The sequence below is a fragment of the Mauremys reevesii genome, linkage group 4 (assembly GCF_016161935.1).
Source record: "Mauremys reevesii isolate NIE-2019 linkage group 4, ASM1616193v1, whole genome shotgun sequence".
NCBI classification, from domain to species: Eukaryota; Metazoa; Chordata; order Testudines; family Geoemydidae; genus Mauremys; species Mauremys reevesii.
This window is the reverse complement of record NC_052626.1, coordinates 74,860,380-74,982,275: the sequence shown is the minus strand read 5'-3', so window position 1 is coordinate 74,982,275 and position 121,896 is coordinate 74,860,380. Positions and strand designations below refer to the sequence as shown.

At 45.1% G+C, this 121,896-nt stretch overlaps 2 long non-coding RNA genes across 2 annotated transcripts; one reads left to right on the top strand and one right to left on the bottom strand.

The window, feature by feature from the left end:
• Positions 1-547: 547 nt before the first annotated feature.
• LOC120405026 lies at positions 548-30,878 on the bottom strand. The gene is made up of 3 exons (XR_005598323.1): positions 30,744-30,878; positions 18,378-18,486; positions 548-622 (listed from the first exon to the last, which is right to left on the bottom strand). It is a non-coding gene; the product is annotated as an uncharacterized LOC120405026 (long non-coding RNA).
• Positions 30,879-30,956: 78 nt separating this feature from the next.
• On the top strand, positions 30,957-59,378 carry LOC120405028. The gene is made up of 3 exons (XR_005598324.1): positions 30,957-31,674; positions 57,728-57,802; positions 58,728-59,378. It is a non-coding gene; the product is annotated as an uncharacterized LOC120405028 (long non-coding RNA).
• The last annotated feature ends 62,518 nt before the right edge of the window (positions 59,379-121,896 follow it).

Here is a 121,896-nt window from a genome sequence, read left to right as displayed (position 1 = left end):
TTTTTGGCCAGGAATTGATGACCTGGTGTAACAAGTGATCAGCCTGGAGTGTGTGTGTGTGTGTATATATATATATATATATATATATATATATATATATATATAATCAATCTTCAACTATGCCATATAAACTGTCACAGATCTAAGCTAACCTGACTTGGGGTGGTGGGCTGTACGGGATGCTACATATGTAAAATTTATAGGGAGAAATTCTGACCCCATGTACATCCATATAAACAGGAAATAACTCCACTGTCTTCCATGGAGTTACACTGGATTTACACCAACTGTAAGAGAATCTGGACCATATTTATATTAAAAAAAGCAGCAGTAAGTTCCTTATCTTTGCTACTCATAACATGTTAGAGTGAAAGAACTGCAAAGATTTTCAAAATAAAATTTGCTGTCCATCATTGGTATTTTTCTTTACTTTTTGCATTATACAGTACTTAGCTTGATCAGTTTCACATCCAGAGATGACTTCTGAATTTGTTCACACTTGTGTGAACTGGTTATAACTCCACCAAGGTCAATGGAGTATCACTGGTGTAAGTGTGGTGAGAATGAGACTTCTTTTTCCTAGCGAGAATCTTTCCAGTTCTCATATGCTGCCCTAATGCGGCTGTGGTAGGGATTCACGGAAAAAAAGAAACATTGTTTTTAATTTAATTAAGATCCTCTTCCACCTTAGTTAAATATGAAGTTTGGGCCTAATACTAATCAACAGTATCTCTTTTAGCAAATCTGACCACTTCAGGGTTTGGGCCAATGAACTGGAGACTGTCACTACTATTGGTTATTACAAGCTGTCAGGAAGCAAAATCTCTGTGAGTGTGGATAAACAAGCAGTATCTGTACAGATTATTTGTACATTGGGAGTGTGGTTGGCTCTTGAGTGGAGAAAAGCCACATCAGAAGTCTGTTAATGCTATACCTCCAGAAAGATACTGGTCTCATTACAAAAGATGCTGTGGCTGTTTTTTTAAAAGAGGGACGACAGTCTTTGGAAACACATTTTTTTCTTCTTTATTCTCAGTCCCTCAAAGACCCTTCTTCCACTCAATTCACACACCCAATAAGGGCTGAATGCAGTGTTGTGTTCATGGCAAACACACAGAGTACTTGGATAAAAACAAAGTACTCTTGTTGGAAAGTTGCAGTCTAACTCTACTTTATTTCTTAGAATTAAGAACAACACACAAGAACCCCAAACCAGAGAGACACAGAACAGGTTGCTCCCTAAAACAGAGAGGCACAACTCAACCTACCTTACTCTAAGCTTGCCCTCTGCAAACTGACTGCTGAAAGATCCAGATCAGATAAGAACATAAGAGCAGCCATACTGGATCAGACCAATGGTCCATCTAGCTCAGTATCATGTCTTCTGATAGTGGCTAGTGCCAAATGCTTCAGAGGGAGTGAACAGAACAGGGCAATTTATCATATGATCCATTCCCTTGTTGGCCAGGCCCAGCTTCTGGCAGTCACAGATTTAGGGACACCCAGAGCATGGGGTTGCATCCATGACAATCTTAGCTAATAGCCATCGATGGATGAATCCTCCAGGAATTTATCTAATTTTTTTTGGACCCAGTTATACTTTCGGCCTTCACAATATGCCCTGGTAACCAGAAGTACTTCCTTATGTTTGTTTTAAATGTGCTGCCTATTAATTTCATTGGGTGACCCCTGGTTCTTGTGTTAGTGAAGGGGTAAATAACACTTTCTTATTTATTTTCTACACACCATTCATGATTTTATAGACCTCTATCATATCTCCCTTAGTCGTCTTCTTTCCAAACTGAACAGTCCCAATCTTTTTAATCTCGTCTCACATAGAAACTGTTCCTCACCCCTAATTTTTCAATTTCTCTGTACTTTTTCCAATTCCACTATATATTTTTGGAGATGGGGCAACCAGAACTGCATACAGTATTCAAGGTGTGGGTGTACCATGGGTTTATATAGTGGAATTATGCTAAATTCTGTCTTATTTTCTTATCCCTTTCCTAATGTTTCCTAACATTCTGTTATCTTTTTTGACTGCTGTTGCACATTAAGCAGATGTTTTTAGAGAACTATTCACAATGACTCCAAGATCTCTTTCTTGTGTGGTAACAGTCAATTTAGACCCCATCATTTTGTAAGTATAGTTGGGATTATGTTATGTGCATTACTTTGAATTTATCAACACTGAATTTCATCAACCATTTTCTTACTCACTAACCCAGTTTTGTGAGATCCCTTTGTAATTTTCTGCACTCTGCTTTGGACGTAACTATCTTGAGTAATTTTGTATCATTTGAAAACTTTGCCACCTCACTGCTTACCCCTTTTTCCAGATCATTTGTGAATATGTTGAACAGTACTGGTCCTAGTACAGATCCTTGGGGCATACCACTATTTGCCTCTCTACGCTGTGAAAATTGACCATTTTTTTCTACCCTTTGTTTCCTGTCTTTTAGCCTGTTACTGATCCATGAAAGGACCTTCCCTCTTATCCCGTGACTGCCTATTTTGCTTAAGAGCCTTTGGTGAGAGACCTTGTCAAAGGTTTTCTGAAAGTCCAAGTACAATATATCCATTGGATCACCTTTGTCCATGTCTGTTGATCCCCTCAAAGAATTCTAATAGATTGATGAGCATGATTTCCTGTTACAAAAGCTGTGTTGACTCTTTCACAACATATTGTGTTCATCTATGTGTCTGATAATTCTGTTCTTTACTATAGTTTCAACCAGTTTACTTGGTACTGAAGTTAGGCCTACTAGCCTGTAATTGCTTAAATTGACTCTGGATCCTTTTAAAAAAATCAGCATTACATCAGCTATCCTCCAGTCATCTGGTACAGAGGCTGGTATAAGTGATAGGCCACATACCACAGTTAGTAGTTCTGCAAATTCATATTTGAGTTCCTTCAGAACTCTTGGGTGAACACCATCTGGTCCTGGTGATTTGTTACTATTTAATTTATCAGTTTGTTCCAAAACCTCCTCTACTGACACCTTAATCTGGGACAGTTCCTCAGATTTGTCACCCAGACAGACTGGCTTCGGTGTGTGAATCTTCCTGAAATCCTCTGTAGTGAAGACTGATGCAAATAATTCATTTAACGTCTATGCAATGGCTTTGCCTTCCTTGAGTGCTCCTCTAGCTATGCAGAAGAGATGCTCCTCTGCAGAGCCCACTAGTCTTCAAGGAGGACCAGAAAACCCCCGAGAATTGACAGTTATAGCATATAATTATTACACGCTTTCTCATATATCACATTCAGCTCTCCAGATCCTCTTTTTAATAAAGTTTCCTTTCCCTGAGAAGGAGCTTATTATTCCACATTCTCTCAAACTCCTTGATATGGCTACACAAAGCTGTTGGGAATTTACTTTCAAACTGTGTCATTTTGCACCCAAATCTCCCTAGGGAAGACTTCTCTTCATGGTGTTTTTTAATAAGTCTGTAAGCAACAAGGCAAAGATGACACTCAGATCCTTCCTCCATCTCTCACCCTCTTCCCTGAACCACTGTCCATGCTTCTGAGTAGGGGCTAGTCTACACTAGAAGCACTAAAGTGGCACAGCTGCATTAATGCATCTGGTGAATGCATCTCTATGTCGACGAGAGAGAGCTCTCTTGTCAGCATAATAAATCTTCCTAGCTATGTCAGCAGGAGAAGCTCTCCCACTGACCTAGTGCTGTCCACACCGATGCTTAGGTCGGTGTAACTTACACTGCTCAGGGGGGTGGCTTATTCACCCCCCACCCCAGTGATGTAAATTTATACCAACGTAAGTGGCAGTGTAGATCAAGCCCTAATATCTAGCTCTGAAGTTCACCAGGCAGTAGGGTACTGCACAGGGTAGTACGTAAACAGTGACCCCTGCTGGCTGATCAGGAGCTGCATTAGCTGAGTTCATTAGCTGAAATATTATGGGTCAAATCTTGCAAGAGTTCTAAGTGAAGCTGTGTCAGTCTACTATGCTGAGAGTCAGAACAACATGGTAGAGGTCAGATAAGGGGGAAAATGAGGCCTTCATTGAAAGTACAGATTTAACCCGGATCCTGCCATGGTACAGGGATACTGCCACTGTTCTAGATTTAATATTCAGCTGCTCTCTCAGATGAGCTCCTCGCCAGGTGAGCTGGCTATATCATGCAGGTAGTGTCAGTCAGAGGTTCTATGGGGATATAGGAAAAGGGGTATTCTGTAAAATAAAGAATTGACACAAAAAAGTCTCTCACTCAGCTGCTCAGATGCACACAGCCCTGTTATTCCAGGAATTTATCACAAGGTCTTATAGGATTTATATACCCCAAAACTGATTTTCTCTCTATCTCTCTTTATGTCATCAGCTCCCAGAGATTTGGCAAATATTTGTATTTAAGAGCTTGGGCAAAAAATTTGATTGTATGTTTTGAAAGGTAACAGAAGAAAACCTGGTTGACCTTGAGAAAGAAAAACAAACCTTTTAAATTTGTGTAGATTTTTGGGGAAAAAACAACATACTTTGGAAGATAACATGTCAAGTGAATAGTTATGAAGATTTTGGTAGTTCTGTGTGTTGCCATGTAACAAGATCCAGTATCTTTCAAGAGTTTCTGTGTACTGCCTTTGGTGACGGTTAACAAACAGAGCAAAGACCAATTATAATGGGGACACAGGCTTCGAAAGACTCAGTAACACTTGGTTCTGCTGACTACTTTTGCTACTTAACCTTAAAAATCCCTTTCAAGTAAATGTTTCCTTCAACTTCTGTTTTCCTCTATTTTACCATGTTTTTACTTTTCCAGAACTTTTAAGTCCTTATCTTGCAGAGTTTGAGTTATGCGTTTTTGGTTTGTTTGTTGTTTAATTAAGGATTGGGCAAAGGTGCCCGACTGATGGCCCTGGAAATCAAAATCCTATCAACAGAGTAAGTACAACCCTATAAGATTCCCCCAATGTGTCTCAGCCTGGATTCTGGATGGACATCGCTTCTATGAGGGCTTAATTCTCACTGGCTTTTTCAAACGTTGTGAGCTGAGGCTGCCACTCAGCTGCCAGTTATGATGTTGATTTCTATGATGTTGGGACCTACCCAATAAATACTAGACTGAGACCCGCCAACTCATTTCATATAGGATGTTGAATTGCCAATAGCAATGTCTTTCAGTCATTATCTCAATTTGAGCTGAAAACCAAAAGATTAAAGTCTCTTGTACCACTTTTTTGCTTGGAGGTGTCCCACCCCAATACTGGGAGGTACTTGTTAACAAGCAGGAGAAAACAGAAGGAATGAACTCCAGGAAAACATTCTTGAGAAGAAAAATTAAAATAACTAGAAATAAAGGGTGAAATCCTGGCTCCGTTGTAGTCAATGACCAGGATTTCACCCAATGTGGTTATTTGATAGTTAAATGAAGATGCCTTCTGAATTGCGGGGGTATTCTGGGAGAAGCAAGATAATTGTGGGGGTTATTTTATTTGAAATCCCAAGAATAATGTTCACTAGTGGCAATAGAAGAATTTCCCCCAGAACATGATCATGTAGACAGTTCTGCTCTTGGCCCACTGAATCTCAGAGAGAAACTGATGCCCTTAATTAAATTCTGCTTTACTGAGCAGTCACCCTGAATGAAATTCTGCTCCACTGAGCACTACCGTGTTTGAGCACTCCAGGATTACAGACCCAGCCATTTCCACTGAGGAAAAAGTCATTTGAAATGGCTTGTTATTCCATCCAAACCCTGTTAGTCATGGAGAGCAGGCTGCCTGCTACCCGGAGATCCCTGTGCCTGTTAAGACAGAGAAAGAACAAAGCACCCCTTCTCTGCAGAGGACAAAAAGAAACAGTTACTCAAAATTCTCCTCTAAATAGTGCTGCAAAGAGGGGGAAAACAGACTTATGGAGAACAGATAAAATGCTGGAGATGCATGAGGAAACAGGAGAGTGGAAGCCATATTTAAAGAAAACAATAGCAACATTTTGGGTTCAGAGAGCTTGTTCAAACTTCCCAAATAAAAGGCCTCCTGTAGCTAGTGTTCCCGCCTTGTAAGATGGAGATGGTCCCCAGATCCAATCAAAGGCAGAAAGAGTAACTTGTACAGTTTTTCCAATTTGCAGCTGGCTCCAGCTGGGGCTTGCCACATTCCTTCCTTTCTCCATCCCTTTACCAACCCATTTAATGGCTAAGCAAAGTGAGGCTTTGGCAAATTCTTCAACATAGCGGACATGAGTAGAGCTGAGTGGAAAAACATTTTTGCACAATGGAAAAACTATTGAGATATCAAAAAACGTTCCCATCTTGAATCAAGATGAAAAGTCAAAAATCTTGAATATTTTCATGGATTGAAAATAGGGAAAAAATTTGGTTGGCGTCAAGTGAACCATTTTGTTTTGATTTTGACCATTACATATTTTTTTACTCTAATGGAAACACAGGAGCAGCATGGAAGAGCCTTTATCATGCAGGGGTCTGGGTCTGCCCAGCAGGGATGGATGGATGGTAGTAGTGCCAAGGATGCCTCCATCTTGTATAGGGCTGAGAGCACAAATAGGATTGGAAAGTACCCTCTGGAACTTACCTGGATGTGGGAGCTTTCCACCCTCCATATTCATTCCTGCAAACCAAAGGATGCTCAGCCTGTGCTCTGCAACTGTGCATCTTCAGCATTGGCACACTGGTACTGTGGACATAGCTCGTTATCATGGTTAACTGAATCCTGGCCCATTGCCATAAAGTCACCAGCAAGGTCCAAGATTAAAACAGACTCTAGCTCAACTTCCTTTGGTGGTCACATGCAGCCAGTTAATGACCACATTCATTGAATATAGGAGCAGAGCCAGGGTTTGGGGAGCTGAAGGTGCTCCAGTGTTTTTGATTATTTTTGAACTTCCCCTCTCATAATTGATAATTACACAGACTGGAAGTATCTCTTCCTAGCAATGCACTGGAAAAGCAAAAAGATAAATAAACTATTTTTGTGGTTTGTTTTAGTTACTGCTTGCCTGAGAGGGGGGGAAGAAGACAGGGAGCAGAACAGACCAGCTTTCAGGGAATGGCTGACCTTTCAGACCTCCTGAGCCTCCAAAAACCTTGCCAGTGTCAAACCAGCTGTGGAACCAGGAACTCCCTTTGACGTCACAGCTGAAAGGTCCTAATTAGTTAATTTCTCAAACCATGTGGGCCTCATGTGGTCTAGCTTCACCTTTAGCCCTGCACCAACTCACCCAATTTAGTAGTTCAAGGTTCAATCCTATGTCAGGGCAAAGAAGACCCTGAGAAGACGCTTATTGTTTCACTTCATTGTATCTGCATGAATTTTGCCATGATACTATTTCTGGATACCTACTTTGCTTTATGTTTCCAGGGCATCAGCCGTCAGCCATGTGCCCAATTATCCCTGCTCAAAGAGGACAACAATAGCCAGGAACTAGTTTGCACGTAACCCACTTCTCTTTCTCCATCTACAAATCAGCTATGAGAAAAATACACCTCCCCATAAAGACATAAAGTGCCTTTCTTTTTAAATGCTACATTACATGCCACTGCATAAGAAGCAGCTAGCAAATGATAGTGATACCGTCTGCTTCTTTAGTGCCTTTGCTGGTGTGCCAATGATGGAGATGCACACGAAGATTCCTAGAGTAATTCAGACACTATACTTGTTTGAATTCTTCTGTTCCATAAGGTGCTCAGATAGTACAGCAACCGATGCAATATAAAACATCGGTGCCATCATAGAGAATACACTTCACATACCCCTGAGATGCAGCTATTTCTGGGACGGAACATGGCAGCTATATATCTGTGGCCAACAATGCTACACAAAAGTTTAGGACACAAAGAAAAGGAGAAACTGAGACTGTGGGGGGAATTCTAGAGAAGGTATGAGCAAAATGGAAGAGAGAGAGTCTGCCCTGGCTGATGTGAGAGGAGATTTCTCCTAGCAGGCACAAAGAGCTTTAGAGGTGGTGGTGCAAGAGTGCTCTAGGTTCCATCTCAATACTGGCCCTTCAAACTCCATGCTGGGGCAGGGTGGGAAGGTAGGAACTAGTGCCTAGATCCCCAAAAGTATTTAGGCACCTAACTCCCATTGATTTTAAAATCAAAGTTAGATGCCTAAAGTTCTTTGAGGATATGGGCATAGTAGGCGGCAGCAGGTACTGAAGGAGTCTTTCTCCTCTCCTCCGTGAGCCCTGTTGGAAAATCTCATGGCAGGGATAGGAGAAGGGGACTATATGGTGCATCCCTCATAAAGTTCTAAAAGTATGATGAGGGAAATAAAAAAGTTCTGATTGGAGCAGCTGCCATGGCAATAGGGGTGCCCCTATGGCTTGGCAGCGACCGGGACAGCTCAGCCCCAGCCTCAGAAAAGGCCAAAATTAACAAGTACAATTGGCCACAGAATTCTGGGGTGGGCTTGTGAAAGTGTTTTCTGTTATCCCCTCCCATATGTAATTCACTGATTTCTGTTCACATTGATCCCCTCATCATGCACCGGGTCTGCTTGAGGTTTGGGAGTGGTGGGGGAGATCAGGGAGATGATCATCCGAGAGACACGCCAAAAAACTGACTCATTTTACATATAAAGTGTGTGTCTCTCTGTGTGCTGTCCCAGCTCTGCATAGGTAGCTGGCTTGGCACACCTTGATAGTACTACCCAGAAAGAGCATAGACTCATGCTCGTCCAGGTTTATTATTAACCAAACACGGTTCTAGTGTCCTGGCTCAATTGTTACAGGTACATTAACACATGTATGCCCTTTACAATGGAGCAGCTCAGTCAGCGGAAGGACTTTCCACTGCCCACTAGGCCAGACAGAAATGCCCCTCCTATGATTTCTCTTTTATACATTGATATTCAACTTGTTTGTATTCCCTTTCTGATGTGGTTAGTTACCAACCCTACACCTTGTACCTGCTGGTTTGAACAAAACTTCCCCATTCAATATTATTCTGTCCTCCCATCCTTGTCTTACTCGAGATCGGCGTGTTCCCAGGAATGTGTTCGCATGAATATCCAGTACCTAGTACTTAGGTGTGCCTGTGTATTAGCAATGCTAGCAGTACCTTTGCCAAGTTCATGTACCGGACAGTGAACTTGTAAACAAGCATTTGCCCTATGACAGGGCCTGACTTGCTCATAGCATGGCCTGGTTTTGCTAACTGTGATTCAGGCTTCAGGTCGTACACCAGGCCCAGTGCTCCAAGCTCTCTCTCGCTCTCTACTACAATGTGCAAAGGGGCATGCCAGTTACAAATGGTGAGTTGGGGTGGTTCTAAAGAAGTCTAGATCAGTCACTCTTAGGGCTGGTTTGTACTACAAACTTACATTGGTTTAGCTACGTCTCTCAGGGATGTGTCTTCACATCTCCCATCAGCCTAGTTAATTCCTTCCCTAAAACGCAGTAGCTAGGTCAGTGGGAGAAGCTCTCCCATTGACATAGTGCTGTCTACACTGGGGTGGGGTGAGGTTGGTATAACTACGTCCCTCAGGGGTGTGGATTTTTCACACTCCTGAGCAATGTAGTTATACTGATATAGGTCTGTACTGTAGACCTAGCCTAGGAGAGTCAGTTATGTGATAGAAGAGTTCAGGATGCTAGAAGAAAGTGTAAACTGCACCAATTTAGCTTCACTCTAGGTTGAAATAGATTGAATAAAATGCCCTTAATCTCAATTTGAATTAAATCCAGAAAGTGAAATTGTCCTGTCTGGTTTGTCTATCCAAACAAAAGGAAGATGGAAAATAATGTGCCCCCCAACATTTAACCATTTTTTAAATATTCTTTCTATTATTATAACTAAATGTGTCATTAATAAGATTGTTAAGGATATTTACATATATATAGAACTAACTTCTACTTTGACTTTCACCCCATGCAACACAGAATAAGGCCCCAGATTTTAATTTGCTGCTGTAAACTTTGTTAGTGCCGAGTTAAGGTTGGTCAGCAATATTTTGTACCTTTCCAGAATGTTGAATGTACCTATATTTAAACCTCTGAAAACCAGGAAAACCCTGGCTTTAATGTGTCACAGCAATTTGATGGTAGGGCGGTAGCACCAATACAGGCAAGGTTACCCCAATATCTCCTTTTAAACGGGTGAAAAACTTGTAAGAAATTCTATCTCTTGGATTATCATTTTAAAATGGTTATTATAGTTTATGCACAGCTTGATTTCTCTATAGCAGTTTGTGGAAGAAAAGTATCATTTGACATTTAGTATCATGGTTTTCAAAGGGGCCACATGACAAATTTTCCTAGTGTCTGACATTTTGCTTGGACCTTTTTTCTCTCCAAAATGATAGCATGTTGGGGGGGGGGGGAGTATTGATAGGTATAAATCTTTGATTTATGCAGACTGGATACATCATCAGAAAAAAATGTTTATTTTTCCATGATAAACAAATTATTGTTTTGACTGATGGACAGCACCACATTAGTCAATATTGACCTTAAACCAGGCCTTAGAATGGAGCCCTCTATTAGGGTATGTGGCCTAATGCTTGACAGATCCTTTGATCATACTGACATTGATGAGAGTTGCAGCTACTTGCTTTTGTTTGATCACACATGTGCTTGAAATGAGTAAGGTGCATGTAGCATTATTGCATTACCCTATAGCATAGCAACTGCTTATTGGAGTCTTTCATCTTCTCTCTACTGATACCACACATTTTCCCTTGACAATACTTTTAGAATAAAATCTGAGTATGCATATGGACTTTAGAACATTTTGCAATATTGGCTCTGTCAAGGAGTCCACTCACTGCAGTGGCACCTCCTGCTGGCCATCCTGGGGATTAGCTCTCCCAGCTTGCTCTCTTTACCTATTTCATAGAACTAAAAGGGACCCTGAAAGGTCATTGAGTCCAGCCCCCTGCCTTCACTAGCAGGACCAAGTACTGATTTTGCCCCAGATCCCTAAGTAGCCCCCTCAAGGATTGAACTCACAACCCTGGGTTTAGCAGGCCAATGCGCAAACCACTGAGCGATCCCTCCCCCTCATGTGGCGCTAGTGTTGTCTTCTCCCATCTTGTCTCACTCTGCTTCCCTGCTCATTCCCAGGTCTACAGCTTCCTCTCTGTGGCTTGGCCCTCCAGCCAGATCACTAAAGTCCTTTTCCAGGGAATTCACAGAATTTCCAGACTGCTGTCTGTCTGGCACCTCCAACACCGTTGCCATTCCCCAGTGGCTGGTAGGGGAACCCAGGCCTGTCTTCTCCACTGGGTTCCAGCCCAGGGACCCTATAACAGCAGCCACAGTCCCCCTACAATCCAACCATTTCTTGCTGTTTCCCTGGGCTTCTTCCTAGATATCTGGCTTCCCCTCCCCAGGTTTGTCAGCCTCCAATGCCCTATACTCAGGGAATGACTGCAGCCTACTTCCCTACAGCCTTTCCCAGCAGTAGCAATCACCTCTCTGTAGCTGGCTACCTGGCTTTATACAGACTCTGCCTGTTCCTGCACAGGTGAGCCTGTCTTTAATTAGCTGCCCCCAGCCTAAAGCTCTCCTGCTTGCAGCCTAATTAGCTGATTGGGCCCACCTGGCCTAATACAGCTCTTGAAGGGCTAGTATGGGGAATCCATCCCATTACAGGCTCTTAAACCAGAACATTTGCTTTTAGAGTAAAACTTTCAGAAAGAGCCTCTGCAGAATCATAGGGCAGGTCTACACTATGGGGTTAAGTCGACCTAAATTACACAACTCCAGCTACTTGAATAACGTAACTGGAGTCAACGAACCTTAGGTCGACTTATTGCGGTGTCTACACTGCGCTGGGTTGATAGGAGAAACGCTCCCCTTGACTTACCTTATGCTTCTCATTCCGATGGAGTACCGTAGTCGATGGGAGAGCGATCGGTGGTCGATTCAGCAGTCTGTACTAGACCTGCTAAATTGACCCCCGGTGGCTCGATCGCCACAGCGCTGATTCATGGTATGTGGAGACAAGCTCATAGAAATGTAGGGCTGGAAGGGACCTTGAGAAGTCATCAAGTCCAGCCCCCTGCACTGAGGCAGGTCTAAATAAACTAGACCAACCCTGACAGGTGTCTGTCCAACCTGTTCTTAAAAACCTCCACAGGTGGGGATTCCACAACCTCCCTTGGAAGCCTATCCCAGAGCTTAACTACCCTTACCATTAAAAGCTTTTCCTAATTTCTGATCTGTATCTCCCTTGCTGCAGAATACTAATATGGATAACACACATTCCTCAAAAAGCGGCCATACCTAGGCCTTGAACTCACTGCAAATGGGGAAGATTCTAGTTCAGTGGCTAAAGGCCATTACCTTGAGCTAGCCAATTATTCAGAGCTCAGTTTATCTGAAAACACTCTGGTTTGCAACAGAATCACAGTTCCGCTGCATATGCAGAAATTACTTTCTCTGGCTCACCAGCTTGGCTCATGCCACACTGTAGAGCCAACTTTACCCTGATTCACTTTTTAAATATTATTTCCTCAGAGGGGCAGAGGGTACCAGCCACTAGCGAGATAAATCCTGAGCGTGTGATATCAGTTTGGGGATGATCAGAGCCACAGACTGAGCCTTAAGCATGCACAAATAAACCCCAATAGAACCATAAAATGTTGATGTCACATAGTTTTTTCAGGGGTATATATCTCAGAAACCCCTTACTCAAACAATGCCAAATTTGGACCATTAATCCTATCCCGAATCTCCATGAGGCATAGCAATTTTTAAAGCAATCTGTAAGCACATGAATTTTGCAGCACATAAAAGAATAGATGGTTAAACAGTGAGTGAGTCTCAGGGCAGGTCTACACTTAAAATGCTACATCAGCGCAAATGAAGCTATTCTATGCTGACAGGAGAGAGCTCTTCTGTTGGCCTCGTTAATCCACCTCTGTGAGAGGCTGGTGTTATGCTGGTGGGAGAAGCTCTGCCACTGACACAGCGCCATCTACCCCAGTGCTTAGGTCAGTATAACTACATCGCTCAGGGGTGTGGATTATTCACACTTCTGAGCAACAGAGTTATACCAAAGTAATTCTGTAGTGTAGACCAGCACTCGGACTTTAACTAGAAATGTGCTACCACCCCATAGGTTGCTTCATCCATCTCTACCCACCTGGATCCTCACATTAAAGACAAATAAATACATTATCTAATACTATTAGAGGTTGCTTTACTTACTAAGTTTAGGGTTTTATTTTCAGATTTTAAAAATATATTTATATATGTATTGTTTTGAGATTGTTTTAAATTGACCCTTCTTTAATCCTTCCAAGAAGACAGACAAGGCCATCTCTTCTTTACTTTAAATTTAAATTTCTTAATGCCTTGACTAAAGAAAACTACTGTCCCTCCCCAAACTATCAACAATGCCAGGATCAGTGAGACAGAGACTTGGAAATCACAGCATCCAGGAGCTCACAGCCAACGCTGTTGTCTTAATAAGCTCAACAATTTATGAGAAAACAAACAAAACTGTGGGCTGAGTGCATAGCTGAAACCTACAGTTTCAAAATCTAAACTATGCAGCAAAGGGCTGGCTAACTCACTCTCACTTCTCTCCAGCATGCAATTTATAACACCTGAGATTGTCTTGTGTGAGCTCATTCATCTAAACAGTAAAACAAGCCAATGGAACTTTCTGCCTATCTTTGCTGGCACTCATCACTGTATAATGTAGAACCCATTTGATGCTAAAATGGCCTTCATTAGGTAATGCAGTTCACCTGGGGCAATGTCTGGGTAATTCCAGTCCAAAAGGGACCCCTTCTCATCTGACTCTAGATTAGTTTACTAGCAAAATGCTCAGCTGGGACAGTGAGGGATGAAATTCAGACAGAAACTTTTAGGAGCTGTTTAGCTCACTCCGATAACAGCCTTGAAAGGTTGGAATGGGGCTGAAAGGAATAGGGGTGATTCTCCTTTGCCTGAGACCTTGTAGTATTTTACACCAGTGTAAAATATTACTGCATCGGAATGGCAGCATTTCATTTCATAGCCAGTGTGCTATGTGCACCGGTGTAAATGACTACCTTAAGTACATGGAAATGGCTAATCAAGCCCAGTACATTTTGAAAACTGCAAGAAAACTTACTGGAGGAAATCCAATATTGTAAGATTATGTCATAAGCTCTTCACAGCAGGGAACATGCTTTGCTCTATTTTTCACAGAGTTTGTTTAATTTATGGTGCTATAATGTTATTTATTAATAATAATAATTAATAAAAATTGCTCATCTGCAACAAACCATAAGAGAAACATCATTCCACTGTATTTTTGAGCCATTTGAATATTAGCCCATGTGCTAAGTAATCCCACTATAGATATATACTCTAGTGACTCCCACCAGTCACTCCAAGCACCAGCTCTGCTAATTTTATATTATTACTTCCTTCTATCAGTCAAGGAGGAGAAGTGGCATTTCCTTCGAGTAACCCCTTTTAAACAGGCCTGGTAAAATCACATGGCATCTCCAGACTCTATACACTTCTGCAGACTTTTGCAGCAAAAGTCTATTGTATTTTCCTGTGTCACACATATAATGCTTCTATGGAGTCATGATATGCCTGGTACTGTAATTGACATGTCTTCATTGCCCTCTTCACTGCCCTCTTTTGATATGATGCAATGACAATTCCTACTGTAAAGTAACAAACTTAGGACCTGGTCACACTGAAGTCAACGGGAGGTTTGCTATTGTTTTCAATGGAATTTGGATTTGTCCTTTAGTGCTTTAATATCCATTTTGAAAGAAACATTAAAAAACAAAACCTGCCACAGGCCTCGCTGAAACCATATCACTAATATTCAAGGCTTCAAACCTGGCTACTCTGACCTAGTGAAAGGTCACAGATTCAGATCCCACACCAAAGGCCTGATTTTCCCTTGCCTTGAACCTTCAGTCCTCATTGACACCCATGCAAAGTAGGTGTAAAATGCTACTATTCTGATTTGTCAATGTTTTACACTCACATTGCACTTCCTTTGCACAGGTACAAATGGCGACAGAGCAAGGGCAGAGAGAATCGGGCCCCATGATTTCCTAAAAAATGCTGATGCTGTAGTGTAGTCCTGGAGGGGATGCAGCACTCAATGTGGAGAGATCTCCTGAAAATCAGTCCATTTATTCTGGTGTCCAAATGGGAACTGAACTCTTTTGAAAATCTGCCCCTGGTTTTGAGTGCAGGCTGCTTTTGAAAATTTGGTTGAGTATTGTGGCACAGCACTTAGAACTGGATTGTGGTTTAGAGAGGGCCATTAATATTCAAGATGTTTCAAGGGCTTTTTGAACAAAGGGAGTCTCTCAGTCAGGCCCTTGCCAAATCCTACAAACCTCATTGCTTCTTCTACATTGTATTCTAGAAATGATTTTTCAGCAGCAGCTGAGTTGCCAACCAGGTGGTCTCATTTCCCTCAGCTTTTACTCACCCCTTGTTACAGTTAATGCGCACGGGTGGACACTCTCTCACACACACACACACGTTCTCTCACTTGTATTGCTAGAGAATCTTTGCCTCAGAAAATGCTGAATTGTGAAACTGAGGTTACAATAAAAAAATCATTTATGCTCAAAGGAATAAATAAATACATTGTTTCTCACTTTCCTGCTGCACTACTCTTTTCCCATCTTGTCTCTCATTAAGGGGCTGTCATCATCTGGGCCTGCCTTTTACCCTCTATTACATGCTGAGATCTCTGAACTATTGTAAGATCTCTGAACTATTGCTTTCAAAAGCTTGCAAAGACCTCCAGAAGAATGATAACAACAAACTCTGCCTTCAAAATACTTTACAAATATTAACTAATCCTCCTTGGTAGGTGGGTTAATATCATTATCAATTTTACATTTTGGGAGACTGAGTTGTTGGGGACTCCAGATTCTCAAACCTATTTAGGTACTTAACTCCCATTCACATCAGTGGGAGTCAATAGGAATTAGGCACCGAGATGCCTTTGTGGATTGGCAAAGAAGTGACCTGCCCCAAGAATCAGTCCATGTTAGAGCTGGGATCAGAAAGTTTCCTGGGTGTTGGGCCTGTGCTCAGATCACTAGACCATGAACCTAATTCTTGGTTTGGTTCTTCCCTGATCTATTACTCTTTAACCCTCAATTTTCCTTTAACCCCTACCATGAAATGCCAGTAGCCCAGGCAGCCTATTTCAGGGGGTCTTGGGGTGTCTCCCTCCATTGAACGCTCTGAGAAGAACATTTTCTTTGGGGTCTCCACATAAAGCTTATTCTTCTTTGATTTTTGCCTGTCATGCAACCTCAGCCTGCTGAAGACAATAGTGGCTTTGTTACTCATTAAAGGGCTTTAATTGACTGAAAGAAATATTCAAGCTCTTCCTCAAGAAGCTTATAATTTAATAGGTGAAATGTCAGAGAAAATCAATGCAAGCCTGTTTCCTCTCTGCTTCATTATGCACTCCATTAAATAGCTTTTATGTTCTGTTTATAGGTTGGTTATGAGTTTTTTTTCCCTTTTCTTTTAATTTTTTGTTTCTTAGTTTTATAAAAGAAACATTTTTAAATTTATAATGTAAGGAGAGCTGGACTGAGAACCAGCATTCTGGGAAATTCATTTGGTGTCCGCTGGCAAAGGAGGGGATCCATGAGACCACAAACAACAAAATGTCCATAGCAATAGACTCAATGGTGGCACACTGCCGAGGGGAGGAGGGCAGAAGAATCAAATACATTCCTGGCAATTTACTGATTGCAATTCTTCTGAGGTATAAAATGTCCTTAAATTGCTGTGTACCCCCTACAGAGACCTGATCGCTCAACCTGGAAGGAGAAAACCACAAGCGACTTGTTACATTTTCTCCCTCCCCCCCTGCAGAGAGCAAGAGAGAATGCCCTTTCCAGTTTGTAAACAATCTGGTTGACTGGAGGGATGCTGTCACCCCGATGTGGCAAGTTTTATAGATGTATGAATAAGAAAGAGCACGCAAAGGAAAGTATTACACTTTAGGGACTGATTAAACATAATGACAACTTGCTCTGTCCTCCCACTCCCCTGTGTAACATGTCCAGAATTGTTACAGAACTATTGGGAATCTCAGCCTTTGATGGGACCCAGGCGCAAACCATGGCGGTGCAACCACAGTTTGGAGACGAGCTGGAATATCACAAGCGATATACCATTTGTTTCCTAGAACAATGGAGGGAATACTCTACAGCTAAGACCATGGGACTGACCGTCAAGATTCCTGGGACTGAGAGTCGGGATTCCAGAGTTCTTTTCCTTGCTCTGGCATAGAGTTGCTTGGGCAGGTTATTTCTCTTCTCTATGTTCTCTGCTTCAGTGTAAAGGACACCAATATCTTGGGGACAAAACTGTGTGGGCTTGTTTGACTGGCTTCAATAATATTGTATGGTGGAGAGCAGGGGTTTTTCACCATAACTAAAGCAATCTGACAAATTCTTCCAACTGAAAAGCAAGGAAGAAGGTTCTCAGATAGACGAGAAGAGTAGTAGACAGTACTCTAAGAAGAGTGTCTATTCGTAATTGTAACGTGGGAGAAATAAGTGAGAAGAACTGATGCAGGGTGGACTCAATGTGGGGATTCCAGGGGTGGGGGAAGGGGTCATTGTACGGGGAGCTGTTCCTCCTGTCTGCCCAATCCCCGTGCATACGGACCCCCCTACACCCAACGCCCCCGCTGAGCCTGACCCCCCCCACAAACCCAGAACCCCACTGCACTGAGCCTCACCCCCCTGCACCCCAGAATCCCGCCCACCAAGCTCCCCCCATCATGCCGAGCTTCCTGCAGCCAAAGGAAGTTTCTGGGGGTTGATCTGACCCAACCCTGGCTACTCTGTGAAGGCATGGGGTGGGGAGAACTCTGTCTCCATCATCCTTATCCTGTCCTTCCCCGCCCAGCCGGGACTAATGTCCCTGGGTGGCCGGGTAACCCCAGACCCCCAGTGATTTACCTCTCTCCTGGCTGCCCAAACAGACATGTCTGAGCTGCTGGGGAGGGGTGAGTGAGCACTGGTGCAGCTTCTCTTTGCTTCCCCACAGAAGCCATTTTCTGTGGAAAATAGAGAATCGGTGGGGGGCAGGGGCCTTTTTCTGCTGAGTCACAGTGATGCAGAATTCCTCCAGGAGTAGATAGTGTTATCTGACCTCCTACATAACACAGGCTATAGCTTTTCAGCCAGTTGTTCCTGCCTTGGAAGGCATTATTCTTCCAGGGCTGGATTTGAGGATCAGGGCCCAGTAGGAAAATATACTGGGAAAGCAGCTCAGTCTTGAAAGTTAGGTTTTTTGCTCACACTGCTCCTCTTACAAGGTTGTTCCAGAACTTCACTTCTCTGATGGTTAGAAACCTTAGTATAACTTAAACCTAAACTTGTTGATGGACAGTTTATATCTATTTGTTCTTGTGTCAACATTGGCACTTACCTTAAAAAGCCGCTCTCCTTACTTGTTATTTTTCCTTCTGATGCCGGGGTAGTCAATTATTTTTTGTCAAGGTCCAAATTTTTTGTTCACGGTATGGTCAAGTTCCAGACTCCAGAGAAAATAAATAAATAAATAATAAGTAAATAAATACATTTCAGGCTCCATTCAAAAGCATCTTGAGGTCTGGGTTTAGCCTGCAGTCCACCTATTGACTACCCCTGTAGATGTATTTAGAGACAGCAATCATATCTCCCCTCAGCCTTCTTTTGGTTAGCATAATCAAGCCAAGCTCCTGGAGTCTTCTAACGCAAGGTAGGTTTTACATTCCTCTGATCATCCTAGTAGCCCTTCTCTGCACCTGTTACAGTTTGAATTCATCTTTCTTAAACCTGGGAGACTAGAATTGCACACAGTATTCCAGATGAGGTCTCACCAGTACCTTGTATAATGGTATTAACACTTCCCTGACTCTACTGGAAATACCTCGCCTGGTGCATCCTTGGACTGCATTGGCTTTTTTCACAGCCACATCATATTGGCAGCTGACAGTCATCCTGTGATCAGTCAATACACCCAGCTCTATCTCCTCCTTTGTAGCTTCCAACTGATAAGTCCCAGTTTATAGCAAAAATTATTGTTGTTAAACCAAAAGTACATGACTTATCCTCTCTCCAGCCTGACAGTTCACCTTTCAATATGATCCACTGTAGTCTCCCCTTTAACCAGTTCCTTATCCATCTTTCAATTCTCCTATTAATCCTCAGTGTCCTCAGTTTAACTAATAATTTCACACGTGGAACTGTATCAAATGCCTTTCTGAAATTCAGCTAGATTAGTTCTACTGCATTTCCTTGGTCTAAAAAAAAAAGTTATCTTCTCAAAGAAAGAGTCTGGCATGATCTACCTTTTGTAAGGTAGATCAAAATTTGTTGTAAGACCTTGCATAAAATTGGGGTCAAACTAACGGGCCTATAATTTCCCGGATTACTTTTTTCCCCTTTCTTAAAAATAGCTATTATATTAGCAATTCTCCAATCATAGGATATGACCCATCAGTTTACAGGTTCATTAAAAATCCTTGCTATTGGGCTTGCAATTTCATATACCAGTTCCTTTAATATTCTTTGATGGAGATGATCTGGGCCCTGCAATTTGGTCTCAATAAATTTTTTGAGTTTGACTTCCACCTCGGATGTGTTAATTTCTACCTTCATAAGGTCACTGCCATTAACCACCCTACCACTACCCTTAAACTCCTCATTACCCTTATTAAAAGCTGAAGCAAAGTATTTGTTCAGATGTTGGGCCATGCCTAGATTATCTTTAATCTTCACCCCATTCTCACTGTTTATCAGTCCCATTTCTTCCCTTGCTTTAAAAAAAAATGTATATGGCTCTAGAACCTCTTACTATTGGTTTTAATTTCCCTTGCAAGGTCCAAGTCTGCTTGGCTATTGGCAGGTCTCACTTATTCCCTATACTTTCTGGTAGCTTTTCTTGTTGATCCTTCCCATCTTCCATTCCTTGTAGGCTTTCTGCTTTCTTTTAATAATTTGTTTGAGATGCTTGCTCATCCAGTTTGGTCTGCAACCCTTCTTGATGAATGTTTCCCCCTTGCTTGGGATCCAGGCTTCAGACAGCTTCTGCAACTTTGACTTAAAGGAATTCCTAGTCTCCTCCACATTCAGATCCTTGAGTTCTTCAGTACAGTCCACTTCCCTAATTAAGTCCATAAATTTTTCTAAGTCTGCTATTTTGAAATCAAGGACCTTAGTTGCAGACCTATTTTTGTTTATCCTTCCATTTAGTTTAAACTGAATTAGCTCACGGGATGGACCAAGGTTGTCTTCTATGAGGTCATTGCTACTTATCAATACTAAATCTAAAATGGCTTCACCTCTTGTTGGTTCGGTGACTATTTAGGAGAGAAATGTCAGCAATCATGTCCTGGAATGTCTGGGATCTGCTTTTATTAATAGCACTTGTCCTCCAATCTATATCTGGGAAATTAAAATCTCCTACAATCACACAATTCCCAGTAGAATTTATTTCATTAAAAATATTAAATAGGTCTCTATCCATATGGGATCCTGGGGGTGTGTAGCAGACCCTAAGCACTATCCAGGTGGAGCTTCTTTTACCTTTCTTCCCCAAAGTGATTTTGACCCAAACAGATTCTGTTTTATCCATTCCATTACTTCTAATTTCTTTACAGTCTACCTCATTAATATACAGTGCTACTCCACCACCTTTATTTCTGTCTTTCCTAAACAACCCATACACTTCAATACCTATGCGCCAGTCATTACTACTATTCCATCATGTTTCTACAATCCCTATAATATCTGGCTTCACTTCCTGCACCAGTAGTTCTAGTTCCTCCATTTTGTTACCCAGGCTCCTTGCACTGATGTGCAGATATCTTCTATGTTTCTGTTTGGCTTGGCCCAGATTCCTTGCCTGATTAGGTATGATCATTCTACTGCCAGTATTGCCTACCTGACTGTTAGTGACATTGGTACTGGCATTATCTTTCCTCTTGATGTCCATTCTCCTACCCTCTGTTGTTTCTTTCTCCATTGCTGTATCTTCTTTTACTTGATTTTGTTCCTGGTCAGTGCAGAGACATAGCCGTAGGGTGACCAGGTGTCTGGTTTTCGACTGGAACACCCGGTCAAAAAGGGACCCTGGCAGCTCTTGTCAGCACCACCGACTGGGCCGTTAAAAGTCCGGTTGGCGGTGCTGCAGTGCTAAGGCTGGCTAGTCCCTACCTGTCCTGGCTGGCACTGTGCTGTGCCCCGGAAGCGGCCAGCAGGCCCGGCTCCTGGGTGGAGGGGCACGGGGTTCTGCGCACTGCCCCCATCCCCAGCATCGATTCTGCACTCCCATTGGCTGGTTCCTCGCCAGTGGGAGCAGGGGGTGGTGGTTCCTGCGGGCAAGAGCAGGTGGCGTGTGGAGTCTCCTGGCCCTCCGGCCTACTAGTGTCGGACCTGCTGGCTGTTTCCAGGGCGCACGCAGCGTGGTGCCAGGATAGGCAGGGAGGTTGCCTTAGCCCCGCTGTGCCGCTGACCAGGAGCCACCTGAGGTAAGCTCATGCCCCAAACCTGAGCCTCAACCTTCTGCCTCAGCCCTGAGCCCCGCAAGCCCGGAGACCCCTCCTGCACTACAAATTTCTCATCCCCAGCCCCAACCACATCCCACACCCCCAGCCCAGTGCCCTCACCCCCCTACACTCCAACCCCTGCCCCAGCCCAGAGATCCCTCCTGCACCGTGAACCCCTCATCCCTAGCTCCACCCCAGAGCCCTCAATCTGTCCTGCACCCCAACCCGTGCCTCAACCTGCAGCCCCCTCCCACACTCCAAATCCCTTGGCCACACCCCCCATCCTGGAGCCCCCTCCTGCACCCCAAACCTCTCATCCCTGCCCCACCACAGATTCAGCATCCCCACCACAGAGCCCTCACCCCCTTATATACCCCAACCCCCTGCCTCAACCCGCAGCCCCCTCTCGCACCCTGAACCCCTCATTTCTGACTCCACCCCAGAGCCCTCCTCCCCAGTTAGAGCCCTCACCCCCTCCCACATCCCAACTTCCTGACCCAGCCTAGTGAAAGTGAGTGAGGGTGGGTGAGAGCAAGCCACCAAGGGAGGAGGAATGTAGTGAGTGGGGGAGGGGCCTCAGGGAAGGGACGGGGCTAGGGTGTTCGGTTTTGTGCCAATACAAAGTTGGCAACCCTACAGTCCTAGCAACCCTGCTAGGACTGGACACTTGAGTGGGCCCCGACTTTGGGTGGGCAGGCAATGATGGGGGAGTGGAGGCAGGAGGGATCAGGGTTGCCTCCCCTCACCCCTCCAGCCAGACTAGCGGGGGGCGATGGACACTCTGGCCAGTCCCCCCAACCCAGGCTCTGACCCGGAGGATGGGGTCAGAGTGCGGGGGCTTGCCCCACTCCACCCATCTGGTGCCCCAGCTGGGGAGTGGGGTCCAGGGCATGGGGGATTGCCCCATTCTGCCCACCCAGAGCTCCAGCTGGGGAGTGGGGTCGGGGTGTGGGGGCTTGCCTGCTCCCTGGCTGGAATGCCCTCGACCCTACTGGAGCATGGGGCTGGTGAGTGGAGCTGGGCAAGTGCTAGGGCTGGAGCAGAGCCAGGCTGGCTGCTAAGTGGGTGGGCTGCGGCCCACTTAGGCCCACCCATGACCAGGCCCCTGAGTCAGTGTTTGAAACAGGCATGGAGTTTACATGAGCATCTCCCAACCATCTCCCCCTGAATTCCTAATTTTAATCAGTTGTGCCAACCTCCATCCCAGAAGTCTATTTCCCTTCCTATTCAGGTGGAGTCCATCCCACAAGAATAGTCCCATGTCCATGAATGCCTCCCAGTGGTTGAACATCCCAAAGCCCTAGCATCACTGCCAGATCCAACTGTTGATCATCATAATCTTGTCTCACCTCCTCTAGCAACAGGTAGAATCCCACTGAAGTATCTTTCTCAGCTTGGCATAGTCTCCCTTGGTACATTCCAGTGAGAATCTAATTGTATCATTTGTTCCCACATGAAGGGCAATCAGTGAATTCTTTTCAGCTCCCATTAGGATCCTCTTCAGCCTCAGGTCCACATCCTGTATCTTAGCTCCTGGCAGAGAGCACATCCTTCTTCTTCTCCAGTTCATCTCTTGTGACAGGCCTGTCCATTCTTCTTAGTAGGGAATCCCCAGTCATGTAGAGAGGCCCCTTCCTGGTGTTTGTGTGATTCTCTAGCATTCCTCCTTTTGTTCTTTCCGGCTGCATGTCCTCTTGTCTTTTGTTCTCACTTGCTATTTTCTGCATGTCATCCTCTATCCTCCTGCGGCTCCAAACTCTGGCTATCTCCACTGACTCTTTCCCTCTTCTTGTAGGACTTAGCTGTTCTTCTTTTTTTCCTTGCACTCCCACCTTCGGTTACTGCCTGCTGTACCCCTTCATTTTCCAACTCATCAAAACCATTTTTCCTTCACTAGCTGGTCTTTTTCTCTGCCTGGATCTCTTAGTCACATGCTTCCACTTGCCACTTTACTCGTCCAGCAGTCTCCTCTCACAGTTCTCCAGTCCAGCTTGCATCTGCAAGTCTTCAGTTTTCCCTTCAGTCTCCTCTCGCCTTCCCTCCATCATCTGCTCACATCCCCTTTGAACCTCAACCATAGTTTCTACCTGTGTATCCAAACCTCAGACCTTCTCTTCCATCAGCTTTATCAGGCAGCACTTCATACAAATGAAGCACTTTTCAGGTACCTGCTCCAGGATAACGTACATGCCGCAGCTTACACATCCAGTCATCCTCATTGTCTCTTCGATTCCATGGGTCCTTACCACTGCTGCCTCTGTATTTATCATAGCCTTCCCATCTAAACTCTGGTCAAGGGGAAAAGTAAAGACAAAAACAAAAAAACAGAACACCAGACACTCCCTCTCCCAAAGTCCCTTTACAGACTTCCACTCAGGCTATGTCTACACTGCACTTTCCTCGCTGCACCCCTGACCAATAAAAGTTTTATCGATTAAAAGCACCGGTGTGGACAGCTCTTTGTCAGTGAGTGAGCATCTCTCATCAACCTAGCTACTGCCACTTGTTAAGGGTGGTTTTATTTTGTTGGTGGGAGAGCTCCCTCCTGCTAGCAAAGAGTGACTACAGTGTGTGCCTTACAGTGGCACTGCTGTAGTGGCAAAGCTGTGCTGCTGTAAGACGCGTAGTGTAGACATAGCCCTGGTCTACACTATGAGTTTAGGTTGAATTTAGTAGCGTTAGATCGATTTAACCTGCACCTGTCCACACGACCAAGCCTGTTTTGTCTACTTAACGGGGTCTTAAAATCGATTTCTGTACTTCTCCCCAGCAAGGGGATTAGTGCTGAAATCGACATCGCTGGGTAGAATTTGGGGTAGTGTGGACACAATTCGACGGTATTGGCCTCCGGGAGCTATCCCAGAGTGCTCCATTGTGACTGCTCTGGACAGCGCTCTCAACTCAGATGCACTGGCCAGGTAGACAGAAAAAGCCCCACAAACTTTTGAATTTCATTTCCTGTTTGGCCAGCATGGCAAGCTGATCAGCACAGGTGACCATGCAGAGATCATCAGTAGAGGTGACCATGCAGTCCCAGAATCACAAAAGAGCCCCAATATGGACCGAACTGGAGGTACAGGATCTGATTGCTGTATGGGGAGACGAATCCGTGCTATCAGAACTCCGTTCCAAAAGACGAAATGCCAAAATATTTGAGAAAATCTCCAAGGGCATTAAGGGCAAAGGCTTAACAGGGACCTGCAGCAGTGCTGCGTGAAACTTAAGGAGCTGAGGCAAGCCTACCAAAAAAACAGAAAGGCAAACGGCCGATCCAGGTCAGACCCCCAGACATGCCGCTTCCACCATGAGCTGCATGCAATTCTAGGGGGTGCCTGCAAGGGAGTCTCACGCAACAGGGATGAGGATTTTGGGGATGAGGAAGATGATGCTGGGGAGGAGGTTGAAGATAGCACACAGCAGGCAAGCAGAGAAACCATTCTCCCCAGCAGCCAGGAACTGTTTATCACCCTGGAGACATTACCCTCCCAATCCTCCTAACCTGGGCTCCCGGACCTTGAAGGCAGAGAAGGCACCTCTGGTGAGTGTACCTTTGTAAATATAATACATGGTTTAAAAACAAGCGTGTTTAATGATTAATGATTAATTTGGTCTCAAGACCTGAGATGTATTCGCGGCCAATAAAGCTACTGGAATGCAGTCAAGCAACATCCGTTCTTTATCTCTCTGTGTTATCCTCAGGAGAGTGACATCATTCATGGTCATCTGGTTGAAATAGGGGAATTTTATTAAGGGGACATTCAGAGGTGGCCGTTTCTGCTGGGCTGTGTGCCTGTGGCTGAAAAGAAATCATCCCTGCTGTTAGCCACATGGTGCGGGGAGGGGTGAAGTGATCATCCCAGAGAATTGGGTGTGAGGGGGAGTTTAACAGGGACCTGCAGCAGTTGGGTTTGTGCTGCACATTAACCCGAAAACTGCAGCCCCTCCTTTTAAATGGCCAACCCATTTTAAATGGTCAACCCAACTCTCCCTTTTTTTCCTCCCACAGCTGCAAATGTTTCAACGCTCCCCCCTATCATCTCCATCCCAGAGGCTAGTGCAGACAAGAAGGTGAAAAAAACACACTCGCGATGAAATGTTCTCTAAGCTCATGCAGTCCTCCCCAACTGAAAGAGCCCAGCAGAATGCATGGAGGCAGACAATGTCAGAGTACAGGAAAGCACAAAATGAACGCGAGGACAGGAGGGATGCGTGAAAGGATAGATGGCTGAGCAAGAGGAGCAGTGGTGGCAGCGTGATAAAAGGAGGCAGGATGCAATGCTGATGCTACTGGAGGATCAAACTGATATGCTCCGGTGTATGGTTTAGGTGCAGGAAAGGCAGCAGGAGAACAGACCACCACTGCAGCCCCTCTGTAACCAACCACCCTCCTCCCTAAGTTCGAAAGCCTCCTCACCCAGATGTCCAAGAACGTGTGTGGGGGGGGCTCCATCCCAGAGGACTGCCCAAGCAACGGAAGGCTTGCATTCAATAAATTTTGAAGTGTAGTGTGGCTTTGTCCTTCCCTCCTCCACTCCTCCATCACCCCACCCAGGCTACCTTGGCAGTTATTCCCCTATTTGTGTGACAAATTAATAAAGAATGCATGAATTTGAAACAACAATGACTTTATTGCCTCTGCAAGCAGTTATCAAAGGTGGGAGGGGAGGGCGGTTTGCTTACAGGAAAGTAGAGTGAACCAAGGGGGCGGGTTTTCATCAAGGAGAAACAAACAGAACTTTCACACCGTAGCCTGGCCAGTCATGAATCTGGTTTTCAAAGCTTCTCTGATGCGCAGCGCGCCCTGCTGTGCTCTTCTAAATTGTTGGGCTGCATGTAATCTAGGTTGAGCATACAGCAAAAGTGAAAAATCGAGACGGGGGCAGGAGGTAATAGGAGCCTATATAAGAAAAAGACCCCAAAATTAAAACTGTCCCTATAATATTGGGACATCTGGTCACCCTAACGTAATCAGCGGCCAGGCGATTTGCCTCAATCTCCCACCCCGCCATAAACATCTCCCCCTTACTCTCACAGATATTGTGGAGCACACAGCAAACAGTAATAACAATGGGAATATTGGTGTTGCTGAGGTCTAACTGAGTCACTAAACTGTACCAGCGTGCTTTTAAATGTCCAAATGCACATTCTACCACCATTCTGCACTTGCTCAGCCTATAGTTGAACAGCTCCTGACTACTGTCCAGGGTGCGTGTGTACGGCTTCTTGAGCCATGGCATTAAGGGGTAGGCTGGGTCCCCAGGACAACTATAGGCATTTCAACATCCCCAACGGTTATTTTCTGGTCTGGAAAGTAGTTCCTTGCTGCAGCCATTCAGGCAGACCAGAGTTCCTGAAGATGCGAGTGTCATGTTGATGTAGGTGAAATATCCCTTGTGATCCACCAGTGCTTGCAGCACCATTGAAAAGTACCTGTTTCGGTTTATGTACTGGCTGCCTTGGTGCTCCAGTCCCAAGATAGGGATATGGGTTCCGTCTATCACCCCTCCACAGTTAGGGAATCCCATTGCAGCAAAGCCATCCACTATGACCTGCACATTTCCCAGAGTCACTACCCTTGATAGCAGCAGCTCAGTGATTGTGTTGGCTGCTTGGATCACAGCAGCCTCCACAGTAGATTAGCCCACTCCAAATTGATTCCCGACTGACCAGTAGCTGTCTGGCGTTGCAAGCTTCCAGAGGGCTATTGCCACTCACTTGTGAACTGTGAAGGCTGCTCTCATCTTGGTATTCTTGTGCTTCAGGGCAGGGAAATGCAAGTCACAAAGTTCCATGAAAGTGCCCTTACAGATGAAAAAGTTTCACAGCCACTGGGAATCATCCCAGACCTGTAACACTATGCGATCCCACCAGTCTGTGCTGGTTTCCCGGGCCCAGAATTGGCGTTCCATGGCATGAACCTACCCCACTAACACCATGATGTCCAAATTGCCAGGGCCCATGCTTTCAGACAAGTCTGTGTCCTTGTCCTCATCATTCTTGTCACCGCGCTGCTGTCGCCTCCTCGCCTGCTTTTGCAGGTTCTGGTGCTGCATATACTCCAGGATAATGTGCAAGGTGTTTACAGTGCTCATAAGTGCCATGGTGATCTGAGCAGGCTCCATGCTTGCCGTGGTATGGCGTCTGCAGGAGAGCAGTGGCAGTGGAAGTGTGATGATGGTTTGCAGCCCTACTGCATCGTCTGCTGCCAGAACAGGAGAGCAGAGTGGTAGTGGAAGCGGTTGTTCGGTCATTCGATGATGATGGTTTGCAGACCTACTGCACTGTCTGCTGCCAGAGCAGGAGAGCAGAGTGGCAGCGGAAGTGTGACAATGGTTTGCAGCCCTACTGCACCGTCTGCTGCCAGCAGCACCCAGGACACAACAGCGGCAGCTGAGCTGAGCGGGCTGCACGCTTGCCATGGTATGGCATCTGCACGGGAAAAAGGCATGAAACGATTGTCTGCTGTTGCTCTCACAGAGGGAGGAGCAACTGACGACATGTACCCAAAACCACCCGCAACAATGTTTTTGCCCCATCAGGCAGTGGGAGCTTAACTCACTATTCCAATGGGTGACGGAGACTGCAGGAACTGTGGGATAGTTACCCACAGTGCAATGCTCCAAAAGTTGATGCTAGCCTCGTTACTGTGGACGCACTCTGCCAACTTAGGGCACTTAGTGGAGACACACACAATTGACTATATAAAATCACTTCCTAAAAAATCGACTTCTATAAATTCGACCTAATTTCGTAGTGTAGACATACCCCTAGCTTCAGACTCCCCTGTTTCCAGCTCTGTTTGCTGGTTTCTGTGCTGCTGGCTGGCTGCTTGGCTGCCTTTGTAGGCCACCTAATCAGGGAAGCCCCGCCTCCTAATCAGGGCTCTGGTGCGATCAAAGGTGCTGCACACTGCCCCCTACCAGCAAACTTAAAAAAACCCAATACAAAACAGACAACCCCGCCCCACCAGAAAGTACAGACCAATACATGAACCAGAGGGATAGCACTGGGCAATGGTGCCAAACAGCCTGCCCAGACTGGTCGTGCTGTTTTGGTTTGATTATTATTTTGCTTTCCTTTTTAAACTCTACTGCACCATTGCAGTTATTCTACCTTGTAGGTACTTATTCCACAGTTACCAGCACAACTGTACAAAGCAGCAATTTATGGGAGATTTTGAAAGGCTTTTTAGGAGCCCAGGAGCATTGTGGGGAACTCCCATAATTCCTGAGAGATGCTCCATAAACCTCTGACTGCTGGCACCATTTCCTAAATTTTTTTAAATGGCAGCCAGGATGAATGCTCACCATTCTCTACTTGCTCAGAAAGAAAGGTTTCTGATGAACCTTTCGAAGAGCAGTCGTGAGAGGACTGGAGCAGCTGAGGTGAGGAAATGGAGGGTATTCCAGCAGGACTTGCAGAGAGCCAGAGACTGAGACCAGCAGTTGGCAGAAATTTTGCTGCAATAGTGATCAACTCCCCCTCAGCTGCTCTTATTTTTTATCTGAGGTGAGGAACAATATTCTAAAACTGGTGAGAGGCTATTTTTTTCTTCAGTTTTGTTTAAAATCTGTTGTAAGCCAGAAAAATAAAGACATTTGAGCAGTTGAGGGACAGTGAACATTTTTAAAAATAGCTGTTGATAAAAAGCACAGAAAGGAATGTGGAACATATGACTATGTATAAGTCAGCAATTGGTTTCAAACCCCCAAATTTTTTTAAGGGGAATTTAGAAACAAAAATAAAATTTTCATTTTGGTTTAGTTTTCAAAAACGGGGAAAAAAAATCAAATTTTCAATTTTTAATTTTCTCTCCTTTTCCCCCTTTTATGCCCCTTCTTCTTTCCTCCCCATTCCCCCTCCACAACAGTGCAATAAAATGAACACTGTCTAAGGGATGGTATTTTCCCTATGACTTTTTTCCTTTTTCCACTTTTCAAAACTTCTAAAACTTTTGAAAAGTTACAGAGTGATAAAGTTACAGTGGGGAAAACAAACTGTACATTATTCATTCTCTTGCATTCAGCAAAAGAATTGTGTTTTCAATACAACTCTATTTTTTCAGTTGAAAAATTTCAACCTGCCCTAATTAGTATCATTCATCCAATTGTTGGCACAGAGAATTTTGACAAATCATCAACCACTGAATCATTTGTTAGGACCACTTGTGTCATATGGTTGGATGGTTAAGTCACATGATATTGTTTGAACTCCCTAATTGAAAAGCTGAAGCATTTTAAATGGGAGATAACAGACTGATTTGAAAAGACTGGAGGGAATAATTCTTCCCAGGATGGAGTGGGGAAGGTGAGGGTGAGGATTATGTGACTGAAAAGGTCTTTGCCATCTCTAATTTCTAAGCTACCTAAAAGTTAGCCCCACATCTACCCAAATATGACTTAATTAATGCCTAATAATGCCATGAGCCAGTCATGGGACTGCTACAAAGCACTATGTAGAGTCTGGAGACCCCAAATGGCCTGGTCTGCAAGCTCCAAAGGTCACTGGAATGTGAGAGTCCTGATCCAGGGTGCAAGATGAAGAATACAAGGGTCTCAATCAGGAATTCAAGAAAAGCTCCAGATTCCAAAAACCAGGATCAGAAACTCCTTAGTTCACACACATAAGGCTTAGCTAGCTGGAGAAATATGGATAATTTAAAGGAAAAATAATTGAATGTGTTCCTCTCCCCCACTTCATCCCAAAGCTTCATCTCATGAGGAAAACTCTTTTGTAACTGACGGAGCTTGAAACTGAATGCACATGAAGCGAGTTAGAGATGACAGCAAACTCATGATTAAATTTACTTAAAAAAAAAAAAAAGCCCCAGATAGAAGGCCATAATTGTATAATGCAGATATGGGGGCAGCAAGCTCTGAGAAGCCCTTTGATATTAAGACTTAAATTGTCATTCTTCATGAGATATTATTGTTCTTGAACTCTAGGAATGTTCCCTCACCGCTTACTAGGGGCACCTGGATTCAGCACAGTCATGACTTTCTATGGGCAATGAGCTTCGTTCTGCAGCATGCTGCCTGCTTTCTTTGGCACTGAAGGGGAGTTACAGCTCCATCTCCTGATAACTGAAGCTGGCCAAGGCAGGATTGTTGCTTATAATACATTTTCTAGTGCTTTGTCCAATATAGTTTTAAACAATTCAAGCTTCCACCCCTTCTCCTGGGGCACTATTCCAATTTCTGATACATTTGACTGTCAGAAAGTTTTCCACAGTTTCCTATAATTACAGTTCATAATGCACTTACTGTATTGTTTTCCACCTCCCTGTCCTGCTTGTCTGTAACAGGGAGCATATTTTCTGTAATGTATTCACAGCAAACCAATTTAAAAGGTGCAGTGAATAGGTGGAAGTGGTTGGAGTGTGACTGTTTAGCATAACATTTAGCACAGATCCAGCCTCTGTTCCTGATGGGCCCATTCCAATTTAGAATTTTTCTGTGATCTTTACAGGTGGAAAGTGTTGTCTCACAATGCGTGCTGAGGTGTTCTGCAGACAGAATGCTCCCTCTAGCCATCCCACAATTCTCTTGGGATAAGAAGAAGAATGTGGAGTGGAGTTTTGTGCCTGCCTCTCCTGGACCTTTGCCGCATCTTTCTGATACTCAAGAAGGGAACCTAATGTTTCAGAAACCAAACTAAACCAACCTCCCTCTGCCCTCAAAAAAATGTAACCTTTGCCCATTTGTAGAACTGAATCTCTTTGAGGGTTCTGAAATGTTCAGTTACCTTTGAACTGTCCTTGAGCAGCTCAAAATATACCACAATTCCATGAGGAAAGCTGATCTCATGAGTGTTGCAGACTGATGGGGTTTGGATAAGAATTAACACTCAGAGGGGTGTATATCTAGGATGAGACTAAACTGTCAACCCCCTGAGATTCACCAGTAACTACTGGTCCTTGTACATTTGTACAGAGGTTCTCTTAGACTGAACAACTTGCCCTGCAGAGCCATCATAAGGAATTACGGATTATGAATGGCTGGAAAACAAGAACTCTATTCTGCCAAAAATGTCAAGGTTTCAACATCTGTTTTCAATCAGCATTGGAACAAAAACTAGAGCTTTTGAATTTTTTTCATGAAAAATCCACCCCAGAATAGCCAGCCTCCTGGTGGTGGGGTTATTCACCCAGGAGATGGGAGACACAGCTTCAAGTCCCTGATACCCACAACTCAAGTGAGTGCTCTGCACTGGCAATGGAGCCACTGTCTATCCCTGGCCCAGTAATATTTATACAAAGTGAAACAACTTCAACTGAACAGACTGAGAATCAGATCAAATTCTTGGGTGCATTTCTCTCTCTCTCTCTCTTTCTGGTTTTGGCTAGAAATTCCATCCTGGACCTGAGAAATGGTTTTGACGAATTGGCATTTTCTAATGAAAAAACGTTTTGCTGAAAAATTCCCCACCAGCTCTACCATGGATATATATGACATTACATTGCCAACCCTGGTGTCACTTTCTCTCTGCTACCAGAGATTTTATTCATGTAACAAACTAAATAGTTTAAAAAAAAACTAATTTTAAAGGGATTATGACAAACCTCTTGTAAACTGTATTCAATAAGAAGAGGACTTAGAACAGGGACTGTAATAGGTCTGAGTGACTGTGCTGGGGAAACAGATAATTTCCTGATAGTTAACAGCTAATTTTTCTAACAACCAAACTGCAGGAATCCTGCATAGAGGGTTTCTAATAGACACTTATGAAAATGGAAAGAGGGACTGATGGATACCAGGTGGCCAAATTTTATTGCCAGTTACTGAAGACTGTGTTCAGCGAAGTAGGCACTAAGCATCAGTGGCCACCTGAATCTGCATAGTAGGTATGGGCAGTTTGTATCCATATACTGTTCATACCTGCACAAATGAGAAATACAATCTATCAATAAATTACATTATTTGCTCTATCTCCATTAGTAACAACAACATATGTGTTCAGCCCTGAAGCTGATTCCCTATTACTATTCTGCAGTCATGAGAGGACACGGTTTGTTAATGCAGTGTCTTTTGCTACTGGTCTGCCATATTACTCACTGTGCTGCTTCCCACATTGAAGCCAATGCACTGTTAGGGTATACTTGATATTTTCAGGAACAGTCAGTGGATTGGCTTGTGGAACTCACTGCTTCAGGACATTAATGAGGCAAATAACTTAGTAACTTGCCATACGCCTTTATACCTCCTGAGACACTGCCAACCCATTTGTACTGTGACAAGAAGACTTTTCTGTGTCTCTTCTGTTGTGAGTTCCAGACAATGCTGTACCTTATAATATTTAGTAAAATTATAATTATTACTGATTAATACAGCTAGTTGAGATTTTTTAATAATGAAGTTTTTCTGACAAAAAATGGCCATTTCTTGGAAATAGCTTTTGCGCTGTGTGTAAAAGCTGCCATGACAGTTTCATATCAAAATTTTGTTTGATTAAAAATATTGATAAAAACATAGCGAAGCTTTTATAAAAAATGGAGATTGGGTCTATCTGAACCCTGCCAAACAGAAACCGTTTCCAAATGTCCAGTGATGCTATTTTTCCATGCGTTTACCAGCTCTGCTTATTAGCATTAGCATGAGTTGGGCACCCAGTCCTGTAGTATCTAGAGTGACAGGGAGATAGGGACCAAAGGCTGAAGTTTGGATTCAGATTTGGGTGCAGAGTCTGAACCAAACACTGAATCGGTGGTATTTGGATCTGATCTTCCAGGTTCATGGTCTGGACCCATTTCCAGTTTTAACTGATTACTCTGCAGGCGTTCCTCTTCTGCTCTCTGGCTTTGCTCATTTATATTCTTGCCTGACGAGCTGGGAGTCTGTAATTTTGAAGACCTTTGAAAATGGGCCCTTATCCTTAAGCCAAATGTGCAGCTTTCTCTTTTCAAAGTATTGCTCTCTATGGGTTTCCCCCACATGCTAGCTGCCACGTCTGTAAATACACAATGATATATGGTTTCATGAAATTCTTATGAAGCAGCAAAGCAGAGCGGAAAACCTATTGTTATTCATGTCATCTGGATACATTGGTTTGGAACAGGGAATCTAAACAGAAAATAGTTTGGATGCAAATACTCCAAACTTAGATAGAACTAACAAATAGGCAACAGTGCAATACAGTGTAATTAAATAGTAATACATAGACTTGGCAGAATTCAATTTGAATTTTTTTTATAATTTTGCCAGATATTATTGATGTTTACTTTTAAGGATTTTTTTCCCCAATTTTAATCTATTTAAATTTTCACAGTTGCTCAAAATTATGGCTTTTAAGCATTTTTTATGTTTTTACTGATTTAAATTTTCACAGTGGTGAGAAACTACGGTGGGGTCAGACAATGGGTGTGTGTCAAACAATAATTATTTAGTGACAACAGACTCAGATTCAAAAAACATTTTAACCATTAAAACACAAATTCTCAACAATGCATGTCAAAATATACAAAGTAAACAGCTTTAAAGCAAACTCTAAGTTCTCAAGCAACATTTTTCTTATTTTGCCAGCTTGTAAATTTCTATTATTATTGATGAAAATATTTTCATCCATTTGTGTGTATGGTGAAATCAACTTTTACCGACATTTACTGATAAAAATCTCATCTTTTTAATCCCAATAATACATTACAAAGCAAATTCAAGGAGGGTTCTGGGGATGTTAGCCAGAGCAGGGCTTTCAGTATCAGCTGGATAGTGGACTGCATTTCTGGGGACTGTCATGGTTCTGGATGAGTGGAACTGCAAAGAAGCTATCTTGCCAGAATACCCACACATTTTAGGAGTCCTTACCCAAAAGGTGATTTGCAGGAGGAGGTAGGCTAGTCAGAAGACAAGGTTTCTCTAATAAGGAGAAAAAGGGAAACAGATAGAGAAGTTGGGGAAAGGAAGGAGAGGTGGGAAGACCTAGAGAAAAGAGGGGGAGATCTTGGCAAGGCGAAGGTATAGAAATGAGAGACACACTTTGTCAATCCCAAGGAATTCTTCATCTAGGACACCAATAGTGAAAGGGCCAGCCCTGAACCGAGCGTTGATCCTGTGTTGTATGACTCACTAATGCCCCCTCAATGTAGTTAGTTCTTTATGTTATGTAGTTACCTATATGTCCTTCCTTCCTTTTTTGATACTGTGTAGACTGTGGTCCAGTGATTAGTGCTTATGTTTGGAAGCTAGGGCTCCTCGATTCTATTCCCAGCTCTACTACTGATGTGTTGAGTGGCCTTGGGCAAATCACTTTATCTCTCTGGACCTTACGTTCCCCTCTGTAAACGAGGGGGGTTAGTAATACTGACCTGCCTTCCAAGGAGCTTATGAGGCCTGAAGTCATGCATGTTTGTAAAATACTTAGAGATCCTTGGATGAAAGGGGCTACTGAAGGACATGATGGTATTAATTAATTATTATTATTAATGATTTGATAATAATGTAATAATGAATACAATATGTTTGCAGGTTCTCATAATGGTTGTGAAAGTCCCAAAGACAATGCTCTAAAGCAGGGTCATCCAAAGGCTGTCTACAGACTAAACATAGCCTGCAAAGCCCTGAAATGTGACCTTCTGGTTTTCTGTAGGCTAGATATGGAGGAAAAGCCCTTAGAGATGAAGGATTCTACCAGGCAAGAACCCAAGTTGGCTATTTGTGTGTGATGGTTCTGGGCATGTCTTGTTTTTTCTAGATTTTACTACTGGGAAACTCAATAAAGTAATTTCTGTTCATCCACCAAGGGAAATATATGAATTAGGGGTACCCCTAAACTCCTGGTATATTGCCAGTGTGGCTCTGATTGTCACAAAGTTGGGTTTTTTGTGGGGAGAAGGGATTTTCAACAAACCAGAGCTGAATTTTGAAAGGGTCTGGTAAGAAAATATGCAAGTGACGAAAAGAGCAAGGTACAGCTGCCTCACACCAGCACGGCAGGGACACTCTCTGTTTCATCTCAAGTGTGAGCAGTAAGACTATATTTGCCTTGAACAGCACCTAGGAGAATCAAGTGAAATTATTTTTAAAGGAAATTTAAACTGCTTTGCAATGTATATTTACTACACGTACTACCCCTTCCTGCTTGCTATAGAGCGATAATAATATTAGAATGTTTCCCACTCCCACAGAGTGGATGTCCCAGTGCTTTTATGAATTTAACTTCATAATCCTGTAATGTCTGCCACAGGATAGGTAGAGGTTAATATCTTCTGTTTGTGGACGGGAAAACGAAGGCACAGAGAATGAAGTGACTTGCACAGGGTCACATTGTCACTGCAATTAAAGACCTGTGGCTGGCCTGTGCCAGCTGTCTCGGGCTTGCAGGGCTTGGTATAAGGGGTTGTTTAATTGTAGTGTAGACCCTGTGAGGAGGGAGGGTCAGCTTGAGCTGCAGCCTGAGCCCAAATGTCTACACCACAATTAAACAGCTGCCTAGACTGAGCCCCATGAGCCCAAGTCAGCTGGCATGGGCCATGGGTATCTAACTGTCATTCATTCATTCATTCATGCCCGTCACCCCAACCGGGGTATGGGCCGCCAACCACAGATCTCCAGAGTCTTCTATCCTGGGCCATTCGCTCTAGCTGGTTCCAGGTATAGCCCATTTTTTTGCTATCAACCTGAAGGTCGCGTCGCCAGGTATTTCTTGGGCGGCCTCTTTTCCGCTTGCCTTGGGGGTTCCACCGCAGTGCCTGTCTGGTGATGTTGGTTGGCTGCTTGCGTAGTGTATGTCCTATCCAGCCCCACCTTCTCCTTCTCATTTCTTCCTCTGCTGGGAGTTGACGGGTCCTCTCCAAGAGGGGGATGTTACTGATGGTGTCTGGCCAGCGGATCTGGAGAATCCTTCTGAGGCAGCTATTAATGAAGGTCTGGATCTTCCTGGTGGTTGTTTTGGTTGTCTAACTGTAGTGTAGACATACCCACAGTGACTCAGTGGCTGAGCTGGGAATAGAATCCAAGACTCCTGTCTTGCAGTCAGATGCTTTAGTCATTACACTACTCGTTTAGAGCTTGGATTGTGCTCAGATTGTGTGAGTGGCAAACCTTTCACTGACATCAGTGGGAGCAGAATCAGACCCTTTGCATTCAGTCATGCTCTGAGGAAGCTGAGCTGGGGAGGATTAAGAGATGAATCTCACCAGCTCCGGTGCAGGTGAGGTTTGGAATGAACTAATACCCACATAGCTGGTCACTCCTGTGTAATGCACTCATCCCATGTCATTGCAATACACCTTGTTCTCTTGTTTTCTCTGTATATAATCACACACAATGTATTCCATTAACAGTGGTTACTAAATTACCTTCTGAAGGTCTTATCCATAGGGTGGGCTGGGAAATGGATTTCCTGTCCCATGAGGATTTTTGAGATTTTGAAATTCTTTCTCATCCCAAACGAGGCCTAAATCTCAAATATTTGCATTAACCAACCAATTGAAGTTTCTTGGGTTGAGTCAATTGAGATGTATCATGTTAATAATTTAAAAATGCTTTGTTTTGTTTTTTGACCTTTTCTTCTTTTTTCTAAAAGCCTTGTTTAATCTACATTTAGTAAAACTTTTAAACAAAAAGTCATTTCAACTTGAAAAATGGAAACTTTCTATGTCAAAATGTCAAAATGGAACATTTCAACTATTTGTTTTTTCAAAAAAAAGGTTGAGCTGGGCGATTTGTCAAAAATGTGTTTCACAACCAGTTTTGGTTTTGATGAATCAGCATTTCTCGAAAAACAAAAAACAGTTTGCCCCAAATTTCTCAAACAGCACCACTTATCCAAAGCCTACTGAAGTCAGTAGAAAACCTTCTATTGACTTCAATGGGCTTTTGAACAGGCTCAGAACGAGCCAGAGCTTATAGTCCTTGTGTACACAAAACTCCCACTGGAATTTCTGTATGCATTTCTAAGGGTTGCCAGCCTAGGGCCGTACATGTTATCATTCTCTTTTCATTACTGCATAGCACTAATACAAAGTGATTGATAATGTAAGAAGTGTTGTAGCACATGTTGATGTCAGTTCATTGCACGTCATCAGCATTTTCACTGGCAGCTCATTACTGTAGTGTAGAAAGAGCAGAACACAGGGGCTGACAAATGCCCATATCTAAAAAGTCATCAACTATAGTTTTTCTCCCCACCTCTCTACAGAGATTGTATATACGAGGGATAGGGAAATATTATTGTGGGATTCGGGGTTTTGCAAACTTCCTGAATGATTTGTGGGATTTGCTAAGCCAGTCTGAGTTCAGAAACTATTTCTCCTGCAACTGAAATCCACAGGACTTGATCCACAACCACTTCCACAAGAGTGTGTGTGTGTGTATGTGCGTGTGTGCATGCAGATTGTACCCCTATGTGTTACTGGGGGCAGTGGCATGTGATAGAGCATTCATCCTTTGAGGATTACAGTGGTGTTTGCACAGCTGCTCTCCCTTGTGCTTTCTGTCAAGATAGCACCCCTTTAAAGCACAGTCAGGGCTTTATGGGGACACAATAGTGGAGGTGGCCTGGGAGATGCTTGACGAATCCAGGTTAGCAAAATATATGCTTCTGCGCTTTGCTGAACGGGGATGTATGTGAGCACATGCTTAAAGTTAAGCTTGAGTGTGAAGCTTTGGGGTATCTGTCTGTACAATTTATGAGCTCTGGTTGATATTAAGAAGGAGTTACTATGAAAATTGCTGTATCATTGAATGTCTCTATGTAAATGTGGAATCCACCATTGCTGAAAGGACTGTAAACATCTCTGCCAGACCAGGGACAATGGTCAGTTGTTACTTTATGGTTGCCCATACAGGTGGAAACACCTAAATGACAAGGGATTAGCTGAGGCTGATGAAGAGGAGAGAAAGTCCTTGAACAGGATGAAGAGACAGAGTGGTTTAAATGCTGTCTCAGATCTAGTTGAGCTACTTCCTCTTGACAATCAGCAGACTGCTGTGAGGGGATCCAAATGCTAAATCCCTGGGTGCTTTAAACCTCTGGAGTCTGAACAGAATTCAGACACTGCACCGGACTTGGGATCTTTAGGCACACGCTTGGGGTGCAGATCCTCTATCCAGCAGCCCCTCTTGAGAGCTGAGACCTTGCAGTTCAACTGCCTAGCTCCTGGGACCAGTGCTGACTCCCCAGACTTGGTTTAAACAGTCCCCCCTCCTAGAACTCCAGTCCAGTGGACTCTCTGGATTCACAGGTTAACCCTTCTGGATGTGTAATAAATATAACACAACACCACAGACTTTGCACAGGATTCTAAAACACCATTATCTTTATTTAATAGCATGAGAAATACACAGATGTAATAAACTCTACATGCATTTCCTTGCCTCAGTTTCCTTATCACTCAGGAACATTCTTTGGGCTGGGGTCAGAGTCCTCTGTAGCAGCCAGGATCCTTCTCCTACAGCTCATGGCTTGTCTTCTTAATCATGGAGCCCCTCTCTCTCCAGATCAGCTTGCTTTGACCTGGGTTTGTCCTGCAGCTATGCCAGGCTTCCCCTGCTATGAAAACAAACCTGTCTCTTCCCCTCTCCGATGTGACTCTCCAAAGCCTTCTCCATGAATCCTTTTTAATCCCCTGCTTTGTCACTTCTGACTCTCCTATTTGGGGACTTTCCATTCTCTCCTCTTCGTTAGCTTCAGCTAATCCATTGTCAATCAGGTGTTTCCGCCTGAATAGATGACCATTTAAATTCTAATGACTGGCCATTTTCCCTGGTCTGGCAGAGATGTGTTTACAGCCCTGTCAACAATGGTGGATCCCACATTTATATACAGGCATTCATTGATCAACAATTTTCGTAGTAACAACTTCATAATATTAAGCAGAGTTCATAAGATGTACAGATTCCTGCTTAAGTGCTTTGCTGAACTGGTACCTAAATCCGTACATCTCCCAGATAACCTGGCCATGTCCCCTCCCCAACCATTGCTGCCCTTTTCCAGGGCTGTGGTACCCCCCTCTCCAGGTATCCTCAGCAGAGTAGTGTTGCACCTAGACGCTCATCTAGGCAGATTTCCCATGACGGGGATCCTGGAGACCATGTTATGTCAGATTTTACCAGCAGAAACCCAGGAGTGACTCAAACTTATGTTTCTTTTCCAGGGAGCTCCAGTTTAACAAAACTTAACAAAGCACATAGTCCCTTGTTCTATATTAAGATCAAAAGAGCCCCCAAAAGCTGGGCTGGCACAATTAGCTCCCTATACAGGGTACGCATATGCATAGTCCTTACTATTTATATCTCTTCCCCTCTGTGCTGCTCCTGGAAAGCAAACCTGATAATATTCAGGTTTGAGTCAGTTTTCTAAACCCACAATACTTGAGTGGCTTTGAAATTAGGTACAGTGTGGTAGCCCATATTGAATATATGCAACGTGTCTGTGTATGTGTATACACACACACACACACACACACACACTTTATTAGAGAAGGAGCTGGTAGCATGGCTATTATTAAGGTTGCCTGACATGTCCCATTATAAGACTGCTTTCTTACTTATAACTTTGCCAAAATTTAACCATTGGGGCTGAAATTTTGCATACTGGATATCTGCCTCAGGCTGGATTTTCTGAACATTTTCTGCCAACACAATCTAATCATTTCTGAGAATGAGGTGAGGGAAGAAACCGTTGTTCTCCCCATGTTAAAAAGTGTTGGTGGCCTTTTCTTTGAAAAGCCCTCTAGCACACCCATTCTTTGGAGTAAGGATTTGAAATTTGGCAGGAGGGAGGGGGATTTGTTCCAAGGATGTGCTTTTTGCCATGCCTGCGAAAATCTGCCCCAATTTGGCCAAAGTATAGGCCTTTGAAAAATCACAGTTTGCGTATAACTCAGTAGAGGCTTCTTAGGTTTTAGCAGTTAAATTCCCTAAAGACTCCATCTGCACTGGGCATTCTCCAGATGATCAGGACTTTTCCTGCAATTGCAGTTCTGGGCTGCTGCAGGCCATGCTGGGTCCAGGCAACTGAATTGAGAGTAGGGAGCCTGCCTCTCCAGTGCTCTCAAAGACCCCTCCTGCTGGCACCCACACAGCATGGAGGAGGACACTGCCTAATTCCAATGCAGAGGGGACAAGAGCTAGAGCTGTGGGTGGGGGGAGGACTGGGATGGACTGGAGGGTGCCAGGGGAAGAGGGAAACAGAGGCTGAAAGTTGGGGAGGAGGGGAGACTGGTAGTTAGAGCTTAGAGCAGGGGTGGGCAAACTTTCTGGCCCTAGGGCTACATCTGGGTATGGAAATTATATGGTGGGCCATGAATGCTCATGAAATTGATGGATGGGGTGAGGGCTCTGGCTGGGGGAGTGGGCTTTGGGGTGGGGCCAGAAATGGGGAGTTCAGGTTGTGGGAGGGGGCTCTGGGCTGGGGCAGGGGGTTTGGGTGTGAGGAGGGTGTGAGGGATCTGGCTGGGGGTGAGGGCTCTGGGATGGGGCTGAGGATGAGGGGGTGCAGGAGGGTGCTTCGGGCTGGGACCGAGAGGTTCAGAGGGCAAGAGAGGGATCAGAGCTGGGGCAGGGGGTTGGGGTGTGGGAGGGTGTCAGGGGTGCAAACTCCTGGCAGCTTTTACCTCAAGCAGCTCCCAGAAGCAGCGGCATGTCCCGCCTCTGGCTCCTACGAGGAGGTGTGGCCAGGAGGCTCTGTGCGCTCCCCCTGTTCACAGGTGTCATCCCTGAAGCTCCCATCGGCCATGGTTCCCAGCGAATGGGAGCTGCAGGGGTGGTGCTTGGGATGGGGGCAGCGTGCGGAGCCCCCAGTCACCCCTATGTGTAGGAGTCAGAGGGGGACATGCCGCTGCTTCCGGGAGCCGGGTGGAGCCATGGCACACACACACTGGGGCAAGCTGGAGTCTCGGAGCAGGACAAGCCCCAGACCTCGCTCCCCAGTGGGAGCTTGAGGGCTGGATTAAAACTCTGAATGTCTGGATGTGGCCCATAGGCCGTAGTTTGCCCACCCCTGGCTTAGAGTGATCCTGGGATTGGGAGCTGTTGGGGAGACTGGGACTGGCGAGGCAAAGAGACTGGAAGCTGGGTGAAGGTAGATTGGAAGTGGCTGGGTAAAGAGATTGGGACTGGGAGCCTAGGGAGACTGGGAGCCAATATGTGAGCGAAGACAGATCCGATGAGGAGCTGGGGGAGACTGGGGCTGGCTGGGCAAGGAGACTGGGAACAAGGACAAGTAGAGTGTGGGAGAAGGAGAGGATGGGAGAGGGGAGACAGACCTGATGAGGAGCCAGAGTATGGATGAGGACTGAGGCTGGCTGGGCAAAGCTACAGGCAAAAGCAATCAGAGTGTGTGGGGGGAGAATGGGATGATGCTGAGATTGGATGTAGAACCTGGGGAGGGACACTGAGGATGCAGAATGTGGGAGTGGAGGCAACTGGAGGTCAAGGTCAGGGAAAGAGACAGATCATATGATGAGTCAGGAGGGAGGAACAGGGAGTGGCTGGGCAAGTAGACTGGGATGAGAGAAACCTGAGGAGTGGAGACTGGGATTGGCTATGTGAAGAGAATGAGACTGTGACAAGGAGCTGATTTGGGAAAAGAGACTGGACTGTGACAGGGAAGGTTTTGAGAGGACAGAACAGAAGGGATCACGTTGGGTGGAATGGGTAGAAGAGTCTGTGTCCACACTCCCCTCCAGAGTCTGAAATGGAACCCAAGATTCCTGAATCTCACCATTCCTCTGATGTCAGCAAATACCTGTGAAACCCACTGGCAAAGTGTGTCATTTGTCTCTAGTATTAGTTCACACAGAGGATGACAACTATCTACTTGCTATAAGTTAGTCTGTTAGCTCAAGTGGCAGAGATCTGTCTGGTGGATCTAAAGGTTCCAGCACTGCTGATGACCTATGTGGGTATCAACATGATGCCACATCATGGGAATTTTGGGGGATTGGTTTACATACAAAAACCCTATGTTAAGAGAATATTATCAAGGTTGCAAAGTCAAACCCTGTCCAGTAAGGAAATGGCAGAATTAAGATTTCCTGTGTGACCTTAGTTTAGTCTGTGTATGCATATGCATTATGATATAGTTTTAATTATAAGATCAAATACTATTTTTCCAAAAAATCCCTTCCCCATTCAGTGCACAGAATGGACCTGCCTGGGGATGAATCAATGTTGTGTAGAGATGAAGGCTGTTGTCTGTTGAATCCTGTTTCATTTGTTGCCAAAGGTGGAAGGTGTGTACCTATTGCAGGTACTGGAATAGGCCCACCCAGAACAAAAGGTCTACCCCTCAACTGGAGATGAGGAACCACTCAGGCCACAAATGAATTCTTGGGACAACAAATTGGAAAAAAAAGAAAAAAGAAAAAAAAAAGGAATGGAAGTGAGGGTCAAAGGTTAAAAATCAGGGAACCAGAAAGGGACACAGAACAGAGAACTCCTGACAGCTCCCATGGCTCCTCAAAGGTGTCTAAGGAGTCAGTGGACACCTCCCAGAATAATTCTGCTCATATGTGTGATTTAACAAGGGACCTGCAGTTGCAGAGCACCCCTCAACCCCATCCAGTTTCCTCTTCCTGGTGTGATGGATGGCCATCTTGGCCAGCACTAGGAGGCGATTGATGAAGAGGTCTTGCAGCTTTGTGTGGCCTGGGATGGGGAGTGCGTAAATGAGGAGATATGGGGGAAAGTGCAGCCAGAAACTCAATAGGAGGTTCTGGAGGAGCCAGAAGAGGGACTGGAGTCTGGCACACTCTATATACATGTGTGCAAGGGTCTCCCTCTCGCCAGAGAAAGGAGAGGTGTCAGGGGAGTCCATGAACCACGCCAGGTACACTCCTGTGCTCACTGCTCCATGCAGGAACTGCCAACCAATAATCCTAGCCGGCTGTGGGACCAAGGTGGAATACATGCTGGCCTAGCCAGGGAGGTCCTGCCGAGGTCTCCTCTATAATGGACGCTGTGGGAGGGGCGGAGGGTGTCAACCCCCTGTACTGCCAGAACCTCGTCAGTCAGCTCCACCTGCTGGATTTCATTAGTGTGTGCAAAAGCAGACCCAGTGGAAGCCTCCCCAGGTGACATATGGGAGGCATCATCCACCTGCTCGAGAGGGAGGTGCTGTGCCTACGATTTGTGCTTGCTGCTCTTAACCCCTCCACTCCCCTTACCAATACCCAGCCCTCACTGCTGTTGTCAGAAGGTGGGCCAATGGGGGTGGGTTCAGTGTGCAAGTGCGATGGGATCAGGGCAAGGGGAAGCAGGGATGGTCTTCCCCTGAAATGGATCCTCCCTGTGGCTCTTTGATGTCACTGTGGATCCCACCCAATAGTTATAAGCAATGGGGACCATCTACTTGGCTGGGTGCAACGGGGGTGGGATGGGGGAGGGAGCGCCCTGGTGCTCAAGTGGGATTGTCAGATGACATAGCAGGAGAAGGAGGGGGAATCAGGCGGGCAGGGTCATTGGTGATGGTGGGACTGGCGCCCTCCCAAGCTTTGGGAGCTCCCAGCATCCTTTTTTGCCGGGACAAGAGCTAGTCTCTCTGGATGTGTTTTGAAGCCCAACAGGAGGCACTGAGCCTCCTCTGATAAGTAATGCACTCAATAGAGGGAGCCCTGATAGGGCACCAAAAAGGACCTCTCTAAATTTCCCCTGCCAAACACTGCTGCTGGAAGCTAGATGGTGACTTGCTGGTGGAAGGAGAGAATGTGACAGAGCGTGGAGTCCTTTCAGCCCAACAAGGGAGGGTTGATGTGGTGGGCCAGTTTCCCCAGGGTAGAGCGGAGAACCAGTAGGGTGGCATTGTGGAAGAATGCTGAGAGAGAGGTGAACACCACCCATACACCCATGTTCACCGAGGGCTCGAGGGGAACAAAAAGCCCCCCCACCTCCACACTGAGATACCCTTCTCCACTGCCTCCTGGGTGGCAGCTTCCAGTGTAAGGAAGAATGCCAATGCCTGCAAGTAGGTTTCAATATGGGGTGAGGTGGTTACCAGGCGGCGACAGCTGCTGTGCCTCCTGGTCAGGCTGGGGATGGGGCCCTGGCTGCCATAGATGGAATAAGAGGAGGCAGCAGCAGCAGTGACAGAGGGGCCACAGCAGATTGCGATGGGGCAGCGGGCAGGGCCACAGCTACCTGAGCATATGCTTTGGAGGTGGAAGATGCCATGGGATGCTGTGAAGACCAAAAGTATAACTTGGTTCAAAAGCGAATTAGATAAGTGCATGGAGCATAGGTCCATCATAGCTATTAGCCAAGATGGTCAGGGATGCAACTCCATGCTCATGGTATCCCTAAATCTCTGACTGCCAGAAGCTAGGACTGGATGATGGGATGGATCACTCAGAATTGCCCTGTTCTGTTCATTCCCTCTGAAGCATCTGGCACCGGGATATTGGGCTAGATGGACCATTGGTCTGATCCAGTATGGCTGTTTGTATGTTCTTATGAGCAGGGCCGGTTCCAGACCCCAGCGCGCCAAGCGCGCGCTTGGGGCGGCGTCCCGTGAGGAGGGCGGCAGGCGGCTCTGGCGGACCTCCCACAGGCATGCCTGCGGGAGGTCCGCCGGAGCCGCGGGACCAGCAGACCCTCCGCAGGCACGTCTGCAAGAGGTCCACCGGCGCCGCGGGACCAGAGCACCCCCCGCGGCGCGCCGCCCTGCTTGGGGTGGCGGAAATCCTAGAGCCGCCCCTGCTTATGAGTCTCCTCTAGAAGCAGCAGCAACAGAAAGTCTATCCACAGAGTCACAGATGGGGAGGGAAGGAGGCAGGGAAATACAGGAAAAGAAAGGACAGTTTCATGGTTAAGGCAGTTGAATGCTGCTCCAGGGACAGGGGCGGCTCTAGTAATTTCGCCGCCCCAAGCACAGCAGCATGCTGCGGTGGGCGCTCTGCCGGTTGCCAGTCCCGCGCTTCGGTGGACCTCCCGCAGGTGTGCCTGCGGATGCTCCACCGAAGCCACGGGACCAGCGGACCCTCCGCAGGCATGCCTGCGGGAGGTCCACCGGAGCCGCCTGCCACCCTCCCGGCGACCGACAGAGCGCCCCCCGCGGCATGCCGCCCCAAGCACGCACTTGGCGTGCTGGGGCCTGGAGCCGCCCCTGCCCAGGGAATTGGATGCTATCTCTGCTGCTGCCACAGAGTTCCTGTGTGATGCTGGGAACTTAAACCAAACTTTTCACAGAGGGTCACTAATTGTGTGTTTCTCATTTTCTGGTACCTGACTTGAGGTCTGATTTGCAGAAGGACTGAGCACTCACAGCAGCACCTAAAGTCAGTGGGAGCTGTGCTTTGCACATGTAGTGGTTTATAATGCTAGGTACTCTGAAGTCAGGTCCTAGGTGTCTCGAATAGGGCACTAAAAATTATTGGATACTTTGACCTCAGTGCCTCCGTTCCCCATTCTGTAAAGATGAGAATACCTCCTCACCTCACCTGGTTGTTATAAAAATAATTCATATGTGTGAAGTGCTCAGATGCTGCAGTGATGAGCACCATAAAAAAGTCCATGAGGAAATTAATAATTCTGTGTTCTGAGCAGGATTTGCATAATGGGCAATAAATAAAGCCTAGGGACACACGCAGAACAATGAGAACAAAACAAATAATTGAATAAGTGCTTGTTCAGTGAGCACCATCCATCCCGAGCACGGAATGAGGCAGGGGTCCTATGGAAAATAGTATGTGATCCTGTAATTAAAGACTGTGTCATAAAGCACACACACAAAGGGGCTGAATCAATATTGCATAGGCAACCTGAACACTGGCATTTCCTAACTTCTGAGTGCTTGACTTTGCAACCTTAATAATGTTCTTTTTACAGTTTTTTTTTTTTGGTGTGCAAATATATATATATATGCACACACATACATGCACATTTGTATATAAGGCATGCATCAAAGGTCAACTGCAATGTGGTTTCTGAGTAAATTTTGCCCATTAAAATATTACCAAAGGCAGATGTTTTGGGGCCTACAGGATTTATAGATTTGCTCTCCAAAGAATATATTAGTGAAGATGACTGTTCTCCTGTTGGGTTGTGTGCTGTGTTTTTGAAAGCTTCAGCGCCCACTCCAGATTAAAGCAGCATGTTGCTGGAATAGTGGGCCTCCAATGAAGACGCCTTTCAACAACGCAAAACCACTAATGAGAAAACATAGACGGAAGGAGAGCCAACCCCCAATGGCTTTGTTTCTCAGCTTTGAAATATCATCCAGAGCCTGATGGAAGAACAGGTCTGTGGAAATGGAGACTTTGTCCTCAAAGCCCTAAGATCTGACATTAGTCTCTAGCTGCGTTACAAAAGGAAAGAAGGAAGAGAGAGAGAGAAAGAGAGAGCTCCTGCCCGGCCATGTACTGTACATGCAAATAGCATATTGCTTTTTCCAAGCTAGAGAGACCTCCTCTTCCAACTGTTCCAGTAATTAACCTCACTTTCTTGGCTGGTGTTAATTTGTTTCAAGTATTTGGGCTTTAGATCTAACCATGGGAACTTTGCTCCCTGAAGAAACCTTGCCAACTATTACTAGACATTTTACCACACACATGCAGGCCAAAAAAAGCAAGGCTAATTACACTGTGTTTTTTTTGCAATGTGAAGTGTATCTGTAATGCATTCTATGCCTCATAATGAAATAGGGGAGGAGAGAAAAAGCAAGGAAGTGTGTGTGTGAGAGAGAGAGAGAGAAAGAGGGAGAGAGAGAGAGAGGGACAGAGTGAGAACTGATTTTGACTAAACTTCATTCACAATGTAAAGGCCATCTAAAAGACATTAGGATCCTAGGTGTTATGTTCTACCACATGAAACCAGAGATGAATGGTGCTACCAAAATTTGAGCTGTGAATAACTAAGTTCAATTACTTGGTACCAATGGGAGTTCTTTAAGTTAAAATTTAAATAGAAGGAATTATCCAAACCAGATGTCGGTTTCCCAATACTTTCTATTTTTCTCCCTTAGTGCTCTGCATGTTACCTGTTGAGTAATGAGCAAGGCGGGAGGAGGAAGGCAGGCTATTTTTGTCAGTGTAACTGGCAACTATAAAAAGGGATGCATGACAACACCTACTGCTGAGCACACAAGCTGTAAAAAACTATGTAATTTAAGGTCCAAGCTGACTCCATTTTTGCTCTGTGCCATTGTGAAAAACTATAAGAAGGTTCATGCTTTTGAAATTAGCAGTAAAAAGGTAATAATACCTACCCCTTCTATAGAACATTAGATCCATACACCTCAAAGCACTTTATCATGGTGGGTCAGCACTGTCCATAATTTAATTTAAACCCATCTGCATATAAGATTTTTTAGGATTTGTCTACCTAATTCTGCAATCCTTTGCTGTGTGCTTCTGTTTTTTTTTTTAAAGCAGGCAACTTTAAGTTACTTAGATGTTTTCCTGCTAACTTCTCTGGGATTGAGGTTATCTTTGTCTTGAACAAAATCTTGACCAGATGCCTTCAGAAGGTTAGACTGTGGTGGGCAGGCAGCAGACTAAATATGTTTTTTCTCTTAGTGAAAGCCTGATCTCTCCCATGGCCATCTAGACTAGAGCAAAATTCAACTCCATTCTACGGAAATCTCAGTTTTGTTGCTGATAGAGCTGCATAGAGTGTGGAAGTTCCATTTGGTGAAGGATTTTGAGATTTCAATAATTTGCTTCATACCAGATTGGAACATCTCAAAATGTTGAAGTTCTTTGCAAAGGAAATTCTGAAAAATAAAATAAAATAAAACAAAACAAAACAAAAGCAAACTAATTTGAGATCAATTGAAATGTTTTTATTATAATATATAATACAAAATTTAAAACATTTTAAAAACAAAAAATCATTTCAAAGAGAAAAATCAAAACGCTTAATTCTGAAAACATTGATATTTTGGTGTTGTAGGAACTTCCCTCTCCCTGATCTTGTCTGCCTGCCTCTCAGTTTTCTTCCAAAACAAAATTCTGGAGATATCGACCTAAGTCTGCAAAGTGCTTCAAATTCCAATTGAACTGCGTATTCTAATGGATGATGGTTTCATCTCAATTTCTCTGGCCAGCTCTAGTTATTGATTCTATTAGTCTGTCTAGAATGTGATTTATGCTAAGGGAAAGGCTTAGGCTTCTTTCCTGCCTTGGAAATTTCCTTGTCCCTGACATTTTGGGCCTCTCTTCTACATACAGAGGGCCAGACCCTCAGTTGCTGTAAATCAACATAGCTCCATTGATGTGACACTGCTTTACACCAGATGAGGATCTGGCCCAGAGGCTGCATTTAAAGAAGATGGCTGGAATATACTGCTGCCACGTATACTAAGACAAGGGCAATCATACCTCAAATTGCAGGGCATAAGCTTAATATCTGCAGGAGTCAGGAAGAAAATTTCGCCCTTGTGCAGCATTTCACTTTTGGCTGGTTGTATGATGAGTTTTTCACCTTCTCCTGAAATATCAGGCATAGGTCACTGATGCACACAGGGTACAAGTGATGGACCAATAGTAACTTCTCCAGTATGGCAGGTCTTATGAAAAGCATTCTCAATTTGAGGTTCAGCAGTCTGAGAGATCTGAGTACAAGTGCAGACATAGGAATTGTCATCCCGAATCAGTCCCATGGTCCATCTAGTCCAGAATCCTGTCTGTGATAATGGCCAGTAGCGCCAGATGCTTCAGTAGAAGGTGCAATCAACCTCACATTAAGCAGACATGGGATGTATCCCTCCACATTGGATCACCTCCTAATTTCTAATAGTCACAGATGGTCTTGAGCCCTGAAGCATGAGGTTTGATATCTGATTCCAGAGCTTGTTAGCATTAACTATTATAGCTGTAGACATTCTTGTTATACCTAGAAATGTTCAATCTGTTTTTGAATCTTGCTAAACCTATGTGGCCAAAGCAAATCCATCTTGATGGCAAAGGAAATCTCTTATACTGGGCCACTTTTTGAATGAGGTCTCACAAGTGAACATCTCCCCTGAAGTGTGATGTCAAAATCCCAGCGCCTGTACAAAGGAAATCCTCCCAGGCTGGTGGGCAATTCAGCTAGATTGCCTCTTGGTATTAGGAAGTCCCCTGGCATGACACTAAACTAAAAAAGAGAGAAGAGGATGAAGGGGGAGAAACCAAAACTCATAGGGGCAAAACAACATCTGAGCCATTCTAATTAGATTCTCCACTTAACCATTGCATTCTCTCTTGATCACTCCTGATATCGGAGGATGGAAAGCACATGCCTCTGTGATTCACTTAACCAGGCCTAGACCAGAGTGGGTTTTAAGGACCAAAACTGGATTAAAACCCTCCTTCCCTGCCCCATAGTTCATAAAGGTTTACCAAGTTTAAGGGGGAAAATGATCCCAGATGTACCACCCTAATTAAATACTTAAATGAAATTGGATTAAAGTGGCTGCTGCCTGCTCTTGTTTCATTGGGATGGCCTCCTTCCTTCTTTAGGACTAGTGGAGGGATTAAGGGCCATTTACAATCAGACATGGGGTAGAGGGAAAAAGGATTAGGGCCTAATTCTGCACCCACTGAAGTCAGGGGCAAAAATCCCATTGACTTGAATGGGCCAGGATCAGGCCCTAAATCATTACATTATCCTTCTTGACCACTGAGGAGATTTTATCACACTCCAGAAATTTGTTCTTGTTGAGACAAAAGGCAGGTGTGGAAGAAGAGCCTGTTTAAAGCTCATCTTGCTAATGACACAATTTAAAAAAAATAATTACCCAGTAACAGTAACCACGGCCATAATATAAATCAATATATTTCACATACTTAACATATATCTAGTTATATAAAGTTGTGTATTTTTGTTTCGATGAAATCCATCCAATTTTATACATCTTTATCCCATCTATTTGACATCCATGTGCAATACATTTGAGCAAATATATATGAAATGCATGGGAACTAGGTTTTCTTCCCTTATGCTAGATGGTACATCACCACCATGCTACATAATACTATCCCACAGCCTCCCTAAAGGACTCAGAGTTTGCTGACAGTGGGAGCACTCTAAGCCAGTCAGATGGATTTGATATGGATTTGACAGGGGTCTTAAATCCAAAGTATTGGGGTCCCACCCCCCATCTCTAGCCTGATGGTATTAGCAGAATACAAATCAGTCTCCTATAGGCTCACTGTCTGAGCAGGATTTACTCAAAATGAATATTTATGGTGTTTTCATATTTTGGATAAACCCCATGAGTCTCATAATGTTATTTGAATCTAAGTGAGGTTGATGGTATCGGCTCAGTGCCCTGCCACAAAAACCACCTCTTGCAAATCTGGCCTAGTTCATAAAGGTTTAGAACTAAGCCAGTGTAGAAACTGAATTGTCTTGTAGTCATCTCCAGGCAAGAGTGGAGATGGGATATATCATGGAATATACCTTTATATTCCATGATATAAAGGTATATATATACCTTTATATATATAAAGGTATATATATACCTTTATATATATAAAGGTATATATATATATATATATATATATATATATATACATGTGGATTGAGGCTCACCTCTTCATGCAGATGACCTCTAGGCTCCACCATGCAGAAAGCCTGTCTTTCCCCAGACCACAGAAACAAACCCCATCAATGTTCATTTGCCTTGATATAAAGGCGCCTTGGCTTGGAGAAACAGTTAGAGGAAGGGGATGGGCTGTGGTGCTTTCATGAATACTGCTGCTCTGCTGTAGTATCTCTCTTGACACTGATTCAAGCCTTTCACTTTTGAAAATTCTGGAGTTGAAAAAGCTACTAGAGTAGGTATGGGATAGAACATTTTCATTAAACTCAGCCCAAAGTGAAGAGGTGTTTTTCTCTGGGATCCTGGCTTCTGTTCCTGCTGCACAGTCCTTCCTGCTGAACTCTGCTAGTGACACTGAGATAGGTTCCCATGGAGATGAATATGAGTCTCTTTCTAGGCATTTATTCAACGTACTCATAATTGTGGTATCTGAACGCCTAAGAACATAAGAGCTGCCATACTGGGTCAGACCCATGGTCCATCTTGCCCAGCATCCTGTCTCTGACAGTCAGTGGCAGATTAGTCACTGGGCCATTGGGGCCTGTGCCCTGGCCAATTGGTGGGCCCTGGAAAAATGGGCACCGCCGTGCCCCAACCTGCTCTGCCCACCCGGCAGTCCTGCACATGCTTGTTGACTATCTAAAAGAATTCTAATAGATTGGTGAGGCATGACTTCCCTTTACAAAAACCATGTTGACTCTTCCCCTAACAAATCAGGTTTATCCTTGTGTCTGATAATTGTGGGTTTTTTTTTTTACTACAGTTTCTACCAGTGTGCCTGATACATAAGTTAGGCTCACTGGCCTGTAATTTCCAACATCTTCTATGAAGCCCTTTAAAAAAATCTGTGTTGCATTAGCTATCTTCTAGTCATCTGGTACAGAGCTGATTTCAGTGATAGGTTACACACCACAATTAGAAATTCTGCAATTTCATATTTCAGTTCCTTCAGACTTTTTGGCTGAATATCATCTGGTCCCGGCGACTTATTATTGTTTAGTTTAACAATTTGTTCAAAAACCTCTTCTACTGACAGATCAGTTTGGGACAGTACTTTAGACTTGTCACCCAAAAAGGTATCAGCCCCACATCTTCTGCAGTGAAGACCAATGCAAAGAATTAATTTAGCTTCTCTGCAATGACCTTGTCTTCCTTGAGTTCTCCTTTAATACCTTTGTTGTCTAGTAGCCCCACTGCCTCTTTGGCAGGATTCCTGCTTCTGATGTACTTAACAAAATTTACTGTTAGTTTTTGCATCTTTAGCAAGTTGCTTTTCAAATTCTTTCTTGGCCTGCCTAATTATGCTTTTACATTGTACTTACCAGAGTTTGTGCATCTTCCTCATTAGGATTTGACTTCCAAATTGTAAAGGATCCCTTTTGGCCTCCATTACTCTGTTGGCAGCATTCTTTTGATCCTCTTACTGTCTTTTTTGATTAGGGGTATACTTTTAGTCTGAAGTTGTGACTTCAGATGGGGCTATGTGGAAGGAGTGATAATCGCTGAAACAGAAATTCTGTCTTTGTGCTACTGTTCTACTAATTTCAAAAGTGAGAGAACAATACAGGAAAGTTCAGGATAGCTAGGAGACCCCCTCAGCAGTGTAGTCTAGAAGAATAAGTGCAGGAATAGAAATCAGGGACTCCTGAATTGTAATCCCAGCTCAGCCACTGACTTGCTTTATGGCTGTAGACCAATGGTGCGAATCCTGCAGCCCACGGGCCGCACGCAGCCCGTCAGGGTAATCTGCTGGCAGGCTACGAGACAGTGTTTACATTGACTGTCCACAGTCATGGCTGCCCGCAGCTCCCAGTGGGCACAGTACGCCATTCCCAGCCAATGGGAGCTGCAGGAAGCGGCGGCCAGCATGTCCTTTCAGCCTGAGCCGCTTCCCACAGCTCCCATTGTCCGGGAACAGCGAACTGTTGCCACTGGGAGCTGTGGGCAGCTGTGCAAATGTAAACAAACTGTCTGGCGGCCTGCCAGCGGATTAACCTGAGGGGCCGTGTGCGGCCCGCGAGCCTTAGGTTGCCCACCACTGCTGGCGTAGACAATATTGAACCACTTTGTGTCTCAGTTTTCCCACCTGTAAAATGGAGATGACAATAAAAAGCCAGAAACAGAACTGCTCAGCTATGTGTTATTATGGACCCTTTATTGCAATCAGCTCGAGAAAATGCACCTTTTGCTCAAGTGATAGGAACCTATGCATTTGGAGCAGCAGGACATCAGGCCTACCCCATTTTGCGCAGCACAGTGACAATTGAGAACGCACAGGGGACTTGTCAAAATACTTACCACGTCAGAGGGGAGCTTTGTGCAAATAATCACTTAATGTTTGACTCCTTGGCTTCCCCTCAATAAGTTCTTCATACACAAACCCACTACAAACTAATTAGGCTATTTCTCTGGCAGGCCATTAAGGAAGAAAGAGAAGAGAACTGTTTCTAAAGTGCTTTGAAGAGGGATATAACTACTAAGTGGCAAAAGGCATCAGTAACTCTTTAAATTTTTTCACTGTGAAGCTCTGAGGAACAGAAATAGCAAATGAATGGCTCCCAGAAACAATGGGAAATAACTCTTGATTCTGTTTGGCCTGTGTTTCTCTTTAGGAGGCGGGGGCGGGGGGAAAGCTAAGAAAGAATTAGTTTCAAAGTAATGAAGTAAGTTAGACATATTTTTAAATGACCCACTTGATTTGCAAAATAAAGTAATAGGGGCCGTGCTTACAGCTCACATTAAGTATATAAATACACTACCATGTATATTGTCCAGAACACAAAATAATTCCATCTGGAGATTTAGGTATTGTCTTGCACAAAAGCTTCCACTTGAGTCATTAATAGTATATTTTTATTAAAGGAAAATTGGCTTCAGAAGCAGTTGGGAATTGTGGGAATAAAACTGGGATGAAAGTAATTATCCTCTTGCCCTGTCTCTTTCCTTGTGCTCATTCTTCTGTCCCAGATACAGACAGCAGCAGCAGCTCCTCTGTCTTCTGTTCCTTCCATGTTTGATCTTTTGCTTGGGCTTTCTTCTGCTGGATCCTGGAGCCAAGGGGAATGAGGGTATTGTGTCCATGACATGTGTTTGAACTAGCACCAGGGTAGCATGTCAGGAAAAGCTTGGAATCCCCTAGGATGGAATGATGGATCAGGTCACTGCTGATGGGCAACCTTGATCTTCTTTTAGCCCTAAGAGTTTTAAAAAATGCAACAAAGTGCTATAGGAAGTAGACCTTGAACCTGCTGAAGATCCTGTTTATTGGTTAGTGGTTTGGGGAGGTCAGTGAATAACAATATAAAGCAGGGGCGCACAAATTTAGCCCAATCAAAGGCTGCAGCAGCAACTTTCAAGGAGCCCAAGGGCTGCATCTAATTTGGATAAAACAGAGGAGATTGGAACCATCCTCCTCTAATGTGGAGGTGCATGTAAAGACTGCAGGCACCAGTATGAAATACTCCATCTTGAGCAGGATATCTGAGACCTGTAGTACATATGGGGTGCCATATTAAAGATGTGGTCAGCAGGGGGCCGCATTGTAAAACTCCATGGGCCATATTTGGCCAGTGAGCTTCATGTTGATCATCATGTTCCACCCTCTTGGCTACCCAAAACCAAAAGACACAAATTCTGACGAACTGAAAACACATGTTTTTTAGAATTCAAAAGGAAAGTGAGTGCAGGTCATGACTGGCAGGAAACCAGCCTCTGTGGCTAAGTAATTAACCTGGATAAGCTTAAAATGCTTTGTCTTTAACACAACAAATGTTCTTTGCTTTTAGCCAATACAATACGTTAGTGGGTGAAGTATTTTTTGAAAAGCTATACACTAGGGATTATTGTGGGGAAGTTCTAGGGCCTGTGCTAGAGGTCAGACTAGATCACAATGGTCCCTCCTGGCCTTAGAATCTATGAATCTATAAAATGTCATGCCTGTGTGTATTGTCCTTTGTAGAGTGGAGAGTCTGTGAGTCCTTGAAGATGGTGGCTTCCATTTCTCTTAAAACCCATTGTGTTATAATACCTCTGCAATAATTAATGAATACTGGGATTCTGGCTTTAAACAATACAATTATAAACTGACAGGACAAAGTGTCAGACCGAAAAGAGTATTTGGACAGGCAAAAATTGGGACAGAGAAAAGGACAGATAGAAAGATGAAGAGTTCAACAGGAAGAGAGAGAGAGAGAGAAGCTCTCATATAGTTAGGGCTCAAACCAAGAGGGAAGTGGGAAAAAATCACTTTTAACCTTTGTTAAAATAAAGGAACTAGTTCAATTAATATTAGGTCAGGACAAAAGGCCAGGGGTCTTCCCCTTGTCAAATATTTAGAGTTGGAGCAGAGCATCATAGCCAGGGGGAAAATAAAGCAACTATTCCAAGAAAAAAAATAATCTGCTCACAAAATGAACTAAGAAAGAAAGAAAGAAAGAAAGAAAAAGAAAGAAAGAAAGAAAGTGTGTGTCAAGGAGAGTGTCGGTGTGTATCGGGCTGTCTCTATGTTGAAAGGTATTATTATTACTTGTATTGCTGTAGGGCCTAGAGTAGTGCATCAAATGAGATCAGAGCTCAGTTGTGCTAGGTGCTTGACACACATATAGTAAGAGGCAGCCCTGCCTCCTAGCCCTTACAAGCTAAATACAAAAGTGGAAGAAAGGAAGTATGATTATCCCCACTTTACAGATGGGAAAGTGAAGCACATAGGGACACATAGTGATTTGCCCAAAGTTGCATAGGAAACCTGCAACAGAGCTGGGAATTGAGCCTTAAATAAGACCATCCTTCATAGAGGTGTTTGTGAAAGTCACTGGAAACTTTAAATGAACTCTCATTATGTTAATAAATTTTGCTTAATTAAACAAATATTTTAAAAAATGTATCTGGGATTTTAACTTTTTTTTTTTCAGAAAGGTAGCAAAGTGCACAGAGGAACTGGTAGCAGAAACATATATGTAAAGCTAGGGATAATTTACTGAATATGGAACTAAACTGTAGCAAACAAGTTTGTGAGTGTGGTCTATGCTGCCAGAATTGTACCACCTCTTGATCTTACATACGTGAAACAGTTGGATAATGTAAGAACCAAAGCATCTTCCATAACCTCGGAATTCTTATTAATTAAAGTGAACCTGTTTCTTCATATAATAATGGAACAGAACCATTAAAATGCAGCCTTGACCACATGTTTATTTTAATTATTCATGTGCAGTATCTAATATAGAGATGGGTAACAACCAAACCTCAAGTCTGAACATCTATGAACTTTGGGGAAGTTTAGATGTAGAGCTAAATCCAGCTCCATGTAATGGATTGTATCAAGTTCCTGCATTCAAACATCCCTGAACTTGTTCTGAATGTTGCAGGTCTAGTGTTCTTCTAGTTTACTGTTGCTTCAAAGCATTTAAAGACACTATTGAGGTTGGAAGTCTCAGTATGTGACCTGCCTTTAGCATAGATCTTAGATGCTTTCAAAGTCCATTTAACTGTGGTTTTCAAAAAGTTTTATTTCAACACAAACATCGTAGTGTTGTTTACACTGAAGAAACTCAACAACAGCAAATTCTAACAATCCAGGATTTAAGTCATGAGCAACTCTATAATAACAGCTCATTATGCATGACCCAGTGCTCACCAAGAAGCCTATAGCTAAAAAAAAACCATGTGCAACTTTGTACTCAGCTCATGAGCAATCCTACAATAACCGACTAGTGTGTATGTGTTTGCTCATACAAACATGCACAATAGAGGAAAGACACCCAGGGTCTGATTTTCATAAATTACACCCAAGGTTGACATAATGCGGCATGTGCAATTGCTGCAATTGCACATGCAAATTGAGTGTTTGTGCATGCAAATGGTAGATCCATTTACATGTGGCAATTGCAGTATCCAGACACAAAAGTTAAAACAGAGATTTCAGTTTCAAGCTTTCAATTTGTTATTAAATGATAGAGAAGAGAAAAAAGGGGGTTCGCAGAAGATATTTTGATAGGATCCATTTGAAATTAATTTATTAAAAAAACAACCAAAAAGTAATAAAAATTAACTCATCACTAATAATTGCATCAGGATAAGAAACAAAGAGAAGCTGTGACAAAAAATTAATCTTGCAGAATCTCCCCCTTCACTCATAATACATTAAACAAATCTGCCTATGTTTTGGTTTAGAAATATTGTACAGCATGATTCTAATTTCTCTAACTCCATAATGAAAGTGATGAGATACAGCACTTGTTAAAACTCTGTTCCCCTTAACAGATTTCAAAGGAAAATATTCTTTGTAGATCTCCTACAATTGTCAATAGAGCATGCTCTGAGTGATAGGAAATCAGCAAGCTTGGTCTAGTGTGCCGACCGGCCAGGAGAAAAACAAAATAAAGAGCTACTCCCCAAATACAAAAAGAGTTGAGCCTTGTCCCAGTTGTGCAGCATTGAATTTTGATAGTTTCCCTTCATGTCTGGCTGAAGAATCCAGCCCTCGCCTCACTAGCTGCGCCCTCTGGAAGGTTATCTTGGAATCAGAAATCCTGTGTTGCGTGACTTAAATCCATTGTTTATAGAATCGTCTAACTGACTTCATATGTATCTGGTCCAGGGAAACTGATGTTATTAAAACACAACACTGAGACATCAAACTCCAATAGCAGTTCAACATGAACAAATAAAGCATGAGTTTTCCCCAAAGTAAAGCAAAGCAAGGATCCCACGTGAACCACAGGGATGAAAGGAAGATGTGATACCATCATCTGAACGTTGACCTTTCCACTCTTGTTTCTTTTTCCAGCTCTGAGCCCCATTCCTGAGTCTCTCGTTCTTTCTTTTATCCTCTCCATCCAACTCTAAAAAACACATGGAGCAGGTAAGCTGCAGGCTGGAAAAGTTTTTCTGATGTTTCATCTCTATTTGTTTCTTTTGCATCCCAGTCAGAGGTGCATGGGATGTTAGCTGCAACCTTTAACCTCCTAAATCAATCCTGCCTCTAAAAAGTTCATTGACTATTGATGAAATTGGCATATAAACTGAAGGGCAAAACCAAACATAGATTGGGGGGGTTTCTGAAGTGTCAACATGACATTAGTAGATTTTGCCTATGTATGTGTTTTCTATGTTTTTTGCCCATGTATGTGTTTTCTATGTTCTTTGCTCATCATTTATTTCAAATAGAGTTTCTGAGGCAAATTCTGCTCTGTTACACCAAGTTAAAATATGGAGTAATTCTACTGAAGCCGATAGTGTTACTCCAGATCTATGTTGCTGTTAATTAGACCAGAATTTGGCACTCCAAGTATTAAAGAAGCCTAGAGTAAATACCATAATTATTGCATACTAGATCCTTAGAAAAGCCTTTCAAAGTGGCTGTTCTTGAAACTGGAGAAAGTTTTATAATCTAGTGAGAGGTTATCAAACCGGAGTGGGAGCTTTGGAATGAGTGCAGAAAGCGGGCTGGTAACATTTATATAGTACCATTTATCCAAAGATCACAAAGCACTTTAGAAACAAAATAGATACTGTATTTAGAGGTTATTTCATCAATCAGTGAAAAAACAGCTACCTTTAGGGTGTGCCATGGTAGCTGCTTAACAGCACACTACAACATTACAGAACAGTGTAGAGCAGGAAGTAAATAATACCTGAGGCATTTGCAATTATGGACAGAATTTTTATGTAATAACCCAAAATGGAATTTGGGCAAGACACCCACTAGTGCAAACACTCTTACTCTTGTGAAAAGTGCAATGGGACCTTTAATGATTAGAATCTCTATTTTATGTCTCATCCAATAGATGGATTTCAGCCTGGAAGGGAAGAAGGTGGGACTACAGGTTGAGAGCTACCACCATTTCTGCCCATGCTATGCCTGTCTTGTGGCTGGAGGACTTAAGTCTCCAGGGCTGTCATCTAGTGCTAAATGCCTTTTTAAAGAAAACAACCCCCCCCTCCCAATTTAAATTCTCCAGTACAGAAGAGCGAAAGCAGGTAGAATCTTCAGTATCAATCAACTTGGATTTAAATTTTCCTCCCATATTTAGAAGCCAGTGCAGTTGCCTGCATACAGTGGGTGATGTGGGAATGACAAAGACAACATATATCATGTAGCAGAATTTTTTATAGATTACCAAAGAAAAATAAAACAGGAGGAGAGGAGAGGAGACCATTTCACTAATCTGAGCAGAAGGCACCATCTCTAAGGCTTGAACCAAAACTCTGCCTGCTGATATGCTCGAAAACCATATGGACTTTTGAGACATTAAATGATTGTACTCTACACCATCTGGCAGCAGAGCCAGGAAGAGCAGCAAACAGCAAACTAAAAGGGGTAGATGTAGAAAACCCAGATGAAACAGATGTATCTCTGCCAGGCTGCTCTTTGGAGAGACAAGCACTTGAGGGTATTATAGTAAGGTCTGGGTTATTCAGGGGAATTTATTGTGCATTCAAGGAGCCTCATGGCAGTTCCATTTAAATCTCTGCTAGATTAAAGAGTGGAACACAGAACTTTCCCAAAATGACTCTGCACCTTAAAAGGGATGTTCAATGGCCTATAGGCTGAATGGGTGCTTTACAAAGCTATCATGCTGAGGAGCCACAACCTTGTTTTTTAAAAATGCATAAGTACTAGATGGTCACCCTGAAAGAGCAAATGTGGGCTTGACTTTACGATACTACAAACGGTGATTGGTTGGTGCTATCACATCATCACCCGAGAAGCCCCATCTTCCTGCGAAAAATGAATTATTATTTGAAAAGCAATTGCCGAAAAAGCACACTCTGAGCACAGCTCATAAGTCAATTCAATAATTTAACTGGATCCAATGGGCCTGCAATAACTCTAACAATAGAGAGTTAATCAAACCTTTTCAACTCCAAATAGGATTGGGTTTAAGGTGTAGGTTTGAGATAGTGATTGGGGCTCTTATATCAATCATCCTTTTCAGGAGGAAGCAATGTTCTTGCAGTTCAGGCAGAGGACTGAGAGTTAAGAGATTTTATTTCGTACCCTATCACAAGCTTTCTGTGTAAACCTGGGCACATCCCTTAAACTCTGAATGCCTCAAATTCCCCATCAGGATAATAACATTGAACTACCTCTTAAGGGTATTTTGAGGTTCAGGCTGAGATTTTCAAAGGATCCTAAGTGAGTTAGGTGCCCAATTCAATGGGATTTGGGCACCTATCTTTCTTCATCTCCTTTGAAAATCCCAGCCTCACTTTGTTAATGTTTGCAAAGTTCTTGGAAATACTTGCATGGAAGGTGTGACAGGAATGCACAATATAACACTATTATCCTAGTTCAAATACTTGTCAATGAGAAGTTTTTAAGGGTATCCATGGCACTAGCATGAGGCATTAGGAATGCAGGTCCCAACTGTAAGATCTTTGAGTTATACCTAACAGAGAACAGCAGCAAAAGTCTTGAAACACCAAACTTGTATTTTTTATGCAAAGCCTAAAGGAGAAACTGCTTTCTTGATTGCATAGAATGTGCGTTCTACAATCCACTCATGGTTCTAAACAAAATCCACAGAGTCATCCCATTACACTGTTCATGAATGTTCTGCAAACTCACTCCTGGGTAGAAGGCCAGCCGAAGGCATAAGACACAGAACTTGGTAGAATAGTCCTATTTCTGCCCTTTACATAGTACTAATGTGGGTCTTAAGTGGTGCACAGGCCTTGTGCTTGCATTCTACACAGGTGAGAGTTTTACCCTTTTCCCCCTGCCCTACTGCTCTGAGATGAATTCCTGCATACATCCATGGGATTTTTTCAAGGATGGCATAGGATGTCATATGGAAATTCACTGGATGCATCTATCACAGCAATGTTGAAGAAGTTCATTAAAGCAGAAAACATACAATGGCTCCAATTCTGGGATACCTGCAGAGGCAGATTAGGGGTTTGTGGGGCCCTGGGCCAGAGCAAGTGGGGGCCTCTCCCCTCCCCTTCTGCCTGCAGTCCTTCTCGTACCCTTCCCCCAGTGCTCCTGCCGGGAGCTTGCCCTGCCCTGCCTGCCTAACACTACTGCCTGGGAGAGGGGTTGGGGCACGGGGGACCCCATTTGGGCGGGGACCCTGGGTATGGGCCCTATTGGCCAAGTGGCTAATCCACCACTGGATACCTGTGGCCCTATATGCTGACTCCACTGATATACCGGAGCTATAAGCCTAGCTGAAAGGGCTACCCCTGAGTTCCCTTGATGTAGGAGTCTTCCCCAGGCATCACAGGAATGTAGCTGAAGGAAGAAGGGGGCATTTCTACTGTTATATTGTTCTATTACACTCCCACTAATCTGGGTTGCTGATTGTTCATAGACCTAGGCTTTGGCTGGAGCTGGGTGGGAAATGTCTTTCCCATCCCAAGAAAATTGTTAAGACTGAAGAACTGGGATGAAAAGTCGAAATCTTGAAAAAAATTGTGAACTGATAATCTAATTTCTTTTCTGGGTCAAATCAATTGCAACATTTTGATCTGATAATTTCTTCTTCGAGTGATTGCTCCTATGCATTCCAGTTAGGTGTGCGCGCCGCGCGTGCACGGCATCTCGGAACTTTTTTACCCTAGCAACACCGGCGGGCCGGCTGGCGCCCCCTGGAGTGGCGCCGCTATGGCGCGTGTTATATACCCCAGCCGGCCCGTCCGCTCCTCAGTTCCTTCTTACCGCCCGTGACGGCCAGTTGGAACTGTGGAGTGCTCTCTGTCCTCCACTACCCTAGCTCTCGCTAAAGGTTTTTTGTATATAGTTATCTTAGTACGTATAGTTAGTTGTTATAGTTATAGTTATAGTTAGTTTGTTAAGTTTAGTGTTAGGGTTAGGGGGGTTTCCCTCCCTTTCCTTCCCCGGTGCGGGCTCATGCCCAAGGCACCGGGCTTTAAGCCCTGCGCAATTTGCCAGAGGCCTATGCCGATCGGGGACCCGCACGACGCCTGTCTTCGCTGCCTCGGTGAGGGTCATCGCACGGACAAGTGCCAAATTTGTTCCGCCTTCAAGCCGAGAACGCGTAAGGAGCGGGACAATAGACTAAAGCAGCTCCTTATGGAGGCGTCGCTACAGCCCCTGGCACCGGCCGCGCCGGCACCGAGAGCCTCCTCGGTGCAGAGCGCACCGGCTGCTCCGAGCCACTCCGGCACCGCGGCACCGCAGCCTCAGTCAGGGACTGAGAAGACCCGGCACCGCTCCCTTTCGCCTGCTAGAAAGCGCAGACTGGCAAAGGCTATCGCTAAGTCCCGCGCGCAGGACTCAGCCATGATTATTGCGCCATCGGCGCCTCCCGCGGTGGCCGTGCGCCAAGCAGGCACCGGGCCGTTGACTCCGGCACCGCAAGGTCCATCGAGTCCGGCACCGCCACGCTCCCCGGCACCGTCCGCGGTTGAGCCACGACTGCCGTCGACGCCGGAGACATTCTCTGCGGCGCGAGAGCTGATACAGCTCGTAGAGGCACCGAGCCTCCGGCCCCCGGCACTGCCGGTGCGGGCTGTTGTGTCCGTCGGGAAGCCGGCGATGATGATCCGACCGCCCTCCGCGGACAGCCGGCACAAGCGACACTCCCGGTCCCGATCACGCTCCCGGTCCCGACGGAGGTCGCCTTCTCGATCTCGGCACCGGTCGCCATCCCGCCGCCGGTCGGAGTCCCGGTACCGTTCGTCATCTCGGTACCGGTCGCACTCCCGGCACCGATCCAGGTCCCGATCGCCGTCGCGTCGGCACCACCGGAGGTCTCAATCCCGGCGCCGTTCCCGACATCGCGATTCCCGCAGCCTCTCCTGGCACCGCAGATCCCGCTCCCGGTCGAGCTCCCGGCACCGGTCGAGCTCCCGGCACCACGGTGGCCGACGGTCTCGATCACCATCCCGATACCGGAGGTACTCACGCCATCCCTCGGTACCGTCTGCGGAGAGGCTACCGCCTTCAGCGGTGCAATCTGTCAGCGCCTCAGCGCCTCCTTGGCCATCCCGCCCGGCATCGGTGGCCTCCGGCGTGGACAGCACCGCGCATCTGCCACCGACCCCACATGGCGATCCTCAGGGGTCTCAACAGTGGGGCTTCTGGGTTCCATGGGCCCAGCATGAGGCACAGGGGGTACCGTTTCCCCTGAGAGACTTGGCCGCCGAGCGCAGGGTCCCCGAGGCGACGGTTAGCCGGCCAGCTCCTTCTCCTCGACGTGAGTCCCCCGTTCCACCGGACCACAAGTCCTCCACGCTGCGCGATCCAGCCGAGGCACAGTCAACAGCCCCTGCGGCTGAGGCCGTAGTGCAGGGCTTGTCCTCTTCATCCTCCCCGGACGAGGCGGTGGCCGGCGCTTCAGCCAAGGATCCGCCGCCTATTGACCTGAAAGCCCATCAGGACCTGCTTCGCCGGGTGGCGACGGCCATGGATCTCCCAGTGGTGGAGGTCCAGGAGGACGAGGACCCCATCACCAATGTGGTGGGCGCGGACGCTCCCGTGCGCGTGGCGTTACCCTTTGTCAGAACAATCCAAAAGAACGCCACCACGCTCTGGCAAACTCCTGCATCCATTCCTCCCATGGCCCGTGGGGTTGAGCGTAAATACTCGGTTCCCCCGACGGGATACGAGTACCTTTATACCCACCCGACCCCGGACTCGCTGGTTGTGCAATCGGTGAACGACCGCGAGAGGCACGGTCAACCTGCCCCTGCGCCTAAATCCAAGGATGCTCGGCGCATGGACCTGCTAGGCCGCAAGGTCTACTCGGCAGGCGGTTTGCAGATGCGAATTGCTAACCAGATGGTCCTCCTCGCCAGGTACGTCTACGACATCTTGACGTCCCTGGCGAAGTTCACAGAGCTCCTGCCTTCAGCCTCCCGCCAGGAGTTCACGGCGCTGTTGGAGGAGGGCAGAAGGTCATCTAGGTCCTCCATCACGGCCGCCCTCGACGCTGCGGACTCCGGAGCTCGAACCTTAGCCTCCGGTGTGTCAATGCGGCACATCGCCTGGCTGCAGTCCTCTACCCTGCCGCCGGAGGTGCAATATACTCTGCAGGACCTGCCCTTTGACACACAGGGTCTCTTTTCCGAAAAGACGGATTCTCGGATCCAGACCCTGAAGGACGGCCGTATTGCAATCCGTACTCTTGGCATGCACACGCCGGCGACGCAGCGCAGGTCCTTCCGGCAGCAGCCCTCCCGGCCCTTCTATCAGCAACGATATCGGCCATACAATAGCCGGCGACCGGCCCAAAATCGCCGTCGTCCTTCCGGCAACCGCCGTAACCAGGGCCAGGCCGCTTCCAAGGCCCCTCAGGGGGCCAAGCAGGCCTTTTGATGGGACGCTGGAGGACGGCCCATCACTCTCCCTACCGGATCCTTCCCCGTTATTTTACAACTGCCTTTCCCATTTCTTTTCGGTGTGGTCCCAATTAACAACAGACAACTGGGTGCTTCAAACGGTCCAGTCGGGATACCGCCTGCAATTTGTTTCACCCCCACCTTCCCACCCACCCTCCCTGTCCCTCTTCAGGGACCCCTCTCACGAGCAAGTCCTCTTACAAGAGGTTCAGTCTCTGTTGAGCGTGGGTGCCATAGAAGCAGTGCCTCAAGACAGGCGGGGCAGGGGATTCTATTCCCGTTATTTTCTCATCCCCAAAGCGAAAGGGGGGCTACGTCCTATCCTGGACCTTCGCGAGCTGAACAAGTACCTGCTCAAGCCCAAGTTTCGCATGGTCACCTTGGGGACCATCATTCCCTCTCTGGATCCGGGAGATTGGTTTGCCGCCCTCGACATGAAGGACGCCTACTTCCATGTCGCGATCTATCCTCCCCATCGTCGTTATCTCCGGTTTGTGGTCAACAATACCCACTACCAGTTCGCCGTGTTACTGTTCGGACTCTCCACCGCCCCGAGGGTGTTTACCAAATGCATGGCGGTGGTTGCCGCAGCCCTCCGACGTCGTCAGATACACGTCTACCCGTATCTCGACGACTGGCTGGTTCGAGGACAGTCTCGACAACTCGTGATGGGCCAGATGACAGAAATCCTGTCTCTCTTTCAACGGCTCGGTCTTCTCATCAACGCCGAGAAGTCCACTTTGATTCCGTCACAGCGAGTGGAGTTCATCGGAGCGGTTCTCGACTCCACGGTGGCCAGGGCCTGTCTCCCTCGCGCTCGACACCAGACGATGGTCTCCATCATCCGGGACCTCGTCACCTTTCCGACCACGACGGTGCGCTCCTGCCTCCGTCTCCTGGGCCACATGGCTTCATGCACGTATGTCACTGCGTACGCACGGCTCCGCCTCCGTCCGTTCCAGTCTTGGCTTGCGTCGGTGTACCGACCGCATCGAGATCCCATCGACATGGTGGTCACGGTCACCAGGCCGACCCTCGAGTCCCTCAACTGGTGGCTCGACCCGGTCGTGTGTGCGGAGTCGTTCCACCCTCCTCGCCCGTCGGCCACTCTGACCACGGATGCCTCAGCACTCGGTTGGGGAGCTCACCTGGGCGACCTTCACACCCAAGGCCTGTGGTCGCCCCAGGAGCTCACCCTGCACATCAATGTCCGTGAGCTGCGCGCGATCCGCCTGGCCTGTCGCACCTTCTGCACCTACCTGCAACGCCGCTGTGTGACAGTATTCACGGACAACACCACCGCAACGTTCTACGTGAACAAGCAGGGCGGAGCCCATTCCTCCCCGCTCTGCAAGGAAGCGATGCTCCTGTGGGACTTCTGCGTAACCCACTCAATTCACCTGGAAGCGTCCTTTCTTCCGGGAGTGCAGAACACGCTGGCCGACCATCTCAGCAGGTCGTTCCTCTCCCACGAGTGGTCCCTCCGTCCAGATGTCGTCCACACAATCTTCCGGAGGTGGGGGTTTCCCCAAATAGACCTATTTGCCTCCAGGGGGAACAGGAAGTGCCACCTGTTTTGCTCATACCAGGGTCGCTCGCCAGGCTCCCTGTCGGACGCCTTCCTTTACCCCTGGACGGATCGCCTCCTCTACGCCTTCCCTCCGTTCCCGCTCGTTCACCGAGTGCTCCTGAAGCTTCGGAGGGACAGAGCCCATATCATACTCGTAGCGCCGGCCTGGCCGAGGCAGCACTGGTACACCCTGCTGCTCGAGCTCTCCGTTCGGGACCCCATCCCCCTTCCGTTGTGGCCGGACCTCATCACCCAGGACTTCGGCAGACTCCGCCATCCGAACCTGCAGTCCCTCCATCTTACAGCTTGGTACCTGAGTGGTTGACCCACGCGGAGAGGGGCTGCTCTGCAGCAGTTCAGCAAGTCCTGCTTGAGAGCAGAAAGCCTTCCACTCGCTCCACTTACCTAGCGAAATGGAAGAGATTCGCACTCTGGTGTGATCAACGAGGTCTCAATCCATTCGTAGCCCCAGTCCCTACCATCCTGGACTACCTCTGGTACCTTAAGGAGCAAGGTCTTGCGGTCTCCTCCTTGAGAGTTCACCTGGCAGCAGTGTCCGCCTTTCGTCCATCCGTGGAAGGTTGGTCCATCTTCTCGAACCAGATGGTTTCCCGCTTCCTCAAAGGCCTGGTCCGCTTGTACCCGCCGGTGCGGCGTCCTACCCCGACATGGGATTTGAACCTCGTGCTGGCTAAGCTGATGGGTCCTCCGTTCGAGCCCTTAGCCACGTGCTCCCTGCTCTACCTCTCCTGGAAGACGGCCTTCCTCGTCGCCATTACATCAGCGAGACGAGTTTCTGAGCTCCGCGCTCTGACGGTTAGCCCGCCATACACTGTCTTCCATGGGGACAAGGTGCAGCTTCGACCTCATCCGGCCTTCCTCCCAAAGGTAGTGTCAGCTTTCCATCTCAACCAGGAGATTTTCCTCCCGGTGTTCTTCCCGAAGCCACATGCCTCGCCTCGGGAGCAACAGCTGCATACCCTCGACGTCCGCAGGGCGCTCGCTTTCTACATCGAGCGGACTAAGCCCTTCCGGCGTTCGCCCCAGCTGTTCGTAGCAGTTGCTGACCGCATGAAAGGCGAGCCGATATCCTCCCAGCGGATTTCCTCCTGGGCAGGGGCGGCTCTAGGCACCAGCAAACCAAGCTGTTGCCTAGGGCGGCCAAATCTAGGGGGCGGCAGGCTGGGCCGGTGGACCTGCCGCAGTCATGCCTGCGGGAGGTCCACCGGAGCCGCGAACGACCGGACCTGCCGCAGGCAAGACTGCGGAGGGGGCGCTCGTCCCGCGGCTCGGCTGGACCTCCCGCAGGCATGACTGCGGCAGCTCAAGCGGAGCCGCCGGACCCGCGAACCGTCCGCAGCCGTGCCCGCTGGAGGTCCGCTGTTCCCGCGGCTCCGGTGGAGCTCCCGCAGTCATGCCTGTGGCAGGTCCGCTCGTCCCGGGGCTCCGGTGGACCTGCCGCGGGAGCTCAACCGGAGCCGCGGGAAGAGGGGACCCGCCGCGGGACCGAGGAAGGGCGGCGCAGCACACCGTGCTGCCTGGGGCAGCCTATTTTCTAGAGCCGCCCCTGCTCCTGGGTCACTGCGTGTATCCGGACCTGCTATGAGCTTGCTCGCGAGCCGCCACGCCGCCTCACTGCACACTCGACGAGGGCACACGCCTCGTCTGCCGCCTTCCTGGCCAATGTTCCAATCCAGGACATCTGTCGAGCGGCCACCTGGTCTTCGGTCCACACCTTCGCCTCTCACTACGCATTGGTGCAACAGTCTCGAGACGACGCAGCCTTCGGCTCCGCGGTATTATACTCCGCCACGTCTCACTCCAACCCCACCACCTAGGTAAGGCTTGGGATTCACCTAACTGGAATGCATAGGAGCAATCACTCGAAGAAGAAAAGACGGTTACTCACCGTAGTAACTGTTGTTCTTCGAGATGTGTTGCTCCTATCCATTCCAGACCCGCCCTCCTTCCCCACTGTCGGAGTAGCCGGCAAGAAGGAACTGAGGAGCGGACGGGCCGGCTGGGGTATATATCTAGCGCTATAGCGGCGCCACTCCAGGGGGCGCCCAGCCGGCCCGCCAGTGTTGCTAGGGTAAAAAAGTTCCGAGATGCCGTGCACGCACGGCGCGCACACCTAACTGGAATGGATAAGAGCAACACATCTCGAAGAACAACAGTTACTACGGTGAGTAACCGTCTTTTCAAACTGTTTGATTTTAATTTCTACCTTTCTTTAAAAAAAATGTTTTAGTATAAATTAACTACCATTTCAAGACAAAAAGTCATTTCAGACCAAAAAAATGAAATTTTTCTTTAAAAAAGTCAGAAACTTTTTTCAATAGTTTTTTTTTTCCAAAGAAAAAAAAATAAATAAAAATGTTGAATCGGGAGATTTGTCAAAACTGACCTTTTCCCACAAACAGTTTCAGGTTCAATAAACCAACATTTTCCAAGGGAAAACATTTTGTCAGAAAACTCCTGACCAGCTCTAGCCATGGCACGTAGCTGTAGTGAAGGCTGCCCCTACCTGGCTGTCCCCAGAATGGTCTCAGGTCACCTCTATAAGCTGAATGTGTGTGTGTATGTGTGTGTGTGCGTGTGCAAAAACGGGATAAATCACCTTGTCCCCTCCTTCCTCCTGAGCTAAATTTGGATGCAGCTCAGAACTGGGGCCAGTGTCTCTTGAATTTTACTGTCACTTTTCTTCTTTGCCTTTATTACAACACTGGGGGCCAATGAGGGGAGGCGTGGGAGGAAGGGAAGAATTGTTGCTGCCCTTCCTTATATTCATGGGGGGATAAATTCCTCCCACCAGCACCGAACTATGTGGATGAATGGTGGGTAGTGATCGTGACTCACGTAATGCCAGATAGACATCTGCACCCATCAGCGTTAACTCCAGAGCTCTCCAATGACTATAAATATTAAATACCTGCTCCAGGCTATTCCATCTGGGCAGAACAGTGGGTGGTAAAGCAAAACCAACATTTTTAATGTTTAAATTGTATAACAGACATTTTAGTGTAAACCAGTCTTCTCTCTCCTCTCCTCCTTCCAACTCTTTTAAATTGCTTTTGTCAGTCAAACATTGTTTTTTTTTAATATTCATGCTTTCAGGCCATTGACCCTGGTTACCTTGGCACTCTCGGCAATATCACTTGCCAAGGTAACAAAGTCTAATCCATGAAGCAATGCATTATTCTGACAATGTGTCAAACTGTGGAGAATAAGAAGGAAAAAGCGGGAGAGATTTACTGACTATAAACTTTAACATATACACTTCTGAAAATGCTATTTAATTAAACAAAACAATTCTTAGGAAGAAGTCATGGCTGAAATAACAGCTATTTGCTGGTAGTTCCCTTGATACCTTCTAGGATCATGCTGTGGTGTCATTCTGCCTAGAGGGAATCCCTTAGGAGTGCTTATACAGTGTTAGTCTATTGGTGTGGTATATGCTGTGGCAATGCCTTTCCTAGATGGGTGTTACTATTCATTCCAAGATTCATGGGACTTCCATGTGTCTGTTGTCCAGTGAACCTTGAGCCCAGGTTTTAGGGCAGTCTGGAATTTATTTCAAACCTCATATTATTCCAATGCAGTATAACAATGAGATGACATTGTGTCTTTGCATGACAATGATATCATTTTTGCATGACAAAATTGTCACCACATTGCCTTGTAATGTCTTCAGGGGTTCATGCAACATCATTTTGCAAAGACATGTCATGATGCTACCTACACCAGGATTATTTACCCACTGGACATATATAAACACAAGGAGGTGGGAAGCCTATTTTAAGAGCTAGAACGTTCCGGATCAGCAATACCCCTGGGGCCAGCTTCAGAGATATCACAGCATTGTGTTCCTCTCACTCCATTCTTCCTTTGATTAGTCTTTAGGAGAAACTGGAGACAGGAAACTGGAAATCACGATCCCATTGGGGAACTTGCAGACATCATTGGTGTTTGCAGATTTCCATATTTTTACAATGTGTTAGTCTGTCCATTAAAAAATAAAGTCAATAAACTGGATTTTGTATCTATTGCTAATAAAACAGAGCAGGAGTGAGTAGATGTAATACATATTTGAGGACTCTAGAGCGAGGTTAGAGAATACAACGGGGGCGGGAGGGCGGGGGACAGTTTGGTGAGTTTGCTTGAACAAAGATTTCAGTTTGATCTGCCTCACTGTTACTTAGTTCAGTCAAAGACCAACAATAGAAGTTCGCTTATATGAATTGAGTAAGGACTGTAATTTGCCCTATGAAGAGCTCTCAGTTAAGTGGCACTGTTAGACTTGTGGTACTATCCGAGTATATTCTCAGGAGGTAATTCGCTCTGGTAATTTGCTACATTTTCAATAGTGGGATTGATAATTATAGGAATATTCCCCTACTGTGGAATATGTAGGTTTCCTGCCTTCTCATCCACTCATCTGGGAAACCATTACACAAATAGTAATCGAAAACCAAAACGCTTGTCAAAATTGTCCTGGTTTTGTTTTCTGGGTTTCAAGAAATTGGGAATGGAAAATGAAAAGAGGCCAACTTGGCTTAGATGCTGCAAGTTCCTCCTGCGCGTGTGTGCATGTGTGTGTGTGAGAGAGAGTGCGTGAGAGAGAGAGAAAGGGAGAGAGTGTATGTGTTTGTCTGTCTGCGGGTCACTCCAGAGACAGCAAACAAGGAAAAGCTGAAGTCCAGGATTATAAAGGCAAACTCATCACACCTTGGAGGAAATAAATGTGGTTATGTGAGGGAAACATTAAATGTAATACAGTCAGGAGGTCTGTTTAGAATGGAGAGGACATCAAGCTAATGATTTAAAAAAGAAACTCAACACAAAAACACAGTGTAAATGGAAAATAAATAAATTTAACACAAGACACTCCTGGTCCCAGACTCATATGTTAATAACGCTGCTATTAGGTGGAGACACTGTGGTGGTGCCTGAGCTGTCAGGAGTTTTTTTTTTCTTTTCTTGTAAGACCTTAATCAGTGTTACTTGAAATGATTATGTGGCTTTTATAATAGCATGCAGCAGCACATTTTAATGGCATGTCTGAATTCTGTTCCATTTAATTTCTATCTGGAGCAATATTAAACCCCTAATAAATAATCTGTATCTAAAACAGTCTCTTAAAAACACATCTCCTTGATGTTATTGCAATAAGCTTGGGAAGAGCTCTGGAGTGTGTGTTTGCTCATTACCTACCCTGTCTTCCCCTCCCCAGGAATAGTAAGGAAGGATGTAATTTTGGGAATGCTGGATGAAATTCACCTGTGCTAAGGATTAGCACAAAGCTATGTGGAAGGCTGTCTCAATAACTGATTTTTTGGTATACTGAAATGAAACTAAATGAAATGTTTTTGGCAAACCAAAAAAGTCAAATTTTGCTTTGGGCTGAACAAAATGTGTTGTTTAACCCAAAACAAGGTGTTTAATTTTGTTTTTAAGCTTAATACCTTAAAAAATTGAGGCAAAACTCAAAATGAAAAGTCAAAATGAATCAGAAAATGAAAATGTTTCATTTTGAAAATGTCGAAATAAAACCTTCAGTTTTTTTTTCCAGATTCTCGCTCTCTCTCTTTTAACCAAAACAATTTGAAAATTTCACACAAACTTGCAAAATGTTTTGATCTACCTGAACCTGCACTTTCCAGCTGAAAACAGTTTCGGCTGAAAAATTTCACGCAACTCTACCTATGTGTCACTTAAATCCTGCATAAGCCCATAGAGCTAAATTTCAACCACTAAAAGCAAAACTCAACTTTAAACCCTAGTCCGAAATTGCAACATTCTGTCTGACTCTAGGGAATGAGTATTCTTACCTTGCTGCTCTGTGGAGGAAGTACATAAGGACCCAGCTGTACATAGATGTGCACACCCAGAGGTTTTCATTCCCTCTTTAGGTCTATATATAGAACTCTAGGATTTACATTAATATAGAATAGCAATATAGTTGCCTTCAAAGTTTTCTTTAGCTCTGCTGCTGCTTACACCTTTACAGAGCACCTGCGACACTCCAGCCCACCTTCTATTCTCATTTGCTGACTCTAACTCCTCTGTTGACTCCCAAGACCATGCTTCTCCCCATCAGTCTGGAATTACCTTCCAATTATAATGCGACTTTGTCAGTCTTCAACACCTTCTATCCAATAATTTCAAACTCTTTCAGAACAGAACAGTAATGAACTGCTCCTCACAGCAGCCTTGTAAATGTTATTATCCCTGTTGTACAGATGGTAAAACTGAGGCCCAGAAGAGGTGAAATGACTTGCTCATGCCACCCAGCAGATCAGTGGCACAGCCAGTAATAGAACCCACATTCCCTGACTCCCATTCCTGGGCCTTCACCACAAATCCATCCTAATTCTTTTCAATGCCTGCTTACCAAGCTCCCTTCCTCTGGTTCCTAAAAGCCCACCTGTCCTGTGTGCATAACTCCAGACACAATCACCACTGAGCACTCTGTGCTTGTCCATATTTTGGTCTGTATCCTCTCAGTCTGTCTTGTTTTATTTCCTCTAGGTTCTAATCTCTTTGGGGCAGGGAACAGTGAATAGTTCCCCACCTACTGTCCACTGCACAGTGTTGTGTACATGTAGGGATCTGTGCAAATTATTATTGTTAATTAAAAAGTAATGATCTGAGGAATAGTGATGGGTAAACCGCAAAAGGTCCATGCATGGATTGGAAGCATCCAAACCTGTATGTACTACAAAATAGCTCTGGCAATCTCACAGGAACACATTCACTCTGATGAGATTTCTGGTGCTTCCTGCTTCCTTACATATGCATGACACTTAAATATAATAGACAGTTCCCTGTCCAAATAGGCTTCAAATCTAGACAAACACTTCTCTTACAACCCCTTATTTTACCCAGATATGAGACATCTTTGTCTGTTTGAGTAGTACAGTTGTCTTCAGTGGGAATCATTTTTTATGGGTTTCCTGGATTTAATTCTAAATTGCACATGACATAGGAAGAGAAGGCATCAGACAAGGGAAGAAGAGAAAGGGAAAGATGAGGTGGTTCACACATGCAGGATAATAATTTTAGGTCATTTAAGAGAGTGTTTGAGTACCGTATGTGTCATGTTGGTTCTTTTTTTTTTTTAAGTATCAATTTTAATCAAATCAACACAGGTGTGAAGGTCAGCAAGAGGCTAATAAAAAGTGGGGTTTGAGGAGGGAAGGAAGGTTGTTGCCTGGCATACTCTACTGGGAGGTGACTTTGGAAATAGAGGGCAGCATGGGAGAAGGCACAGAGGTATATTATGGGGTTTTACACCTTCCTCCATTGGCCATAATGTTGGAAACCCAAATACATTTCCGGCTGGATCTGAGGTTGCACTTTCTGAACACCAAAAGTCTCTTTAGCTGGTGGAAGAACTCATACAGAAATGGTGGGTGGAAAGGCCTTTGTGTTTGTGATGCACCCACCCGTGTCCAATGCTTCCTAGCCAGTCCCAGCTGTTATTGTAGAATGCAACTGCCACTACAGGAATATCTCTAGTCTGCAAACCAAGATGCTAGGGACACTTTGTGTTTATCAGGCTCCCATCAAATTATAGCTCACTGGGCATTATTTTGCTTCCTGTGTGTTCAGCACAGACAGAAATATTTCCATCTACTGATTCCCTTCCCCTCTCTGAAATATCAGGCACACACTTGTCATGCTTAGAGGAATGGATTTATAGCTGATGCTGTCTCTTTCCCCTCTCTCTCCCCCCGACCTCACTGGAGCTGCCATCCAGATGGGCCTGTATTATAGGCTTTGACGTATAAAGCCCAGCTTAGGCCAGATGCTCTTTGTTCCCAGCAATATTCTCTTCCAACTGTAGATGTAGGGGAGCTTGAGGTGGCTTGTAAACATCTTTCTGTCCCTGCAGCTTGTTTATGATTTATGTAACACAGAGACTGATGGACGCTTGCACATGCACCTCAGAAAGTCATGGGTTCAAATCTCATGCCAAGACTTAGGTTCATAGGTGGTGCAGTATTGGTGTGCATGTGAGAGACATGCTGCTTAGAGGAGGAAAGGATTTTGCAGTCCCAGGAGGAGTTCAAATACCTTGTCAGTGAGGTTTTATAATAAAGCAAAAGAGTAAATGTGAAGCATGTCCTCCCCCGGAGAGGTTAAATACAAATACAGCATGTTTCCCTCCATCAAAGCCCAAAAGAAAGGTCTAAAACAGAGATAGGCAACCTATGGCACATATGCCGAAGGCGGCATGCAAGCTGATTTTCAGTGGCACTCACACTGCCTGGGTCCTGGCCACCAGTCCAGGGGGGCTCTGCAGTTTAAATTTAATTTTAAATGAAGCTTCTTAAACATTTTAAAAACCTTATTTACTTTACATACAACAATAGTTTAGTTATATATTATAGACTTATAGAAAGAGACCTTCTAAAAACGTTAAAATGTATTACTGGCACGCAAGGCCTTAAATTAGAGTGAATAAATGAAGACTCGGCACACCACTTCTGAAAGGTTGCCGACCCCTGGTCTAAAATGTGGTTCCCCTCAGCCAAATTCCAGAGGGTAACTCACTCCTTCTTCTTGGACCTTGCCTACACTAGGTTTTTGTGGAAAATATCTCACCTTTGCACTAGCACTCACACAGCTCCTCTAATGGCAGTAATGGTGAAAACACTAGTGTACACAGGGCTCAGGCACCACTGATGCTCTGAGAAGGCTTTGATGACACTGTAATGAAAACACCAGTGCCCTCTCTATGCTAAGACTCCTACTATTGGGATCACCAGTAGAACTGCACCATGGCTAGTGCAAGGGTCATAGATTTCCAAGAAAGGTCTAGGGTAGCCTGCTCAGGGAACTGGATTAACCCATTCCTTGCCACCCTCTGAATGGCTTTATCCAGACTATCAGAGTAACTGTTAATGTGACATTCTTTGGAGGATATGTGAAGTTGAGGTCTTTTCTGCTTGCTACGGAATGGCAGACTAGATGAAAGCAAAAAGTTCCATGGCATCCCAGCCAACAATCCCTCCCTCAGTAAGGGGCCTGATTCTGTAAACTGAGTGCTCTTAGCTCCTAAGAATTTCAGGTCTGGACCTAAAAGAAGTTCCATTGTCATAGGGTGAGAACGGCACTGCTCCATAAAACCCATTCTCCTCCTCCTCCTACGCTACTCCCCCTCAGCATGGCAACCTGCCTTCAGCCAAGGAGGGCTTTTTGAGACTCTCTTTGGAGCCTCTCAGACTCAGCCAGTGTCAAATAACAAGAGGCGCGTTTTCTGTTCCCAGCACACGTTTGCAGGGGGTGCTCTCCATGTCTCCCTGGCTGAATAGACAGACTGAAAGCACCGATGATTCACCACCTCTGTCTATGTCTCATCTGGTTACACAGAGAGTGAGGTGAACCTAAGGCCCAGCAGTGCTAGGTCTCAGGGACAAGACGCTGCAAATCCATCAAAACTCTTTTGAGTCCACAACTGTGCAAGAGCAGGGTCCCCAGAGAAATCTCTGGTGTTCCACTTATAACAGACAGGCATGTCCTGCTGCTGCAGGATCAGCCCCCTGATAAGGCTTTTATATTTATCCAGCTTTCCCTGTGTCCCGAACTTTGCCTGTATCTTTGGCAAAAGGGCAGTTACCCCAGGTCAGAGCATCGCCTCAGGCTACTAAGGAGAATCAGCTTTCAATTTCTGCAGTGACTTTCTTTCCCTTTTTTCTCTTATCCCTCCAGCCATCGCAGAATAATTCCCATCCCTATTAGCTTACTCTCCCCCTCCCTTCTCTGCCCCTTTGAAATTCTTCCTTCTGTCCCTGGGATTGGGGAGGAAGAAGGGGGGTGGGGGAGAGGCTGCAGAATTCCTCCAGATATTACATAAAAGCCTCAAGTATCCCAGTGTCAACCCCAGAGGGCGGCTGAGTAATTTAATTAAAGGGAAGGGGGCTTTTGTTTTACTCGCTTTCCTTTTTTTATTTCCAATTTAAAACTAAAATAATGAAGGAAAGGAACAATGGCAGAGCATCACCAGGTTCCCCCTCTCTGCTCAACCTCTTGCTGAGGAAATGCCAAGGAGCTGCCACCATGAGAGCATGATACTCTCAGAACACTGGATGGTTCCTCCCCACCCCCGCCCTGCTTGTCCCCATCTCTACTCAAGGGAATGACAGATTCCGAAAATTAACACAGAATTCCTTTGCAGAAAATGCATTCTTACTGTTCTCTCCACCTTCCCCCTTCCCCCTTCTTTTTCTCCCATTCCACCTCTTTGCACATCTCTTCATATCTTTTTCTCTCTTTCATCCCCATCTTAACCTGTCTCCTTTCTTTCCTCCCCCACATCTGCCTTTTCTCCCTCATGATTGTTATGCACTCCTAGATTTCAACCTCCTTTTCTTTGCCCCTTTCTCTTGACTTTTCCCTCCTTTTCCCCCCTCTCATGGTATACATTTCCCACTGCTCCCTCCCATTTCTCCCCCCCCCCCACATGCTCTTGACTGGGATGAGCTGAATCTGGCTCCAATAAATGACATCTTGATTCCTCAGCCTGACATTTATTAATTACAGATTCATCATACACTCAGCTCGGAGTGCTCACTGCAGGGCAGGACCGAATGCGGTAGAAAGTGGGGTCTCATTTAAGGGATCATGGACAAAGTGTCAACTTACCACTATGCTGAAAGCGTAATGTTCTTGTCACTATTTTTCTTCCCTGTGGGACACAATGTTTTCACTGGGGTGCGGGGGGGAGGGGAGGACTAATTCTATGTCCTATCCTTGGCGTCAATATGCAATGACTCTATGTCCTCATCTACCAATGCAATGTCACTATGTGCAGCAGCCCCCCCGCACCATACCACTGTGTAGTCATTGCCTATCTACCAACCTATCTAGCCTGCTTTATAGGGTGGTGTCACCTTAGGATCTATGCACTAGTTGGTCTCAGTTTTGCCCATTAAACTTGAATTAAACAGTCTTCAACTCCTGACCAAATGGAGGGTGATTTCCTTTTACGAGGACCATCTGGTTTGGGGTAAGCAAGGACACTCCTTAGTTAATATAATTCACCTCCCTGCTACTGTGATTCACTGAAATACTTCAGACTAAGGGGATCTATGAGAGATGGGGATATAAGGTGTTCAGGTAGGCGGCACTGGGCAGGGTTGTGGAGATCTGCTCCCCCAAGGGGAAATTCACGCCATGGAGAGAGCCAGCCCAAGGCCTGTGTGGTCTATAGGCCCTATGGGGCCTTTTACACAGAGGGAATTTTATCCCAACCAAATACCTGCAGTGATGTTGGGCTACCTCTTACCAACAGGGGAGAGAACTCTCTTTGAGGAAGTAAAACTGAAACCTGAAGCCAACCCAAACTAGCCTCCACATCCCCAGTTAGAAGATCCTAGATTAGGAACCCAAGCAAACAGCAGGTAGGGAAACCCTTTGGGAGTTCAAGTCTGCATACTACCCTTCTCAGCTGCGCATCCCAGATGAGTACTCAAAAGAACAGCAAGGTATGCTGCTAGTGATTAAGTAGGTTATTCCGCCCTCTGAGTTTGCAGTAAATACAATGCTCTAGAATGGGGCTGGGGCCACTGTGCTGCAGAAGAGTCCATCTTTTGAATGAGATAGAAAACCCAGTTTAGGTTTCTAATCCTGTAAGCAGATTCATTTGGACAGACCCTGAGGAGCCCCAATGACTTCCATGGAGCTCCATGCAGGGGTATGGATCAGCCTGAGCAGATACATTTGCTGGCTCATCTCCTTCCACGTTTTGCACATTATACATAAAAACTGAGGTCCTGATCACCTCATGGCCATCAAGGATGCTGCAAGAATAGGGGCATTAGGTCTCCAAGTTAAATTCCAATTTGGGCAGCTACATGCTGCTGTACTAAATCCCTCCTCTTCCCCCCCACTTTGCCCCCATGCAGCCTCAACTCTCTGTGTTATTATTCTTCACTTCCCATTCTAAATGGTTGTGTAGGGTTGCTGTTAATTAAAGAGCTTCCATGTTTCACTCCAGAAGTATGTGTGGTTCAGTGTGGAGGAATTGAAGACTACATGCAACCATTTGGGGAATGCTCTTTCGACATACAGAATTGTTTGTCTTGTTTGCTGCCTCTAGCCTCTCAGACTGCCTCTACATTCACAGTCTTCTAAAGATTTTTGGGGGAGGGGGTGGATTTTTTTGGTTTATAATCTTTCTGAACTGTTCACCCGCTTGGTTCCCTTCTGGCCCCTCCTCATCCCCCAGAAGCCATGTGTAAATTCCAGGGAGATATTCTGCTTCACATCTCCACCCCAAGTGGCCAGCAGAGGTTAACATAACAAGTCAGAAATGCACTTAATTCCATCCCTCTTTGTGTCAGAGCTTTCCTAAGTCATATTTCTCTCCTAGACTCTCACTGAACTCTATGTCTGTGGCAGACTTCCCTTATTAAAGGGGACACAAAGACCAATTAGTTGTTATATAATAGCTCTGGATGGCCAGGCAATGGGACCAAGGGCACTTGTTCAAATTAATAGGGTCTGGGATTGATTTAAATCAAGGAAAGCAAGCTAGTTCAAGCTGTAATATCTCTCTAGTATCTCCTCACCCCAAACAGGACAGCCTTGAGAGACTATTGATGTAAAACCATGTGACATCTGATTACATCAGTCTAAGATCTCATTCCTATATTGGAGACTATGTTCTTGTAATGTCTGAGTTGTGGAATTTTCTTCTCATCTTTACCCATTTCATACGGGAAAATGTCATTATTTTTAGAAAATTTGCTCTGCCAAGAAAGCTGTTTTCTCTGAAGAAAGGGCTTATGACTATAGTGAAGGGAACTAAAACCGTTGCAGAAAAGTTCAATCTTGGGAAGAAAAGACTGAGGAGAGAGAGAGTGAATAACTGTCTACAGACACCAAAATAGATACCCTAAAGAGGGCAGAGATCAATTATACTCAGTCAATAAGAACAGAACAAGACATAAGCTTAAGCTGCAGAGGGGAAGAAAAATCTGTTAGGCCATGCATCGAGCTGCTAAGAGGGGTTGCCAATTCCCTTTCGCTGGAGACACTCAAGGCTAGGCCTATTGGGGAGGGTTAAGGATAACTAAATCAATGCTGCAGTGAGGATGGCTCACTTCGTCATTGCTTCCAAATGGCATTATGCATTGATAAACGATGTGACAAAAAGCACATCTAGGATGTTGATGGCAAAAGAAAATAAAAACCAAAACAAACACAAAAGTCCATTACATTTGTTGCCCATGGAGGCTGGATCCCAGAAAGTAAGGCGATAGGCAAATGAGAAATGCAGACATTAGCAAGAGAGGTAGATCACATTTAGAAACTATATACAGAGACTCCAGGTCATCTTTATAAAAGTCTAAGGATTAGTTTATGTATCAAATTTTATTTTTACTTCCCATGGTCAAAAAGGCCTCCCTGGTAGACCTTGCACGGGACTATTTTTAATCCCACTCTGACCCACTCCCCCTACTGTGGCAGTGGGTCCTGCAGGACCTGTGGGACCCTGGTACCGCTGCAGGGCTCTACTCCACGTCACCTAGAGTAATAGGCAGAAGCTGCTATGGCACTTTATTGAGGAGGAGAAAACTGGTGGGAAATTGGGCTCCTGTGCATGACTCCTTCCATTATGTGGGTTAAATTCAGGCAGGGAGACATTTTAAACACATTGAGACAGATCCTTGATTCATGCTATGTCAATTTGCACCAGCTGAGAAACTTGCCTCTCATATTAATATATATCTTAAATATATATCTTTGTGTAGAATGTGTAGTAGATTATTCAGCACAGATTATGAAATAAGTGATACTATGAGCCCTCCTCCTGTCACACAGAGTCCAGACATCACAATCCCTGGATCCATCAATGAGTTGATCATAAATGTCACATGCATCCGACAAAGTGGGCATTCACTCACGAAAGCTCATGCTCCAATACATCTGTTAATCTATAAGGTGCCACGGGGCTCTTTGCTGCTTTTACAGAGCCAGACTAACACGGCTACCCCTCTGACACATAAATGTCTTGTTATCAAAGAGGAAAAGTAGTAACGCCACATACTCACCCATCCTCCATATAATAGCAAATCTCTAGTAGCTCAGCTCTCAGAGAGAAAAAAAATCAAACACATATGCAAGAGGGCAATGGCACATTTCCTACAGTACATGATGTTCATGTAAAAATGTGTTCTTGGACAGGCTTGTATGTGAGATACTCAATATACAAAACACAATACAGAAAAAATAGGGATACAGTTATATACAGAACTTGGGCAAGCTGAAGACCTAAGATAACTCTAGCTTGCGTCTCATGGTTACCACGTCACATAGGTATGTAACGCTGCAGTTACTTGTGCAGCATCCCTGGAATCACACAGAGGATAAGTGTTTGGTGTGGTTAAAGCAGAGAGCTGAAAGTCAGAGCTCCTGGGTTCTGCCACTGACTTGCTGCATGAACTTAGGCAAGTCTCTTAACTTCTGCACCACAATTTACCCTTCTGTAAAATAGGTTTAATAATACTTAGTGCTAGGAGACTTCATTCATTAACAGAGCTGGTCACAAGAGTCACAAGTAATTTTGCAAATAAGAGTGCCAACTTCCAGTGGTATAATTCATGTCTTATTATTAATTATTTGTGAGTATTCAGATGAGCATGAGATACTCATATAAATGTGTGAGTCCTTACAGTTTCACAAACGTCAACATTAATGGCTCATCTAGAATCGTGTACTGGAAGGTACATTATCCTTCCGTTATTGTTACTCTTCTGTTTAAAAAAATATTTCAGTCATCCAATCACGGAACAGAAACACCACCATGTGACTTGATCAGACGCACAACACAAATAACAGCTAGTCAGAACAGACACTTTGCAAACACCTCATAGGCTGAAAATTATCTTGCAAACTATTTTGGCAAATACTTGTGAACAGGAAAGAGACTCCCTGGTATTAGGAACAGTAGCAAATGAGTTGTCGGACAAAAAGGGGTTAAAATTCATAACAAATAGAATTTGTAACAAATAGTTCAACTAGCTCTATGAACATTTCTAACATGCTTTAAGATGAAAGGTGTGAGAGAGTTGCAGAGTATTGAACAGTAAAGTAGTATTATATATGCATTGGCATACAAAGTGTGTACAAAGGAAGTCAGGGCTGCCCAGAGGATTCAGGGGGCCTGGGGCAAAGTGGGGGAGCTGCGGCGCTTGTACTCACCCGGTGGCGGTCCGGGTCTTCGGCGGCATTTTGGTGGTGGGGGGCCCTTCAGTTGCTCCGCATCTTTGGCAGCACTGAAGGGCCCCCTGCCGCCGAAATGCCGCTGAAGACCTGGACCGCCACCGGGCCAGGGCTTGCGGGGCCCCTGTGGGGCCCGAGGCAAATTGCCCCACTTGCCCCCCCGGTCTGGGGGGCCCTGAAGGAAGCACTAATAAAGGAAACAAAAAATCCAATAGATGAGTATTAAACTAGCTGACCCAAGTAAAGGGAAAGTTGTGGAGGAAGTTTGCCCTGAGCAATCCATGATTCCTGTAGAGAAATGTGTCTTGTAAGGGAATCCAGCTAAAGAGAATGAAAGCAATCCCCCACCACAGCCTTCCCTTCACCCCCCACACACTTTGTTTCTAGAAGGGAAGAGATATTACTGGAGGCTGCTCCTCCCAAATGTAAGCCAGACATGAGAGAACAGCAGAACCTGGCGTTCATTAGGGTCCATTTCTCCTGGCAACTTGGTACATCTGTCACACTGCAGGAAAGAGACCCTTCTGGATTCTTTCTGCATCTTGGCAACACCAGTCAGTAGGCACATGCCCAAAAACACATACACATGGCTCTGTATGAAGTGAAGCCACAGGAAATATGTCAAGCCAAATAAAAGTTACACTGCTTGATTTGCTGCCTCTATAGAAAACGATTCCATGATCCGCTCCTCAGACTCTGGAGTCAGTCGTTTATCTCTGATCGTTTCCATTAATCACAAGGGTATGTTTGGTGGGATACAGGGCAGACTAGGGAGTGAGGAGAAGGAGGCTCAGTTTGCTGGAGATCATGTATGGAAAGTTTTGGTTCACCAGCCTTATCACCAATGGTGCCACTGTTACACCGCAGCCCTCAGACTCGACTGGGGGGTTAGGAATTTGGGTGGAGAGGGCTGGGGAGAGCACTGTCTGCGGGAAAGCAAAGACCTGGCAATCAAAACTAACACTTTGAGACATATTCTGCAAAATGTGATTCTCTAACCCCTCCCACCACCAATCCCCCAAGAACACTTCAGAAGGCGATGGGAGCAGGGAGGCAGGTTGGGCCTGGAGGAAAAAAGGACAGCATTCAGTCTGGCACAAGCTACATCTCTGCTGTGCACTCACTTGTCCTTAATCTCCAAAGAAAGATGGTGATCCCCCCTGGTGACGCTTAAAGGGTCTTGTGCAGAAACAATGAAACCTGAGAAGATTAGATGCTATGATCCAAAGATCAAAAGGGTAGCCAACCTTGCACAGGGAGGTAATCCTGCAAGATGAAACCATCTTGGAATATTTCTGGTTCTTGCTGAGTCAGAAACATGGGCCAGACTGAGCCAGTACTCCTTGACATGCCATCCTAGGATTTTCTAGATCATTGGCTCCTGTAAGCCTGGGATGTCAAACACATGGCCAGTGGGCCAGCTCAGACCCAGTTGTTCTATTTATCTAGCCTCCATCACTGGTTCACATGCTGTAGAACGGAAGATCCCATTTTTTAAACAAATTGGTTTCTAGTTATTTCAATTCAAAAGAACCTTCTAAATGTGACCCCCCAAAGCAATGTTCTCAAACAGCCTGAATCAATAGCTTCCAGAGAGAAATGCCCTATTTATCTCAATGGGATATTCATTCCGAAGTCTCTTTAAGGGCCAGATTTTCAAATAATTTTTGCATTTAATTAGCATATACGATCACTACAAGTATGCACGCAGGACAAGAAACTGTACATGCAATGGACAAATAAAATAAGGAAGAAATAGCAATGAATCTAAAAGAGCCATGTATCAATAATGCTGAATGGAAATAGTAACTTTGCTAACTGAAGACATATGGCCTACACTAGAGCTGTATTTTATTTCCTACTTGTGTACAAACTCCCCATTGGTTTTATATTGCCCTGGCTTTGTAGACTAGGCCTATTGATCACAATGTAAAATGTAGTTCATCCCTTTCAACAGGATGAGTTTGACAACCTGCTACAGAAGTGTTCATTGAAGTTTCTAGCCCTTTGCGTTGTGAAGGACAATTCCTGAATGTGACCCACTACCTTGGTTTCTGGATTGTTCATCTCAATAGAATGTTAGTGCTGATGCCTAACGCCGACAATTTAAATGGCAGCATTTCTAACTATTTCACTTCAGCTCCTCTGGGATCTGTTTCAGAGCATGGGTAGAGTACCTCCATGTTTCCAACCCCTGAGCCTATCTCCTGGTCACAAATTCAGCCAGCCCAGGCTATCTCTTCTCTTTCCACAGGGCTGTGCAAAGGACTTCCTGTGTGTGTCTCAGATGCAGAGAGCTCACCAGGTGCATAAAAAGGCCAGCGGTTGTGTGATAGGCATACATCAAAAGTGACCAGGAATATGACTGAAGCTGACATGGAAGCAGGAAAACAGAATACTGGACGAGCCCCATGATACACCCCTGGCATGTAAGGAGCATTGACACTCAGGCACCATTCTCTACTATGCTGACCCATCACTCAGGTTAAGAATGTCTGCACACAGATACCACCCGCCATGGGACTGATAAACAAATACTATATGAGGAGTGACTGGGCAGGCAATGCCATGGAATCATGTTATGTTGTAGGCTGAGTCATTTCCAAGCAGCCACACACCAAGGCAGATGTCCAATAAAGCTGCAAAAGAATAGTTAGCATCCAGCTTCACTAGTCACCTTCCAGTGGCCACACATAGCCCCGACACATCCTGTAAAGAATAGCACAGAGAGGAAGGAGGGCCCCCTGAACAAAGCACTGAAAGGCCAGGACACAGAAACAACCACTGTGTGCCCATATACCATCTGGAGAGATGTGTGATGATACTATCTTTTTCTCCAGAACCTCAGCGTTTATTTTTTCCCCCAAAAAGGTAGTTATGGCTGCAAATCAATGCAAATGAGTCTGCAGAGACTTTGGAACAATAGCTCTGAGATGTGTGAACTTCCCCATTCATCTCAGTGAGGCATTAACTCACGTGCCTTATGGTGATAATTTAGTTATCAATATTGTTTACTATGGCGTTCCTCATGTGAGAAAGGAGCAGGAGGATCACAGTTCTGCTCAACTTAGGTTATGTCTACACTTAAAACACTGCAGTGGCACAGCTGCAAACAGTGTAGACACTAACTACAGGGACAGGAGGGGTTCTCCTGTCATTGTAGGTAATCCACCTCCCTGAGAGGCAGTAACTAGGTCAACCGAAGAATTCTTGCATCAACCTAGTGCTTTCTATACTGGGGGTTAGGTGGCGTAACTACATCTCTCAGGGGTTTTCACATCCGTGAGAGCCATAGCTTTGCCTGTGTAACTTTTTAGTGTAGATCAATTGATCAATTTCTCATTTTGGTGCCACAATTGGATGGCATGTAGGAGACTCTATTTATCGCCCCACCTTCCTTCCCCAGTCAAGAAGGAGCCAAGCAATGGGACTAGTAGAGCATATTGAAGCCTCACTCAGGAGGAGCCAAGTTCAAGGAATCCAATGGACCCAAGCAGGGAATCTTAATATTCAGCTTTTGGAGGAAAATTCTACATTACAGAAAAGTTTGCTTATTTTTAAATAAAAATATCTCTGTCTCTCAGGACTTCAAAATAGCTATAAAAATAAGAGTGTTTTTCTGGGGAGAAAAGTACACTTGAACTGCATCTAAAATAGGTAGACTGGATTCTCCATCATGTGAGGTTATGGGCCTTAAGCAGAAATTTACTGGGAGAAATTATGTGGCCTGTCTTCTCCAAGAGCTTAGACTAGATTATCATAATAGTCCCGTCTGACCTTAAAATCTGTGACTGTGATACAGACAACCATATTCTAAATATCTGTACAGGATACAGTGAATGGTGGGTTTTTTGATGATTCATGTGGGTGGATCTTATTTTGTGGATAGAGCTTGGAAGAGTACCAATGCCTTTCCCCCCACAATTTCATCATTGTGAAAGGCCACAATGTGTTACCCTGCCTGCCTGTATGATTGTGAGGGATGGTTGGCTTGACCCACCCACATGGGCTATGCAGGCATCTCCCATGGGGGCCTCTGCTAATCAGGTCCTAGATCAGAGGTGGGCAAACTATAGCCTGCGGGCCTGTCCTGCCCGGCCCCTGAGCTCCTGTCCCTGGAGGTTACCCCGGCCCCTCCCATGCTGTCCCCTCTCCCCTAGAGCCTCAGCTTGCTCTCTCGCTCTGCCACCGGCGCAATGTTCTGGGCGGCGCGGCTGTGAGCTCCTGTGGCAGCGCAGCTGCAGAGACCGGCCTGACCCGGTGCTCTGTTCTGTGCGGTGGCGGCGTGGCCCGACTCCAGTTGGGTGGCACGGCTGTAGTGCCGCCAGCCACCGGTGCTCCAGGCAGCGCGGTAAGGTGGCACGGAACGGGGCAGTTGGATAGAGGGCAGGAGAGTTCAGGCTGGTGGTCAGGGGCCGGGGGTGTGGATAGGGGTCAGGGCAGTCGGAAGGGGGAACAGGGGGTTGAATGGGGGCAGGAGTCCTGGGGGGGCAGTCAGGAAGGAGGGGGGTTGGATGGGGTGGCAGGGGGCAGTCAGGGGCAGGGAGAAGGGGTGTGTGGATGGGGCAGGGGTCCTGGAGGGGCCATCAGGTAACGGGGGGGGGGGTTGATGGGGCAGGAGTCCCAGGGGGGCAGATAGGAGGTGAGGGCCAGGCCACGACCCCCTACCCTAACCGGCCCTCCATACAATTTACGAAACCTGATGCAGCCCACAGGCCAAAAAGTTTGCCCGCCCCGTCCTAGATTTTTAAATGTAAATTAAATATTATGATACCTGAATATTTTTTCAGTAGTGTAATATAGGGAGGTGTTTTAAGACAGCACTTTTTATTTTATTTTATTTTAGCATGAACTTTCCATACAAATATTAACAAACTTTATTAATAATCTGTATTAGTTACCTTTAAAATACCTATTTGTGTTTGGGTCAATCACTTATCTGTGTATTTATTTTGTTCAAATTCTAAAAAGGATAACCATATACTATAAAATAATATGGCTTTTAAGAGTGTGAGGGGAAGGGGAAATGAGAAAGACAGAAAGAGAATAGGAAGAAGGAAAGATATGTAAAGCATTTTACTTTCTTTTCTCTTACAAGACAAGATCAAGACAATGTCAGAATAGAACAAAACTAAGGTCTGCTCTACACTATAGACCAATATCGGTGTAACTGTGTCACTCAGGGGTGTGAAAAATCCACACCCCCAAGTGATGAAGTTATACTGCCCCTAACCCCCTTTGTAGACAGTGCTGTTGGCAGAAGAGCCTCTTGGGGAGGTGGATTAATTGTGCCAACAGGAGAGACAGCTCTTTCCTGGTTTACAGCATTTTCATTAAAGTGCTACAGCGGCACAGCAGCATCCATGCAGTTGTGTTGATGCAGCATTTTAAGTGTAGACTTGCCATAAGAGAGGAGGCAGATGACACTTTGGGTGTTACTTCTTGCAGGAGTGGGTCCATCACAAGGGGACAACATTGATTTATGGACCAATAGAAAATAGAGATCCCACTTCTCCTCTGAAAGGTCTCTGGGCTAATAACTATGGCTCTACGAAGAGAGCAGTCGGGAAATAAGGTACAGGAAAATACACTGAAAGGAGGATGCATAACCTATAAGAGATCTCATAAAGATATTACTTATTCCTTACGGGATATTCCACCACTATTGCCCTCAAAGCCAGTCACTTATTGTCATAGGCCAAACCCTGAAGTCTTTATAGAGGTTTTATTCAGTTTATAGAAACAGCCTTATAGAGAGAGTGTTTTCCACATAATGTTTATCTTCTCAGGTTTCACAGTTTTTCCTGGAGTTCCCTTTGGTAACCTTTTGGCTTCAGTGTATTATTAGGGAAACAAGAGTGTGTTATTAAGTGATGATTTTACAATTTATTTTGACAGCAAAAGAGTGAAAAAGGGAAATTGACATTCGTGATTTTAGTTATGCGCTGACAACTAGAGTTAATTTTAATTCTACCATGAGGCAGAGAAGTGAATGTGATGGGAAAGCTGCATTTTCATTGCTTCTGCCTGGGGAGAGCTACTTAGTCATGGTGCTATAATGGCACAAATTAAAAAAAATTAAAAAGGGGAAAAGTTTAAAATAACACTGCTCTACAGCCAAAATGCTTCTGAAATAAATGTAGTCCAACTTTACTAATTCTGGGTCACTGAGAACGAAAATGATGCTTAAAATTGTTGATTGGCTCTAGTTTTCAATATATGCTATTGGGTCAGTATATATGACCCTTGACTTGGGAATAGCGGAGGATAAGTGAGTTATAAAGGGAAGGGATCTCAATTTAAACCAGAAATGACTAAAATACATCTTTGACTGGATCTATGAATAAATCTATGACTGGGTTTGGACAGTACTTGCTTTTTAGGCAAAACAATGAATGATGCAATCTGAAGCTGGTATTGCATCATACATGATATGAATTGCATCATGTTATTCCTAGAAGTCATGGATGATGCAATCATAACGAAGCTTACATCACTCTGCTGAAGAAATTGCCCTATATCAGCTCTAGAAATCATACAGTGTCGTGCTCTCTTATTTGTCAGTGTTTGATTTTGCAAAGGGACACATTTCTGTTTAGCCAAAGTGAGCAGAGATGCCTCGTACTTGTGTGAACAGTGCAGATAACTGCTGCTATGTTTGTGGTGAAGTGACTTTTGCATCACAAAAGCGCAGTATAACCACTATGGTTAAGAAAGCCTATCACCTTTTTTTTGGCTGCAAAATTGGAGATCAGGACAAGAGGTGGGCCCCACACATATGCTGCAACACTTATGCAACAAATCTTCGCCAGTGGTTGAACAGGAAAAGGAAATCTATGGCTTTTGCAGTGCCAATGATTTGGAGAGAGCCAACAGATCATACCAGCAATTGTTACTTCTGCATGGTGCCTCCAGTTGGGAGAGGTGTGTCAAAGAAGAAAAAGTGGACTGTGCATTATCCAAACATTCCATCAGCTATACGCCCAGTACCCCACAGAGAAGGACTGCTGGTTCCTGATGCACCAGAATCATTCTCACTTGAGTCAGACGAGGAAGAGGAAGAGGATGAAACTTCTGGTCCTGAACCATCAATGTCACAGGACCCACATTTTCTCCCATCCTCCTCCTCTGAACCACACCTCATAACACAAGGTGAACTGAATGACCTTGTCAGGGATTTGGAACTACCCAAGAGTAAGGCAGAGCTGTTGGGCTCCAGACTACAGCAGTGGAATCTCCTGGCAGGTGATGTTAGGGTTTCCATGTTCCATGACCGTCAAAAGGATCTTGTCCCATTCTTCTTCATGGAAGGTGATCTTGTAGCCTGCAACAACATCGATGGTGTGATGGCAGCCCTCAACATCGTTCACGATCCAGATGAGTGGAGACTGTTCATTGATTCATCGAAGACGAGTCTTAAAGCTGTTTTACTGCATAATGGCAATGTTTTGCCATCAATTCCAGTTGGTCATGCAGTCCATATGAAGGAAACCTATGACAACATGAAACAACTTTTGAGGTGCATAAACTATGACCAACATCAGTGGCAGCTTTGTGGCGATTTGAAGGTTGTTGCTCTCTTGCTTGGTCTGCAGACTGGATATACAAAGTACTGCTGTTTTCTCTGCGAATGGGATAGTCGTGCAAGAGGTTCCCACTACATCAAGAAAGATTGGCCACTCCGACAGTCATTGGAGCCTGGGAGGAAAAGTGTTCAGCATCCACCACTTGTTGAATCAAGGAAGATTTTGTTACCACCCTTACACATCAAGCTGGGTCTGATGAAGAACTTTGTCAAGGCCATTGACAAAACACAAGCAGCTTTCAAGTACCTCCGTGGAAAATTTCCAAGGTTAAGTGAAGCTAAGATAAAGGAAGGTGTCTTTGTTGGTCCTCAGATTCTTGAACTTCTTCGAGATGATGCATTTGACCATGCACTGCGTGGCAAGGAAAAGACGGCATGGAAAGCCTTCCAGTTAGTGGCAATAAATTTTCTCGGAAACAACAAGGCAGACAACTACACGTTGTTGGTGGAAAACCTCCTCAAGGCATACAAAAGCCTTGGTTGCAATATGTCCCTAAAGATACATTTTTTGCACTCTCATCTAGATATTTTTCCACCGAACTGCAGAGCAGTGAGCAACGAGCACGGCGAGCGATTTCACCAGGACATTGCAACAATGGAGAAACGCTATCAGGGCAAATGGAGCCCATCAATGCTTGCAGACTATTGCTGGACAGTGACAAGAGATGCTCCATTTAATGAATACAAGAGACAAGCCAAGAAGCGCCGAGTAGACACTGACTAGGACTAAACTATGTACATAATAGTTTTTTGCCTTTTGTTTCATAATAAATTTTAGTTATATAACCCTTTTGCTGATTTTTAAAGTGTTACATAAACAGGACAGGTGAAATATTATCATGTAAAGCAACCATAAACACATGAAAAGACCTAGGTTTACAATTTATGATTAAAACTCTACTATCTACACAATATACATAGACATAAAATGTAAAAACTTAAATATCTTAGAAACAGTAGCCAATCAGTTGTTTTAATTGTCATATTTGAATTCAGCACATCAAAATACATAATAAATAGCACATTTTATCTCTGAAGCAGACAACTTCTCAAAAATTGTAGATCAGTGTAATTTTTAAAAATTACAAAAAGCAAAAGATAATATTAATATTCATATTATTATTAATAACAATAAAGATAGTGATGGGCAAAATTCATTAATTACATATAGAAAAGGCCAGGGCTAAATATTTAAAAGAACAACCAACACAAACACAAAAGTAGGAAAGATTAAATAAAAAATATAGGGGCAAAGTTTAAAAATACAAAAAGAAAAGAGTAAAATAATTAGGAAAAAAAGCTAGCAGTAATTATAAACAGACAGTGAAAAAGGCTGGTATTAATTGTAAAGATGCACAGAATAAGGCATGGATTAATTCTTTTTTAATTTAGACATGGTCAACATTTCATTAAAAGAAACATCTTTAAATAAACACTGACTGAAAAACGTTATAAAAAATTTAATTTGTGAAATGGAAACTGAATTTTTTGGTGAATTTAAAAAACATATTTCTTAACCAGCTTTTATTTAAATGGATTATCTGAATCCTGGCATCTCTGCATGCATGCTGTACCCCTCCCCTCCCCTCTTATAGTGTTTTTCCGGTTTCTGTATTTATTTCTTTAAGGACTTTGCTGAATGGTGCAATGAGAATGTCTCCCTATGTGTTTGTGCAGCATACATATCCTGCAGCAATACTAATAATAACAGTAATAATAATCAAAGGAATCTGATTGCCCAGGGATGGTGCCCCAGTCCTGCAGGTGGATCCACACTGGCAGTGCCTTGTGTCTGCATGGATTCATTGTAGGATTAGGACCAGGGGAAGTAAAGTGTATGGTCTTGAGATGACTAGATAGCCTCATCAGTCTAGTTACTACAACTTAACTCTAAAGCTTTGGTTAGTTGAGGTTTTTAGTTAATAATAACGTTTACAGCACCTTTTCTTTGGGTATATCCCCACTCTCATCTTTTCTAGTACTATGGGCCTGATCTATAGCCTGTTGAAATCAATGGAAAGACATCAATTGACTTTGGTGGTCTTTGGACCTGAGGGAATAAATGGGGCTTTCGGGAGTAAATATGGCTCAGACAAGAACCACAGATTGGGACTTGAGAAATTTACATTCACATTTAGAATGTACATCTAGGCCTCCTTAAAAAAAAAAAAACAGCCTGTTTTGCTCCTGAAAGTTAGACATTTGACCACATAAGCAGTTATGCACGAAAACTCATGCACCACAAATTTAGAGCCTAGGCTGAGGCTTTGAAACTGTAGCCCAATATATGTGAAATCTTCCATTCTAATAGCTGGCTGACCCCCATTTAGAAATGCATTCTACAGCTTGTTATTTGTGTAATAATTACTTCTTCTTTCAGGTGAGGGGTAAGGAAGAGAACTCACATTTGCAAATCCTGAGAAAATATGTCAGCTACTCCTTTTCATGTTAATGTTTTTGATTCTGGTGTTTTAAAGCCCCAGTATTCAAACCCACCACCACTAAAATATGTGAGATTAGCTTGAACCAAGATTCTGAAGTTTCATACTTGAACAGATGTCCTTTTCCATTGGGTGAAATTTTCTTTACCCTTCTATGAGAGGGCGCACTCACCCCACACTGAACGGGAAGGGGTGAGGAAGTCACACCCACGTTTCCCTATTGGACATGCTCCACGTGTACCAGTATAAAAGAGAGCAGCCCAGCTCAGTCAGGGGAAGATGCCAGTGGGGAAGGACATGTGCCAGGAGCTCCGGCTGTGGATGGCCTCCAGCCTGTTCCAGAGGGGAGTGGAGACGTGGACCATAGCATCAGACCCCAGCAGCCCACGGAGCCCCAGGGAGTGGCCAGTGAAGGGGAACTAAAAGATCCCAATGCCTCCTGGACTACAATGCCTGAAACTGCTGTAGGAAGTGTGACGGAGCGATTCTGGTGGGACCCAACTGAGAGTGCCAAATCAGGACCAATTGCTCAAACAGGGCAGTTACAGCCCTAGGCTGGGATTTTTCCACCTCTAAGGCAAACCAAACCATCCAGACAAAAAGGACTTTGGTCTCACCCCACTGGCTAACCACAAGTCACACAAGCAATTTCCTTAGACACTCCAGTCTCCCAGTATCACCACCAGTGCACTCGTCCTGGGGATGAATGGTTATGAAAACCAACACCCCAATAAAAGAAAAAGGTTCTCTCAATCCCATAGGACCAAGCCCCAGACCCAGGTCAATATACACATCAGATCTTACCCACAAATCACGCTGTTGCCAATCCTTTAGAATCTAAAATCTAAAGGTTTATTTACAAAGGGAAAAAGGTAGAGAAGAGAGGTAGAATTGGTTAAATGGAATCAATTACATACAGTAATGGCAAAGTTCTTAGTTCAGGCTTGCAGCAGTGCTGGAGTAAACTGCAGGTTCAGATTAAGTCTCTGGAACATCCCCCTCTGGGATGGGTCAACAGTCCTTCGTGCAGAGCTTCAGTTTGTAGCAAAGTCCTTCCAGAGGTCAGAAGCAGGATTGAAGACAAGATGGAGATGATGCATCAGCCTTATATAGACTTTTCCAGGTGACAGCCAAAATGGAGTTTGCAGTCACATGGACAAGTTTCTGCATACTTTGCTGAGTCGTCTGCCTTCTCTCCATGGGTCAATTGTGTAGCTGATGGCTCATCAAGCCAGCTATGCAGGGCTGACATCAGCTTGTCTGGGACACTTCCCAGAGGCAGAGCATAATACCAAATACAGACAGTACAGAGCCAATACTTATAACTTCAACTACAAAATGATACACAGACATACAGACAGCATAATCATAACCAGCAACCCAGAACCTGGTCTTAGACACCTTATATGACCCCCTTTACTTAGGATTTGGTGCCACCACAGGACCTTGGTTGCAACCCATGTTCTATATGGTTCCCATTTATATCAATAACGTCACAGGAAGTGACCCAGGGGCAGTATCGAAGTGGTATCTCCCACTGAGGTAAGCTCAGCGTGTTTCGGTGGGACTCTCCTCTGAGCTGGTAGCCACCACTACTAAGGCCATGGGTCGGGGCCTGGTGGAGCTGAGTGGGGCCAGGCCCCTCTACCTGGGCTGCCGCCCATCCTGCCAATGACTCCCATGAACTCTGGCCACTGGGCCACACTTTCCTGACAGTAGGGGTGTGTTTCATGGACTCCGGCTGTGAGGCCGTACTACCCCGAAGGAACGGGACGTTTGCATAAACTCTGGCCATTGGACTGCACTGCCCTGACAGTAGGGGCATGTTTCATGGACTCTGGTCAGTAGGCCTCATTACCCCGAGTGGGAGGGATATTTATATGGACTCTGACTATTGGGCCCCACTTCCCTGACAGTAGGAATACATTCTTTGAGCTCCGGCCACCAGGCTATGCCACCCCAACCAAGAGGGGTGATCCTATGAACTCTGGCCCTTTGGCCACTCTACCCTGCAGCTAAGCCCAGACAGGTGGACTTGAATTGGGGGAAATAGGCATGTAAGGCTCGTGCATCTGCCCCTAGTCCCCAAGGAAGGCGGGCGCACTACCTCCACACCAGACAGGGCCCACCTTAATTGTGTCACATCGTCCCATGCCTGTGAAAGTATTAAGTAATACCATGATGACTCTGATTAGTCTGTCCCACCAGATGTCACTGGTTCCCAGTAGGCCCGTTTGAGAGATAGCTTAGCACTGATGGGGGGCCACTGAAATCCTTCAGAGAAGAAGTGGTAGAAGGAGTAGCTTCTACAACCAGGTTGCAGCAGAGGATGCTGTGGAAATAGAGAGATACATCTGTAGGGAGGTCATGCCTTATTAGGGTATGTCTACACTACCCGCCGGATCAGCGGGCAGCTATCGATCCAGCGGGGGTCGATTTATCATGTCTAGTCTAGACACGATAAATCAGGGCTGCCCAGAAGGGGGGGGGGCAAGTAGGGCAATTTGCCCCAGGCCCTGGATCCTGCAGGGGCTCCCACAAGAATATAATATTCTATAGTATTGCAACTTTTTTTTATGGAAGGGGCCCCTGAAATTGCTTTGCCCCAGGCCCCCTGAATCCTCTGGGCGACCCTGCGATAAATTGACTCCGGAGTGCTCTCCCGTCGACTCCTGTACTCCACTGCCACGAGAGGCACAGGTAGAGTTGGTGGGGGTGCGGCAGCAGTCGACTCACCACAGTGAAGACACCGTGGTGAGTAGATCTTAGTACGTCGACGTCAGCTACGTTATTCACATAGCTGAAGTTGCGTAACTTAGATCGATCCCCTCCCCTAGTGTAGACCAGGCCTTAGAGAAGCCAGGATTGCATCCCTTCCTGCTTCCCATGATCAGGTGGCCCAATGTGGTTACTTATCCCCATGTGGATTGGAAGGACTGACCTCGTACTGCCCATCCATCATTTACCTGGCTTGCACGGACACCTTTGCCTATATGGTTACTTTCCACCATTTGTGATGTTTTTTCAGCAGTTTGAACTAGAGCCAGCTTGCTTCCTGTGAATCTGGGTTGAATCTAGTAAGAGCCTCATCTGACTTCCATGGTTACCATTTATGATGTGTCCACCGTCATGTAAAGATCAGGAAGGGACTTCACAACCAGTACTGCCATTTACAGTATTGCACAACTGAGCAGGTGTACTATATAAAGTTTTAACCTTTCTCTGAAGCATGAGATATTAGCTGCTATTGGATATAGGTCATGACCACCAGTGGCCTGATCAGATATTTCATATGCTCCTTCTCTCCTTTAAGTTTTCACTAAAATGGATTAGTGCTGGGGCTGATTCTTGAGTTTCCTTCCCTAAGGTGAGGGTGGATGGTCCCAGAGCTCAGGCTCCAGCCCGAGTCCAAACAGCTACATATCAATTTTTAGCCCTGCAGCCTGAGCCCAGGTCAGCTGACCCGGGCAAGCCATGGCTGTGCCGTGGGGTTTTTATCCCTGTGTAGATACGCCCTCAGGGTTGTCTATTGTCCTGTGGGGAACACACAGAACTGGAAGTTAGGAAACCTGCGCTCTATTCTGGGCTCTGGCACATACTCACAAGCTGGCCTTGGGCCAATCACTTAAGATGTCTGAGCCTCCATTTTTCCATCTGTAAAATGTGGGTGTTAACATTGAGCTGCCTCTCAGGGGGTTGACCAGCTTAATTAATATTTATGAAAATGTTTAGGATCCTTGAGGGAAGGACAAAGTATTGACCCTTCATCAGTATTGCCAAACCCAAACATTACAGATCCTGAGTTGAGCCCAACCCCCCAGTTGTGAGATTTACTTAAAAATTGGGGTTCTTTTTATTTGACCTCTGGCTTTTGAAATTTTAGAGTGCCCCTAAGTCACATTTTCAAGCTTTTCTCTGCAACCATGAAGGCTAGAAACTTACTTTTTTAGAAACGAAAGATGAGATTCTCATGTAGTCCATTGTGTGTAGGATTGGGACTTTGATTAAAACATCAAATATCATGAGATACATGATAAAATCATGATGGTTGGCAACACTGCTTAGTGCAGATTACACTGTATTAGTTAACAATTTTGGATTTTAAAATGTTTTTAACCTTCCCTCCACCCACTCAGTGTGATTTCTACCTGTCAAACACCTTTTGTGGTCACATGGGGTGAAATGTACCTTCTGGCAGAGAGCCATGTACACCACTTAAGCCCTACTTCAATAGGACTTCAGTGTGGGGCTTTAAATGGGACTTTAAGTGGTGCATAGCCCTTGTATATAGACATGTGCATGGGGGTGAATTCCTCTCTTGCAGCCCAGTTTGATTTCAGAAGAGTCACTTTTTATGGGAGTGAAATCCTGACTGTCAGCACTGGGTGGTGAGGTGGCACCACTGTTGATTTATATAACTTTGGATCTGTGGTTTTAGTGAGGCCTTCGGTGAAAAGACTCATATTAAACCTGTAGTGATGGGCTAAATGGTTCCATCAACATGCTTGCCACAGACAGATGCCGCTTAAAGACATTTTGGTCTGATTGTGAGTCTGTGTATGTTTACAAATGAATTCAATTTACTAAGACTGACTCCTAAATGGAGCCTAGTGTCAGTGAGTCCTTTAATGGAAAACTTTCAGTCTTTGTTTTTTTCCTCCCTAAATAACTACCAAACCAGCTGGCAATGGCTTCAGGATGTAACTACTGTGTCCTCCTCCCTTGCAAGGACAATTCTGCTGACATTGTGTAGTGCTTACAGGTGTTACTTAATATCACTAACACTAATAATAATCTTTCATTTATGGGAACCTTGTACCCAAAGGCCTCTGGGTGCCTGAACAAAAATAAACTCAAAACATATTTTATACTGAACAGGCAAAATGCCTGACTGAATCTCACAGCAGGAACAATGTGGGAGGAACCCAGCCTGCACTAGCCACCCACACAGAATGCACAGCTGCACCATTCAAAGTAAGGAGGATGCAGAAGTCTTATATCCTATTCACCCTACATATGGTCAAGGAGCTTAAGAAAGGAATGGGGTTTCCAGTGTAGCTTTTGTCAAGGGAGTGCTTGGTAACTAGGCTTCAGTGGGATACGGCAACCTCATGCAGATGGCTTTGGTCTTCCATTGATCTCCTAGGACATACCTGGTTCCTTGGGATCCTCCAGCTCTGGCAGATGGCCCCATGGCTTGCTCCACAAGGTGGCAACCTACCTCCAAAGAATTAGAAGCTCCACAAGGGATTTTCCTACTGAGATTTCCTCCCCATGAACCCCCTCCTTTGGGTTTCGCCATGGGAGGGAGCAAATCTGTCCCATTTCAGTTAAAGTCCTGCCCATACTAGGATTGGAGCATGGTTTCTCTTTGTCTGTCCACCTGCCTGTCTACATGTAGGTATTTCCAGTAAGCCTGTCACCCTGGTATGTGGGTTCCTGTCCTCTGCACTAGCTGGCCAAAGGGTGTTAGCATGTGGTTACATGTGAGCCATTTTTACACAGGTTTTCAACTCTGACTCCTTACTCATTGCAGATGAGACATTAAACATGGCTGCTGCTGCTAGCACACTTTCAACCACGGTGAGGACTGGGCCTCAGTGAGCAGGATAGGAAATAACTTGCGTCATGTACAAATTAAGTCATCTCTTAAATGAGTGGATGTACTGTCCAAACACAACATGGCTCTGTCTTGTACTAATGCCTACCCCAAAGGGAAGATGAGGAGCTGGATCAGAGCTACTAGTGCTCCTTGTCTGTTCTGGATGGGTAAGCTTGCAAATGGGTCATTGGCCCAAACCCAGAGATGCATAAGGCACCAAGTCTTCTATCTGTACTGGAAGAAATGAATGACAAAGATGATATTAAAGCAATGTGTCTGCACTCATTTTGCATCAAGAGGATGGAAACTGGAAGGAGGGAGCTTCTTTCACACACACACACACCCAGCACCTTGTCATCAAATGTCCTAACACCAGTAAAATCCCTTTCACATCAGGTCAGTGAGATTGCCTTTCAACAGCAGCTTCCCTCAGCCAATAAGAAGAGCAAAGAGTCCCAAGGCAGCAGCTGGGGGGAGTGGGGCCTTGGGAAACAGGTGCAGAACACTTGTGGAGTCTTGGAGATCTAAGTCACCTAACTAAACAAGGCATAGTCAGAGAAAAGCAGGGGGAAGGCTTTCTGAGTACATATTGTGGGTGAGTGTAAAGGATGTCTCTGTTTTGTGAATGTGTGTGCACCTCTGACCAAGCAGGAGTGTAGTGTGTAACTGTGTGTAAGGGGTTCTGTAGGTGTACTGAGCAGAACAAGCAGCTACTAGGGCAAAAAATTAGGGACAGCAAAAAGTTAGTAATTCTCAATAGTGTCAGTAAGTGAATATCTTTGGGCTAGAATGGGTGGATGTTTTCAAGTCTGCCTAATGGCAGTAAAAATCCCAATTCTGGCTATTGTGTGAGAAGTGTTAGTGGTATTTGTGTAAGGGGACTGTTGTCCCCTTACTAAAACTCAGTGGGGTGTTTGGGTTGGCTATCTCCCAGTACTAAAAGTAAGGGGAAGGGTCAATGGGAAATCAGGACCCTGAGACTGACCGTCTGCAGGGGCAAATGGGGGAGAGGCCAATGCTCCAGGTCAGCCTGACTGACAGGGTGGGCAGGCTAATCAGGGAGTCAGGAGGCCAGGGTGGGTCTTGTCCTCCATGTGAGCTAAAATTGCATGGGTTAGACAGAATGGGGCTGAGTTAAGGAGAGAGTAGGGGCCAAGCTGAGCTGAGGAGCAGAGCCGTGCCAGCCAGAGGGGCCAGAGAAGCAGCCCAGGGAGCTGGAGGCAGAACAGCAGCAGCAACTGTGTTGAGGCAGAGTGGAGCTGGAGCTGAGGCAGAGTGGTGGAGCTGGAGCTGAGGGAACTGGAGCAGTCCAGAGCCAGGTGCGGTGAGTAGCTGGGAAGAGCAAGGAGGGACCCTGGGCAGTGGGCCCAGCGCAGGGAGACGCCCCCAGCCAAGATGCCTTGCAGGCCAGACTTGGAGGGGGATTGTAACCCTGACGGGGTGGAGGTGATGCTGGGAGGAAGGGTCCTGCCACTTAGAGCCTGAGCAAGTGGCCACCGTCAGAGCAAGTGTCAGACCCACAACATCCCCGTAGCACAGCCAGGGCCTGAGAAGGAGGCCTGGGACTTGTGAGGAACGGACTGTGAACTTCCCTTACATTCCAGAGACGCTGTTTGTGATGTCCCCGTGCCACAGAGCAGGGTGACGTGTTTTCCTTTAACCTTTCTCATTTTTTCCTTATTTTTTAAAATTAATTGCTGTTTAATAAATTGTATTTGCTTTGAATTTTATGTAATGATCAGTGAGGTCAGGGAAGCATCGAGTGCAGAGAGATCACCCTGGAGTGGGGAAACCCTAGCCCCTGTCCTAAGTGACCACGATAAGGTTGGAGGTCGAGCCCCCCCAGGAATCCTGGGCCCAGCCTTGTTTGGGTTATGAAGACTCTGCCACACAGGAGAGTGGAAGGGATGCTCTTGAGGTCAGGCAGGCCTCTGGGTAAAGGAAGTGGGAGCGAGGACTCACATCCTTTCGCTAGCCCATTTCACTGGCATAGTATATGAGCCAGGAAAGTGCCCCACAATAGCAGGACCATTCCCCTGCTTACATAATTGGCATCACGAACAGGATCCTATCCACAGGATCCACCCCACTGGTTTACTAGTTGATTTCTGGAAGCACTGTCCAGGCCTGGTCAAGAACCCTACCATTGCTGGAATTGAGGAACTATGTGCCCAGTTTGCTGAACTTTAGCACAGATTATCAGACCAAGCTGAGGCATTACAACAAGCTAAAACAGAACAGAGAGAAGCCTTATCTCTGGCCAAGGCAGTAATAGACCAAGAGGCAGCAGAAGCTAAGAAATCCCCTACTATTTATGTCCCACGTGATCAGAAAGCCACAGAGTTTGGTGTCTTCCTGACTAAACCAGGAGACATTATGATAGAGAACTGGGTCAAGTCTGTGAAGGCAGCTCTGTGTGTGCTAAGAGTACCTGAAGAAGATTGTGTGGACTTCATAGAGGAACACCTCAAGGGCCAGGCATGGCAATGGCAGACAAGAAAGGTGTGGAAAAGGTATTTGAACTCCTCCTAGAAGTGTATGGAGACAAGGTATCTATTGGAACTTGACTAAAGGAGTTCTTTGAGAGAAAGCAGGAGCCTGGTGAAACTGTCTGGGCATACGCATATGACCTCCAGGAGAGAATGAGCAAAGTGGAGTGGCAAGACCCTTCACAAGTTCCAGACCCACATATCAGAGGGGTAGCCGTGTTAGTCTGGGTCTGTAAAAAGTGACAAAGAGTCCGGTGGCACCTTATAGACTAACAGAAGTATTGGAGCATAAGCTTTCGTGGGTGAATACCCACTTCATCACCATCTGACGAAATGGGTATTCACCCATGAAAGCTTATGCTCCAATACTTCTGTTAGTCTATAAGGTGCCACAGGACTCTTTGTTGCTTTTTACAGACCCAGATATGGTTCTGAAAGAGCAGTTGGTGTTGGGACTCTGGGATGATTCCCTCTGCCATGAAATGAAAAGAAGGTTGAAGGAGGAGCCTGGTAAGAAGTTCCATGAACTCATGCAGGCTGTCATTATGTGGTCAGAAGAAGAGGAAGTTCCTGTGGAGGAAATGGCCAAGCCTAACCTCCGTACAAAAAATGGGGGCCTAGTGAATGTAACTGCTGGGGAAAAGACCCTGCCCCAAACACTGTTAACACTGGAAAGTTTAAATGAAGCTGTCCAAAAACTGGCAGTCCAACAGCAGGAGATGCTGAAAGCAATGACTGAGTTGATGAAAGAAAAAAATCCCATTAGTATGCCAAAGTATCCAAGGGCGCCAGGATCCTGAAGATCCCCTCTGAAGGATGAGCTGTGAAGGTACATTTTTTACACTTGTGAAAGGCCAGGGCATATTAGCCGAGAATGTCCACTGAGAAGGAGAATGGAGTCCCAGGCACTGGAAATCAATGGGGCACTGGGAGCAAGTGGTCCATCTACAGTAGAAGGCCAAGCAATGGTAGAAGGATTCATAGGCCTGTCCTTGGTGGAAAATCACTCTGCATACAGTGTTGAAAGGAATGCGGACAGTGCCAGCATATCTAGCAACTTCTGTAGGCGAGCATTTGGAGACTGTCTAACTGCTGAAGTATGTATAGCAGGGGTGAAGACCAGATGTTTGTTATATACTAGCTCAGAAGTCACCACCATTCCTGAGTTGCATTTTCAAAAATATTTGAAAGACAAGGAGCTGACCATGCATAGCACACAGTTTGTACATTTAACGGCAGATAATGGACTGAATGCCTTGAAGCAGACATAGACTACATGAGCCAGACACTGCCAGGGAAATGCATCTTCATCCTGAAAGACAAACCCTCTGAAGGGAGCCATGTGGGAGAAGGAGCCCCAGGGATTCTAGGGATGAACATCAATAGTGAGCTGAAGGAGCTACTGTTGCCAGTAGAAGGAACCAGGAGGATGAATGGTCACGGGCACACTAAGAAGAATGCTGTGCTGAGTACTGGCTCGAGTGGAGAAACAAAACCATTTACTGGGCCCTGCAGGGAAGATTGGGAATGTTAAAGAGGACAGAAAACAGAAGATTGTTATTCCTCCTCAGAGAGGGAAGATCCTTGATGAACACTGTTGGGTACCAGGAAATACCAATCGATATTGAGCTCTTGTAGAGCCTACATCTGGGGCAAGTCTATCTAATGGGCCCCAGCCAGCCAATGTACCGACTAATGCCATCAAAGGAAGAGTACCAATGAGTCTTCTAAATCCAAGTTTGAAGGCTGTGGAGTTGCATCCTCAAAACAGAGCTACAGAGGTACACTGGCCTGAGGGAGTGGTTCCTCAGGTGAAGGTAACATTTGAAGAGAATGGAAATAAGCTGTGAGTGACAAGGAGGGAAAAGGGAGGACAAGTTACCTTTCCTTGGGAAAGACGTGATGGGAGACTGCCAGTTCCAGTTCAAGCAGCATGCCAAAGGCTGATTCCTGCACAGGTGGCTAACTTAAGGGGGTTGCCAGAGAAACATCAAGAAGTCTTTTCTAAGGATGAGGTGACCAATTTTGATGCTGGGTCAAAGGTGTCCATGACAGGCCAAAGACAGCTCAGGTCAGCCTGATTGACAGGGTGGGCAGGCTAATCAGGGAGTCAGGATGCCAAGGTGGGTCCTGACCTCCCTGTGAGCTGGAATTGCCTGGGTCAGACAGAATGGGGCCAAGCCAAGGAGAGAGCAGGGGCCCAAGATGAGCAGGGGAGCAGAGCCGTGCCAGCCAGAGGGGCCAAAAAAGCAGCCCAGGAAGAAGGTCAGTGATGGGAGCAGAGTCACAGAAGCAGCCCAAAGAGCAGACCTGTGCTGGGAGGAGAGCTGCAGCAACCAGAGCCAAAGGAGCCAGAGAAGCAGCTCAGGGAGCTGGAGACAGAACAGCAGCTGTGCTGAGGCAGAATGGTGGAGCTGGAGCAGTCTGGAGCCGGGTGGGGTGAGCAGCTCGGAAGAGCAAGGGGGGACCCTGGGCAGTGGGCCCAGTGCAGGGAGACGCCCCCAGCCAAGATGCCTTGCAGGCCAGACTTGGAGGGGGATCATAACCCCGACGGGGTGGAGGCGACACTGGGAGGAAGGGTCCTGCCACCTAGAGCCTGAAGGCATGTGGCCACCGCCAGAGCAAGTGTCTGACCCAAAGCATCCCTGTAGCACAACCAGAGCCTGAGAAGGAGGCCTGGGACTTGTGAGGAACGGACTGTGAACTTCCCTTACATTCCAGAGACGCTGTTTGTGATGTCCCCATGCCACAGAGCAGGGTGACGTGTTTTCCTTTAACCTTTCCCATTTTTCCTTATTTTTTAAAATTGATTGCTGTTTAATAAATTGTATTTGCTTTGAACTGTATGTAATGATCAGTGGGTCAAGGAAGCATCCAGAGCAAAGAAAGCACCCCAGAGTGGGGACACCCTAATCCCTGCCTTAAGTGATCACGACAAGGTTGAGGGTTGAGCCCCCCAGGAATCCTGGTCCCAGCCTTGTTTGGCTTACGAGGACTCTGCTACACAGGAGAGTGGAAGGGGAGCCCTAGAGGTCAGGCAGGCATCTGGGTAAAGGAAGTGGGAGCGAGAACTCAGATCCTTTCACTAGCCCATTTTACCGGGGTAGTGTATGAGCCAGGAAAGTTCCCCACAATAGCGGGACAATTCCCTCGCTTACATTTGCATATAGCATAGTGTGGAAAATGTTAGTGGTATTTGCATGTAGCATGGTGTGTGAGAGTGTTGGTTCCTGATCAAGACTGACATACTCATGTGTCCCCATGAGCTGAACCGGCAGCCAGACACTAGAGCAAGTACACCAAGTCAGGAGAGTCTCCTACTTGGAGGTGGTATCACTGTGTGTTTGTCTCTTGCATATTGCCACTGTTGAGACTTGAATCAGGATCCTCAAGGTACATAGACAGCAGCTCTCTCAGGTGAGCCCAAAAGAAACTCCCGCTGGATAAGTTGGTAGCAGTCATGCTGAGCTGGTAGGAGCTATGCTGAGTTGGTCTCAGCTGGGAGTAATGATTAACATGCCTTTCAAGCATGGGGTTTTCATTTTTAAGTCCTACTACAGGTCTCCATTGGTATCTCGTAACAACACTTTACTTTTATACAGAGCTTTTCATTCTGAGATCTCCACGCACTGAAGGTGGGCAAGTACCACTCTCCCCATTAGCAGACCAGAGTACTGAGGCACAGATTGGGGAAGTGATCTATCCAAGGACAAGTATCAGAGGGGTAGCCGTGTTAGTCTGGATCTGTAAAAGCAGCAAAGAGTCTTGTGGCACCTTATAGACTAACAGACGTATTGGAGCATGAGCTTTCGTGGGTGAATACCCACTTCGTCGGATGCATGTAGTGGAAATTTCCAGGGGCAGGTATATATATGAGCAAGCAAGAAGCAGGCTAGAGATAACGAGGTTAGTTCAATCAGGGAGGATGAGGCCCTCTTCTAGCAGCTGAGGTGTGAAAACCAAGAGAGGAGAAACTGGTTTTGTAGTTGGCTAGCCATTCACAGTCTTTGGAAGGACAAACAGTCAGTGTTAGAGTTGGAAATAGAACCTAGGTTTTCTTTTGCCCAGTCCCATGATCTAGTTTCTGGTCAATGCTGCCTCTATATTTCATGTGCTCTTGGGACCTAGAATTTTTTCCTTCTTTTCCCCTGCTCAGTTCACATTTCACAAATGTCATTTTTTTAAAGCATTGTTGCTGCTTCTAAATTCTTCACGCCCTTTTTCCTTAACTGGTCAGCTCTTCCTGTGGCTGCTGATGGACATGGCAAGAGAGGTGATGAAATTAGAAAGCAGAGCAGGTAAGGATAATTCACAAGCCCACTTGTCTGGATGGAATCCCCCTTAGATGAACCCAGAAACCTCTGGGTGGCATAGATGAATGAGGACAGCAAGGATAAAAAGCAGAGCCCCGTTAAAATGTAGTGGGTACAATTATGATATAGAACTATATACTTACAGACGATAAAAAGCAAGAGAGAGTCCTGTGGCACCTTTAAGACTAACAGATGTATTGGAGCATAAGCTTTCGTGGGTGAATACCCGCTTCGTCAGATGCATGTAATAATGTAATTACATGCGTCTGACGAAGTGGGTATTTACCCACGAAAGCTTATGCTCCAATACATCTGTTAGTCTTAAAGGTGCCACAGGACTCTCTCTTGCTTTTTACAGATCCAGACTAACACGGCTATCCCTCTGATTACAGACAGTAGTGGCTTACAGACAGACAGAAGAAAAGTAAGAAAGTCAAGAGGGCTTGGGCTCTGACTCAAGGTGGCTAATCCAACAGCCAGTAAATATACTCTCAATTGTTGGTTTACTCTGGAAGAGACAGGCTTACTCTTTAGTTTCCCCTGTTTCCAGAGGCTCCTCAACATCCAAGGGTATTGCATATGTATCCAGATGGCTTCTTGATTACCTGAGTGGAATTATTCTAGTCTCATCCCAGTACCTTGGCCTTCACTGGAATGTATAATCAAGTTATGCAGGAATTGTAGACTCTTGGCTTTTTCTAAGCCCTTGCAGCTGGAATCGTCTGATTTACTGAATCATAGCGAAAGTGAAATATACAAATGAAATCTCGCATTTTCCAAGTTTTGAGGTAGGACTTCCCGCTGCTCTGCATTTGATCATCTCGCAGGGCCTTGACATGAGCCGCTCTGGTTTGGAGCCTGTAAGGGAAAATCCCCGAGGATCACATATCAAACTAGATTCCATGTTCCTGAGCCAGCCAAAGAGCTGCCTAGCATGGAGCTATCACTAGTTTCTGCTTTTTTTTATGGCGACAGAAACCAGGCCCAAGAATTTGCTCACTGCCTAGTTTTTCCATTGCAGAGGACATATAGTTCCTGCAGGACATATTAGCCTGTGGCATTTTCCTTCAAATCACAATTGCCTCTCAGTCACATATAGAAAGCTACAGGGGTTCTGAGGAAAAAGAAGAAAGCCTGGCTTTGTGGTCTTAAGATTTTTATTTGCGATGGAAATTCTCATATCTTTATATATGGTGGCTTTATCTAGGCTTATTTAGGCTAAATAATATGATAGAGGGTTAAGACTGCCCCTTTGCCAACTACACCTTCCCCTAATATGACTGGAGTAATACAGAGACATCAGCATGAGTCACTGGGCCAAGGCTTCCACTGTATTTACACCAGATCATCAGATAGTTACAGGGGTTTCTCCCAGCAGCAAATGAAGGTCTCTCCCATTTAGGCCAGAGAGTTAATGTTCCTTAGCTCTCACCCCAGAGCAAAGCACACACACAACTCAGATTTGAGGCCTCTGGCTGGGTCACCACGCTCCCAAAACAGAGGATGCAGGGCAACAACACTGATTCAAGAACTCTCCTGAGCTCTCTTGGTTTTGAGACAAGGAAGGATCTCCAGACCTATCTTAAAGACACAGCATATAACATCCTAGTGAATGTTTCAAGGTCCTTCCTGGATAGAGATTACAGGGCTGGCCTTACCATGAAGTAAACTGAAGCAGCCTCCTCAGGTGCCAGACCGGGGGGCGGGGAGGGGCAATAGGACCCAGAGTGTAGAAAACTGTGTTTGCGAGGGGGCATGGGGGCATCATTTGAGCTCCCCGGCTCAGGTGCCAAAGTGTTGTGGGCTGGCCCAGAGAGATTATATACAGTTCATGCAGGAGGTGGGGAAGGAAGAAACACCCACAGGATGGTGCAGTATAGATGGTGATCATTTTCATGTATTGTTGGGTTAAACTGCAATTCAGACCATAATAGTCTGTAAATACACAGTGTAAAATACACCAGGAGTGATGCCCAGATGACACTGGCTTAATATGGCTCTTACCAGCTCAGCCAGGGCAGGCTGGAGCTCAGAGCAGAGAACAGACAAGTCTTTACAGTCTTGACCATGAGGAGATTCCTTTTTGGCTCACCTGACAGAGCTGTTCACTACAGGCCACAACAATCTCAGTTCAAGTCTTGACTGCAGGAAAGTAGGATGTACACACACAGCAAGTCCAGCTGCTGGATAGGAGACTGTACTATCAATAGTAGAGTTTGCTTTGGGATCTGGGCACCAAACAGCAGACAGTCCCAGAAAACTGTGTATGTAAAAATATGCCAACTCCCTTTCTTCTTTAGGGAATGCCATGCTGCTCTGAGCCTGATCACACAAAGACCCTTCCCCTAGTAGCCCTCTTGAGGCATAATATTTATCTTTAGAATACTTTTGTGTGCCTCCATTTACGTAATGCTGAAGCAGATCTCCATGTCTTGCAAGCGAACGGGATTGAAGTGGAACTGATTTGCTTGAGTAATAAATCTCCAATGAACAGGGATGGAATTGTACAAGCAGTGCTGCTTCCGTAGAAGAATATTAAATGTTCCTCCCAGGCACCACAGAGTGGATTATTCTTTTTTTTTTTGAGGCTCAGACTGACGACAGGATCGGCCTTTGTACAACTGCCATTTGGTATTCTTTTCTGAAGGCTTTTCTCTTCTTTTTAATTGAAATACCCTTCCCTATCCTCTTTTAATTGAATTCAATGAATAATCCGTAATTTCCTTCCCCATCTTTCCTCTTTTTGACGCAGAAAAGCCTGTTTTGGTAACAGTGGGAGCAGTGGTAAACAAGTCATCAGCTTTTATCAGCTGGAACCAGAACAAATATCAAAATAGAAACATAGGAATTGCCACTTCTGACCAGAGCATGGTCCATCCAGTTCAGTATCCTGTCTCTGGTAGTGACCCGCCACAGATTACCTTGTGAATGGTAGACAACCCCCACAAAAGACAGCTGGGCAATAATATGTTCTGGGAGAAGTTTCTTCCTAACCCTGGACAGCTAGAGGTGGTTTATGACCTGAAACATGAGGATTGCTGCTCCGTATACATTTTAATCTTAGTTAGCCAATGATATTCTTATGATTCATGTACAGGGATAAGGGTTGTCTAGAAAAGACGTTCACAAAAGAGGACTGAGATGTTCACAAAGGAGGACTAATTCCCTGATCATTGTCATAAGTCATAGAGCTTAAAGCCAGAAGGGACCATTTAGTTTGACCTTCTGCAAATCATATGACACACAACGCCACCCACTCACTAAACCCAACAATCAAAATTAGACCAAAGTCTAATGGGATACTGAGTCTTTTGCATCCCTAGCTCATGATTTAATTTCAGCTCCAGTTGCTAGTTTCCAAAGTTGTTACCAACTGATGACTGTTTGAGGTCCCATCTAAAGTCAGTTTGATAGATCTCAGTGCATTACGGCAGTGTCCTTATCTCAATGCATTACTTGTTAGATGTCCACAGAACAAGAACCAACATAAGTTGCATTGTCTCCCTTTTTCCTGCCTCAGCAGACTCAAAGACTCGATGAGCCGTACAAAGTGAAGACCTTCTCATACCTAGAAAGGAGCCCATCAGATCAGGGGTTAGCCCTGTAGCCTGGACAGAAGGATGGAAGCTTGCACTACACCACTTAAACTGTACCCATTATGTGGGTAAACAGAAGGCACCACTCTGTAGACCAGAACTAAAACAACAATATAGGTGAAGATTTTCAAAAGTAATAGTTATTTTGGATGCCTCAATTTTTGGGTGTCCAACTAGAAACAAAGGGGCCTGATTTTCATAAAGTGCTGAGCACCCAAACTCTGAATTCTCTCTCTCTCACACACACCCCTTTGTTAACTTACAGTTATGGTTACCGAAGTGAATTCCATATCAATGTCAATTGTTAAGAAAGAGATCTCCCTCCACATCAGCTTTGACCTGTATGCCTTACCACCCAAATAACATATTTGTACATACTTATACTACTCAACACACTTTGCTTCACAACACAATCTCTTTCCATTCTCAGAGATAACCAATCACAATGCATGTGTCCAGTTCCTCACAGTCACACACATGCATGATCCAAACTCTGATCTCATATGGAAAAACACTTACAGACAAATGTGTAGTGGTGCAGTCTACACAGTGTTATTTCTAGGTGAGAAAAAAATTTCTAGGTTTGCTAAATTTGTGTTACCTCCAGGGCCTAGGGTAGTGGAGCAGTATGTGCTGGGCACAGCTAGTGAGTCAGTGAGGCACTGTCAGAAAATGGAAGTAGCTGATGAAACTTAAGTCAACTGTTTGTTCCATTGACTCTTTGTTGTGGATAGCTTAGAGGAAATAAGGTGAATAACTATCAGGGAGCCAGCTGCAGCACTAGCAACACGCTGGGCATAGCTGATCCCGGGAGGGGCTGCCTGACTGATTGCTCTTCCTGACTGGTGAAGGGGCAGAGTTTACTACACTGCTTAAGCCAACAACAGCCAGAGGTCGCTGGCTGCTGCTATTGGTCCTGCTTCCTGTGCCTGCTCCTGTCCAGACTGCGCTTGTGTATGCTTCAGTGCCTGCCCTTCTCCATCCTTAACACTTTGGGCTCTGACCCCTGGCTTTGCATCTCTGGCTCACCCATTGGTTCTGGCTGTCAGTTTCTGATCCTTGGCGCTGACCCTTGCCTTTGCTCTCAATTAGGCCCCCTGGCATCCCGTGGTGCTGATTCTTGATTTCAGTTCAGCTCTGCTCTAACCTCCAGGCCTGGCTACCCCTATGGCTCCGAATGTTCAGTCCAATTGCCCACGTCCTGGTTGTGGTCCTTCTAATAACTCATTCAGATTGAAGTTTAAAATATAGAATCATCATAGAATCATAGAATCTCAGGGTTGGAAGGGACCTCAGGAGGTCATCTAGTCCAACCCCCTGCTCAAAGCAGGACCAAACCCAACTAAATCATCCCAGCCAGGGTTTTGTCAAGCCTGACCTTAAAAACCTCTAAGGAAGGAGATTCCACCACCTCCCTAGGTAACCACCCTACTAGTGAAATTTTTTTTCCTAATGTCCAACCTAAACCTCCCCCTCTGCAACTTGAGACCATTACTCCTTGTTCTGTCATCTTCTACCACTGAGAACAGTCTAGATCCATCCTCTTTGGAACCCCCTTTCAGGTAGTTGAAAGCAGCTATCAAATCCTCCCTCACTCTTCTCTTCTGCAGACTAAACAATCCCAGTTCCCTCAGCCTCTCCTCATAAGTCATGTGCTCCAGCCCCCTAATCATTTTTGTTGCCCTCCGCTGGACTCTCTCCAATTTATCCACATCCTTTTTGTAGTGTGGGGCCCAAAATTGGACACAGTACTCCAAATGAGGCCTCACCAGTGCTGAGTAGAGGGGAATGATCACATCCCTCGATCTGCTGGAAATGCCCCTACTTATACAACCCAAAATACCATTAGCCTTCTTGGCAACAAGGGCACACTGTTGACTCATATTCAGCTTTTCGTCCACCGTAACCCCTAGGTCCTTTTCTGCAGAACTGCTGCCCAGCCATTCGGTCCCTAGTCTGTAACAGTGCATGGGATTCTTCCGTCCTAAGTGCAGGACTCTGCACTTGACCTTGTTGAACCTCATCATATTTCTTTTGGCCCAATCCTCTAATTTGTCTAGGTCCCTCTGTATCCTATCCCTACCTTCCAGCGTATCAACCACTCCTCCCAGTTTAGTGTCATCTGCAAACTTGCTAAGGGTGCAGTCCACACCATCCTCCAGATCGTTAATGAAGATATTGAATAAAACCGGCCCCAGCACTGACCCCTGGGGCACTCCACTTGATACCGGCTGCCAACTAGACATGGAACCATTGATCACTACCTGTTGAGCCCGACCATCTAGCCAGTTTTCTATCCACCTTACCGTCCATTCATCCAGCCCATACTTCTTTAACTTGCTGGCAAGAATACTGTGGGAGACCATACCAAAGCTTTGCTAAAGTCCAGAAATAGCACATCCACTGCTTTCCCCTCATCCACAGAGCCGGTTATCTCATCATAGAAGGCAATTAGGTTAGTCAGGCATGACTTGCCCTTGGTGAATCCATGCTGACTGTTCCTGATCACTTTCCCCTCCTTTAAGTGGTTCAGGATTGATTCCTTGAGGACCTGTTCCATGATTTTTCCAGGGACTGAGGTGAGACTGACTGGCCTGTAGTTCCTGTATAAAATGTGGCCTGTGCCTGAGGTGTTATGGGAATACACATGTGAGATTTGGAATGTGTGGGGGCTATCATTCTTTAGCTGGAGCAGTCTAAAAAAATGTTCATCTCCAGGAACACTTCAAAATGAGCTAATTTTTACATGTTTCCTCTGCAAATCCTCAACCACAAATACATTATTGAAGATTAAATCATCCCCCAAAGAGCAAGTTACATAAGACCATGATCATTAGCTAAAGTATGAAATAGGGAGAACTTTATTCTGCTTTAGGTGCAGAGCTAAACCCCATCTTAACAAATGAGTGACCAGCGCATCTTCATAATAGAATGCTGATTTCTTCAGATTTTCTATTTCTTGTTCTTCTTCTACATGAGAGGGACTTTAATGGAAGTAGGGACAGACAGCTGTGCCACAGAACTGCTTTCGCTACAGCTCTCTAACCTCTCCTCTCTATTTCCTGCCTGACTTTAAAGGAATAGTTAAGATATTTTCTTCACATCTCCTTCCCCACCCCTCCCTCCTTTAAAAAAACACCCTTCAGTAACCTGTGATAAGACTCCTCCCCCCACACACACACACATTGCTGCCTTTGTCTTCTAGAACAGACTCTGCTGAGGATTAAAAGCATCAAAATTGTACCATCTTAACCATATCCATAGCCCCTGATACAAAAGGTTTGGGCAGACAATTCAATAGGATTCAGTCCCAAACATGTGAAGTCATTTTCAGTAGATCAATGACTCTTTTCACTGGAATTACAGCCTTCCACCTAGGGTTGTAGTAGGGATCACAGGATAATTCTACTAGGTTTGAAGCTCCAAGTGAAGATGCCATTTCTTCTATACTGAGCATCTTGATCTATTTGGATGATGCCAGATTTGACAGGCAAATGTGACCAGTGTTGAATGGCTCGTGCTGTCTAATATTTTTCTTATCTAGATTTTATGGGGACTGGATCGCCTACTCCAGTGGTCAAAAAGAAAACTAAAGATCTCTTGGATTTGGTATTTCTCAGCCTTATATTGTTCAAGAAGAGTCAGTTATGATGAAGATTTACCTCTAGAGCTGGTACTTTTGTTCTGATCTTCTGACCCACAAGCTGCTGTGCTGGACTTATGCTGGTAACTGACATAAGAGTTACCCTATAACTCAGCAAAGCTAATAAAGGGTCCTTTTGTTGCAGAATTCTTTTTAGCAAAATCTACTGTCCTTTCTCTTTGTCAGTTCCTTCATGGGTGGTCAGGGCTGGAAGTAAAACATTTAAAATCAGAGCATCCCAAATGCTAGGAATTCTAAATTAGTAAACTGTGGCCCATTGTCAGTAACTCTTTCCTCCGGCATGGTGAGGGTTTTACTCTTTAGTGGTTTGCTATGCTAGTGACATACTTTCACTTTCACAAAGTTAGAAAAATAATCAATAGCTCTTCTGTAGGGGCTTTTTCTAGAGTTGGTTGAAAACTGCCAGGTTTTTGAGAGAAAATTCCATTTTGTTCATCAAAAAATTCCTGGTTTTGGTTGAAAAACTAAACCTTGAAAAAAATTCAGTTTTCAGAATGTGAACATTGTTTTACCAAAACATTGAACATATTTTTGTTTATTAAAGAGTTTTTAAAAATTCACTTTTTCATCAAAGAATCAGGAATTTCAAATGAGACTATAATTCTGCTGAAACATTTTTGTTTAGAAGATGGTAGAGCTGGTCAAAAGAATTCACTATCTGGGGAGGGGGGTGGAGAATTACCTTTTTTCTACACCCAAGTCCAGTGCTATTTGTTACCCAGGGGCGGCTCTAGGCACCAGCGGGCCAAGCGCCCGCTTGGGGCGGCATCCTGGGGAGGGCGTCATTTGGCTCCGGTGGAGCTCCCGCCGGCATGCCGGGCAGGTCCACGGAGCCGGGACAGCGGACCTGCCGCAGTCATGCCAGAGGCGGGTCCCGTCTTCCCGCGGCTCCGGTTGAGCTCCCGCAGGCATGACTGCGGCAGGTCCGCTCGTCCCGGGCTCCGGTGGACCTGCCGCAGGCATGCCGGCGGGAGCTCCACCGGAGCCAAATGCCGCCCTCCCCAGGATGCCAGAGCCGCGGGAAGAGGGGACCCGCCGCGGGACTGGGGAAGGGCGGCGCAGCGCTCCGCGCTGCTTGGGGCAGCCTACTTTGTAGAGCCGCCCCTGTTGTTACCAAGGCCCTTTGAATGTATTTTTCGAATCATGTTGTTCTGCAGGACTCACAGGATTTCACCTTGTGTCTTATGCCCTGCTCTCTGCTGGGCTACTACACTGACATTCACAATCTCTCCCAAAACAGCTTGATGCCCATCATCCATTGTTCTTTTCAACACACAAACTTGCACTAGTTCAGCAAAACTAGTGGAAACCCCTGAATGGACAATCTTATTTTGGTTTAGCTGAAACTTATTCATAATCAACTTAAATTCAGTCAAAATAAACCAAAATAAGAGAGCATCCACACAACTTTTTATACCAGTTTAACTAAATCAGTTTGAAAATCCCACCATAAGGCTTTGGCCTGGTCTGTACTTAAAATGTAGGTCAATTTACTGACATCACTGTGAAGTGTGAAAAATCCATACCCCTGAGCAATGTAGATATGTTGACCTAACCCCCAACCCCAGGCCATATCTATGCTACAGACACTGCAGCAACACAGCTATGCCACTGTAGTGCCATAGTGTAGACATTTCCTACACCCAGGGGAGGGGGCTTTCCATTACTATAGGTAATCCACTTCTGAGCGGCAGTAGCTAGGTTGATGGAAAAATTCTTCCATCAACCTAGCCGTGTCTACTGTGGGAGTTAGGTTGGCTTAGCTACGGTTCTCAACGGTGTGAATTTTTCACACCTCTGAGACCTGTAGCTATGTCGCCCTAACCTGTAAGTGTAGACCAGGTGGCAGCTAGGATAATGTAAAAATCCTTCCATTGACCTAGCTACTGGTGTTGGGATACACAAACCAATGAGCCCCTTGCCGTAGCTAGGCCAGTATAGTGTAGACATACCCTTTGTCATCCCTGTAAAAAGGTGTGCTTTGCACGGAGAAAGTTCTCTTGGTGTAAAAGTCCAGTGGAGACCTTGAGGTAGCTAGTTGAGATCAACTTTATACCCCAATCCTGGTGTTTGTCTTGACTAGCTACCTTGAGGTAAAATTTCCCTGTGCCTTTCTCCACTAGGATTTCATATTGAGAGCTAGTTCTATGTAAAATTCACTTTTTTTTAAAATAGTGAAAACAACCCAAGTTCAACCAGTGCAACTCTGCCCATCCTCTCCGCTGTCTCATCCTTAAGGGATTGGGATACAATTGCCATCAGTAACCAGACCCTCAGCTGCAAACAGCTGGCTTTCCATAGCATAGAAGTCACAAGCCAGGAATGCTATACACAGTATGCAATTGGACGAACCGTTTCTTCTCTTTATTATGTGTTTTGCAACAAACTAAATTCTGTGGTATGGGCCTTAGTTTGCATATCGCATTAGAGGCAATTGTGGGAAACCTGGAGCATCATAGGGTAATTAAAATACACAGTTAGTACAATATCCCTCATGCTATTTATTTGTCTATTAAATTGCATTTCTTTTACTTTGCCTTTAAATTTACAGAGTACCACAGATTCTTGTACTGACAATGTATAACGACATTGCTGAAGCTATCAGGGTGTAAACTGGAGAGTTTAGTTGTATGCATGGAGCAGTTGGACCTTTTAGTATATGAGGATGTGGGGGAACAGTTTGGGATTGTGGGACAAACTCATTAGCTAGATGTTTCTGGTAAAATGAGGGGCAGTGAAATAATTAACAATGACAACATTTAATTTGTTTTCAGGTTTCAAGTTAACCCCCCTTTGTCACTGGGATAAATGGGGTGGGTTACACCTCTCAGCTCTGGTTTTTTTGTTTGTTTGTTTGTTTTTTCATCAAACTGACATCACTGAGTCAGAGTTTAAGACCAGAAGGGACCACCAGCTCACCTTGTCAGACTTCCTATACATCACAGGCCACTCAACACTACCCAGCTGCAACCACGCCAAGCCCATCTACCAGAATTAGACCAAAGCATTACAGCCCTCAGAAGAGATTAAACTAGTGTGTGCCACAGGCAGAGAACAGGGGAGACCAAGGTGTACCAATGCCCAAGGACTCTGCAATGGCAGGGAATTGATTACATGAGATACATTCAGATGTTCCTGGCAAGGGATCCCTATTCCATGCTTCAGTTTATACTTAATACACATTTTGATGGTTATCTTCACAACCAAAGAATCCAGAGATGTCATTTGTTTTAAAGAGAAAATATAGATTCTAGGTCAAAGTTCTAGCAAGTTCTATAGCTGCGGAATCACAGAATACATGCAGCTCTGAGTATTATTTACTGAGTGCTGTACAGCTCGTAGAAGGAGACACGGAGCCTGGACAATCTAAATTAAGCAGATGGTACTGTTCAGATGCATAATACATCAGGAAACCATATGATAAAGTTTCAATCTCAAAACCATGCACATCTTAAAAAATAAAAATTATGCTTCAGCATATTATTGTTGAAATTCTTCTGGGCAGAAGTGTGGTAAAGAGAGATCTGAATAGAGTGAGGGAAGCCATTTGATGCACAAGAAGTGGAAGATGGCTTTAAGCATTAGGGCAACACAAAGACAAAGGGTGGGAGAAGGATACAGAGGAAGCATTAGGAAGTAAAAGGACTCTGCCCAAGTGTGAAAGGACTCTGCCCAGGAATGAAAGGAAGGGCAGGGAGGAAGGGGTAGGAATATATGAATACTAAGGCCTGGTCTACAGTACAGAGTTAGGTCGATATATGTCAACCTAACTCTGTAAGCATCTGCACTAAAATGTGGCTTTCACTGATGTAACTCACCTGCTATCCCGAGATAATAACTCCTCCTCCATGAGAGGCATAGAGACAATGTCAATGTAGTTAGGTCGACGCAGTGTCAGGGGAGACACTACGTCACTTACATCAACTGTTGCCACCTTTCAGAAGCTGTCCCACACTGACAGTTAAATCAGTGCAAACGCTCCTGACGAGGATGTGCTCCACTGACACAAGAAGCATAGTGTGGACATGCAAAAGTGATTTAATTACTGTGGTGGCTGTATGTCAATGTAACTTAGGCTGACATAATTTTGTAGTGTAGAGTTAGCCATAGATATAGAGGAGTGGAGCTGTACAGAGTCCCAAGGATGAATGAGACCCAGATGTATGAAAGTATGGGGAAAAGAAATCAGCAAATGGATTCATATAAGGGTGACATGCTCTGAGCAGAGAAAGCTGATTTTTAGAGCAATGTTTTGCATAGGCTAGACTCGAGGGAAGTGAAATGAGAAATAGGGAGGTCAAAGAGGATCAGATTGTAACAACTATGACAAGAGATCATCAAGGCACATGAGACAGTCACTTTGGTTCACCAGTATATGAACATCTTTGACTTCTCCTTAACTGGATCTCACCTGAGGTCACATTTCCTCTGAAGGAAGGCTCTGTCATCTGCACATCTGGGACTGATTTCTCTAGGGGCCTAGCGGCTGTTTGCTATGCTTTATATGGGATGCATCTGTGAGAGGCCTGGGATCCATTCTCATGGAGTGGGGCATCGTAGGGGTCATGGGCCTGTGCAATGGGGGAAACACTATCATTGAAAATCTCTGTTCTTAAGGAGCTTAATGATGCTCAGGTTACAGGGAGAAAATCCACCATTATATAAAGGCTGGAGATGAGTGAGTGGGTTTCTCCTTTGTTTAATGGGCTGCTGTTGTCTTTTGCTCTTTATAAGACATAGGAAAGAAACACACAGGCACAGGGCAGTCCAAATAATGGTGTTTACTGAACATGCATAATGTGCAGAGCCTCGTTACAAACACATCCTGCTGCTCTGGCAGGGTTCTGGCAGCTTCTGAAACAAAGATGACAGTGAGGGCCATAAGAAGACTCACAAATTATTTAAAGTATCAGAGGGGTAGCCGTGTTCGTCTGGATCTGTAAAAGCAGCAAAGAGTCCTGTGGCACCTTATAGACTAACAGACGTTTTGGAGCATGAGCTTTTGTGGGTGAATGGCATCCGACGAAGTGGGTATTCACCCACGAAAGCTCATGCTCCAATATGTCCAATACAGGACTCTTTGCTGCTTTTTCAAATTATTTAAAGGTATACTACCCCATTCCTGTGCACTACAGCTGCCCATCAAAATCCACTTATTGTGTCTTGCTTTTAATTTCAGTGGGCTTTGGGGGGAATCAGGCCCAGATTGTTTTAACTTCTGCCACCTTTTGTTGGCCAGAATCATTAAAAGCATGTGAATAGTTCTCTGAAAACATCTGCTCAATGTGCAGTAGCAGTCAAAAAATTAAAATAGAATGTTAGGAACCATTATGAAAGGAATAACTAATAAGACACAAAATATCATAATGCCTCTATATAAATCTATGATACACCCACACATTGAATACTGCATGCTGTTCTGGTTGCCCCATCTCAAAAAAGATATATTAGAATTGGAAAAAGTACAGAGAAAGGCAACAGAAATGATTAGCGATAGAGAAGAGCTTCCATTTCAGGAGAGATTAAACAGATTGGGACTGTTCATCTTAGAAAAGAGATGACTAAGGGGGATATGATAAAGGTCTATAAAATCGTGAATGGTGTGGAGAAAGTGAATAAGGAAGTGTTATTTACCCCTTCACCTAACACAAGAACCAGAGGTCACCCAGTGAATTTATAGGCTGCAGGTTTAAAACAAACACAAGGAAGTACTTCTTCATACAACACACAGTCAGCCTGTAGAACTCATTGCCAAGGGATGCCATGAAGGCCAAAAGTATAACTGGGCTAAAAAAAGAATTAGACAATCTCAAGGAGGATAGGTCCTTCAATGGATGCTAGCCAAGATGGACAGGGATGCAAGCCCACACTCTGGGTGTCCATAAGCCTCTGGTTGCCAGAAAGTGGGATTGGAAAACAGAGGAATGGATCACTTGATAATTGCCCTGTTCTGTTCATCCCCCCTAAAACATCTGGCACGGGTCATTGTGAGAAGACAGGATACTAGGCTAGATGGACCATTGATCTGATCCAGTATGGCCGCTCTTATGTTCAACTTGCAATTAAACAGATGTTTGAACTTTAAAAAAAAACTCTTTCCCTTCCTTATCTAGAACCACCACTACTCCAGCACAGACAAACATTCGAGCATCAGGATGGAGTGGAAAGGATGGATCTGAGTGATGCTTTAAAGGAAGAATGAATGACTAACTGGACGTCAGAATCAGAGAGAAGGGAGCAGTATATGCTACAAAGTTGTGAGCCTGGGAGACAGAGAAGATAGTGGAATTATCAATGGAGAAAGAGAAGAGAAGAGTGAGGAAGTAAGATAAGGAGCTCAGTTTGTAGCATGTTGAGTTTGAGCCGGCTGCAGGTCACCCAGGATGAGAAACTGAAAGTACAGCTGGAGACATGGGAATGAACAGTGTGAGGAAAGTTATGGATGGAGCGAGATCAAATGGGCTTGGATGCCGTTGCCATTGTGCATCAGTAGTGGGGGATGTTCTAATCCAGTGACTCTCAATCTTTCCAGACTACTGTACCCCTTGCAGGAGGCTGATTTGTCTTGCGTACCCGCAAGTTTCACCTCACTTTAAAACTACTTGCTTACAAAAGTACAAAAATACACAAGTCTCACAGCCACAAGTACTGAAAAATTGGTTACTTTCTCATTTTTACCATATAATAATAAAATAAATCATTTGGAATATAAATATTGTACTTATATTTCAGTGTATAGTATATAGAGTAATATAAACAAGTCATTGTCTGTATGAAATTTTAGTTTGTACTGACTTTGCTAGTGCTTTTTATGTAGCCTGTTGTAAAATTAGGCAAATATCTAGATGAGTTGATGCATCAGCTGGAAGACCTCTGTGTACCCGCAGGGGTACGTGTACCCCTGGTTGAGAACCACTGTTCTAATCAACTTTAATTTCCATGGCAAGTCTTACAAGTCACCCACAACTGCACCCACATATGCTTCTCTTTCTTCCTGAGCAACGAGAGGACCTGGATGGTGTACAGGCCTTGATTAGGCACAGTATACTGTCTAGTATGTATAAATCTTATTCAACATATGAGCCTTCTCTGTCTTCCAAGAGGCACCTTATTCTTTGTTAGTTGTCACAGAGATTTGTGGTCTGTCACTAGCTTGAAATGAATAAAGACCTGCTAATACTATATAAAGCTCTTTCACTCCCACATAGTCAGACATTGCTTACCTATCTCGATGTTGCTGGTCAGTTTTGCACCATGACTTGCAATTTCACTAGCTCACACTGCTTTGCAAGCAGCCCTGCCTGGTAAAGAGTTAGATCAGAAAATGGACCAGACCTTTAGCTGGTGTAAATCAACATAGTAACAATTAAGTCAGTAGAAATCCCTTGTGGTAACTTAATTTAGATTGTCCAGATTCCAGATTCCCTCTGTGGACTACACAGTGCTAAGCACTCTAAAGTCAATGGAGTTACACTGATTTACACTAACGAAGGATCGGGCCCACTGCACTTCAGGAAGTTCTTTGTATGAAATTCCAAATACTGCACATCTCAAAGTGCTTTATGGAGGTGGGTAAAGACTATTATTGTAAGGATGGGGAAGTGACTTTTCCAGGGCCACATAGCAAGTGCAGGGCAGTGCTGAGACTGGAACCCAGGATTTCTGAATCCCTAGTACATAATTCCTTATCTGTTCCCCTTCAGTGGTACCAAAGATACAATGCTCCATTTGTTTGCCAAAGGCCCTTTCCGTATCTTCTGCACTTTCCTGCTGGCTTCAGCCCTCTTTGGTAAAAGCATGCATGTTCAGGCACTACATCCTCAGCTAACACTCTAACACTCTAAGTGGGATGTTGTAATTGTCCTTCCTTACCTTGGTGAAGGCAAATTATTTGTGAATGATTTCAGATTCACTTCCTCTTCATCTAGTCAGGTCCTCCCTCTTGAGCTATTCTGCTTCTATAATGGATGCTATGCGCAAGGCTGAACTTCTGGGTACTTCCCTACTCTTATATTCTTCTTCTTTACCTTAAATTCTTCACCACTGCTCCTCTCCAAAGCTCTTTACAAGTGTTCGTTCCTCATTTAGACCTTCTTGTCTCATGAAGAAGCCCTCCCCAGGTTTTTCACCTTTATTCCCCCATTCTCTCAACGGCATCATGTTGTGGTGACTTTCCTGTAGGCACAGAGAACTTGATTCAGCTCCCTCCAGAAATCAGAAGTGATGCTCCTTTGCTAGCTGGGTGGGTGACATTTGTGGCGGGTAGGGTAGGGATTTCAGTTGGAGGGGAGAAGGAAATGCAATGCAAGGAATTCCCTTTCCATGGGGCTCTGAGTCCCAGAGGGATCCCAAAATTCAAAATAAATATATTTATTTCTATCACTGTAGCAGTGCCAGGCACTGTATACACCTAATAAGAGACAGTCTCTGCCCACTGAGAGTTCACAGTCTAAATAGACACGACAAACAACAGGTGGAAGCCATTAATATGTTAATGGCAGAGCCAGGAATAGAATGGAGGTGTCCTAAGTCAAAGTCCATTGGTCCACACTGCCTGTAAAAGAAGGTTACAAGGATAATTTCTGAATTCTGCAAATATACCCAGATCAGTGACCATCGTATCTGGCTTTAGCTTGTGTATATCCAACTCTGTAGACAGTCTCGTAAACATAGACAGTTATTACCTTCTCCCTACATTTTCACATACTCTTACACAATTTTACACACAAGATGCTACGACAATCCCTTTCACATGCACACATCACTCTTTCTTTGATGGAAATCAGTCTCTGGCGTTTGGAGCATTTCCGCCTCACTCCATGTGATTCTGATTTCACTAATTAAAGCTAATCTGATAAAGGAAGGAACTGCAGAGCCGAATAAGAGCGAAAAGGCAAGTGAGCAAGGGTCACTTTAAAAGATACAGAGAGAGAGCTTTGTGCCCACAGACCCAGGCTGCTGCAGGGCACAAAGGGAAGCAGCGTGTTCAGTTGCTTCATCTGTTTGGCCCACGGGGTTCACGCTGAACCCCCGGCCACCCTGTTTGCCTGTTCTGACCTTCTTGCTGCCCTGCAGCAGAACCAACACTTGCAAGGTGGTATGTAATGAAAGACATCAGGAAAACACAGAGCACTTCTGCCTATTGATTGCATTCAACCAGAACAAAATGCAACAGGGGCTGGCTGGTTTGGGGGATAAGTAATGGGTTACAGAGCTTCTCATCTCTAGGTCACTAGTATGACCGCTGTCTGGATGTAGCAGTGATTGAACTTCATTGCCACATGATGGTGGTTGAGTGGGCTGTGTGTGAAATGAGTTATCAGGGTCTAGTGTAATATGTCCACATTACAAACAAAATGATCCCAGGCATGCAAGATGGTGGGGTGGGAGTAATGCAGGCTTCCATCAAAGCTGCCTGTGCCGTACCTGTCTCAAGAATTAAGAGAAGGCTTCAGTCTCCAGAGCCGTCAAGCCTTGAGTTCCCAAGCAACAAAATCCCTTGGAAGGTTTAACTGTAGTCTTAAAAAGAAATTCCCAGATTGAAGCCAAGACAGAGGACAGGAGATGAGATCATGCTAATATAACGACTATTTTGCATCTACCACTTAAACAAGTGTGTCCCACTCCCGCCATCTCATTCACCCTCGCAGCACAAGTGGCTGCAGCTAATTTCACTCCTGAAGCATCCCAGGATTTTCAAGTGCAGCAGATTTCTGATGGAAGAGATCTCGAAAGAGCAGCTACAGCTGACTCTGGGCATGTGCACACACACAAACTCCCCAGAAGATGTCATGAGTGGTTAATTGAAAAGCTAGGAAATGTGGTGACCTGACCTTGATCTCTTGTAGTCTATCTTACAGGTTTCAGGGTGCTGGAAACAATTTGGCTGAGAACATTGCACTCAGTTGATCTAAAGCCATTAGGAATCAGTGATTGGGCTAGTTCAGCTTCTGTCTGTGCTACGGGACAGCAAATAACCACAGGTGGTGAGGAGAATTGAACAGAACAACTAATGGCTCAGAACAAGCCAACAAAGATATTAGTAGAACCTCGAATGCTGAAGCAAAATATTCATATGTGGTTAAAGATCCACCACACCTCTGCTTTCTTTAAGTGGCTGGTACATTCATAGCTTTCGACAGTACCCCAGTACCCCATTCATGGTTAACTTGTTTAAATTAAACCCAAGCATGGATGGGATCAGCGAGCAGCCGTCTGTTTTATTAGTGCTTTTACTTCAGACATCAGCCTTGCTCCCTCTTTGCTGGGCTCTGATCTCTCATGACAATTTGATTAACTTTACATTTCCTTTTATTGTTGGAGAAACATTTGGAAAACCTTAAAGTGTCTCAGTGGCTGGTTCTGAGACAGAGATGGTGATTATGTCTGTGCTTAACATCATCCATCAAAAGCAGGCATCCAACAGTCAGACCACCTGAAAAACTCATCACTGCTGAGAGGTTCATGGGCCATAAAATGCTTCCTACCTGTGCATAGCCATGGGTCATTCATTTTTTCTTTATACCTTTGCTGTGATATTCTCCAATGCCTTCCTTAGAGGGAAACATCCACCATTTTCCACAGTGCCTTGAAAGACTGCCTGGTGGAAAGCATCTTCTTGGCCCACACATGTAAACTGTCAGCTGTATTTTCCAAGGTACATTTCAAAGGAGCTGAATTGCAGTGGTGACCTTCTTGGCAAAATAAGAGCTGTAGCACTGGCATGAGGCTAATAGGCGATAAAAGCTGTAGGACTGGCAGGATGTGAGGGAGCCTGGCACCAGGAATGATCCACTGGAAGTGGGCAGAGTGGTTCTGAAAAATAAGGAACATCTTCTTCCTCTCAGAACTATTTCCCATTTCTAGTGCTGAAGTCAAACCAGTGCTGTGTAAAAGTTTCGAAGTATTTCGATACTCGTTGTTTCATTTCTGAGCTGCCAGGTCCTGGCTGGGACTGGGGTGACAAAATGCCATGAAGAAAACTGGGAGGTTTTTTTATTTTTGCACTTCTAACTGGAACCAAAAGCAGAAGGGGTGGGAATCTCCTGGGTCAAAGCCTACTTTCATGGGATTTCTGATCTGACTTTGCAGGTGGCCAAATTCATCCCTGGGGTTATTTCATTAACTTCAGATGGAGTCATGAGTGCTCAGCCC